Source organism: Asterias rubens, chromosome 17 (assembly GCF_902459465.1).
Source record: "Asterias rubens chromosome 17, eAstRub1.3, whole genome shotgun sequence".
In the NCBI taxonomy this organism is placed as follows: domain Eukaryota; kingdom Metazoa; phylum Echinodermata; class Asteroidea; order Forcipulatida; family Asteriidae; genus Asterias; species Asterias rubens.
The window spans coordinates 1,419,129-1,532,798 of NC_047078.1; the positions used below are offsets into that span (position 1 = coordinate 1,419,129).

Here is a 113,670-nt window from a genome sequence, read left to right on the forward strand (position 1 = left end):
AGTTCTCGCCAGTAGTGCATGTGCTCAGGCATACGTGCCTAATACTAAGCATGTGCTTGCAGAGCTGCATAAAGGCCGGTTTATAGTCGGTCGCGCGACGGTCGCGCGATGGAAATCTTGCGCGCAATCCTAAGACTGAAGCCTAAAAACCGTGTCTTTTTATGATCGCGCGTCAAGGTTTCCATCGCCTGACCATCGCTCGACCGACTATAACTCGGCCTTAAAATAAAAGGACTGTTATGTCTCGCAATGAGACAATGGTAGTAACTAGGAAATACTGGGGGTTGCTGGGCTGTGGGGGGGGGGGGGGGGGCACAGCAACACATTTCTCCCATGAGTACAGAGCCACGTGAAATCCTGTCATATTTGTAGGGAAGCGTGGCAGTATACGAGCATCTTCATTGGGTGATTGAAGTGTTTTGTAGATTGGTGGAGCATACAATTCTTGGACATTCTTTGATAATAGTAAGAGATGTTCTTGTGAGACAGTACTGGGAAAAAAAGAGTACTGACTATGGAAATGTCCCAACTGTAGTTGGGGCCCCAGCCCAATTATGTTTGGGTAGATCACAACTATATTTGGGCTGATCCTAACCATAGTGGGGCTGAATCAACAGTTGGGGCAAAACAGGGGAATTGTAATAATTCACTTAAAAAATGATTAGAGACATCTCTTCAATTTAAAGGTACTGTTTGATGTATCATTTTGTATCACATGTTTAAGACAGTAGTAATAACGGGGGTCATCATGCTGCAACTGGGAATAACCTTTAACCCTTGACCTCACTCCTTAGTATGTGTAGTAAACAGTTTTGGACAAAGTAGTTCATCTATTTAAATAAAAATATTAAGCAGAGTATGTCAACATTGTTGTGTCGCTAAGCAATATATTTTTTATTAAAAACAACAATTAATTGTAACAGACAATTTGCGTCAATGGATTATGTCACCAGTAATTACAATCTAAAAATTTCTTGCATAAACACAAAACCCTTGCATAAGTTTTGGCTACCAATGCCAAACAATATTCACAGACTAAACGGTTGTAGTGTATGGGCTTTCTTGAAGTTGCTTATACTGGCTGAAATCGCTCCTTGAAACCTTGGTCCCCCCACCAGTTTGAATAAAAAAGGAATAAGTCCAAATCGCATATAAAAATAAGTCGTGGTAGGCTTCGGTAGGCAATCGACAACCAAGCTATGTATTTCTGTTTTGTGATATTCGTCCATGAAATGGAGTGCCATCCACAGTCCAACAGAATAAAGAAGAAACATAGTTTGGGAGTTTGACAGGTTTGGGGGTTTTGGGGGTTCGAGGATGGCTGTAGATGGGCTAGTTGGGAAGACATTGTTATGTCACCTTTTTTTTTAAGTTGGACTTGTGAAGTCACTGTAATGTCTGCGTAAAAGCTAAGCTGACGTTGTATATATTATAAAAGGGTTATTTATGTAGGGGGTTATTTTACAGTGCGTAGCACCGAGTTATCTTTATAATTACATGTTGTGGACAAAAAATCAATGAGTGATGGTATTGGGTAAACCTTTGTGATGATAGCTGGCATCCAATTCAATTACTCGTCCCTCTCGTTTTCTTGGTACCTTTCAAGTTTTTTTACCTGTAAAATAGTTGACCTAAACACTTGAAAAACACTAGAAAGCGGAACTCAGTCCTTTAAATAAAAAAACCAGAAGGTTGTTTTAAAGATACTGGCACTGGACACCTTTGGTAATAATTGTCAAAGACCAGTCTTCTCACTTGGTGTATCTCAACATAGTGCATAAATAATAACAAACCTGTGAACATTTTAACTCAATTGGACGTTGAAGTTCCGAGAGAATAATGGAAGAAAAAAAAACACCCTTGTGTGCTTTCAGATGCTTGATTTCGAGACCTCAGCTGAGGTCTCAAATTCAATTTAAATATTAATCGTGAGAAATTACTTCTTTCTCAAAAACTACATTACTTCAGAGGGACTCGTTTCTCACAATGTTTTGTACTATCTACAGCTTTCCATTGCGCGTTACCAAGTAAGTTTTTATGTTAACATTTATTTTGAGTTTAAGCATTAAAGCCATTGGACACTTTCGGAACAGAAAAAAAATAAAAAGTTCACAGATTTACAAATAACTTACAGGGTTTACAGAAGGTAATGGTGAAAGACTTCTCTTGAAATATTATTCCATGAAATGCTTTACTTTTTGAGAAAGAATTTAAACAATATCAGTTCTCGATATCGAGAATTACGGATTTATTTTAAACACATGTCATGACACGGCGAAACGTGCGGAAACAAGGGTGGGTTTTCCCGTTATTTTCTCCTGACTCCGATGACTGATTGAGCCTAAATTTTCACAGGTTTATTATTTTATATATAAGTTGTGATACACGAAGTGTGGGCCTTGGACAATACTTTTCTGGTCGGAGTGTCACCAAAATTTTCTCTTGAAAAAAAACCCTGATGTTTGGATGTCTCCTATCATCACAAAAGTCTCTCATTACCGTGTGTCCTCTATTGATTTCTGCCCAGCAGTATGCGCGCAACTCTTGTTTTTCGTAAGTTTGGTTGAGCAAATGGTATCGGAGGTCACACATTTTGAAAACATCAACTGATTTTTATTTTACCTCTTTTCAAATCAATGTAGGCAAATAATTAATTCGATATCTTTTTTGGTAAGTTGGTATTATCATTTGTAATTACTAACTTTGTTCAGGTAACATATCTTCCTAAATTGTGACAATTTTAGTTTAATTTTTAAAGGCAGGGTATACTTTTGGTAATTGTTAAAGACCAGTATTTTCACCCGGTGTGCCCCAACATTTGCATAAAATAGCAAACCTGTGAATGTTTTGACTCAATTGATCATCAAAGTTTCAAGAAAATAATAAAGGAAAAAACCCACCCTTGTTGCATAGAACAAATGCTTTTTTCAGATTCATTTTTTGGGGTGAAAAATTACCTCTTTCTCCAAAACCTTCATTACTTCAAAAAAGGCAAAGTCTTTCCTGACAATGTTTTATGATACCGACAGCTCTCCAGTGGTCTTCATCAAGAAAGCTTCAAATATAGTTTTTTAAGAGTATTACCAAAGGTACACCCTCCCTTCAAACACCTTCAAATATCATTATTTTCTGTAATAATTTTGTTTTGTTCTCAGATTATTCAGATTATTCAATTAAACATATTTAACATCAGTGGTTCTTTCATAGGAAATTATAAATAGAGTAAACTATTGTAAATGGACTTGTGTTCAATATTAAGAGAAGGGGAGAATGAATAAACAAATTAATGCTCTTTGTAAAACGTCAGGAATCTTTATGCACTTAGTTTAATTTGTTTGGTTAAATATTTGTGTTTGTTTTTTGGGAGAAAAGGGTGCGTGCTTAATATTAATTTGCATGCCCATTCATGGAAAATATTATTCTGGAGGGAGAATTTAATCTGTTTTTTTTATGTGTGTGTGTGTGGGGGGGGGGGGGGGGGGGTGGCGGGGGGTAGGAATTTCACATACAAACTTGGATTGAACAAAGACAATTTGACAGAGTATGACTATAATCTGCTATCTCTGGATTAATTTAACAACTGAACTTACTATAAGCCCTGTGTTGGAAGTCTTCATATTTCCGTCAAGTTGCAATATATTTGTTCATTTTATTGATTTCGGGGGGGGGGGGGGGGCTGCCAGTCAGATGCCAATCAATCTGTAATTGCCCTTAGCAATGAATCACATTCAAGTTTATTATAATACAACCTGGTATGCAACTTTTTATTTTTTTAAGTGGTTTATTACTTGGTTAAAAAAATATTTTTTTTAGCACCGGTTCAAATGTTTAAATATAATTTTCCTTCTCTGGTACGAATATTTAATAACTCCCTTGAGCAAAAAAACACAACCAAAAGTCACTCCCCTGTCCCTCAGGTATCCACCCCAGCCCCGCCCCTCCGCCAAACCTTTGTGACTGTTTTGTGCGGAGGCAAGTAACTCAACCGGGTGCCTTTTATTACATCATACAACAGCCGTCGGTAATATCCGGGTGACGTCGTCTTATTTCTAGCTGGTACACACACGAGGTATTCCCCACGCGTTGCTTACCACGCAATACTGAGCTGAGTTGCGAAATACCAGCGTAAAATAAATACACATCAGAAAATAATCATCTGGCCACGAATTACCAGCAAAATTAGCCAAGATGTTAGATCTTTTTACTATTTTTAGTAAGGGTGGCATCGTTTTGTGGTATTTCCAGGGAACATGCCAGGCCCTTGGATCATCAGTCAACGCCCTGATCAAAAGTGTCATCTTACAGGTAAGGGAAATGTGTTAAAATGCTATTTTTTTGTATTACAAAAATGCTGTGATGAGGTTTTTGTCGTCTGTATTCCATATGGCTGGTTGGTCAGTGCGTATTTAAATGCCACTGTGTATCTGTAGAGTGTAGTGTAAAGACTGGTGTTGCGTGATTCATAAATTCGTGTAATAAGTTCCGCCTAAATTTATTGGCGTGGAAAAAATGCCGAATTTGTCTGCAAATTAGTTGGGGAGTCAGAAACGGGAGAGAGGCCTCATCGAGTCATCATTCAAATTCAAGTGTTTGGACAGTCAATCATTATCAATGGAAAATAAATGTGGGATCCTGATTTTCCCATAATTAAAATAATATGATTAAATTTAAAGTATTAATATAAAATTGTGTTTTTAATTTTAATTTTGAATGAATTGAGGTTGAGTACTCTTATAAAATTATAGAAAAATAAAGAAAATATAATGATAAATAGTTTTTGTTTTTAGTGTGTGATATTGTTACTATGCCGTAAGTTAGTTACGGAAAGGTTTCCATATCTCAACCACTTTTTCATTCATTATGAAATAAAATATGAGTATATAATTTACTGAAATGTATATAATTTACTGAAATGAGATTCATTTTTATTGAAAATAATATTTGAAAAAGAGGCGGGATGGATACCGAATGTTTTCCCGCTTTAAATAATTAAATAGACGAAGGGAAAAAAAGATGGATCCTCATATTATTTAATTTTACAGCGCAACTAATTATTTAGTCTTAATTCCAAAAGACTACGTGTTATTAACCATAATTCTTTTCTTTATTTTAATTATTCTCAGGAGCGTGGAGGGTCGGACACATTCAACCATGAGTCCCTTACCTTGAAGTACAAATTAGACAACGAGTTCGAACTCATTTTTGTTGTAAGTATTACCTCCCCCCCGGCCTTTAGAAGGGATGAATTACATACTTGGATCTTTCTCTCAGATTTTTTGTCCTGAATGCTAGTGTCAGGCCAATACCCACAATTTGGGTGCCGATGGGCGCACAATTTCGTTGAAGAAAATTTTAATTTGTTTGTCTCACAAAAAAACATAAAATGTTTAAGATAAACTCCAAGAAGAAAATATTCCTAAGACCTTGTTTCAATTCAGTGGCTTCGGCTTAACATCCAGACACTAAGGTTAAGAATGTCCCACAGTTAAACAAATTAGTTTTGAAATAAAAATGTTTCTCTTCTTTTTCCTCACAGGTCGCCTACCAAAAAATTCTCTCGCTTTCCTACGTGGATAAATTTATCGACGACATCCACCTCGAATTCAGGGATAAATACAAAGAGGATTTAAAGATCGGGAGCTTGTTTGGAAAATTTGACTTCACGAATGAGTTCCAACGAGTTCTGCAGATGGCGGAGAGGGAGAATAGGGACAAGGCTAAGCTAGGGAAACAGGTGAGTGACCGATTAGGGATTGAATGACTGATTGGGGATTGGTTTACTGATTGGGGATTCGTTGACTGATTAGGGATTGGATGACTGATTAGGGATTGGTTGACTGATTAGGGATTGGTTGACTGATTAGGGATCGGATGACCGATTAGGGATTGGATGACTGATTGGGGATTGGATGACTGATTAGGGATTGGTTGACTGATTAGGGATCGGATGACCGATTAGGGATTGGATGACTGATTAGGGATTGGATGACTGATTGGGAACTGGATGACTGACTGGGACTTGGATGACTGAGTGGGGATTGGATTATTGTTGTGAACGGATGACTGATTGGGAATTGGATGACCGATTGAGGATTGGTTGACTGATTGGGTATTGGATGTCTGATTTGGGATTAGATTACTGATTTGGGATTTCATGGAGTTAAAAATTTAAGAGTGGTAATTCCTCACAAAAATAATTGGCGCTTTGAGATGTCGTTTAGGCAATTTGAGCTATATATAACAACTGAGTATAATTACTCGAAACAAAATAATTCAATCTAATGATGATCTTTTCATCTTATGTGACAGATGCGGACATTTGAGGAGTCTCAGAAGTCCAAGAAAACTATAGCTTCCATGAAGATTGAACCCAAGAAAGAAGAGAAAAATAAAAGTAACAAAGCCAAGAAAGCAGGTGAGACTGAAAAATATTTATTTTGACTTTGCAATCTTGAAAAATAACTTACTTGGAATCTAGTGACTTCCACATGCTTTGTGGTTGCGTAAATTTGCATTGCTACAAACCGACACAAACCTTACTTATTAATTTAGGACAAAAGGACCCATATACTGAAATGCAGTTCAAAGTCCCCACTGTAAGAAAACTAATAAAAAATACCCCAGAATTTTGTAGGAAAGCTTGATTTAAAAATGTGTCAACTTTAAAAGCTGTTTTCTCCGCTTGCTACTTTTACTGGTGTCTGAGTATGTTTCAATTGTGGCGTTGGTGACAATATGTGCCACATGCTTCAGGGCAAGCCTTGTGTAGTATTATAAGAGACGACTGAATACTGATACATGATTCAAAATGCCAACCTTATTATCTACACTGGCCCTGAAGGGACATTGCAAATCACAACCACTTTACATTTAGCCTTCTTTCTGTATGTTTCAGCTGTGAAGCCAGAACCAGCCCCTGTACCCAAGGTCATTACCAATGGGACCAAAGCTAACCTAGATGAAAAGCGACTTGATGAGGAGACTATCATGAGGAACCGTGAACGTCTCTTCAATAAGACCAAGCCCAAGAAGCTTGAGAAACCGTAAGTTACCCCCTCCCCAACTCAACTCGAACTCCACCCCTCCTCCCCCTCCATCCCTCCCTCCGTCTCCCAAGAAGCTATAAAGGTGGCCCATCACACCTGCAATCAGTTTTATAAAGCTGTAAACTATGCTTAGAAAATTGTTCTGCAAAGCAGAATCTGGCAAACCAGTCACAAACAATATAAATCACTGTTCCAAATGTTTTTGGGAATTGGGCCCAAGTCATTTTATCATGCAATTTTTAGGCAACCAAGTTCACACTATCTACAAATTGTACATTTATTCTGGTATCACTGTACTAGCCAAGAGCCCTTAAAGAGAAGACAAGGAAGGAAGTTTCACTTAAGATGTTGGAGTAAAACTAGGAGAACTATTTGAGGGAAAACCCATGCAATCAAGTAGGGACTGTGAAAACCCAAACCGCATAGAGCCCTCGTTGTGATTCAAACTGAGGTCCTAGAGGTGGAAGGTGAAGACAGACATTAAAGCCTTACTTGGTAACTAGTAATTGGGAGCTGTTGATAGTATGAAACATTGTGAGAAACGGCTCACTCCGAAGTAACATAGTTTTCGAGAAAGAAGTAATTTTCCACGAAGTTGATTTCGAGACCTCAGAATTAGATTTTGAGGTTTCAAAATCAAGCATCTGAAAGCACACAACTTCGTGTGACAAGGTTGTTTCTTTCTTTTATTATTATCTCGCAACTTGGAAGACCAATTGAGCTCAAATTTTCAAAGGTTTGTTATTTTATGCATATGTTGAGATACACCAAGTGAGAAGACTGGTCTTTGACAATTACCAATAGTGTCCAGTGTCTTTATATTTTGAATATCTCCTAGGACTTGTCCTAACCTATATCTTTGTGAATCTGACCCCAGACCAACCCACTCTTTTGTCATTTGTGCTGTTTCAGAAAAGTCAATAAGATCGAAGACAAGAAGAAGAAAGGGAAAGAGAGGAGACAGTGGACCAACGGAGGGACAACTAAAGATATGGCCGGACTGGACTACAGTGCAGAGAAGGGCGGTGACGGAGAAAACGGAGGGATGAATGGAGGAAGGAAGTTCCCATTGGAGGAACAGGTAAGGTGCTGGTCAGGGGACCACTATCATTGAGCTACCTCGTTGGGAATCACTCTCAAAAAACTAATGACAACAACAACTTTGGGTTAGAAGCCTACTGCAGCTTTCGATAGAATAAAGCATTTTGAGAAACATTTCACTTTTTAGTAATGTGGTTTTGGAAAAAATGTGGTGTTTATGCCCCAAAATTTGAATCTGCCAGTAATGTTCTCAGATTGTGTATTCCTATTAAGGATTTTTCTTCCTGCGTTGACATAATTTGCTCCAGATTTGTGACGATATCTCAAAAATGCTACCACCAAATTGAAATTGAAATTTGCACATGTTAGTTTTATAGTATATATACAGTGATATAGGATTAAAACAATCAAACGGTTCCAAAAAACCAAAGGAGTACTTTGCCTTCAAGTCTCTAAAGGGTCTAATATCGCAAATCTTGTTCTTGGGGTGTCAGATGGCCATGGTCGGCTCGATGGCGGGTGATCTTCAGAATATCGATGAGTCTAGCGGTGAAGAGGAGGAGGAGGATGAGGAGGAGGAGGAAGAAGAAGAAGAGCAGGAGGTCACTGAGTCCAAGGGGAATGTCAAGACGCAGCAGCCGAGCAAGAGCAAGTAAGCAAGTATCTCTTTTTAATACTCATTACTCAAGAAAAAAAAAATCCTTTTGTTCATAAGAAGTCTACTTTTCCAGATCTTGTTCCATGTAGCGTGCATGTACATCGTACGGGGCTACAAATTTACCCTGGGCCACAAGCCACAGGCAAGGAGTTTTAAGTGTCAATCAATCAATCAATCAACCGCAGTGACAGCAAGGGTCTGTCGCACCGTTCTCCTGTGTCTACGCCCTACAGCCTCACGCCACATGTGGTCGACTCTTCCTCTGTACTGTACACAGATACAGTGTCCTACATATAAGGGCTCATTTCTGTGGCGAAAATTTGTCAAAGCTTCATATCTTAAATCTTGCCTGCTAGAAGCCACTTATTTCAACAGATTCACATTCCTTGGCAGCATTTATTTTTCTGCGGTAAGTTTTGGTTGTGAAATAATACAGCTCTTGACGTTGAAAAACTCCTGTTTTGATCGTGTTCTCACAGTGTTGTCTGCTGCCGTGGGTGTTGATTGTGGTCTTGTTTGACTCTGGTCTTGTCAAAAACAACATTTTGACAAAAAAGGAAGATCGCCAACAAAGGGCAAGATAGCTCTGTTGGTAGAAGCAGGCATGCAACTCTTCCGCGTTTCCGCGGAATTCTGCGTTTTTAAAAAACTGATTAGCGCTAAGAAAAACATTCCGCGGTTAGCGCGATCTTAAGACAATTTACAACAATGCATCGTAACGCATGGTCTGGCCTCTGCCGCGGCACGCAATCCATTCTACTGCATGGTCAATCTAAAGCCCACAGCAAGCAATGCATACGTTTACACACTGCGTGCGGTCAAAGAATCTCAAACAGTGGAACGCACCCCGTGGCGCAGGCGAGTTGTGTGCTAAACCAAGTTATTATACAGCCTTGAAATGAGTCTAAGGTCATGTCTTCGTTTGGTCCCGCTATTTTGCAATAGTATACACGTTGTGTACATGTACTGTGTGTGTGTGAGTTAGTTACCAAACGTACATGTATACTGCTGCTGTGTGCGAGTCTCACATTGCGCTACGAAACAGTCGCATCTTCAAACGCCCGTCAAAATGACATCCAAAAGAAATGATATTTTAGAGCGGGCCGAGTGGTACCTGGCCAAATTAAAGCCATAGATAAAGGAGTAAAAAATACCTGGAAGTGGTTCTGGTTGGAAAAATAAGACGTAGACGGTAAACTGCTCTCCGAAACCGTCCGGAAAGTGGACAAGCCAGGAATGGCATATTGTGATGTGCAAGACGGCAAGCGGGGACAAGTGGCTCTCACCGACCATTGTAAGGCAGCAAAGCATCAGGAGTTGATTAAGTTGAGGAAAACTAACTATTGTTTCCCAGGTAGTTATGAAATTTGCATAAAATTATTATTCCACCCCCCCCCCCCCCCCAAAAAAAAAAGAAAAAAGAAATAATCTTTTTTTTTTTTTTTTTTTTTTGGGGGGGGGAATAATAATTTTATGCAAATTTCATAATTACCTGGGAAACAGTAGTTAGTTTTGCTCAACTTAATCAACTCCCAATGCTTTGCCACCTTAGAATTACGGTGCATACATAGGCAAGGTGTTTTTCCATGTTATTTTAGTTGTATGAAACACTTTACTTTGTCTTTGCCATACATGCTAAGATTGATCCTAAGAGTACACTTTTTAGGGTACCATTGTGGGTCCCGAAAAGTTTCCTCTTTTTTTTTCATCGGGCAGTTGCATGCCTGTAGTTATTCAGTAGGTCATTAGTTCCAATCCCTCTCTTGTCAATTTTCCTATGTTCAACCCCAAATCATTTTATTTTTCAACAGGTCATCTAAGTCCAGTGGCTTTGGCGTCTTCAACATGTTCAGGGGCCTTGTTGGGTCCAAGACACTCACTAAGGAAGACATGGCCCCGGCAATGAATAAAATGAGAGATCATCTTACTGGTGAGTTTATCATCTTTAAAGATCTCGGACACTATTGGTAATTGTAAAAGACCAGCCTTCTCACTTAATATATCTCACCATATGCATAAAATAACAAACCTTTGAAAATTTGAGTTCAATTGGTAGTCGAAGTTGGTTGTTCTTTCTCGAAAACTATGTTACTTCAGAGTTAGCCATTTCACACAATGTTTTATACTATCAACCTCTCCCCATTACTCGTAACCAAGTAAGGTTTCATGCTAATAACTATTTTGAGTAATTACCAATAGTGTCCACTGCCTTTAAAAGTATTCATGTTTAGGGGCCTTGTGCCATTGCTATGGGAAAGGTAATGGCCCTGAAATGGATAATATTAGAAACCGCTATGTAGTGAAGATGTTCAAGGGGCTTTCAGAACAGTTCATACAATGACTAAAATGAGAGGCCACGTTTTAACATCACAAACATTTTTCCTTTTTCCCAGCCAAGAACGTGGCTTGTGACATCGCAGAGAAACTGTGCGAGTCTGTGTCTACCAAACTTGAAGGCAAAGTCTTGGGCACTTTAAACCGTAAGTAGTCTTCCTTTTATGTTGAAGGGTATACACGGTGAGATGCCGCATATTGCTGGCAGACCATGCAAGAAACACCAGGCAAACCCCTTCCTTTTTTAGCAATACATTGTGTAAGTGTAACTGGGTTCTTTTTCGCTCATTACACAACACACACGACCTACGGCTTTATGTCCCAAAGGAAGGATGGAGCAGTAATGGCATTGAATGCAAAGTTGTGTCTCGGTGTCTTTTGGATACTTCGACACTCTGTTTAATCTTTAATTTTTATTTAAATATATTTGGACTCCCATTTTTAATATTTTTTAGCAAATTTTGACACCCCTAAACCAAATCCGGGCTGAAACCTTGCTTGAATGTTTAAGTGCTTTTTAAATTATTTATTGTCGTTCAACAACTCATTCAAAACAAACAATATAAAACAAGTATTTATATACCCCCATATGCTAGGCCTCAAAGTGCTTACCATGAAAAAGAATACAGTAAGGTAAAAAGCAACTCAACATTTGCATTCATTGGTTAATACTGTTTTGAATCAACCAATCAGGTGTGACATCCGTGGTGCGAGAGGGCATCCAGGAATCTCTGGTCCAGATCTTATCTCCCCGTCGTCGCATCGACATCTTGCGAGACGCCATGGAAACACGCTCTCGTGGCCGACCTTACTCTATGGTGTTCTGCGGCGTGAATGGCGTAGGGAAGTCCACAAACTTGGCCAAGGTAAAGAATACTTCTGGGATTTGCTGCATAAAGCCTGGTCCGTACTTTATGCAAATGCGAATGCAAAGCGAATTCTACTTAAATAGTCATTTTGATTTGCTGTCAATTGCTAGATTTGTTTCTGGTTGGTGGAGAACGGTTTCAACGTCTTGATCGCAGCATGCGACACTTTCCGTGCTGGGGCCGTGGAGCAGCTACGCACCCACACCCGTCATCTCAACGCTCTACATCCCGCCGAAAAACATGATGGGCGTGCTCCGGTCCAGCTGTACGAGAAGGGTTACGGGAAAGACGCTGCCGGTATCGCCATGGAGGCTATTAAATATGGTATGTTGTTGGACACAATAATAATAATATAGTAATTTTTATACAGCGCTGTACACACCCGGAGGCCGTCTCAAAGTGCTTCCAACATAATTACCCCTGATCACTGGGGCATCTAATTCTTAATTTAACCATCTCAGCTCACTTGGGAGTATTTTATTTATTTATTTTTTTTTTGAAGGGGGGGATCCACAAGTTAGCAGGACTTGCAGCTGAACAAATTAATGGTCAAGAATTTGGCTAACAAGACCCGAATCAAAAGGAAAAAAACAAAAATTATCGACACAATTTAAGGTTTAAACAAAGCACAAAGGGAAGATTGATCTTATAGACCTTATGCACAGGACGTCATTTCAGTACGGCGCCCTCGCCTTGGAGGTTGTTCATTGGCCAATCTATGTGCGTTTCGATTGTTTCGTTACCGTTTGACCTCAAAGATGGCGCCTGGATGACGTCAATGCATAAGGTCTATTTGTCTGATGGGTGAGTAAAGTTCCATACTCAAATGAATTTAATTCATGTGGAATTAAAGGTTAAAATTGATTGAGGACTGTGTCTGTTAATTCTTTTTGCAGCTCGTGATTACCACTTTGACGTCGTCCTGATTGATACAGCAGGACGTATGCAAGACAACGAGCCCCTGATGAGAGCCTTGTCAAAGGTGAGACTCAACTAGAGTTGGGAGAGTTAACTGGTTAAACGTGTAACTGATTAACAGTTACCGGTCAAACAAAGCAGGTAGTGAAAAGGGAAAAAAAGAAGGAAAACACACCCAGACATTGCTAGTCTTGTCATTTGTTTTCACTGATATTTTTTGGAAAACTCACTTAAAATTTTTAAGAGACAAAATGTGTTCTAATTTTTAAAGGCAGTGGACACTATTGGTAATTACACAATAATTAGCACAAAATCTCACTTGGTAACGAGTATTGGGGAGAGGTTGGTAGTATAAAACATTGTGAGAAATGGCTCCCTCTGAAGTGGAGTACTTTTTGAGAAAGAAGTAATTTTCCACAAATTTGATTTCGAGACCTCAGATTTAGAACTTGAGGTCTCGAAATCAACCGTGACAAGGGTGTTTTGTTCTCGCAAGTTCGATGACCGATTGAGCTCAAATTTTCACAGGTTTGTTATTTTATGCATATGTTGAGATACACAAAGTGAGAAGACTGGTCTTTGACAATTACCAATATTTTCAATTGTCTTTAACATGGAAAACATTGGAAAATGTCAAATTGGTCCCAAACCTTTTCTTATCTGTCATATATTGCGACCGTTTACCTCTGCAGTATTTGACAAGCTGCATGAAGCTGCTATGGTCTCTTAAGGATAAACCTTAGCATGCCCATAGCACAACAAAGTGACATTTGAAAGTATTTTCTTATCCATGAGGATATAATGGTTTTACACTCTCTAACAGCTCATCAAAATCAACCAGCCTGATCTTGTCCTCTTCGTTGGTGAAGCTCTAGTTGGGAACGAGGCTGTGGATCAGCTGACCAAGTTCAATCACGCCCTGGCCGATCACTCGGACATGCAGCAACCCCGTCTCATCGATGGAATAGTCCTGACTAAATTTGATACAATCGATGACAAGGTAATTTGAGCAGTGCTGTCTAGGTTTAAGAACGGAATGCAGCTGGTACCTGCTATTACCTCGCTAAAGTGGGTGGATTTGCCAATACTTGATGAAAATATTGTGACGAAGCAAAACAGTTCTTTTCAGAACTGAGAAGTCTCCCGAACATCCGATAATTCTTCTCCGCGGTAGTAGAATAATAAAAGACAGCTCTCTAAGAACAAACTCTACCTGGCAAGTAGATACACGCATGGTGTTACTGCAAACCAAATATATATTGATACCTCACCATGCAATGCCTCAAATCATATATTGTGACAATTCTTTGCTGTTTTTCTGAACAAGCAAAGTTCTTGATGAAAATATTGTGACAATTGTTTTCTGTTCTTCGGTTGGACACTGTATTCAGTTGAAACTTTCACAAAACAAATGTATCAATTCCTTACCTTAATCGTTCATTTGTTTTCTTCTTTTGTTAACAGGTTGGGGCAGCTATCTCTATGACATACACCACAGGCCAGCCCATCGTGTTTGTCGGCACCGGACAGACTTACCGTGACCTCCGCAAGCTTAACGTAAAAGCTGTCGTCAACGCCCTCCTCAAAGCCTAAAAGAGCACCCTCCCTCCATGAGAAGGCAAAAGCCCCAAACTCACCTTGCAAACGTATACAAAAACCTCTTCCTAATCAAGAAACATTTTATATCATACCACTCCATCAGCTTATTTAAGCATTAGCTGTAAAGTGGGGAATATTTCTTTCATAATAAGTAGTAGGATTGGAAATTTTGCATGATGGCAGATTAACTAAGGGAGGTTTGCGGAAACACCATGTGAATGTTTCTTTATCCTGAAGACGATAAGAGCATCTGATTGAAGCATTGAGTCGTTAACCACATTTTTTTCCAGAACCAACACTACTCAATCACACGGTGTTCTTTCATAGTGTTAGTAATTGATGCGAAAAGTTACTGCATTTATAAAAGGGCGATTTTAAACTCTTAACAAATTTGACACCACCAGTCCATTCGTTTGATTTGTATTTCTTAGCATCATGTGTATTCTATGGAACTCTTAGGTCAATGAAATTGCACTGAGATTTACTCAAGTTTGTAGACCATGTTGCCTTACAAGTTTATAAAACATATGAGCCACAAGAGAAACTGACTCAGTAAGTTTTAAATGATTTCAACCCAAAATCAAGTCAATGAAAAGAGTGAAATTGTGCAGTCTACTCTAGGCCATTTCCTGACGGACAATATACTACACATGATCAGGCCTTGAATTTAATCTTTGAACACATTGAAAGTGCAAGGCCATTTTCAGTTTGAAAAGTGCATTTCCATAGGAAAATCTTGTAGTCAATGGGACACTTTTAAAGGGCACCAATGCCAAAATCAGGGGCAACAGGGGCCATGACTTTCGTTGCCTGCGTGTAAGTCCAGGCCTGCATGTTTTTTTTAACATACCACACTTAAGGCCGAGTAAAAAAAAAAAACATGTTTCACGTCCGGGTTTTTCAAAAAAAGGAGGAAGAGGGGCTTTTTATTTTTTATTTCAAGATGGCCGCCATTCTTTGTTAAAATATCAAATATCCATTGTTTTTTTTACTGCTGAAATACACAAAACATAAATGAAACAATTTAGTCGAGGCATTCAGACAAGACATTCAGATTGTTTTTGCTGAGATCATTTAAAATAACCCTATTTAAAAAAAAATAAAAAAATAATGTGCATAAAAAAATAAAATAAAAAATAAAATAAAAAAGGAGATGTAAAAAGGAAGCGGGCGGGGACGCGAAACATGTTTTTTTTTTTACTTGGCCTAATTAAGAATTTTCAAAGTAACATCTGCACAAGTTTATATTAGTGAGCCTATATGAGCAAGTTCGAGTGTGCACCATGGTTAACTAAAGGTTTACTATTTTAACTCAAACCCAGGCTGGTTGACCATTTGTTGACAACTTTCTCCAGAAGACGATCAGAGCATACTGATCAAAACATTACGTTGAAATCAATGGTTGTTTTCAGAACCACCCTAACTCATTTAGAGATAGTCATAACATGGTGTACCTTCAAATTTTCCATATTGATTACTTTGGTCGACCAATTGGAACCAGCCTCATGACCTTGGTTTCTATTGTGGTCCCGATAGCCTGTTCCATGCTAACATGTGTAATGGGCATAAGGGAACCAGCGACACTACAGCGAAAAGGCGGAAGGCAATGGAAGTGTTGAATACGCGTACCGATGGTTAACGTACAGGCTTCCGAGTGTGAGTGCGTCACTGCGCATTTACGTTGTTGGTCAGTTATCGACTAGATGTAGGCACTCAAACTTACTCTTGGTACTCAAAAGTTGAGCTAACAGTTGTTTTGTGCAAATCGTGCCTGTGAAATACAGTTGGCATGCAGCACGAAACGTTTTGTGGGAAAAGTGCAACTGTTTTTTGCAGGCTGTGTTATTTACCAACAAAAGTATTCCTCAGGCTAATAGGAGACTTTCCATCGCTAGGTGGCAGCAGACATACCGGGTAAATTTCCATTGTTTACGTAGTTCTGAACATGCGCATAATTCTGAGAACAATGGATTTACCCGGTAAGTCTGCTGCCCTCTATTGTCCCAGAAAGTCTCCCATTGGTACTGGTTTATTAAAAGTAAACAATATGATAATGTTATTGTTAAAATTTGTTTTTCAGATTATCATCAATCTTGTGTATACCCGTTAATCGTGTCAGTGGAAAATGTTGTATCTTCTAAAATAACACTCACATTACGAGCAACTTTGAAATGGTCAAAATCCTACTTAAAATAGCAAGGGTATACACAAAATCAATTACACGCTGAGATATGTTGTTCCACAGAGAATTGATGTGCGAGACACATGTAATTCTTTTGGCAAAACAATATTCAACCACTTCTTTTCATTCTTGAATATATTTCCGGTATCTAAAATATAATTCTGACAGAATTTGGACTGCAGTATGGTCCTTAGGCCTATAGTTGAAACAGAATCATTCTGATGTTATTATATTATTATTATTATTATTATTATTATTATTATTTATTCGGCACAAAAACACTAAAATAATACTTAATGGCCTGATGTTAGAAACATTATGTTTTGCATTGACACCATAGGCCCTTTTGGTTGGTAAAAAGTTTGAAACAGCTAATTCTAGTTTTTAAGTAATACTTTTACTAAGTACCAAAACCTGAATACTATTGTCGGCTGTATGGAAGTAAGGCTTTTATCAATGGACACTACTGACTTTTTTCTTGCACTTAATCTGAGCCTAAACTTTAAAAAGATCATTATATCATTCACACTTCATGTTTCATCCTATACCATACGTCCTTTTAGTTGGTAAGCACTTTGCTAATAGCTAATTATATTTTCTTAATCATTAAAATGAACAATGGGTACAAAGTCATTTTAAATTATTACTTCTTAAAAATGAAATAGCTATTAATGTTTTATCAGATTCGACCAACTAAAGCCCTTTTCGAAACAGCTTCGGCTTCGGCTTTGACTTTATTAGGCATCAGCCAGTATGAAGCCTTGGACCGAAAAAACACACCTTTTCAAAACAACTCTAAGCCTAAGCCGGAACTCAAGCTTGGTTTTGAGAAGGGCAATATATCTATTTATGTTCTATGTTGTACCATAGAGGTTATACGATTTTATTGCATTGTATTTGTCAAAACAAGACAGGAATTTAAAAGTGAGTTTTGGAGGAGTTACTAAAATTGTGAAAAATTTAAACATCATCATGTTGACTTTATTTAATGTTGTCAATCTCTGTTTACTTCTATTAACCATTTCATAGAAATGGTTCATAGAAATTAACCATTTCTACTTCTTTTTGCCAATGACCTAATGCTGTAATGCAAAATGTTAGCTGGGCCTCAATATTTCTACCAATTTCAGGCTAATTCTTTCTCAGAGTCACATTATTAGAAAATCGTACATTTGAAAAAGAAAGAAGATCAATTCCCAGTGTCAGTATGGTGTAACATTCCACCCCCACCCCCACCCCACCCCCACATACAGAAGAGGGGGATGCCCCTAAGCCCCGCCCCCGTCGGCACGTTATAATGTAATGTTATTTTTTGCAAACCGCAAGATACACACTATTTTCATTGCATTCGATGAGGCCTCAACACCGATGGTTAGTCATGCCGCATAGAGCACTGTGAATATAAGCGAACTAGATCGCCCAAAAGTTACAGCGCCCTCTATTGAAATACAAATTTATAATGTTGCAATTTTCGAAACGAGGCTGTTGAACTTGAGACTGGTCCCAAACCGAAGACTGTGTACAAAAGCAATGTGGCAAAGAGGCTGGTATCAGACATTTTAAGAGCAAGTCAAAATGGCGACAAGTCATTCGCTATTAATTTTCTTTGACATAAACAATTAACATTTTGAACAAAATAACGTGTATGGGAGTGTAAAATTTCACTCCATTCCATCATTATGGATACAGAAGATCTTCGAGGCCATCCAATTGACGAAAATGAGGTTAACCGAAGAACGGAATTGATAACAAATGCCGCTGAAAAGTACTTGAATGGTGAAGTGTCGGAAACAGACAACGCTACGACGGTCGAAACAGGTACGTTTTTGCATTGTAAATCGTGCACAAATTGAATAGGATAAAACGGCACATTTTATGTTCTTTCCTTGTTTATAAATGTGATGCCGAAGTCTTCTGGAATAGAACTAATGGAATAAATATGAAATATAGCACTTGTGCCTTTGTATACCAACATGTTACATGAGGTTTTTTTGGCGTGTTTGAAGAGAATGGAGATTCTGGTCCTGGAAATGGCGGGGACGGCTGACGGCGGCGGGCAAGGCATAATTTAATTTTTTTAAATATTAAATAAAATACTTTTTTTGAGATATAATGTCAACAGAACAGCAAACAAAACTGATGATTCACAAAATCCAACTCGGACTCGGAGTGGAAAGAGTGGTTTATTATCCGCCCAAAAGTGTCATGTTTATCCAGAACAAAATTGAAAATACCAACTGCAACTCTGTAAGTGTAGTGTAACTCACAGCAGATTCGGACAAACGTTGAGAATGACCCCAAAACAAAATGCAAAAATGGTGAATATGTTAAATATCCTGCCACCACGTTTTCACTCACTTTGGCAGAAATAAATATTTCATCTTGAGTAAATTAGATAGCCTACTGTTTTATTTTTAAAAATAGAAAAAGTGATTGCACCATACAGAAACTTTTCAAGAAATGATAACCCATGATAATAATATTTATTCGGGCAATCACATTTACAAGCACATGTACATACATTAAAAATATTTAAGAAAAAAAAGTAAAACAACAGTGGGGTGCCCAGGAGAGCATAAAAGTTAAAAAAATAACTGTCGCCAAAAGGCGTTTGTCTCTTAAAACCCTAAAAATACATTAAGGCAAGAGGCCAGATGGGGCATATAAAAAAGCACAGAAGATAATACAAAACACTAAACAATTTAGAAAGGCAAACAAGCATAGACATACACAGATAAACACACATAAAATGATATACGTAAAAAAAGGAAGTCTATACATCAAAATGGTTAAAGAGCAATACAACAAAATTCCGATAAGAATAAGGGGACACATATGAAATGACATTGTAAACAGGCAAGTAACTCTATCTAAGAGCAAAACTGCAGGGGGTGGAAAAAGTTTGAACAATTATAAAAATAATTAAAAAGCATAGAACATGATACAAATCAAGGAACAAAAAAGGCAAACGAGCAAAACATGAACTTTAAAAAGCCAGTCTATACATCAAAATGGTTTTTTAACCTTAGATAAAAAATCCTGTAAGGGGGCACATATGAAATCGTTAACAAGGTCAGTAGGCAAGTTGCTCCAGCCACGAGCAAAACGGCAGGGTATGGGAAATTTAAACAAATCGGTACGGGCTGATAAATGATGAAAAACAAGTTTATCTTTGTGTCTAGCATTAACCAAGATTTTGCATAAAAAGGATGACAAGGCACCTGTATGATTGTGAGCAACTAATTGTTTACATACAAAAAAGCAAAGAACAGATATTCTCTTCTATTACTTAGGGTGGAAAGCCCTGTTTCTATAAGCCTGCTATTGTAGGGTTGTTCCTGTCTCCTTTGATGAAGCATTAGCCTTGTGGCATACCTCTGAACCTTTTCTAGTTGAGTCTCGTGTTTAACACGATAAATATGCCAAACAGGAGAACAATAATCTAAAAGAGGTAAAACAATAGACTTGTACAAAGTGAGCAATGTTTTAGAGTTGCAGTCTCCCACAACATGACGAATAAAACCCAAAGTTCTATAGGATCTACCTGTGACAAAATTAACATGCGCATATCAGGAGAGATTGTTTTGAACAAGTACACCTAGTAGTTTAAGCTCAGTGACCTCTTGAATAAGCATATTATTTATGGAATATGAAGCCTGGTATGACCAGCGACGCATTCTAGAGATGGAAAGAAACTTGCATTTACCTGGATTCTAAAGGAGTAAATTTCTATTGGACCAGGCACTTATTTTGTCAAGATCTCTCTGGAGGGACAAAGTATCATTTTCTCCCTGAATTTGTCTATACAAAAAAGTGTCATCAGCATAGTGGCGAGGGGAGTTAGACAGCTGCATATGTAAGTCATTAATATAAATGTTTAAAAGCAAAGGCCCCAAGACAGACCCCTGTGGTACTCCAGTTGTGACATTAGACCAGCCTGATTCAGATCCGTGAAAAACTACCCTTTGTTTTCTCCCTGTGAGGAATGAATTAATCCAGCAAAGTAAGGAATCGTGGATCCCATAGGAATATCTGACTTTGTTTACAAGAATATTATGAGAAATACAATCAAACGCTTTACTATAATCAAGAGAGATATAACATGCACACATGACTTGACTTGATCCAGTGTTTCAGACCACTCCGTTATTGTATCAGCAAGGAGTGTTGCACAAGAACGGCCTGGCCTGAAACCATGCTGAAAATCATACATCAGACCATTCAATTCCAGATGGGAACGGAGATTATCAGAAACAATACTCTCAAGTAGCTTAGAAAAAACAGAGATGAGGGCAATGGGACGATAGTTGCCAATGTCGCTCCTGTCAGCCTGTTTGTGAATAGGGACAACATTGGCAACTTTCCAAGCACTCGGCACAATGCCCTGATCAAGAGAAAAATTTAAAAACTTTGTCAGATAGGGAGCGATCTCCATCACACACAATTTCAACATTTTAACAGTGACCCCATCCGGGCCGGCAGCTTTGCCAGCAGGCATTTTCTTTATTTTTTTAACCACATCATGAGTTGAGATTAACACAGAACCCATGTTAGGAATGTCCAATGTAGGTGAAGTAATATCGTTACCTGTGCTGGGTTTGGTAAAGTGGGATGTGAACCTTTCATTGAAAGCATTGGCTATTACAATAGGGTCAGTTGACATGAGACCATTGATTTTAAATGCCCTTACCTCAGCAACAGAACGTTTGTTTCGGATGTAAGACCAGAAACGCTTACCATTGTCCTTAAGATTCAATAAGTCATTAATATGCTTAGCTTTAGCAGATTTAACCTTATTTTTCAATCTGTTCCGAACAGAGCAATATTGACCCCACAAGTTCTCACCAAGTTCATCATTTGTACATGTTCTTACTCTGTGAAAGCACTTCCGTTTCAGTGAGACAAGTTTAAGAATGTCACTTGTGACCCAAAATTTCCTGCGTTTACGTTGACTTTTGCATGGTATGCTTGCATTGACACAAGAAAAGAAAAGGTTCCATGTGGCATCAACACCTCCAGAGTAAGCTGTGTCCCAGGGGCAACGTCTTACCAGCTCACGTAGATACGCAGTGTTGCACTTGGCATAAAGATAATGCCGATTCATTGTTCTAGACATGACCCGTGGAGACCCGCGAATGCAGAAACTGATCATGGAATGATCAGATGTGGAAAAAGGATCATGAACAGAAATGTTAGTCACTTTTGATGGATTCGTTGTAAAAACCAAGTCCAATAAGGTACATGTACATGTAGCACGATTGTTAGGCATGGTGTGAGTAGGATCATTGATGAGTTGATGGAGTCCATGGGCAGAGGTGAAATTTTTCAACTGAAACAAAAGAGCGTGGTCTTCCATCCAGTTTATATTAAAATCGCCCATTATGGCGATATTAGCATACTGACTTAAGTTCATGGCGAGCAAGGCATTTTCGAGACGATCCAGTGATGTTGCATCATGAGGGGGTCGATAATAAGAACCACATAACCATCTTTCGCCTTTGACGATACATGTAGCAAAAACACACTCCACCATACAATATCGAGGCTGGGATGAGTGATGGTACTAGGTTGAAGGTCGGGTGATATGCCAAGAAGAACCCCACCACCTCTTGACTGACGATCTTTACGGAAGATGGTGTGATTCCCACTGATGGTTCCATCAGGGACTGATGAGTCAAGCCATGTCTCAGAAATAGCAATGATATGGATATGGTTTGTCTCAAGCAGGACTTCCAACTCGGAAAGTTTGTTCTTGATACTCCTAGCATTCATGGATACACAATTAATACTTGTCTTAGACGTGAAGGTTGAAGACATTGGTGAAGGTGGCAACGTCTCAATTGATGTATCCCCCGTATAATCAACAGATGAGAGGTTTAGAGTGTTCTCAAGTTCAAAAAAGAGTTGGAGAAATGAGGCAACTCAATCGAGATACATGAGCGGCACATCCAGGTTTGCAGGTTAGACACATTCAGGATGGATTCACAACTGGCGTGGCACCAAAGATTACAAGTGTTACACTGGAGCTCTGCTGATTTCTCTTAACTGGATTTGAACATGCCGTGCAGGGGTGCTTTGCAGGGCCTGGGTTTAAGTGAATATCACCACTCAGTAACACGCAACTGGATAAGTGAAAGGTGCCAGATGAATTCACATAATAGGGAATCGGCCTACCATGGAACTGTCTTTTAAGTTTAGATGCACATTCCACAGTCTTCATAGTGTTTGAAACACAGGATTGTTTGATGGCAAGATGCATAGGGAACATGGAGATCAGTATGCAGACAAATAAATACATACCAATACGAGTGTGTGGAACAGCCATCTTACCGTAGAAAAAGGTATATTACTCAGTTCCAGAAATTGTCCATAAAATGTCTCCTTGAGTAATTTCAGAAAAACACCAACAATAGAATCCAGTGCTAGCCCCGGGCATAGCACTATCCAGAGTGATAGATGTAAATGGCAATACGGTTGATATTTCGGTCGAGTTGGTTACTGTGGATCACAAGTCACAATTAGTTCCATATATCCAGCACATGAACAAAATGGCTGCCAGTAGACTGCATGAAGTTAACAACAAATCGTCTTGATGCCATCGTTATCATAGGTTCAGGTTGCCCAACCGCTCTACACATACATGTAAGAGTGGTTGGTTCCCCTCTTTGAACTTTCGAGGTTGGATGATGTTTCTTTGACTCATTTGAATGTTGGCATAATAATGCACTAGTGATTAGTACCAAAAATCAATCATTTTATAAATGGTTGAGCATAACCAACGGCAGGAAACTTTATTCTCAGCTGATCATGATGAAGTTCAAAGAGAACCCTGACATTTAAAGAAGACGGACCGTAGACAACAGGAGGGTTTACAAGAACCAAAGGCTAACGAAATGTGCACATCATTTATTTCAATATTTTTGTTCCAAACATTTACAAATGTTAAGTTCGTTGGGCCCAGTACCTTTAAAACAAATGCTCATAAATTTGGGTCGCACTAAATACCGACAACTCACGACCCCTCACAACAACTCACGACAACAATTTTTAAATGCACTTTAACAGAACACTTGAACATAAGTCAACCGTAAAATGTATGCACAAGAGTCATATGCACCCAAATCATTTTCAAACTGTTGAAAAATTTGTATTTTTAATTGTAAAAAAGGTGTTTTTTTACCCGAATTTAGTAACGAACGGTAACATCCGCCATGTTGTCTTTCGACGCACTTGGACGATTCTATTATACTGCAGGGGTGATAAGTACATGTATGCAAGATGATTATTCAAAATGTATTTCATTGAGTTTAAAACTATATTATATCTAAGTTTCCCTTTTAAACTTCGAATTCCAGAGTGGCGGCTTAGTTACTAACAAGAAAGAAAAAATCAGCAGCTAAAACCAAAACGAAAAAATAAAACTCAGCCCTCAGAAATTACCTTGCCCCCTGCAGTGTAATAGAATCGTCCAAGTACGTCGAAAGACAACATGCTTATAAAGAGTACATTCTGAAGTCCTAAATCACATTTCTTCTTTGTGTTTCTTTGTTTTGCTGTCCTCTTAGACCGCGTTCCCACTGGATCCACAAAGATGTGAGATTTGGATCCCGCAACAAGATTAGTTGCAGGCGTGAAATCGCAGTCGCGTTCCCACTTGAGTATGATCGCGCATTGATCCCCCTTTTTGAGAACGGAAGTGGGTTCAAAAGAACACTGTTTTGTTAGCAAATTGCGGGGTCTGATCGCCCTTTGCGTTCCCACTAGACTTTTGATCGCCCATTAATCCAAAAGGGCGATCAGATCCCGCTTTAATCCTACTCCCTAGGAGGATCAAAATTGCACGGTCATCATCCTGATCGCCCTCGCGTTCCCACTGGAGCCTGTTTCTCGTTGATCGCCCTTTGATCGCCCTTTTCGGGGTCTTGATCGCCCTCTTCTCGAATTGGGAGATCAATGCGGGGTCCAGTGGGAACGGGGTTGTTACATGTATAACAATGTTCCAGCGTTCTGTTATGTACAAACGGTTTTGCTGTCCTAAATCACTTTTCTTCTTTGTGTTTCTTTGTTTTGATGTCCTCTTATAACAATGTTTCTGTTCTAAAGAGGTGATTTGCCCAGTCTCAGCAATCTTGATACAAGAGTTAATTGATAAAAGTATCTACAATCCACTTAAAAACAAAATGAGGCAGAAGAGGCAATCTACATTGTACATGTACTCTACGCACCTGTTCATTATTTTAGTGGCCTTCAAAATGTTCCCACATTTTGGTCAAAATTTATTTAAACCAGTCATTTATTATGCATTATGCTTTTGCCCCACATGTATACATTGTACAAAATACTTTGACCAACTACATTAGATATGCGCATAATTATGTTCTTCATGTAGTGCAAATGATACGTCTGGCATGTCTGGCTGCAGAGTTGGCATGTAGCCATATTTTCCCTTGAATCACTACAGTATAGTCAACATAATCAAAATAGGCATCTCTGTTGTACAATATTACTACAATGAAGAGGACCTTTTGCGAAATACATGTATGTAAACTTTAGGCAATTCCCACAAAGTATGTTTTCTTTTTCTACTGTTTATTTACTATACTTTTCATAAAATTTATACGTAAACATACACATTTTTAATACATGTAGATGTACATGTACAGTGTGTATCGTTAACTTTGTACACACACATACATGTAATGACAAGAATAAATGTTTGGGGGTCATGAGCGTCATTGCATGATGGATTTGAACATTAATCCTTACAAGAAGTTGCTACATGTATTATTGTTACTATCAATATTATTATTATTAACCATTTTGCATGTTTTGGGTTAGTATTCCCCAAAATATTTGGATAAAAGCCTGAATTGACAAAAGGAAAGAGTTAAGGTTTGCAAAATAAGCACTGGGATTTTTTTCTGAGCTCTGCATAATGTAATATGTATTTGCTGTACTAGACTTGGAAAAGCTGAGTTTGCATCATGTTCGTGAAGATTATTATTAATTAAGCGTGCCACTCGTGCTCAAAGAAGGATTGGAGATTGAGCTTGTGCAATTGTACCTAAAACAAGCATTAAAACTTGTTGTTCTTTTCTTTTCTAATTATTTACAGGGATGGCTCAACAAGTATTTAATACTTATTTCTGTTTTCTTACTATTTACAGTGATGGCTCAACAGTTGTTGACAACCACTCCATTGGAGATGGGACTGCAGATGCACAACATTACCACAGACGTCTCGTAAGTAAACCAGTCTCTTAACAGACCCTATGCGCGAGAAAATAAGGTGCCCTCGCCTGGAGGTCAAGAGACAAAATCATTGGCCATCCTTCCCAAGTTAACGCAGTGCACTGTTTATTTGTGTGTATACATGTACATTTGTACATGTATGGACCCTTCCAAAATTGTTGAATGTGTGACTTGCACAATCTAGGCCTTTAGTGATGGTACACGTACTGATGTACTTGCTTGGTTTCTGGTTTCATTAATTAATTTTTTTATTTTTTTAAATTGAGGCTAAGGTTTTATTGTCCACATACAGAAATTTAGCTTCCATTGGCACATAAGAATAATACAATTGTTGGTTTAATGCCAAGTTACACACATTTAAAAGGACATTGATCGCCCTCTTCTCGAATTGGGAGATCAATGCGGGGTCCAGTGGGAACGGGGTCTTACATGTATAACAATGTTCCAGCGTTCTGTTATGTACAAACGGTTTTGCTGTCCTAAATCACTTTTCTTCTTTGAAATTTAGCTTCCATTGGCACATAAGAATAATACAATTGTTGGTTTAATGCCAAGTTACACAGATTTAAAAGGACATTGTGGTTTTAAAATTACATGTGGTTTGTTCCTTATTATTCGTATAATGTAAGTGTTATTACACTGTACATCATACTGGCTTCCGTTAAAGTTCACTCATTTTTATTTTTTGTTATCTTTTCTTTCTCTCAATCTTCTGAATCTGTCGCTTCTTCTAATTAGACAAGACAGAAAGAAGAGAGACTCGCATAATGAGATCGAACGGCGTCGGAAATGCAAGATCAACATCGGCATCATTAAACTTGGTGATATCATCCCGATATGTCAGACAACCAAAATGGTAAGCACATGTAACTCTCTCAGTCTCATTTTCGTTCCAACTTTAAGGATTGCTGCAATCCCAGCCTTGTGAAAATAAAGATACACTTAAAGGGAAGGTACACGTTTGGTAATTGCAGACCTGCCAACCTGTACGCATTTTGCGTACCATGCACGCATTTTCACCCCTGAGTACGGTGGTAGGAGATATTCTGCAGAACGTACGCAAAAAGCTAAATCTATATCGCGGTGTTTTAAAACTGCAGCTCGAACGGACAATTTTGTTCTTAATTTAATCAACTGTTATTCGTTCGACCCCAAGTGCAAAAACAACAGATCAAGAACACCCCACATCTGAGTGATCAATATGTGCTTCGATAAAAAAGAGGTTGTGCTTAGAATTATTTTTTTAATTCTTACTCCCGCTGGAAAACTAATAAACCAATGCGTAACAGAGGGGTAGGGAATGGCGCATACATGTACATGTACCAGTTCGGTCAACCTGGTATATTATGCATGGATGTACATGTACATGTACGTTCACACAACGCACGTGTTCGGCTCGAATTCGTTCGGCGTCGCCGTGTGTTTATACTATGCAACATGGACGCCGATCGAAGGCGAAGTGTCAGTGATGGGGGAAAAAGTACTCCTCCACCCGGAAAAAAGAGAATGCATGCTCCGAAGAAGTTTCTTCCTCAACGTGGAAAATAAAGCATTTTGCACAGTGCACGTGTGCAGTCGGCAGTGCATACACTTCATTTGATTTAGACATCTCACTCAAAGAGCGGCAACAGTTTAGGTCAGGAGGTAGTCATGTTATTATTTACGACACGATTTTTCCCAACTCCCAAGAATTTGGGGAGAACAATGGGAATTTAATGGCCTGTAATCTTTGTATAAGCCTGATAAGGGAAACAAATGATGAATTGAAGCATGCCTGAATTGAAGTGGAACTGGAAAACTCTACAGTGGGCTTTCGTTTGTCCGCCAAAGATGGCAACCAAAGATGGATACCAAGTTATAATATTTGCATGCCGAGTTTAAGTTACTAATAATTTAGGAACATTGTTCAACAGAGCTTGTCAATGAAATTAATATATGTTATGGATCAGAAATGTGTCAAAATGGGCTCACCGCCCGTAGGGAAACCCCTGCTTATTCCGATCTGTGCTGATTTTATGCTGTTGTAGATTTACTAATGCGCACAATAAAGGTGGTTTTATTATTATACTTAATATTAATTCACTTGAATTTAATTAATTGCCCGTTTTTTATTGTGAGTGTACGTACCTTTTTTGTGTCATTTCTCATTCTATGTTTTTGTAATTTCAAATTTACAGTATCTTTTTACTGGCAAAACAAGCAATGCAATTTGACCTTTGTGATAATTGCCATTTTTAATAAACTGCAAATTGACTGAGTTGGTAAATTTTAAATAATTTGGGTTTAAACAATGAAAACATTGACTAGAGCAGGATTTGAGCCAGCGACCTGCGATTTTATAAAGGGGCACTCCAGGCTTAGCTGTATCAAGTTTTCTTATTTCAACCCCAAAAATTCAAAATTAATGTACAATTGTTAGCTTGACTTGTGCAGCTGCTTGCTTGTATAACTGTAGACTTGTGGCAAATAGTGTTCATATTTTTACAAAAATTGTGAAGCACCGAGTATTTAGTATACAGACTACAGTGCCTCAAAATTGTATGGATAATATTCTTTATCCCTTAAATGCAACGTAAACATCTATTAATCAAATTGTTATTATTATTCTTACTTGTAGAGCAAGAATCAGATACTGGAGCAGGCGTGTCTTTACATTGATGAACTCCGAGAACAGAAAGAGAAACTCCTCCTGGCAAACACCTCCGACCCAGAAGGTAAGAGCTCGTAGATCAGGTGGTCAAAATTTACACCGGACTGTGAGGCCAGTGATTTTAGCGTCAGGCCAGTAGCACCCATTTCAGACAGGCAAACACCAGAGTTACGCCGATCCAAATATATTAGGAGCAACTCTAGTCAGTTTGAACGCCTGAAACAGTCTATCTTTCGACTTCTAGTGTGTCAATTCACTCCTTACTGTTTCAGACGTCAAACTGTCCATGTATGTGCTTTATGAAGAAATTGGTTCGGCGCAACTCTGAAGCGCCTGTCCGAAACGGGTGTGAGCTCTTGTTCAGACAAGTCTGGCAGTCTTGTTTTGAATTTTTTAAATGTACCCTTAAAATGCGTACAATTTGTTGAGATGTTCTCTGACTCAAACCACAATTAAAATCGAAAGTCATTTTCTGTTTTATTCTGCCGGACTGAGAATTACACTTGGTGAAGTTCTCAAGCTTTTCATGAGGGGGGTCATACCACTGCAACAGGAAACTTGTTGTGATAATTTTACCTGCGCTGAAAACTTTAGCACTGACCAACGTTTCTTGTGCTTTGATGTGTTGTTTTATTACAAAACATGTGAACATTTTTATGGTTTTGTAGTTAATGCTCAAATTGATATTGTATCATGTTTTTCTGAATTCTTTGTTGCTTTTTAACTGGCCAAACCATGTTGTTTGTCCTATATTACAAATAATGTGCAGTCGTTTGATTTTGTTATGTTCATGTTTGGAGCTACAGGTGTACAATGCAGATTTTGTTTTTTTCAACGATGGATGGTTCTGCGACAGTATAGTAGTTTTCAGCCAAACATTGTCTTTTTCCGCAAAACGCAGACTTATCCCAAGAACTGTTGTAAAAATTAAAGGACGACCGTCCTTAAAAGCTAACGCATGCGCAGATGATCCAAATGTCATCATTACCATCGCAGAACCATCCACCGTCGAAAACAAAAACTCCCATATATTTTAGTGCCAGTGTGCACATACACACATTCACATTTTGTTTTCGTCCAGTGACGTGAACAAGCAAACAACATGTACTTTGTTGAATAATTCTTTGTTTATTTTATACTGTGTTCAGTAGAAAAATCAGTAGGCCTAAACATGTATTTGCAGATATTGGTTTAAACCGACTAACCCATTTTGATATTAATCTGTCCGTTAGACATGTAAGAATATTGAAATTGTTAACTCTAGCAATTTTTGTCTTATTGTGTTGTTCTTTACTAATGAATACTTAATAGTTTCTTTTTAAGCCTAGACTATTTTCCTCTTCTTGTCTGACTTTGGCCTATTCCCAAATAGCATTTGTGGCTATGGCTAGACTATCCAGTTAACATTTGTTGAAGCATAGGCTGTCCTAGCAATAGTCAAAGACGTAGCCAGAGCTGCCAATTGTTAACAGCCTTTGCCCTAGTCCTATTTTAAAGAAAAAGTTTGTGTTTACTAAGTGTAGAAATGTGTAGTTAGAGTTAAAATTGTTTAGTACACTGTGCAGTCCCTAAAGATACATGTTCATGTAAAATTTATATGTCAATGTGTAACTTTATAACTTGCCATGAAATGATGAAGAGTTTCACAGTAACATTTCAATGACATTCTGTTTTTTTTTTTATCCTTTTCAGCCGCTGAAGAAATCAAGAAACTTCGGAAGGAAAACGAGAAATTGAGAGCGGAGAACAAACGCAACCAGGAGATCATCCAAGACATGGAGTCTCATCCCAATGGGATGGTAGAGCAACCAAAAGTTACTTCAAGACACTCCAGGAAGTCTGACAGAGGGAGCAGTGCGTCTGCCACGAGCAAAGCAGCTGCGACGGCGCAGACGAAGCCACACATAACCTACTTGCCAGGAGGACCTAATCAAGTCACAGTCGCCGTCCAAGGAATGAACCAGATGCAACAACCTCACGTCATCAGTGGCGGACAGACAACACTTGTTGGGAACCTTCAGGGCACCCCAGGTGGAATGGCCATCCTCCAGCCTAATCCCAATGGTTCGGGGTATATTCTTGTGCCGGCTGTGAATAAATACACAAGCACATCGATTCCTTCCCAGCAAATTTCCAATCAAACTTCAGTCGTTGTGAGCATGTCTGGTAACCAGGCAACCAATCAAGTTGTCATCGGCAACCAAGCCTCGCAGCCAGTGTCGCTAAGTCAGGCCAGCATCGAAGGAAGTGTTGTTACGACCCAGGCGCAGATGACGAGCGGGCAGCAGGTGGCGCCACAACAGCAGCAGTCGACACAACTCAATACAAGCATCTCTGATACAACCACAGCTCAGAGCACAATGGTGACCCAGGCCGTAAACACACCGATAACAACACCAGGGAATCAGAATACCGTCCTGGTGCAGAGTGGTAACGTCCAGGCACCTGGTCAGGTCCAGTCAGTGCGATACATCGTACCACTCGTACAAGGTGCTGGACAGAGCGGAACCACCCAGTCAGGTAATCAAGCGATCATGCTGACCCTTCCTGTTCGCCAAGGACAGAATGTACCTATTCGCATTGCCCCATCATCAGCTGCGCCCTCAACTCGTTCCTCGCAGCCTATGATCTTGCCCCAGCCTGCCTCTGGTGGTACCAGTGTTAACGCTCAGATAATGCAAGGATCTGAAAGCACAACGAAATCCAAGAAAAAGTCACTGACAAAGGTCAAAAGTATTTCAGAGACCGAAACCGAGCCTTCACGTACAGGCTCGCCCTCCATGAGCCAGACAGCCGGTCAGCAGCATGTAAATATGGCTACTCCACCACCAGGCGGTGTAGTTCGTCTACCTGTCGCTGGAACAGGTGCTGAGACCAGTAACATTATCGTCAACTCACAAGGCCAGCAAATTGTTATGCAGAAGCCACAAAATCAAGGAATGTCGCAGAATGTCATGCCGATGCAGATAGTGCAGCAGAGTAGACCAATGACGACGCAGAATCTGGTCTACATTCAACAGAACGGGCAGTTGATTCCTGTGATTCTGCAGCAGCAGAGCAATCAGGCAGCAGCGGGTTCTGGAACACAGCCCATCATGCAGCCGATCCAACAGCAGCAGCAACAACCACAACAAACGGGTGTCAATCAGAACTATGTGACTCTACCCATCAATCAGTCCGGGAATAGAGTCTTACAGACCAGCAACGGGGGACAGTACATCATGTCCGGCCAAGGATTTCAAAACACTATGCCTGTGAATACTCAACAGGGTGCTCCTGCAAACACAGGTGTGAGCTTCACACACCAAGCAAGTCCAAGCACCATTGTGACAGGCCAAGGTGGAGGCTCTTCGCAGCAAAACATTCTTCATGTCCTGAAACAGGAGCCTCAGTCTGTTGACGACCAGAAGGGTTTTGTAACTCCTGGGGAATCCAACATTCTAGCTCCGCTCAACGTACTTACGTCAGGGCAGGAGTCCTCAGACCGTAACGAAGATGACATAGCAGATTATTCAAACGACAGAGACAACGATATCCTTGCCAAAGCAGCAGAGTCTATCTTCTCACCGAATTCGATGGAGGAGAGCTCTCCATTGCTGAATTTCAGCGACATCTCAGGGTCTGGAGTTGACATCAAGCCTAACATAACCCAGCAAAGCATAAACAGCGCTGGTATGGTGACCTTACAGTCAGGTTTATCAATTCATCAGCAAAACCTGGGCCGTGAGTTGCCGACCAACTTCTCTACCCCTCTGCACAATGTGGTGTCCACCTCTGACGACACGATAGATACGTCAACGCACCATCATGAAAAGCACAAGCCCAAGAAGAAAAAGAAAAAGAAAAACAAGGAGAAGGACAAAGAGAAGAAGAAACACCACCATCATCATCACAGCCACTCCTCCAAAACTGGAACACCAACCGACGAAGCCGTACCAATGAGTAAGTCAGGTGATGTGTCTCTTGAGGGATCACCTTGTGAGAGAGCTAACATGATCGCAGAGTCCTTGCTACAAAGCTGGATGGAAAAACCAAATGCTACAGACAAGGAAGTAGACGGACCTGGATCAACAACTCTAACATCAAACTACTCAACCGAAGCTCTAATAGCTGGCAACTCAACAAACCTGCCGATTGTCTCATCTGCCAACAGCATCGCTGTTTGTGGCTCAACAGACTCAACCCCAACCAATTCAAGTAATGCTTTTACGTCGTTTCCATCCTTCAATTTCGGAAGTGATATACTGAGCAGCTCAATGAGTGTCAGCGGTCTACCTACATACATCGAAGAAGAGTCAGACTTTCAAAAGAACGACAGTGGAGTGAATTCCTTAAAAGAATTGACAAATCTTCGAGACTCCATCACCTCTCTGAGTGGTGGACAGTCTGTTGTCCCTCAACAGCAAGGTGTGGATTCCGTATCAAATCTTAACTCTGAGCAACCTGTAGCGCCTGCTAACAGCATCCATCCAGGTGCAGTTATTGCACAGAGTGAGGCCCCACCGGTTTCATCCACGCAAAGCTTTATGTTAGACTCGCCGACAGTCAGTCAAGCTTCAGTGGCGACATCGGACAGTAGCGCGGCCGGTTTTGTCTCACCAATCCCGAGTATTTTCTCCATCAACTCATCAATCCCGGAGAGCGGTGTCCAAAAGTCTGACTCGCGCACAGCTACCCCTGTTGCCAATGAGAGTGATCAGGATTTAATATCAACTCAGGTTGTACAGCAATCAGCGTGGATATCCCACCACTCTAAAGCATCAGAGCTTGCCCGTGGATTGCAGCCAGCCAGAACTCAGACACAACCTCCACCGTCCAGTGTTACTACCCCTATTCAGATGCCCGTGCCATCGACATCTTCAGACGTGAGCCAGCAAGGAGGGTCTGGGCTGTTTTCTCCACTTTGGCTGAGTCCTTCGTCCTCTCTCGGCAGCAAGCAAGCTCCCACATCACAAACACCGAGTCAAGAATCACCACCTCTCAGCTTCAGCCGTGAAATGTCTGAAGGTTCGTTCCCATCGTCAGATCCGATGCAAAACATGGGAGACACGTCTTCAAATATTCAACAAGAGCAGCCCCAACTAATGGACTTGAACAAAACTGCAATGCCAAGTCTGCAACATCTGCCAACAAGCGGGAGTCACGTTTCCCAACTGGAACGTCCCTCCATCTTAGACGTTACACCAACGGTGACTGCCATGGGTAATCTTGATTCACCCCATTCTTCAGCAGATTCATGTATTTCCTGGAACCCTAGTAACATGAACAGAAGTCACAGAGTAGATGACCACGGAGGAATTGGTAGAGGTACACCCGAATTTCCAAACCCCCTGCCAGCTCAAACACGGCCTGGAGGAATGGGTCGAAGTACACCTGAATTCCCAAACCCCTCACCAGCTCAAGCTAGGACAGGAGCAATGGGTAGAGCCACCCCTGATTTCCCAAATCCCTCGCCAGTTCAAGCTAGGACAGGAGCAATGGGTAGAGCTACTCCTGAATTCCAGAACCCCTCGCCAGTTCAAACTAGGACAGGAGGAATGGGTCGAAGTACACCTGATTTTCCAAATTCCTTGCCAGCTCAAACACGGCCAGGAGGAATGGGTCGAATCACACCTGATTTCCCAAGCCCTTCACCTGGTCAACCTAGGACGGGAGCAATGGGTCGAAGTACACCTGATTTTCCAAATCCCTCGCCAGTTCAAGCTAGGTCGGGAGCAATGGGTAGAGCCACACCTGAATTCCAGAACCCATCGTCAGTTCAAACTAGGTCAGGAGTAATGGGTCGAAGTACACCGGATTATCCAAACCCCTCGCCAGTTCAAACACGGACAGGAGTAATGGGTCGAGGCACACATGAATTCCCGAACCCCTTGTCAGTTCAAATAAGGACAAATTCAGAGCTCCAAGGCCCAACAGAGACTCTACTGCAAGAGGCGCTCGAGCAACCCAACACAGCAACCCAGAATAATGGTGGTAGTGTTGACAATATTGGTCTCCAAAACCTCATGTCTTTAGCGGAAAGTACGGCAAGACCGAGAACTGAAACCATCAGTTTGACAACACCAACACCTTTGATGTCTCCTCCGGGACGATCTCCAGATAGCGCATCAAATGCAGGAAAAAAATCCCAGCCTGGAAAGACATTCTCCATTAAAAATCTCCACCGAACCCTGACCTCGGAGATTACAGAGTCTCCGAAGAGACCTAAAAGTCCCTCTCCTGTCGAGGAACCACCCCAGAAGCCCAAATCAGTAGAGAAAACCATTCCCCCGCTGAAAATAAAAATCCCCAAGAGCAAGCGGAAGTCCAGTTGCCAGAAGGAACAGCCTGAGAGGCCTGTAAACAACAGTGAGGTCAAAATGGTTAAAGGGGCGCCCCCAAGCGATATGGATCAGATTGGAAAACGAGAGCTGAACCCAAATCTGATTGATAAGTATCCGTGGTTGGCGGAAGGAGAAGAGGATGGAGATGGCAGTCAGGCTACAGCTGGGGAGTACAACCAGTCCAGGGATAAACACTCCTTCAGTGTACAGAATATCTCTCAGAGCTCACAGCGTAGCGGCCGTAAGGATTCCAGTCTCGTGATGACAATCCAGAGGAGGGAAAACAGACAAGTTGTGAAGGAGAAGCCGAAAGCTAGCAATCCTTCATCAGCGGCGGTGACGTCTTCGCAATCACCTGCCCAGGTGCATTCCCTCTGGAACCCGTCCAATAATGAGGGATATGGTCGTCCCAATGTTTCCCGAACAGAAAGCTCAACGTTGTATTCCTCTCATCTTAACGATGCGCCAGCCGGGATGAGAACCAACACTAATGTGACGAGTTCATCTCCAGTAGTTCAGCACAATCAACAGCTTCAATCTCAACCTGTTGATGTATCGCAGCAATTCTCTATGCCCATGAATCGAGAGCCAAACCCAGTCGTTCCTCCTGTCGTCGAGAAGGCAAAAACCAAGAAGCCGACCCGCAGGGGATCAAATAGCTCTAGTCATTCAATAAGGAGTAGTTCGGAGCCGGACTGCTCCCCCATGCAGCCTTGTATCAGTGAACACTCCTCGCCTTCGGGATTCCCAGATCTCCAGGTGCACAATCTAACGTCGGATTCTCAGCCTGGGCAGACAACTCAGACAAACAGCATCCGCAGTCAGAGGCAGTCTCCGGTGATCAACGTCCCCCACCAACAACCGCAGAGCAGCAGCAACGTGCCTGATCCCAAGCGTTACCCATTCCAGCAGAACCAGAACCCCATGTTTCTTCATCACGAAGAGTCACGTCCAGGTTCTAACCATGTTTCAAATTCCTACCAAAACTCTTTCCAGAACTTCATGCAGACTGCAAGAGGAACAGATTTTCTTGGGCAGTCAACAGACCCAACAGACCCTATTGACTTTAATCTGAATATGTTTGATAACCAGAAGCAAAACCTAACAGATCAAAATGTGATCAATGCCTCTAGGGACTCCAGACAAGAGGAAAGCAGAGGAATAAATAGACAGGTGCACTCACAGCCGTCCTACATCAGCCAAAGTGAAATGGCGCAGGTATCAGATCCGTCCCAGGAAACGCAAAATAAGAGCGTCATCTACACCCAATCAGACATGAGTCATTCTGCCCGCTTCGGAACAACACAGACGCAGTCGATGAATGTCCAGCAGCATGGTCAAGCAGTCAAGAGAGTATCAAACACGCCGGCTCAGAGCAACCCCGCAAAGCGTGCCAGCATACACCACAATCATCATAGTTTACCGCACATGCCACCGCAGGACCAGCAGCGACAGTCCAACATTTCTATGGAATTGCATCACGCGACGAGTGTCGCCGATACCAGGACGACGACACATTCCATGCATCAAGCCATGGTGTCCTCGCATGCTACGACCATGCGCAGAACCAACCCAAATGAAAGAACGTTAACGAGCGCCCAATCTCAGAGGCAGACCTTTGAGAGTGTGCAGAGTGCTCCCAGATTCCAGGAGGGCTCCACGAAGGGGCGGAAACGCGGTGGCCAGAGCTCAGAACAGTTTTTCCATGGTTTAAGCCAAGGGCAGAGTATTGACAGCTCTTTACGGCATATAGATGTCAGCGGTCAAGAGCAGTCAAACTGGCCTGGATTCTCGACGCAACGAACCCCTGAATCCTCCGAACCTTTCCTTCCGTTGTTCTCCTCCTCGGGGATGACTCCTAGTCAAAATGCGCCTTCATCGTCCACGAATGCCTCAATTGTGTCAAGTTTATCCCCATCCACATCCCGTAGGTTACGTGGGAATGAACTCCCAACCTACTTACCTCATTTGCCGGGGCCTATCCTCCCAAGTCCGACGCAGTCAAATAAGTCCCATCAGAACCGCAATGAGTCAGACATTGGACCTCCTTTCAATGCTATGTTCGGACCTGGAAGACCTGGAACCATCCCAATGAATGTCGCACCTAACTTTCCTGTCTTCACCGAGCACCAAACTCCGCACACCTTCAACGTTGGCAAGACAGCGCAGATCAGCGGCGGGGTCAACGTTCCCCCACCTTTCAACTTCAGCCTGTTCAACGACCAGCACTCGCAACCCGGTCACTGCAGCGATCCGCCGTTAATCCCAGCTATGCACCTCCACAGTAACCCAACACTCCAGATGGAAGATGGAATGGCACTCCGAGGTAATGTAGGAGCGAGACATCCGCAGTCCTTTGGTAATAATGTAAGAATTGACAGTCTTTTATCACAAGGGGCACCGCCCGATGGTCGCCCATTCAAAGTTGGCATGCCAATGGGTCCTCACTACCATTCAACGTTCCCATTCTAAGAAGAATTTTTTATCGTAAGGTCTCAACCCAAGAGTGGTTATTATGCAAACTTTATGAAAATATCCAAAACTACCTATTAGCAAAGCAGAAATCCTCAGAATAACAGAAAGTTAAAGTCTCCTAAAAGAAAAGTAATTGTGTTTATTTTTCATGGCCTGCTTTTCAGACTATACAGGCTGAAGCTCTTTAGCTGAAAAAAGATCTTTGAAACTGAGGTAGCCTTTTCAAACATTGACAAAAGCAGTCAGCTTACCAGTGTGAGCATTGCACACTCCAATGGAGAAAAAAAACAGTGAGCATTGCACACAAAATTCAGGTCTTTTTTTCCAGAGTTAGCATTGTGCACACAAGTGGACCAAAATAGTTTGGTTTAGCCTATACCAGAGTGAGCATTGCACACACACAAAACACTAAGATCGCAGGCTACATGTAGTAAACTTAAAGGAACACGTTGCCTTGGATCGGACGAGTTGGTCTTTGAAAAGCGTTTGTAACCATTTTTTATAAAATGCATATGTGTTAAAAGATGTTGTCAAAGTAGAATACAATGATCCACACAAACATGCCTCGAAATTGCACTGTTTTCCTTTTACATTGTCGACTAACACGGTCGGCCATTTATGGGAGTCAAACTTTTGACTCCCATAAATGGCCGACCGTGTTAGTTCGCACAGTAAAAGGAAAACCACGCAATTTCGAGGCAAACTTGTGTGGATCATTGTATTCTACTTTAAAAAAGTCTTTCCAACCATATGCATTTTATAAAAATAGGTTATAAATGCTTTTTATAGACCAAATCGTCCGATCCAAGGCAACGTGTTCCTTTAAGGCTATGGTGGGATCCATCTATTAATTGGTGTAAGAAATTGGTAAATAAAAAGATAGTTTGGGTCATTTAGGGGAGGGGTTTATCAAATGCTCACATTCAAAAATGTAATAAATCAAAAGAAAGTTTAGAATGCTTTCATGAAGTTTGCATACCCTAAGACCATGTTACCCATGGCAACCATTCAAAAACACCTTTCCCATTCGCGATATGAATTATTTATTAATAGCTATATATTTAAGTATATTTTTCTGTCGAAAGTTTTACTGTATTCATTTATCTGGAATAGGTACATCGGGATGGGTTTTTTCTCATAGCCATGCACAAATCATTACTCAAAGAAAGCTCGTCCAAATAATCATCAAATTAGCTGAGTGTTGCACTTTTCAGAGTCAGAATCTGCAAAGGATCAGAGTATTTTTTTACAGTGATGGTACTTTATTTCTGTCTTGAAATTTTAAAGTCCATTTGCTTTGTCGGGATCTCGTTTGATTTCTTGGCCCAACTTCATGGATCTGCTTACCATCTATTTCTGCACATTCTCTGCTTTCTGCACTAGCGCCAAATTTCTGTGCTTGCTGTGTAAGCGGAGAATACTGGAGTACGCAAGTGCACAAGCAAAATATCTCCAGCTAATTTATGAAATACGCTTGACATAAGAGCAGACTTCCTTAAGCACGATATTTTGTCTTGTCTGGTCTTTACTGTACAAACCGCCACCATTGGGCTATAAACATGCAAACCCTCATGCATGCATGCTCCTACTTAAATTTTATATATTCAAGGAGGGACATTTCAATTATTGGCACAGGGGCTACGCCAATAAGCATTTTGCTTACGGTCAGCATGTGTAAGCATTTTTGCTTACGGTCAGCTGGGCCATGAAAATTAAGCCCAGGTTTTTTTTCATTTGTTTTATTTTTTAATCGCCCTTTGCTTTTAAGATTTCAGTCAAGGGGAATGGTGCAAAGTTTGTTAAAAACCTCTAGCTTTCATCATGATGATTTAGCTATTCTGTAAATTTTTTAACCAATTGTGGCGCTCTGAAAGTTACTGGAGGTTTAGACTTTTATCATGGATACAGAACAGACTTATAGTGTCCACATCTCCCATTATTCCAAGAAAAAAGTTTTATCGAGAATGGCTTAACGAGTTCAAATAAATAAACCTGAAATTTTAAAATCAATATCGACGACAATTCCGAATAAATACGCTTATTGAAACTAAAGATCATCATAGAATTACAAATCATGAAATTTGATCGCTAATTTAACAGCCAAATCCTATCAATGAAGTCAATTGATATAAGGTTTAATAAAATGATGTTGATTTTGTTGTGCGAGGTGAAGTAAGACCCAACGATTGGAGGTAGGCGACTATGACACTACTTGCGACAAACAAAATAAAAATTGTTCTCAAGATGCATTTTGGCAACGTTTGCCGCAGGCACAATATAGTAACACTCAAGCTGAAAGGATTAAAGGATTGTGTCATTGATGTCTGAATGTGTTTTGTAAGTAAAATTTTGTTTGTCGAGATTTGTGAATAGTTTCGAGCGACACAGTTGGTTCACCAAACAGGTAGTCGCGACTGTTTTTGAAGTGGTTGAGGCGGCACGATAAATCGCGGAAGTAAAAAATGATAGTCGTGACTTGACTAAGCAATCAATAGGCTCGACTGTGAAACTAGTCGCCCATGTTTCTGGAGGAGGTTTTTCTTTTTAAAGGAAATGTTTTATTGACAGTATTATTTTTACTGTACAAGAGTAAGGGACGACGCTGTTCATGTATACAGTTCATCATAGAGAAAATTGTAAATATTTTGAAATTATTTATACTTGTCGGAAGTGAATGAATGGCATGTTTTAAGTATTACGTTTTTTAAATTCATTTGTGTTGTCGTTTTACCCTCGTGAGAGAGTTTCTTGCTATTTTTGTCTTCTTTTGATGTCTAGACTAATTTACAGGCTTTGCCTGTGTTTGACGAGCGGAGAACACGAGACGCGTATGTCCCTCGCTTGGTCGTGTTGAAGCGTTCAACGAAAACAAGACTTTGGCTAATATCGGCTTTCAAAGTCAGAGTTGTAGTTTTGAAAAGATGAACTGGCAACTTGTCCAAATTGAAAAATTCAGTGCCATGTTTTAAAGTCAAGACCCCATGGCTGAACTCAAGTCAAGTTCAAGAAATCTTTGTTACCATTATAAGAAGACAACCTTTTTTTTTTATACTAGCCCACCAATTTTTTACAAACCAAACTTGCCATTTTTTTAATTTCCCTTGGTGACTTTGCTTTGTTTGAGTCAGATGCCATTTTAATTATCCCGTTAGTTTTGCAATCATTCGATGGTTTCACCCAGAAACAGGGCACCAGGCATAATGTTATAATGACATGGCATTTTGGCTGGTAACATATTTCTGTTAGATGCTGAATGGGAGACTTTCCAACGCTAGGCGGCAGCAGACATACCGGGTAAATTTCCATTGTTTACGTAGTTCTGAACATGCGCACAATTCTGAGAACAATGGATTTACCCGGTAAGTCTGCTGCCCTCTATCGTCCCAGAAAGTCTCCCATTGGCATCGGGGATAAAGAATATTAACTTTTGTTTTACCCATAAATACACAGATATGTGTTCGCACTGTATATTTGGCACTTTCCCGAGCTCTATTAATACAAATATTACTCGGGTGTGATTCGAACCCATGACCTTTGTAATTCTTTTATCTACGTGTATTAAATTATCTATTAAATAAAGAATTCAAAATGCCTTTAGCCATGTTAGCTACCGGCCAAACTCCAAACTCGGTGGTGTAGTTGGTATGACAGTCCTTTAGAATTGCAAAGGTTGAGGGTTGAACCCCAGCTGAGTAAAATGCCTGTGATTGTGTGTTCACAGAACTCGGGAAAGTACTGAGTATACAGTGCTAACAAACATTGGTGTAAATGGGTAAAACAAAAATGAAAAACATATTTCTGCTTACTATCTTTATTTGTTGTACTATCAAGCTTTTCATTACACCCAAGCTGTTGGTAAAAGCATTGTTGAAACGTATCAACAACTCAAAGAGTGTCAAGTGTGGTATTTGTCTGAAAATTCTGTTTAAAATAGTAGTTTAAAATTACCTTTTTTTTCTTTGTGTCACGCCATAGTCACACTAAGGGCAAAGGGAAATCTCTGATATTTGGAACTGGAAAAACGCTTCTTAGATTAAAATTAGTGGGCATCAAAACTGTCATCTTTTTACATAACCATGTTACTTCAAAGTGAAATCATTCTCAAAATACTTTATATCAAACGCTGCTGTAGGATTCAAACCAGAGGCTTTTATTGGCATTTTTTTTAAGAGTGATTACCCAATGTATACCTTCCCTTTGAGGTAGGAGCATATTCCTGAGTAAGTGAAAACATTTTTGAAACTTTGCATGGTGGAAGGAAATACGATATAGAAAGGTTTGCAATAACACCATGTAATGACTATCTCTAATGAGTTGGGGTGGTTCTGAAAAAAGTTGAAACCATTGGTTCTTTTCAGAACCACCCCAACTCATTAGAGATAGTCATTACTATGGTGTTTCCGCAAACCTTTCTATATTTTTCACAATGTTTCCGCTTTCAACATTGGCATAAACCATTTTTTTTAGGATTCATAAGAGCTGTGGTGAAGCTGAAGGTTGTTCCTTTGAATTAAATATCCCCAAACCTGCAATTTCTTTGAAGGTTTCAGAACATTTCATTTTCTTGGGAAAGATCCCCCCCTCGGTCACAACCACACCCCTCTTTATTATGATGGAATTTCCTAACCATGGCTTAATTTCATAGAGGTGCTTAAGCAGACAAAACTGCTAAAGAACTTCCTGCTTAGCAGAAATAATCGGTATACCAGTCACAAATTGTACATGTGACATAGCAGTTTGGCTGGTTACCGTATTCTGGTAAGCAAAATTGTGTCGCTTTGCTACTTGTGCTTCAGCAGATCTATAATAAGGCCCAGAGAGGACGAAGTTTATAACGGTTTGCTGAGTTTCAAAATGACTGAATTATTTATGTGTTTGTCCACTGGTAGTGTACATGTAGAAGCAATTTGAATAGTTTGTGCCTGGATTTTAACTGTTATATATTAAGGTATTTTATCAAACTCTGTGTTTAATATTGTACGTTGTATAGTGTAAATATTGTACAGAGCTAAGATGATATCAAGGCTATGTAATATTTTGTATTGAAATAAAGTGTGTACAGTGAATGCATACATGACATATTAAATGTGTGGCGTCAGCCTTAATTAATAAATTTACAAGTAGGATTTTAAACTTTGCTTGGTGGAAACTTGTTGATGTTTTGATGAACAAGTTTGAAAATCTCCCCGATTATGGAAACCCTTTCCCCCGTTATATGTTGAATCTAATTATAAATATCTCGCTGATTTAAGAGATGTTAAATTTGCATTGGGGACAAAGAATATTAATCCTGGTTTTTACCCATATACACAGATGTTATTTTGTCCCGATGCAAATTTTTAAAACATCTTATCGTTTGCAGTACCCGCTGCTAAACATAGGATTCGAACTGCCTCTAGCCACCAGGCAATCTCGGTGGTCTATATAGTTGGTACGACACTGCTCTAGAATTGCAAAGGTCGTGGGTTCGAATCCCACCCGGGTAATATGCCTGTGATATTTTTCACAGGACTCGGGTAAGTACTGAATATACAGTGCTAACACACATCAGTGTATATGGGTAAAAACCAAAATTAATATCTCCCTGATTGTTGTAAAAATATCCCTGATTACCAGATGTAAAAGTTGGCAGCTACCCCCCCCCCCCATCTTCTACCCCTAGCATGGGCGTCAATCAGGGGGGGGGGACAGGGGGACATGGCCCCCCCCCCCACCTTTTGGAAGGTGGGGGACACAATATCAAATGTCCCCCACCTTTTTAAGTACCTTTATCATGAAGCCCAAGTTGCACTGTGTAAGACGAAACCCTGTGTCCCTATGTGGGCATTAATCCTGTGGGCAAAGGATGACACAATATCCCCCCTCAAAATTGGCCCTAGATTGCATCACAGAGCATCTAAAATGCAAAATTTTCCCGGGCCCTTAATCGGGCCCGCACCCCGAGCGGTAAAGGCTTCTCAAACACATGCTTCATCGTTGACAGATTTGCACCTCCCCCTTGAAGGAGTGGAAGGGACGTGTACCACAGAGCATCTAGAACTCCAAATTTTCCCGGGCCCTTAAGCGGGCCCGGACCCATGCCGTAAAGGTTTCGCATTCGTGAGGTCACTCTTCGACAGATTTTCCCCCTAAAACTTGGTTCATAGATCCGCACTTGAAAATGCTGTCAACCCAAAAGGTTCTACTGCTGCTCACATTGTACAGATGTTCTGTTCCATTCTGACAGATTTGCCCCCATAAAACTTGTGTCTTAGGTCTGGTGATGATAGGGATGAAACGCCGTCTGAGCATTAGAATGCAGAAACAATATGGATATAATGAAGCTACAATTGAGCTGCTTTTTAATAACCATGATAAAAATAGGTGCATCATAACTTGAAACAGGCATTAAATTCCAACATCTGTGGGGGGGGGGGGACATCACCCCTCAGATTCACTAGATTGCACCAGAGAGCATCTACGTACGGGCTAAACAAAATCCTGGGGCCCTAAAGCGGGCCCCAGACCCCACGCCGTAAATGTTATGTGTCCCCCCCCCCCCACCTTTCAAGACGGATTGACGCCTCTGACCCATAGGAAAACAAATGTCTTCATCCACCTCTGGTTTGGTGGCAAGCTTGTGGGGGATAGTATGTGGTTTAAATTGCTCCATGGAATATTTTGTGGTTTACTCTTTTGTTACACATTTCTGTGCAATTAAAAAGAAACATTACAGTTTATCTTTAGTCGGATAACCATTTTTTATTATATTTTAAAAACTAAAACATTGCTTAAGCTCTCGCCATCATAGCAATGTTTTTAAAATGATACAAAATCAGTCATTTCTTTAAAAAGTATTAAGTTTGTGTCAATCAGAGACAAATAATTCCATATTCAATTTTTTTTTTTTTTTTTTTTTAATAAGGCCTTAACCAATGCTTTTGCCAACAAAAAAATTCAGGAAAAACAAAAGGTTTGTTTGAGAGAATGTTTCTCTCATCTGAAAAGAGCAAGAAAATCACGAAAAAAATTGCCAAAATCACCAATAATTATCTTGAACTAAAAACAGCACACACGACCATGCTTTCTTCCTGTTTAATTGACTTAATGTTGTCACCATGACGTCACTCGAGTAGCGCCCCCCCGCCCCCACAAACATGTCATATATACTCACTTGCTTGGCACTGACTGTATTTTTAGAAGAATTTCCCGCCTTCTTTTACGAGGGTTGATATAAATACACGATAGAACCAAATTGTACCTAAAAAGTATATAGTAATAAGTATCGGCAATAGTAATGCGTAGGCTCACGCCATCATAACAAAAATATCGCCAATTCAAGAGGCTGTGTCGTCATGAACGAAACATGCCCGGCGGCTGTACATAGAAATGTGAACTTTAACCCCGGCACACGAGCGATCATGATACGGGGCTAGAGTGCGTGCACAGACAGTAAACTGGATGATAATTCATACTCCTAGGTACAGCCACAGGTCTGTTTGATCATGGCGACGAGACCTTTGAATACAACCCTTAATTCACATTTGATGCCTCTCATATGATCTCCCCGCCCTAAATTCATCTTGATGACCCATTCATCTTGAAACCCTAGACATCTAATTGAAACCCCATTTACGTTGACTGCGATTTACACTAAACTAATTTCTCAGACTGAGCTCATGAATTTACCATTGAACGTGTTCGAAGTGATTGGCTACGTCTGGTCTAGCCTTTGTGTTTGCAGCTGCGACAATGTTGCCATTAATTCGGGCTTGGTCTAAAGTAGCTGAAAGTAAAGCTATTCCCCACTTATCCTATCCAATTGTTTTTTTCTGTCTAACTGACAATAATAGCGATGTTCTCATATGCGGTAAATAAAATGATGATACGAGAGGCGAATAAACTATATAAGAACCACCAACCTTACAAAAATTTAAGCTAAAACAGAGTAAAGTAGGATAAAGTTACTCTATGCTACTGTGACACCAATCCACAAGCTGTAAAAAACAGCAATCCCACCTCTGCTACCATTTTTTTAAACGGCGCGCGTTGAATTTTGGCAACTCAGCCCTCTAGCGCCACACTCCCATCACGCACAGCCCCAAAGCCACTACAAGCAGCCCCAAGAACGGCTGTACGGAGGCTACACTGTTGCATTCGTCAGTGTCGCAGAAGCACACGCTGCCTTTGAATGAGAAAGAGCCGTTAAGGAGCGGCCTGACGGAAGGGTCCACTGTTTTCAAGATCCAGTTCTCGGCATCTTGGTCTGTGTAGCATTTGTTTCCTGGAAGTTCATTGGTAGCGAAGTTTGCACACGTGCGCTCAAAGTCGTCCATATCAACTGCAAAACGGAATAAAGACAGAATGGTGTAAAATAACTCTCTAGGCCCGGTCACACAGGCCCCGATAACGAGAACGATAACGAGAATGATGAAAATGCACACCCTCGATTGGTTGAAATGCTCCACGCAGAATACGCCCACGCTCATTCAACCAATCGAGGGCGTGCATTTTTATCGTTCTCGTTATCGTTCTCGTTATCGTTCTCGTTATCGGGGCCTGTGTGACCGGGCCTTCTGCCTCACTGCCTCACGAAACACATCGACTGTAGACCCGTGGAGATAAATCATACCTGTATCTTGCCTTTCTTCTATAATGTAACCAAACCGAGGTTGGAAGGAATATAGTCTGGTCCATTTCACCATGATGTGTGAATTAGAACTGCAACTGTCACTGCAGGGTACAGGACACAAGTCACAGCAAAATGTTTAACCAAAACAAAGTCCCAGGGAATTCCGTCCGTCCGCTGGAAGGAAATTCTGTCCCATAAATTATGGGGAATTAACATGGGCTGGAGGGGGATTCAAAAGAGGGCGCTATCAGAAGTAGCTTGTACATAGACCTTTTCGCAAATACTGGGGCGCGCGCGTAAAGCTTGGAATGAGGTGCATTGTGATCTAGCTGGTATCCAAATTTGATCCATATCTATCCCACAATGCAGATCATTCAACAGTCTGCGCTTGCGCAATGGTATCTGCGAAAAGGTTGGGCGGGGGGGGGGGGGTCACACACGGAATCTCCGGCCTGCCACAGCGGAATCCGATCAAATACCATTCTAAAATTAATATGCACATTTCTTCAACAACCAACCAATCAACTCACGGATAGTAGTAATTACGCCATCCAGTTTTGTGCAATGGGCTACCTGATTGGCTGGAGGGGCTGGACAGGTCGCCACATACTTCGAGTCTGGCGGGCTTTTCTCACAGTCCGGGTTCGGTGAAAATACGCTGTTGCAAAGGAAACACTTCAGTGCGCCCGCTACGGTCGAAAGAAAACAAAAAGCGGACATTGGTATGTAGAGTGGCCACCTGTCTTTATTATTTTTAAATCAATACTTGTGTTCAGCGTAGGACATTGTTCAGCCAAAATTTACAAACATATTTTTTTTTAAGGAAATACCCCCCCCCCAATAATAATAATAATGATAATAATAATAATAATAATAATATTTATAACAAAATTATTAATCAATAAACAAAAACAAAATGAAATAAAGGAAGATATGTGCATAATTAAAAATAAGCAAACTAAACAAACAACCCCTCAAAAAAAGTAAACAAATAACAAAATAAATAATCAATAAACAGAAACAAAATGAAATAAAGGAAGATATAATTATGCATAATAAGCAAACTAAACAATCAACCCCCTCCCAAAAAAGTACGAACATAAAACGTGAGCATTACAAAATTGTTGTTAAAATATATATACAAAATACAATATATAATTAATAAGTCATGAATAACATAATATAATTTAAATGAGTGCCAATGATATTGGTGTCTCTGCTACATAAACAGCTCAAAGAAAACTAAAATAGCCGTCAGGTACACCTTTACAATCCCAAAAACCAAAAGACCGAAAGTTTTTGGCTGTTGTTGTCGACGGTTGTTTTGGGGGGCGTGTGTGGCGTCTACGTTCGTTAAAAAAAAACAGATGCGTGAATAATAAAAAGTTTGTTTGTTATTTTAAAGTCTGTGGCCCTTTTCGAAACCACGGTTTCGGCTTTGGATTTGGCTTCAGGCTCCGTCCTCTAGTCTGAAGCCCTGAGCACGTAGGGCTACGCAAAGCAAGCGCAATATGTAAAAACAACCGCGGGGCCAAAGCGAGCCTGAGCCAAATCTGGAATCTGGAGCCGAAGCAGTGGTTTCGAAAAGGGTTTAAAGGAACACGTTGCCTTGGATCGGTCGAGTTGGTCTTTGAAAAGCGTTTGTAACCGGTTGTTAAAAAATGCATATGGTTAGAAAGATGTTTTAAAAGTAGAATACAATGATCCACGCACATTTGCCTCGAAATTGCGTGGTTTTCCTTTTACTTTGCGAACTAACACGGTCGGCCATTTATGCGAGTCAAAAATAAATGGCCGACCGTGTTAGTCGACGAGGTAAAAGGAAAACCACGCAATTTCGAGTGATACTTGTGTGGATCAGTATATTCTACTTTTAAAATATATTTCTAATCATATTCATTTTATAACAAACGGTTTCAAACGCTTTTCAAAGACCAACTCGACTGATCCAAGGCAACGTGTTCATTTAAATGACATTACTTTTGTTGATAACAACCCGGGCGTGTTTGCATGGACGGCCGAATGTTAGTAAAACACTTCATCGCGTTAACAGATGTTTTAACCAAATAATACACATTTTCTGCGAACTTTTAGTTTAAAAAAAAAACTACCGTGAATGTTTGTTTTGTCTCCTAAAATGTCAACACTATGTTTGCAGTTTTTTATTAAAAAAATTGTATTTTGTTTATATAACGTCTATAGACGATAATAATTTATTGCTCTTATATTGCGCTCTCTCTCTCATCTCCAGGACCAGCCTGTTCGAGGGCGCATGACAGTAAAAATTGCAGAATAAAGTGACAACATTAAGTGAACAGCTTAAAGGAAAGTACACCTGTAAAAATATAAGCAAAGTAGATATACAACTTTACAAGCAAAAAAGTGCATTAACACCCTAAAACAATAAAGGCTGTAAAACAATGCAACTTTGATACAAGAAAGCAACAGTATAGGCCATAAAATTCAAAACTAAAAGATACAAAACTGAAGGCTTTCTTAAAAAGAAAAGGTTTTGAGTTGCGATTTAAAAAGACTTTTGGAATGCAGTTTACGGATGTTTGCTGGCAAGTTGTTCCATAGATTTGGTGCTGATGAATAAAAAGCTCGATTTCCTAAAGTGATAAGCATTTTGCCCTTTGGATACTCTAAGAAGACTTCACCTGTTGACCTGAGGTTGTGACACCTTTGACTTCTGACAGTAATTATTTCATTAACATGCTGTGAATTCGTATGTTCAACTTAATGAGTGTGGTTTCTGTGCTAGTTTTTCCTGTAAGCCGACTGAAGGGGCGGGTACACTAAAGTCATATGATTGTTGTGAACCTGATAAAAGACTGCCCTTTCAACCAATTTGGAAATGAAAGATAGTTTTCTAACCGTTTTAAATGATGTGACCTATGTTTACTTTCAAACTGCCCTCTGTTGACAAAACACTGTATACGTCATCTTTCGCCGGGCAAAAAGACGCGTAGTCGTGGTAAGATTGCATACACTTTCTAGCTGGGTGCCAAAACACAAAGGTTTTGCCCGGCGGTATGCGCGCGAGTCATGTTATGGTTTTCGAGTGACGTCAGAGGTCCCATCGTCTAGTAACATAATAGTGTTTTTTTTCTTTTTTTTCTTTTCATTATTTTTATGGCCTTCCATAGTTTTTCAACCTCGGTTGGCAAAAACTCGGGCTGTGACGTTGCGATAGAAGGGGCGGGTACACTAAAGTCATATGATTGTTGTGAACCTGATAAAAGACTGCCCTTTCAACCAATTTGGAAATGAAAGATAGTTTTCTAACCGTTTTAAATGATGTGACCTATGTTTACTTTCAAACTGCCCTCTGTTGACAAAACACTGTATACGTCATCTTTCGCCGGGCAAAAAGACGCGTAGTCGTGGTAAGATTGCATACACTTTCTAGCTGGGTGCCAAAACACAAAGGTTTTGCCCGGCGGTATGCGCGCGAGTCATGTTATGGTTTTCGAGTGACGTCAGAGGTCCCATCGTCTATAAACATAATAGTGTTTTTTTTCTTTTTTTTCTTTTCATTATTTTTATGGCCTTCCATAGTTTTTCAACCTCGGTTGGCAAAAACTCGGGCTGTGACGTTGCGATAGAAATATTTATTTATAGGTCCCTTTTCGAAACCACGGCTTCTACTTCAGATTCGGCTCAGGCTCGCTTGGCCCCGCGGTTGTTTTGACAATGATCGTGCTTTGTGTACGTGCTCATCAGAGAGGACGGCGCCTGAAGCCGAAGCCGTGGATTCGAAAGGGCCATTGTATTTGTTCCCTGTCAAATTGACTTTCACAGTAATTATGATGTGCAGTATATTTCTCTGTTGATCGGTATAGAGGTAGAGTTCGGGTATAGGGAATGAAGAAACTTTGTGATTGAAAAAAATATGCTATTGAAATTTGTTTTCTGCAGAAGCATTTGTATTCATCATTGAGATAACTGTTGGTTATGAAGAAGTGGCTGTTGCGCTTTTACAATAAATGAAGAAAGACAAAAATTATATAAAAAGTAGTAAATTAAAGGAACGTTACAGAATTGGTAAGAAACAAAAATCGTGAAGATCACAGATTTACATAAAATTTACACGGTCTAATGATGATGATGGTTGAAAACATCCCTTGAAATATTTCATATTTGATGAGAAATAAATAATAAAACTTCGCGTTTGGAGTTTATCGCTCAGTGAGCGTTTTATTCATTTCGTTTTGGCATCGATGCAATGCAAAATTTGTAATCGGTGTTTCACTATTCTCTCGTGACCCAGATGGCCGATCGATCTCAAACTTCTACAGGTTTGGCAGTGTATGTGTATGGTGGATTACATAAAGTGCGTACACTGATAGCAACTGTTTTATTAGCAAAAAACAATTCTTTAATGTTCCTTTAAGTGAAGGCTGGAGGTCTCCTTAAAGAAAACTTGTAGGATGGAGACCCCAAGAATTATTTGTGTACAACATTACGTATCTATATGAGAAATAATCGTCCAATGTAAAGAATAGACTGCAATAATTGAAGGCACACAAACTATAGTAACACATGAAAAGACACAGAGAAAAACACAAAAAGGACAACAGTGTTGATTGGTCGTTTACCATTACCTTCACTGCAGGCCAAAGCAAGCGCAACCAGCAATACAAACTTCGTCATCTCTGTAGTTGTATAAAGAGGGTAAGGGGAAAATCCAAATTCCTGAAAACAGAAGCAGAAATTATGTTTTTGTCTGCTAGTTTCAAAATTAAGAAGATTTTAATTAAGAACCCGTTCCCACCCTTTCTCTCTCCTCCATTTCAAACCCCGGCTGCTACCAAACCGAGGTAAGAAGGGAAAGTTGGTCTCAACACTGTAGAGGAACAGTGTTGGTAGCTTGCCCTCTACTGTTGTCCCCAAATTAAATAGAGAAGCCGAGTCAAAGCATTTTGTAGAATTCACACAGAGTTAGATTAGCGTACCATCACTCACCATGATCCGTTTTATTCTTATTAATAACTTATTTGCCAGAAGCCAGTTATTTATCTTAACTAGTTCAGTATTTAAAGTATTTACAGCAGTGTCTACATGAGGGTGGTTATATAATTATGTTTGTATCATCTGCGAAAAGGCAGTATGATAATTTGTCAGATGAGTTACATATATCTTTAACATAAATAAATAAACCATGGTTTCAAAATGTCAAACCTGTTTTTGTCTTGATAAAGCAAATCTTCGAAGAAAAAACAAGGATTGCGAGAAATGTTACGGTTAAATTCAGCACATAACTCCATAAAAGGCCCCCTCCGCCCAGAAAGAAAATGATGTCCAAATTGTGCTCAATTTTGCCGCCCACAGTATTCACCGTTTAACGGCACCCCGTTTAACGGCACCCCATTTAGCCAATGAGTCTTTCGACCGTAAGCGCAGATATCTGCGGTAAAAATGTCATGGAATTTTGCTTTGATCTTACCTTCTAAAGTTCTCTGAGAAACGAAAAAAGTCCAGTAAACTTATTTTCAGTCTCTGTCCTGGTCGGTGTATAGGCTTCCGGAGTCTGCTCTTAGGGTGTGGCGCGAAAATGCCGCACAGATCGGTTTTTATACCCTCAGCCCGAGTTCCAAAAGCTTGTAAGCACGTCATATACTATTTACTTAGTACATTATTCCCTAGTTGAGGGCACAAACCAACCAAAATACCGTGTATAAATTAACATGATTGTAACTGGTGCCCGGCCGTTTTGCTTGTCAGCCAGCTAGTCTGCTTAACTTCTCAATGAATTGAATGAGCCCTAGTGCGCAAGACATTTGAACCTTATGGAAATTTCTGGGTTTTTTCTGTGTAAATGCAATATCCGGTATTAGGTCCAATATTATATTAAAGACACTGAACACCATTGATAATGGTCAATACCAGCCTTCTCACTTGGTGTATCTCAACATGCATCACATCACAAACCTGTGAAAATTTTAGCTCAATCGGTCGTCGAAGTTGCAAGATAATAATGAAAGAAAAAACACCCTTGTCTCACGAAGTTGTGTGCTTTCAGATGCTTGAATATACTATTCAAAATTAAGAAGATTTTAATAAAGAACCCGTTCCCACCCTTTCTCTCTCCTCCGTTTCAAACCCCGGCTGCTACCAAACCGAGGTTAGTAGGGAAAGTTGGTCTCAACACTGTAGAGGAACAGTGTTGGTAACTTGCCCTCTACTGTTGTCCCCAAATTAAATAGAGAAGCCGAGTCAAAGCATTGATGAGTATAGGACAGATGCCAGATATCAATAACTCAATGTACATTTATTTCCATGTCAACAATAACAATTAAGCATACAATAGAAAACAAATATCGATGAGAATAATAGACAGATGCCAGATACCTGTTTCTCACAATGTGTTATACTAACAACCTCTCCCCGTTACTCGTTACCAAGAAAGGTTTTATGTTAATAATTATGTTGAGTAATAACCAATAGTGTCCATCTTCGAATCTCAAAGGCACTGGACACTATGTTACTCAAAATAATTGATAGCATAAAAACTTACTTGGTAACGAGCAATGGAGAGCTGTTGATAGTATAAAACATTGTGAAAAACGGCTCCCTCTGAAGTAACGTAGTTTTCGAGAAAGAAGTAATTTTTCACTAAAATTATCGAATAATATGATTTTGAGACCTCATAATTAGATTTTGAGGTCCCGAAATCAAGCATCTTAAAGCACACAACTTCGCGTGACAAGGGTTTTTCTTCGATCTTCTATCAATATCTCGCAACTTCGATGACCAAATTGAGTTCAAAATTTTCACAGGTTTGACTGGTCTTTGACAATTACCAAACGTGTCCAGTGCCTTTAATTCGAGCGAGCACAACAAAAAATCAAGCAAACAAACAACAACAAAAGGTGTTTAGCTTCCGGAGTAGTTCTATCAATAAAGTTGAACATGGTGAGACCCACCTTTGAGTGTTTTACTGTGATGTGATAAAACTATTTTTCTTTTTTTAGGGTAAACAATGTGAATTATGTGGAATCTAATTATCGAGTCTATCATTACTTATTTTAAAGTGCACCTTAAATATACAACTATCTCAGTACACTGTAGTCATTTGAGAGTTTATTTTTACTAGTCCAGAGTGTATCTATAAGGTCAATGTTGGTTCAGCGTGCATTCATAATATACTTTTCGATATCACGGCTTCGGCTTGATTCGGCTCATGTTAGCTTGGCCCCGCAGTTGTTTCGACAATTATTGCGCGTGCGTTGCGTAAGTGCTCAGGGCTTCAGACTAGAGGACGGAGCCTGAAGCCGAACTCAAAGCCTAAACCGATGTTTCGAAAAGGGCCACCGAACCCACTTTCGGTCACGAAGATTTCTCACCGGGCGAAGGAACGGGAAATCCCGAAATGAGAAATAGCGTCGAAAACACAAAAGACACCTAGAAACCCAAGACACACAAAGAACAGTTGCAGAGTTTATTTGTTTGCTTTTCTTTGAAATGTTTTATTTAACATTAATAAAAAAGCCCACTTAAAACATCATTCAATACATGGTAGGCCATACGTGCGTGACAGTACCAATGCACCCCAACCGACCTTGGTTTAAAAGCACTTGACACGTTTGTTAATGTAAAAGCACTTGACACGTTTGTTAATGTAAAAGACAAGTATTTTTACTTGGTGTACCCACAAATTATGCACCAAATAAACATTTGAAAATATTTAGTGTCGTAAAAGGGATGGTAAATCATAAGTCATTGTTTTGGTTAGTGATGTTAGTGGTTTCATTCGATGCTTTTTATGGCGGATGTGCATGGATCATATATGAACACAAAACTAAAGTATGAAGTTATTTCTCCTGTGGGGTGTAGCGCTGAAACTGATTGTCCTCTTATTGATTGCGTGGACATAAAATTTCTCCTTAAAAACTTGTTGCTGTGTTTATCTCAACACTCGAATAGGAACTGTTAAAGGCAGTGGACACTATTGGTAATTACTCAAAATAATTATTAGCATAAAACCTTTCTTGGTGACGAGTAATGGGGAGAGGTTGATGGTATAAAACACTGTAAGAAACGGCTCCCTCTGAAGTGCAATAGTTTTCGAGAAAGAAGTAATTTTCAACTTATTTGATTTTGAGACCTCAGATTTAGAACTTGAGGTCTCGAAATCAACCATCTAAACGCACACAACTTCGTGTGACAAGGGTGTTTTTTCTTTCATTATTATCTCGCAAGTTCGACGACTGACTGAGCTCAAATTTTCACAGGTTTGTTATTTTATGCATATGTTGAGATACACCAACTGTGAAGGCTAGTCTTTGACAATTACCAATAGTGTCCAGTGACTTTAATACTCCAGTTGAAGGCTTTTACATGTGACTTGTGTTGTATATTTCTGTATAAAACATTGCCTATACATTAGCATGACGCTGTCTATCATATAAAGACAAGACTGTTTCTTTGGTTTGAGGATTATTAAAGGGATTGTACAATTTTTGTTATGCTTTAGGCTACCTTTCTAATCACATAGTTTGATCAAATGACTGCGTGTTTTTTCTTCTATTATGACATCGGACTGCTCTAAATGCCAAAGGTATACTTTTGCTATTAACTGTATGTGTGCCATGTATAGGCCTACACATTGGGCTGATAGTGTTGTGATGTTACTGCACATGCTGTGAAAGTAAACATCAATATTGAGAAAAGAAAAAAACCCTGATCGATCCTTAATTACCGATAATATTCCTTTAATCAAAGTATAAACTACAATATTCATTTCTGGTTTTTACTCTTTACACCGATGTGTGTTAGTACACTGTAGCTTTACTTGCCCGAGTTCCGTGAAAAGGGTCGCAGGCATAACTATTAGTACAAAACACACCTTGTTGTTAGTTTGCAAATTTTACATCGACTAAATACATCAAATGTGTCCAATGATTGTGTGATCACGTGACGAGGTTCTTTCCAGCCCTTTGCCTGCCCTCCTCCTTGCTTCGCTGTCTTCATTGGTACCCGGTTTCTTCTCAGTCCAGCTCCTATCCCTGCGCCCTCTGTTGTTCCCATTCGAAGCTACCCGTCGACATTTCAGCTTCGGTCTGTCCCTGTTAACATGAACGGGAGTTGACTCGTCATCAACGCGGTCGATTGAGGTGTTCCCCAGGGGCGAGTGATTGGTCTTCTGCATTGACCTCACATCAGTCTCACTGACGTCGCTCCTTCTGAACCCAAAGGCGGATCTTTTACCGGGGCTGGCGGTCGAGTCATCACTCCTCCGTAGTCCCTCATGTACCTCGCGTATTGTCTTCATGTACTCATCAACGCTCAGACCCTCTTTGATGATTGTTAGCAGGTTACCATGGTGATCGCACCATTTACCAGTTGTCTTATCGTATGAGCCGTTGAGGGAGTGCTCCACAATATCAGCACCCAGTAATTCTTCGTGTAGTGGCACGCGTAAGCCTACTGTAACATCGAGAGCATAGAGGATTATGAATGAGGTTACTGCACTCCACGCAATGATGGCTACGCAGGCCAAAGCCTGGACACCTAGTAACGCAAACCCACCTCCAGCCATCAAACCTAAAACGGGAAAGTAAAACAAAAATATTTCAACCAGAAACACTGGAAAAATCACTTAAAATTTTGAGGTCTTGGTTGACCTGTTATTACTCTTAACAAGAGCCCAGGCCACAGTTTCTTCTTCTACGCAGTCGACCAAGTCATAGTGTGATTCTTGTTCATGATGTCTTTATCTGATGTAGGTTAGTTCCCTTAAAGCGTGAAGTATACTGTTCATCAGTGTAACATTTTTTTACAAGTTTTTGTCGAGATGAAACTGACGTTTGCCCTTTTACTGTCGTAGTATGGTCTGGTTGAATTGAACCCTTGCACTTTTGAATGATGACTTGTTTTGATGACTGTTGTGGTGAACTCAAGTGCGCCTTCACTTGAAGGGTGTGCCTTCCCGCGTTTTTTATAAATTTTTTTATTCTAGATTTCGTGCAGGTGTCCCAGAATTTCGTCCGTCAGAGATTCTGTCCCATAAAAGGGAAATTAACATAATAATAATGAATAATAAAGAATATTTATAGGGCGCCAAAATCCACCAAAATGAGGTGCTCAAGGCGCACAGTAGGGGGAACCACACACAGCAAGGAAAATAAGACAAATAGACCAATTACACATAGGCGAGATTAAACAAAGTGGTTTTCAACTTAACCTTGAAAGTATTGATGTTAGAAATATTGCGGATTTGTAGAGGCAAGTCATTCCAGAGTGTGGGTCCAGCATGGGAAAAAGACCTATCGCCCCATGACTTGCTACTCTTAGTCTTGAAGCATGCATGTATTGGAAGATCGGAGAGATCGCACTGGAGTATAAGCTTTTACCAAAGAAATGTTATATATAGGAGCAGAACCATTAATGCAATGAAAGATAAGCAACAGAAGTTTGAAAGTAATACGAGATTCGACTGGTAGCCAGTGTAGCGACTTCAGAACCGGTGCAATGTGAGTGTGTTTCCTGGCTTGAAGAGGAGGATTCAAAAGAGGGCGCTGTCAGAAGTAGTTTGTTTGGCAGCAGAAGTTGTCCCCCGGAGACTCGGTCCCCCCTTAGGCCTATGGCAAACTGTGTACAAACTTCCTAAGATAGCGCCCTCTTTTGAATTATTCTTCTCAAGCCAGTGTTAATTTCCCATACGGGGGACTGAATCTACGGCGGACAGAATTCCCTGGGACCGGCAAGGACTTCGTGAACTTTCAATTCTTAACCTAAAGGTTTATAAGTGTATGGAAGAAGCTACTATACTAAAAAAGTGAAGCCAGACATAAAGTTACCTTTCATTCCATTAAGTTCATCCAGTGTATCTTCCTCACCGAAGACACCAACGGCTAGTAGACCCCAGACGGCAGACAGAGCGTGCACAGGGACCACACCTACCGGGTCATCAATGCCGAGTTTCTCGGTCACCATGCAGCCAACGCACGCTATCACTGCTCCAACCATACCAATTACGAGGCCTTGCCATGGTTTCGCCAATGCACACAAAGCTGGGAGGGGGATACCATACATAATATTATCACGTTGAGTAATAGGTATCAATGAACTTCTATGTAATATTTGATCGGACAAATTTGTGTTGCTCATGAATGGTCTAGGAGGTACTGGTCAAGAGAGGGAAGGGGTGGGAGAGAAAAACACTTCTGTCTGAGGAGGTTAGGATAGTCGAAAGGAAGGACTGGGTTTCAAAGATCAATTAATTAAACATTCCACTTTTGTGTGCACACATTTAAAATCATATTCTTTTTGTCCATGTTATGGGTTCCAGATGAAAGTGAAATGTGAATGGATTTTCTTATTGGATATTGCCTGGAACTGATGATGGCCTGTAAATTGCCTTGTGTGTCATGGTACCTAATTAACTACCATAAACCCCCATACCAATGTCACCGTGGTCAAGTGGTGTTAGACTACAGGGCCCAATTTCATAGAGCTGCTTAAGCACAAAATTGTGCTTAAGCAAACAAATCATTGCTTTATAAAATCAGATTACCGGCCAAGACTCCACTTAACTGTTATGCTAAGTAAACAACAGCTAAATACTAGTCATAAGCAATGTATATGGCATGAAATTTTGGCCAGTAAAATGTGTAAAATAAGCGAGCTATTTTCGTGCTTAAGCAAATATTTTGCTTAAGCAGCTCTATGAAATTGGCCCAGGACTTCCAATCACCACAAGGGTTGTGGGTCCAAATTCGAACAAACTAACCGTTGATTTAACGATGACTAGAATGAGTGCTATCGTTTATTACTGAATCACAGCTTGTGTAATTCATAATAGACGTTAAAGATGCTCTGTCAGAATTTTGGCCCCAAACATTAAAACAAATTCTTTTTTAGAGTGAATGGTATTTCGAAGAGTATCACCCGCTCTAAAGAAAAAAAGTTTTACTTTTACTTTTAATGGTCAGTAACCATGACAAAAATTTAAAACGTTTATAAAACACATAATAATTGGTCACGTGATATATTGTCGGGATCCCGACAAAAACTAATTTTGAGCACTTTATTTCACTGCTTCTAATAATTGGCGGACTTTTTCGAGTAATTGCTCAAATGAAAGCTTGTAATTCTCGACCCCAATCAAAATACTTATTGAATTTTAAATCAAAATTGTTGGGTAAAATCGGGCAAAAATCTGACATAGCATCTTTAAACCAATGTTCGTTATAGGAGATTGGCTGTTGTCAGTTGTCGTTTATATTCTTTGAGCTTTGCTGAATTCCCTCGTTGAGAGGATCATTAAATCCAAACCTTGTTAATATTTGACGCCTGCTAGTTCAAACCCGCGTTATACACCTTACATTGTGCACCCACATTATTATTGGCAAGAAACAAAAATCGTGAAGATCACAGATTTACATAAAAGTTACACGGTCTAATGATGATGATAGTTGAACACATCCCTTGAAATGTTTCTGTCTGAAATTTCATATTTTGTAAGAAATAAATAATTTAATTTCGCGTTTGGAGTGAGCGTTTTGTTCATTTTTGTTTTGGCATCGATGCAATGCAAAATTTGTAATTGATTTTTCGCTATTCTCTCGTGACCCAGATGGCCGATCGATCGAACTTCTACAAGTTTTTCAGTTTAAGATATTGTAAAGGGCTTACACTGCCAGCAACCTTTTTGCTAATAAAACCAATTCTATAATGTTCCTTTAATATTACTCCAGAAATGGGTCAAACTGACGTAAAATTCCAGTTAAAATCTCATTTAAAAACCAGTTTCCGGGTCACCCAGAAAACCTCGGCATGTATGTGTAAAAGGCCAAGTCACACTGCAGCGATAACGAAAACGATAACGACGCAAAGAGAACGCATTCTATTGGTTGAAATGCTCCACCAGAATACGCCCACGCTTACACCTTTCACACGATAGCAAATTAACAAGGATCCCTTTGTTAAATTGTAGGCCATAGACTTACCTGATATAGCTACTAGTGCACCTAGAACACCGTTGATAATGTAGTTCACCTCAAATTTCTTCCTCTTCGTCACGTAACTGAAACAAAAATGAGAAGGGATTTTCTTTTCTACAATTAACAGTTTGTCAATTAGGGTTAATGGGTATGGGTGGTTTACGGGTTAGGCTTAGGTTTAGGGTTTGGGCATTGGGGCTATGTTTAGGGCTAGATTAAGGGTTGGGTGCTAGATAACCAATAGAGAATCCCATTTAACCCACGGGGTGTTAAAGTAACACCAAATTTAATTGTGTTTGCACAATTGAGTGTTGTATCAAATTTGATTATTTTTGAGTTATCTATGCGACAACGCCCATGGTGTCAATTTTAACAACTCCGTTTTGCAGTGTATGACCGTTGGTTGTAATATAAACATTGACGAGTAGAACTCTTAATTAGGCCTATACAAATTACATTGTGTACATTCTGGGTGATATATTTACACCCAAGACTAATTATCTACCAAAACAGTTGCATTGGTGTTATTTTAACACCCTATATGTTGTTAGTTTTGATTCTCTATTGGGTATCTATATGTGATAACAACCATATGGTGTTAATTTTAACACCGCGGTATTTGCAGTGTAGGCCTACCAGCCACACTGTCACAACCATTAATTAAATACTTTTACAAACTGACTCCCGCTGTGAAAAGTAAAACATATCAGAACAAACATGTTCTTTGACCTAAAGGCTGTGTATATCAAACGGTATTAAAAGTAGCAAGCTTTCCCGACAAGGGATGATATATAGTCTATTATGATTTTATCATAAATCACAAATTACACTGGCAGATAAAGGCCTGTGCTTCAATATTTACCAGACAAATCAATACGAAATGCCGCTCCATTAAACAAAAAACAAAAAAAAAAAAAAATAGGTCGAGCAGCTTGAATCCAAATCGAATACAAAATAGTGACTTTCGATGTCAACATTTTTATGGCCTGATTTTGTTTTCTACAGTCGCAGCGATTTAGCGCTGAAGATTGAGTCAAGGTTTTCTAGCGACCTAAAAATGTCATCGAATATTGGAGGCGTTGCTATTTCATCGAGGTTTCGGGCAATGAAGGGTAGATGGCTTATGGTACTCGACTAATTGAAGGTTGTGAGTGTTTTACAGAAGAGTGAATGGCAAGAAGAGTCCTTCATTTATAAAGGGTCGACATTGAGCTGTGGACACTTTGTTGTTATTGTGTATTTTTTTCTCACCGGATAATACGATAAATCTTGACCTATTTACATATAGAGCTGCTTTAAAGGCAGTGGACACTATTGGTAATTACTCAAAATGATTGTTAGCATAAATACTTACTTGGTAACGAGTAATGGAGAGCTGTTGATATTATTATTATAAAGCATTGTGAGAAACGGCTCCCTCTGAAGTTATAACGTAGTTTTCGAAAAAGAATTTTCCACGAATTTGATTTCGAGACCTCAGTATTAAATTTTGAGGTCTTGAAATCAAGCATCTGAAAGCACACAACTCCGTATGGCAAGGGTTTGTTTTCTTTCATAGTTATCTCGCAACTTTGATGACCAATATTGAGCTCAAATTGGGTATTTTATTCATATTATGTTGAAATACACCAAGTGAGAAAGAAGATTGGGCTTTAAAGAAGAGAGTCCTTCATTTAAAAATGGCCGACAGTGAGCTTGGACACTATGTTGTTTGTGTGTATTTTTCTCACCGGATAACAAAACCTCTTGACCTAATTTAATTCATAAAGAACACTATTAAAAGCAGTGGAAACTATAACATATTACTCAAAATAATTATGAGCTAAATTAATTAAGACACAAGTAACTGTACGCGCATGAACATTTTGTTTACCAGAATCAGGTAACCAGCTTAAATATAATTATTGTCACCATGTACCAGCTGTTTTTATGTGACTGCTGTTCTGCTTTTATACATATTTTGGGCAGTTTGTTTCAAGACAGTGGACACTGTTGGTAACACTAGGCTCTACAGTTGGTGTATCTCAACAAATATACATTAAATAACAAACTGGAGAAAATTTGAGCTCAATCGGTTGTCGAAGTTGCGAGATAATAATGAAAGAAAAAACACCCTTGTCACACGAAGTTGTGTGCTTTCAGAATTACCAATAGTAATTACCAATAGTGTCCACTGCCTTTATAAGGACTTCTAACAAAAGGCAATGTGCATCAATGATGTTTTTTCCGTGTCGCTTGAGTACCTTATGCGTGCACTTTAATAAGATTATCATATTGCTTTTGAGTGTGTGGTATTGTCTTCTAATTCAACCAAGGACGTCATAACGAAAGGCATTGTGCATCATGAGTGATGTCACTGACAAGAACAATTGAGTCATTGTGCCAGGTCAAACAAAGAGAACAAAACAGGGTCCTCCATTTGTTATATTCCAGTTGGTTGATTGGGTATACCTTATGTTCGATACGTGCAGTAGAGTGTGTGTTTATTGTCTTCCTATTCAACCGAGGACATCAACAACAAAAAGGCAAATTGTGCATCATGAGTGATGTCACTGACAAGAACAATTGGGTCATTGTGCCAGGTCAAACAAAGAGAACAAAACAGGGTCCTCCATTTGTTATATTCCAGTTGGTTGATTTGGAACCTCATGGTCGTTACGTGCCCTAGAGTGTGTATTGTCTTCTAATTCTTTCAAGGACGTCATAACAAAAGGCATTGTGCATCATGAGTGCTGTTACTATAATAAGAAGAATTGGGTATAATGATATGTCAGGTCAAACAAAAGAGACAACAAAATTATAAGATCTTAAATATATGAGATGTTCTTGTGTTCAGATTGAGTTACCTTATTTAACCATTTACGTGCACTATCTTAGTATTCAAACAAGGACACAATACAAAAAGCACTATGCATCAATAAAGGGGAAAATAGCTATAAGTTAATAAGCATCAGAGAGTAGGTCAACTTGATTTCAAATTGGAAGGGAGGACTTGTCGGTAAGAAAAGAGACAATACTTGTTTTTGTTATTACTATCACAATAGACGATGGTTAAAGGGCCCAATTTCATAGAGCTGCTAAGCACAAAAATTTGCTTAGCATGAAATTTCTTCCTTGATAAAAACAGGATTACCAACACAATTTCCATTTGATGCATGTTGCTTGTTACTGGTATTCAGCTGATGTTTGCTCATCCTGAAAATCATGTGGAAATTTGGTTGGTATAATCCTGTTTTTATCGATGCAGAAATTTCATGCAGAGCAAATTTGTGTGCTTAGCAGCTCTATGAAATTGGGCCCTGATTCACTGGATACTACTGTTCAAACGTAAGCTTATAGGCACTTCTTGTTGGGTTAAATAATAAAAGTAGATCTAACTGCCTTTTAGGATGGATTGAACTTTTTGAATGACATGTCCGTGACGTCATGTTTGTTTAAGTTTCTGTCCCCAATTGTTAACAAAAACTAATAGATACTGTAGGCTACACGTTTGGTAGATGTCAAAGACCAGTATTCCCACTTGGTGTATCCCAACATATGCAGACAATAACAAGCCTGTGAAAGTTTAGACTCAATTGGTCAGTTGCAAGAAAATGATGGAAGAAAAAAAACATCCTTGTACAAAATAGTGTGCTTTCAGATACATCTTTATTTCAAATTACCTCTTTATCAAAAACTACGTTTCTTCAGACGGGAGTCATTTCTCACAAAGTTTTATACTGTCAACAGCTCTCCATTACTCGACCATTAAGGTTTTATGCTAATAATTATGTTGAGTAATTATACCAGTAGTGTCCAGTGCCTTTGAGCTAATTTATTGTTATTGCTGGCTAACCTGAGGTGGCTGACTGTTTACTTATATTATTTATTGTATAGGTTGCATAGTCTGAAAAATTACCACGATCTGAACGATGCAAACCTCTCGCTTATTCGAACATTGAAACCGATAAAGCGCGACGTTTTTTTGTGCACCTTCCCGCATTAAAAAAAGAAAGAAAATTGTCATATTTAAATTCATATTTATATTAAATATTTATACATAGTTTTTAACGATTCCTGTAAGTGGCGGATTTCCAATAAATAAATATTAAAAATATTGTCAATAAATAAATATTAAAAATATTAAAAAAAGAAAAGTGCCGGGACCAAAGTGTTTTAAAATGGGGTAACAGTAGCCTACTCTCTTACATGTAAAAGAATACAAAGTTCACCCTTTTGTCCGAGTGGTGACATTTTCGTTCTTTTGAGAGTGAAAGTCAATGTGAATCACTCTATTTGAGTGAAACTGGAGCAAACCTCACTCTAAATCGAGTTGAAAGTACCCGTCTTTCACTAAAAGGAGTAGTCCGCCTTATGGCTCTTTGCAAGAGGAGTATGGCGGCCAAACCAGTGCGGTTCTTCCTCTTTTGCATTAATAGAGAAGGATTGGGGTGTTTTAAAGACGACTCACCTCAGAAATATAGCAGCGATACCACCGCCCATTGATGCAGTGATGGTCGCAACAGCTGATCTGAAGAAAAAAAAATCACAAATAAAACAAGTTATTTTAAAGACAACTCTGCCAAGCAAACTGGCTCAGTTTATGGTCTAGTCACAAGAGTTAATTAATATGCAACTGGTTGCATGCAAATTCCGAGACGAAATGCATTAACATTTGCATGTTCTTGGGGATCGTAAGACATTATTTTGAAAACTGTTTTGAAATGTGCTTCAAAAAATGGTCTTGGAGCACGCAGTGCAGTTTGTTGCCTCAAATGTGCTTGTTAAAATTGCCTAGTGTGACAAGTTCTGATAAACTGGTACCCAATCGTTCACTGGTACTCACCTCGCAGCTAAGATCCATTTGAAGTTTGTGACGCCGTAGGTGCTTCCGCAATTAAAACCCAGCCAGCCCCACCTAAAAACAAATGCAAACATAAATTGGTGGACCATTATTATTTCTTGCAATGATGTTAAAGTCGGTTTTGTATACAGAGGTAATAAGGGGTGGGGGTTGAGGGTTGGGGTTGGAGGATCCTGGCTACCGGTTAAAAACTTTAAAGGCAGTGGACACTATTGGTAACTACTCACAAATATTATTAGCATAAAACCTTACTTGGTAATGAGTAATGGGGAGCTGTTGAGAGTATAAAACATTGTGAGAAGCGGCTCCCTCTGAAGTAACGTCTATAGTTTTCGAGAAAGAAGTAATTTTCCACGAATTTGATTTAGATTTAGGTCTCGAAATCAATCATCTGAAAGCACACAACTTCGTTTGACAATGGTGTGTTTTCTTTCATTATTATCTCGCAACTTAACGACCAATTGAGTTCAAATTTCCACAGGTTTGTTACGTTATGCATGTTGAGATACACCAAGTGAGAAGACTGGTCTTTGACAATAGTGTCCTCTGTCTTTAAGTGCACAAGGAAGTGTGCACATACTTCACAGAATAAAGGAGTGTCCACAGAGTTCATGTAAAACAGAGGTGGAATGTGCGTGGGTTGGAGGGGGGGGGGGGGCGGGGGGTTACACAAGCACCCACAGAAAAGTCCTCCGTAGCATATCGTGCAAAAATGAAAATAACACCAGGGCATGACTATTCTTAATCCATAATTCAACACTTCATTTTTATAATTTACTGGCTTGGATTTCCTAGCAGATTAATCCAATATATCTGACCTGTAATCCAATTTGATGCCGACCACTGTGTGACTCAATTAGATTATTCTTTATCTCGAATTCGGCCTTTCGCCGAAACACCTTTCTCCTTCTTATAACAGATCTTGCCCAGATGTATGTTTCTTATAACTGTTTCTATGTCATCTTACGTTTCAATCAAAATGTATTTTTTAGTTGTGTGTGCATTTGGATGGACTCAAGAACAACCTACACAGTAAAGTAGATATCATGGTTTTGCCGTATATTGAATGTACACAAATTTAAGTTTTTAGACAAAATTAACAGCAAAAAAAAAAGTGTTTATAATTATTATATGTTCACTGTACTTAATTTCTGTGGATTTTAATTGTACTTTTAGTCTTGTCTCCGTATTTTGCTTCAAATCATGTATTTTACAATCCAGCTTTTGGCTGAAACATACCCTAATAAATATGAATGGATGGAAATCGTGAATAGACTAATAAAATAGAGCATTGAAAACATGAACAGCCAACATGGCTCCTATCAGCTGATGCTCGATCGATTTCTAGAAAATCCATTCTTCACCAACAACAGAAAATGTATTCCTTTCATATCATAATTCTGTTCTGACTCAATTTATGTTTTGTTGCCCTTCTTTTGCCTGCTGGTTATTATCAAGAAATGCGAGTCATTCCATAACCGAGGCCATAGGGAGTATTTGTGGCTTAAATGCACCGCGCACGTTCGGTAACTACTAAAAAAGAAGAAGTATCCTAGCATGAAAACCTACTCGGAATATAACGAGCAACGTAGAGCTATTGATAACTATAGTAATCTAATTATTGTGAGAAACGGCTCGCTCTAAAGTTACGTATTTTTTTAGAAATAGGCAATTTATATCTTAAAAAAAAAAAATCTGAGAAAAACTTCAGGCCTAAAGCATTTCCAGGCTTCTAATATTTGGAAATATGGTGTTTTGTCTTTCATATTTTCTTGCAACTTCGATGACCATTCATTGTGTCTCAATTTTCACCAGTTTGTTATTTTATTTGCATGTTGTGATACCCAGGTGAGAACACTAGTTTGTCTTACCAAACGTGTGCATTTCGCTTACCTGAATAATGGTTACCAGCCAAACTGTCATTTCACAAGTATAAATTGTGACTGGTACCCTGCTCATTTCGGCTTAGCAGAAAATTTTGAATCAATATCTTATGCTTAAGCAGCTCAATGAAATTGGGCCAAACTCTTTGACAATTTATTACCAAGAGTGTCCAGTGCCTTTAACCATAAACCATGTGTCTTTTGCGAAAAGCAGGTGGTGCATGGTGCTACGGGTGGCAATGCTGAAGCCGCCACAAAGTCGAGATTTGTAAATTATAGACAAATTACACAATTTCTATTTATGTTTCGTGGACATCGTTTTATAGCTCACTGGGTATTGTAATGGCGCAAGGACAAAGACAGCCACTGGTCTCAGAGATCCAATGATTTCATTGGATAACCGTGATGTGACGTAGGCTTTCCCCGTATCTTTCGACACGTTGGTTCAAACCCCATCTCTTGTAATAATTTTTATTAAACCCCAAATTATTAAACATACAACCCGTCTTGGTTCCCATGTGGTTTATAACTAAATAAAAAACAAAAGAAAACACATAAATTGCTAGTCTGGTTCCCTGACCAAAGATTCCTTGACGTCTCTTGTTAAAAATCTTAGGTCAGGTATCACCCACGGTTAAAAAAAGAGCATGACGCAACTTGTCAGGGTCGGGGGTCATCTCCAGGGAAACCATGTCTGCACGTACTGCTAGTTGCGATGACCGGAGGGTTACGAGATTATTTTGATCGTCAATTAATTACAAACTGGTTCAACACGTATACTTGCGACAGCTAGTCACCAGATTGTGCCCCATTTTTACCACTTTTGAAAATCATGAAACTTAATCCTCAATCAATGTCTAACTCTAATGAACACTCACAAGTCAAAACACCTTTGAAAAAATATTTTTGAAGAAACAGGACAAAAACTTACCAGATCCCGGAGCGATTTCCCCGGTTTTTATATTTTGAACTTGTCGCATCGCTTTGCAAACGCTTTATTTAGGCACAACGCCTGCATTGGCAATAACTGGCATAAAAACTCCTGGATCTACGGCCGACAGGACTGACATTACGAGTCCGTACCGAACACCAACGATACTGTCCGAATGTTAACGACAACACGTGCGGAACATTTCGGATAACTTCGAAAGACGAGGAATTCCTCCTTTTTGGTCACGTGATTTTGGGTGATACCGGACCCTAAATTCGACAGAGCCTAGTCGGAGATTTTTGGGTCTGGGAACCAGACCAATAAATTGCCCTAGACTTGGAGGCTTTTGCGCACAAATTTGGCTATGCTTACGCGCCAAATCGCTACAAATCCCACACAGTTATTAACTATAGGCTAATTTGATAGTCAGGGTTCTCTGCGTCCTCATTCTAGGGTCTGTATCACCTCAATGAGGTCAGGAACCATACAACTTCCATCTAATTACTACCGTGGTGTGATGTGGCTTATTTTTAGCCTCTATCTTCACCTCGTTCTCGGTGGTCACATCGATCCAATCTCCGCTTTGTTTGGCTTAATACGAGAAACTTCAAGGTTCGTCTAATAATTCCCTTAGATGTTAATGTATTAATACTCTGAATAGACGGACAGAAACAAAGTCTCTCAATAGACGATGTCACCTTGATTACAAAATTGAGAGGCCTGGGTGTCACCGTGGTCAAGTGGTTAGACTGCAGGACTTGCAATGTCAAGGTGGTTGGTTCGAATCCCCCAGCCAACCGCTGATTTCACAATGACTAGAATAAGCATTGTCGCCTAGGTACTGAATCACAATTTCTTGATTTGTGCACTTCATAATCATAGACGTTAAACCAATGTTTGTATGAGAGAGATTGGCTTTTGCCAGCTTGGTGTTTATATCCCCTTGTGGGAGTTTGCCTAGTTCCCTTGATGGGAAGATCATAAAAAAAATAAAAAAAAACAAACAACGACATCGTCTGGCAGGAAAGATGATATACTGTTGTTAATACAAGTGTTATATTTTGTATAGCTAAAAGGACATCAACATCGTCTTTCGATTTACCATGGAACCCCCATGGATAGACCACGTATAGACAACGTACGAAAAGGGGAACCCTAGGCGTTCCATAGCATCTCTGGCAGGCAATATGCTACACTGTTGACACTGCCAGGTATACCTTTAGGTACATGTGGCTGAAGTTCACATTGATGTGTACATAGGCCCTTTATAGAAAGCACGGCTTGGGCTTTGGATTCGGCTTCTGGCTCTGTTCTCTCGTCTGAAGCCCTGAGCGCGTACGCAAAGCACGCGCAATATCAACACAACCGCGGGGCCAGGTTAGCCTGAGCCGAATCTGGCCCCGAAAAAAGAGCCTTAGCAGCAAACAAAGCATTCGAGATAGTCTTAATTCCGGTCTCGGGAAAAAACAGTTGAAGGAGGAGGAGGGGGGGGGGGGGTCAAAGACATGTTCAAGGGAAGATTATGCAGTCGGTGATACGACGGCATCAACTTGAGTGGTTACACGTATAGATACGGTCGTTGTTCAAATTAAGTGTCAATTTGTCATTATCGAACTAGCCACTTAGCGAGTATTAATTAGTTTCAAAGTGCGGCTAAACACGTACATTTTTTGTTATGCTCACCATCACAAACATTCGACAGAGTCGTCAAAAATAAACCTTCCCTTTAAAGGCACTGGTCACGTGTTGTATTTATATTGTCAAACACCAGTCTTCTCACTTGATTATCCCAACGTGTATAAAACCCTGTGCACATTTTTGCTCAATAAGTTATGGAATTTGCAAGAGAGTAATGGAAGAAAAACATGTGTGCCTTCAGATGTACAATAATATGCTTCAGCTGAATTTTTTTTGTTATTTGAGTGAGAAATTACCTAACGTAACTTCATAGGGAGCCGTTTCTCACAATGTGTTGTACTATCAACAGCTCTCCATTGCTCGTTACCAAGTAAGTTTGTATAAGCTAACAAATATGTTGAGTAATTATCAAGAGTGTATTGTGCCTTTAACGGAGCACAGACTTCGAAACAACCATTGCGATTATTGGTTTTATTTTATTTAGACACTGCCTCTCATGGTTGCACGCGAACAAAATAATACTCGTGAAACTAAAGCGTCGATAAGTTATGCATTACTTGCCATTAATTTTCAAGTTGTTTGTTGTCGTTACCATGGTTTCGGTGGATGTATTTTTAAGTAGACGGAAAGCTCGTGCCCAATGGGCATAGAAATTCTCTTTATGGCCGTTTGGTTGTCATGGTTCGCGAATAGTATTTCTCAAGTTCGAAGGGTGTTCTTTTTCTTTTGTTTTCCCCGAGGAAAACAACGTTGAATTATGATTTTCCATAAACATATTTATGAACGATTGCTTAGTGGTTGGTTCCATTCAATGCAGTCCAATCAATATTTATTTTTATATTGGTGGGAAAAAAAGAGAATAATAAAAAAGTAAAGTACAATTATTTAAAGGGACATTGCAGAATTGGTTTTGCTAACAAAACAGTTGCTGGCAGGGGAGCACTTTATCTAATCCACCATAATATAAACTGACAAACTTGTTAAAGTTTGAGATCGATCGGCCATCACGTGAAAATAGTGAAAACCCGATTACACATTTTGCATGACATTGATGCAAAAAAAAAAAAAAATGGGTAAAACGCTCACTGAGCGATAATATCCAAACGCAAAGTTAAATTATTTATTTCTCATCAAAATATGAAATTTCAGTCAGAAAAATGTTAAGGAATGTTTTCTACTGTCTTCAGCTTTAGACTGTGTAAGTTTTATGTAAATCTGTGATCTTTACCATTTTGTTTTCTTACCAATTCAGTAACGTTCCTTTAAAGTCAAAGACAGTCAAAAACATGTCAACAAATTAACTAATGAAAATGAAATGAAACGAATATAATGTAACGGAGGATACTTATATGGGGGCATTTATAAAAGCCGGATGGCTTGTTTTGAATTGCCTGATAAAAGAACATTAAACAAAATTGTTCTTATTTTAAAATAAATTTATAATCATAACAAAGAAAAGAGATTATACTTCTGTTACAATTCGCGATGTCGTAACTTTGTCGCGTATTTTGTACAAAGATATTTGCGATGTCGCAATTATTATTATCGCAAACTAATGCTTACGATGATATGTGCAAAGATATCTATTGCGCGATGTTATACTATTCTTTCAGGACCACTATAGTACCAGTATTTCTATAGTACCAGTATTTCTATAGTACAGGTATTTCTATAATACCAGTATTTCTATAGTACCAGTATTTCTATAGTACAAGTTTGAGACAAAACATAACGCTGGTAATCTTATTTTGATTCATAGCAAGTAACATACATGAATATACCATTATGCTGCATAAAATAATTGTGATATTATTCACAGCCAGATAATATAGTTTTGCTGCCGAAATACTCATTCAATACTTTTGCTATTCCAATGTCCATTTTTTGTTACTATAAAATGACTCATCCAGTATTAAACCAATAAATCAAAGTGCATATAGTCGCTGTCAGATATTAGTTTTGCTACCGAAATACACATGCCAATACTACTCCAACGTCTTATTATATTATGTGACTATAAATGGCTCCTTCAATATTAAAGCAAATAATATGTGGTTTTCGTTTTCGTGGTGCATAAAACGCAGTCAGATATTATACATTTTGCTATCGATGGTATCGATGGTATATTATATCCTTATCTTCCAGTACGCGCTAATCCACAAATCGGAAGCTCGAACTACTAGGGGGATAAAACATATATGCTACGACCTCTGATTTATATCCTACTTCCTCTGTTTTTATTACCATCGTGGTGAATAATACAACTACACCCGAATGTTCTATAAATCGGTTACGATATAAATGGCTCCTCCAATATTAAACCAAATTTTGAATGTATTCAAAATTCATGACGAATTTTCAAAAGCGGTCACATAATAGCCTTGGCGTCTCGGTTTTGTATTTCCTTCGACCATGGCTTCGCGGTTGAACTCATATCGGTCGCCATAGAAACTGACAAAAAGGACGAGAAACTGTAAAGAATATTCAGCGATGTTGGAAATTGAGCGGGAGAGGCAAAGAGTCGCATGAGTGAGTGGCTTTATGTAGCACTGTTATTTATCTGTATCTTGGTCCTCTATCTGGCTGAAGCAATTGTGTCCATCGATTATGTACTAAAAGCATCAGGGTATAGCGTGGGTCATTTTATAGATATCTAGGGTAGTGGACGAGGGGTTCTGGGAGATAGGGCGGGGAAGGGATGGGATAGGAAGGGGCAGGAACTTTACATTTTACAGTCAGATGTTTGCTATCGAAACAACTCCAATGTCCTATATGCATACTGGTTACTACAAATGGCTCCTCAAATATTAAACCAAACAAAAATTGAAGTGCCTCACGTGTTACAAAAATTATACTTACAGTCAAATATTTATTTTGCTACAGAAATGCCTGTGCAATACTACTACACCCAATGTCCTATAATATTGGTCACTGTAAATTGCTCCTCCAATTATTACACTAAATAATCATCGCGCATGATGCATCAAGTATTATAGCGTGGGTCATTATGAGTCTCGAGTGGTGAATGAGGGGAGAGGTTCACAGGGGGAGGGATGGGTAGGAATGGGAGAGATGAGTGTGTGGGGAGGGGTGGGGTCAGGGGAGGGTTGTGTTGGGAGGAGACGGGCGTTGAGAATAAGGATGGGTGTAAAAGAAGGATGGGTGGGGAAGGAATGGTATGAATAGGGAAGGGTCAGGGGTGTCGTGGCCGAGCGGATACGACCACCGAATTCAAGCTCTGATGCTTCTGTTCAGCAGAGTGTGGGTTCGAATCCCGGTCATGACACTTGTGTCCCTGAGCAAGACACTTAACTATAATTGCTTCTCTCCACCCAGGGGTATATGGGTACCTGTGAGGGCAGAGATGGTTCTTGTGATTGATTTAGCCGAGTAGCGCATATTAATGTTGCACAGGCTGCATACTCCCCACCAGGGAGTTGAGATGGTTTAAGGAGTGAATTAAGGCCCATTGACCAGGGGTAATAATGTGAAGCGCTTTGGGACGCCCTCCGGGTGTGAAAAGCGCTATATAAAAACGGGTTATTATTATTATTATTAGGAAATGGGGGAGATGAGTGTGTGGGGGAGGGGTGTGGTATATATGGGAGGGGTATATAGGGAGGGTTGGGAGGAGAGGGGAGGTGAGGAGGTTTGAGAATATGGGTGGAAAAGAAGAATTGGTGAGGAAGGATGGATAGGAATAAAGGTGTAGGGGAAGGGATGTCGAAAGGAAAGTGGATGAGCAGAAAGAAAAGGTGGAGGCATGCAGGAGTAGAAGACAGAGGGGAAGGGGTTAGGAGGGGAGCGAAGGTGTAGAAAAAGATGAAGAGGCTGTAAGGGATATGAGATAGGGGTAAGCAGTGGAAACATATGGATTTGGGAGGGGACAAGTGGAGGAAAAAGATTGCTCAAGGGAAAAGGGTTGGGAAAAGGGCCGATTGTGTAGAAGGGAAGGACTGAATCAGTGGGGTGTATTTTTCTTTAGGTGCATATAAGTCAACATTACCGACTGGTGTGGACAATACTTCTGATTTATCTATGGTCGTTTAACACTGAAAACGCCTGGAATATAAAAGCGACTTGTGCACGTAGCGCACGACCGAAAATACGTTCTGCCTAATGATAAATGCCTGCCATTGTATATTGTTTAATGTAAGACTGACCCAAAACAAGCAAAATGTTTAATGGTGTGACTTCCCTTACTTGCATTATGGTACAATTTCCAATTATTATGTAAACTCTTCAATTCTGTAGCAAAGATTACTCGCTATTCATGCATTGAAAAGAATGACCCAGTTTTGTAGTTAAACAGTAATCAATGTTTAAAGGCACTGGACACGTTTGGTAGATGTCAAAGACATGCAGTATTCTCACTTGGTGTAATAAAAAAAACTGTGGAAATTTAGACTCAACAAGTCATCAAAGTTGCAAAAGAATATTGAAAGAAAATTGTTGCACAAATTTGTGTGCTTTTACGATGCCTTATTAAAAGGCTTTATGCCTGACGTCTTTTATTATTTGAGTGATAAATAATTACTTCTTTCTCGAAAACTACGTTACTTCAGAGAGAGCCGTTTCTCACATTGTTTTATACTTTCAACAGCTCTCCATTGCTTGTTACCATGAAAAAAGTACGATTTTTGATAGCACTTATTTTGAGCAACTACAAATGTCTTGGCCTTAAAACAGCTTAAAATGATAAAGCAAGATGCGTCTTTTAAAACATAACTGACTATCAAAACTAAACTTTATAGCTAGATGTGCCATACAAATTCATTATGTGTATGGAATAAGACAAAATGGCTGACCTATACTGGTCAAAGAGAGTGGTGTTTTTATTATATTACTCAGGCTCCCGATCGGACAATTTTATAAACGGATTTATTTTCTGTTCTGCTCCCCCCCCCCCCGCCCTCCTTCCTCCCTGGAATCACCTCATAATGGGATACGATACAAGTTTGCAATACAAAGCGAATAAGACAAAATGGCTGACCTGGTGAAAGAGAGTGGTGTTTTTATTCTATTACTTTGGCTCTGGAGGCCAATTTACTAAGCGGATACATGTTCCGTTCTGGCTCCACCTCCCCTTCTCCCTCCCTAGAGACAATCACCTCATAATTAATGAGGGTCAGGGGATACGACAAACATGCAGGGAAAGGAAGACAGCAATTTACGGGGAGTAAATTAAGAGATAATTGTGTCCAAGGGAATGGAAGCGTACTGAGGAATAATTGATGATACACATCGATGCACTCCAAGGATGGAAGCACAAGCATTATTTGTTTGTTTAAAGGCGCTGGAACCGTTTTGTAATATTGTTAAAGGCCAGTATTCTCACTTGCTGTATCCCAACATAATATGCTTTCAACCACAGACCTGTGAAGTTTTTTGCTCAATTAGTCTTCGAATTTGCAAGAGAATAATGAAAGAAAACACCATTGTTGCGTTATTTTGTGTGCTTTCAGAAACCCATTAAAAAAAGTATTTTCTTATTTGAGTGAGAAAATACACCTCTTTCTGAAAAACTACGTTACTTCAAAAGGAGCCGTTTCTCACAATGCTTTCACACAACAGCTATATCCATTGCTCTTTACCAAGTAAGTTTTTATGCTAACAATTATTTTGAGTGTCTGTCTTTAATAAAGGGCACAACGCAATTACACAGAGAGGAGACTGGGTGTTACAGCTTTACTGCAGTAAGCCTAGACTTGTGGTCAAGTCGTTCGATGTCTTTCGCTATGATAGGATACGACTCTCTCGCAAATCTGTGACCTTCGGTAAAATGTAAGGTGAATTTATAACAGTGGGAATATATATACTTACCATAACATGAACAATCCAAATATGGCGTTGGTAGCCGACCCCATGGGTGGGGCTTCTGCTCCATCTATAAAACGACCCGTTCTCGGCTTCAAAAGTAACGTAGCAACAAGTCCAGTGACCCCGCCCACCATATGCACCGACCCCGCCCCAGCAATGTCGACCACGCCCATGATCTTCAGCCACCCATTGTCCCCCCACATCCAGTGGGCGGGGATGCAATAAACCACGGTGTTCAGAAATGAGAAGATGATGTATATCTCGAGTTTGGTTCGTTCTGCCATCGCTCCACTCACGATTGTTGTAGCGGTGGTCGCGAAGGAAGCGTGGAAAAAGAAATGCGCGAAGAGGTTACCGACTTCATCGGAGGTTGTGTTACTGGCGTCGACGAAGAAATCACCCACGCCCACGAAGTAATTCGAACCTCCCGCTACGTCCATACCGAAGCTAAGACCGTAGCCGAACATCCAGTAGGAGACCCCCCCGAATAACACGTCTATTGCATTCTTCACCATTATGTTAACCTGTTTTGAGAAGAAAACAAAGTGAGAAGTCTAGACCCATGACATCACAATCTCGGGCAGCGCCTTCAGAAATCCCACCCCTTAAAAAAAACGAGTCTGTTTGCCAGACGTTAATACACTTTATCAAATGCCATCACTATCATGGTCAAGTTCCGTTTATCCATTAAAAGTAACGGTCAGATGCTACTATTCTTTGAACAAAAAGGAACCAGACTATTTTTCCATCCAGCCTCGGTTTAATAACACTGATCTGATGGGAGACAAAACCAAGATGGCCGCACCATGATAAAAGTCTATGGCACCGCCTGTGGTACCAGTAAAAAGGTGACTTGAATGGTTCCACTTAGGGTTGGATGTGATCATGTGTGTGGACTGTGTTGACACTCACATAAAGCCATGTGGCAGATTGTGTACGCTGGATACGGTAAAAAGTTCTCTCATCCCGTTAAAAACCAACAACCCTGAAACTGACCCCTCTTTACATGTGGAACGGTCCAGTCTAGGATATCAAGGACGCATATTAACCCTACCTCGTTCTTCTGCGAGACGCTACCAGATTCAAGGAGTCCGAAACCAGACTGCATTGTGAAGATGATAAAAGCACTAGTTAGAATCCATGTCGCGTCATCCCATTTGGTAGGTGGATGGTGCTCCTCCAGCACAGTCCAGTTCGAAGAATTCTGAAGATAAGGTGGGAGGGGTTGAAGGAGGGTTGTGTCGATCGTTGGTATTGGTTCCATCTTCGGCTGCGGTAAAGAGCATGATGTGATGATATAACTATTACAAATATTTCAAGGAAATGTTTTTTGTCAAAGGTCCTTAGTGAAACCTTATCAAACATTGCTAGATTGTGTCGGAGGTCAGGACCTTAAATCGAAGTCTTATGCAGCGCACGTATCTACCAACAAGGTACGTAAGGCGCTTAGTACAGAAAGATGGGTTTTGAAGTTCTGAGACCCAATATATGTAACACTTTAAGTGTTTATAAGGTGCTATATGGCGCATTCAGCAGCCGCAGCCAGGAACACCGGGGCGAACCCCTTCTCTCTTCAATAAGTGCACTTGGTTCGTTTACATGCGTTACACAACACATGGGACCGACAGCTTTACGTCCCATCAGAAGAATGAAGCAATGGTATTGTCTTGCTTAAGACACAATCTACAAGTTAACATTTTGATGAAAGGTCGTTCTTTAAATCATCAAGGGACCAATTAATGGATATAGAAATATTTTTGAGATAAAAATACACATTTTGTTTGCAAATTTAAGATATTGACTCTGTGCACTACATCGCATTTGTGGCAGGCCTTTGTGTCATATAACTTCCACAACAACATATTTAAAATTGAAGGCAATACAATACAATACAATAATCTTTATTAGACCCCAAAAAGGGTAATATTCAGATGCTCGCATACAGTAAAAACATTGACACATTAAAAGCATTAAAAAAAACAGACACTAGCCAAATACAATTCCAAGAAAAAACCCCTTTCTTTATATCAAAAGATACAGAAATCGGTCTGCGCAATCTCCATAAAAATGTAAGGTCTGTCATGATGCAATCTTACATTGATGAGCTTTGGGCAGATCATGACATCTCAGAAAGCCAATCATGCTATCTTAGAAAGCCAATCAGAAACAAATCTTTTTATCAATATCAAAATGAGTGTGACTAAAAGGAATTTAATATAAACCTTGAATTAAGAGCCGATCCAGCGTCTGGAAGACTGAGGTGAAAGTCGAAAATGTACTTAAGTAGCTTCTCGAGCCGTGTGCCAGCCAACAGCTTGATACATGTCAGGCCTACACGTCACAGACCTTCTTCAGTCCTTTCTTGCAACAGAAAACCACCTGGTGCATGTAAGAAATGTTTTTTTTTTTTTTTACTTCACTTGTTCGCCTTCGGGTGAATATCTCTCTGTAGAAGAGAAAAACAAGTCATTGACATTTTGTTCCACGTGTTGCTTGAATTCCCTGTCGGCTCGAATAGGTTTTCAATCCTTTGCTGTTTACGATAGAAGCTGAAGTGAGAAAAACCTCGCGGCGCTAACTAAATAGAGAGAACAAGAAGTTGTTTGTGATTATTTTATTTAAGGCACTGGACACGTTTGGTTATAATTGTCAAAGACGAGTCTCCTCACTTGGTGTATCCCAACATATGCATAAAATAAAAATCTGTGAAAATGTGGGCTCATTGGTATTTTTGCAAGAGAATAATGAAACAAATGTCACCCTTGTTGCATTACTTTGTGTGCTTTAGATCAGATGCACAATAAAAGGCTTCAGCTGAAGTCCTGAGTGAGAGAAATAACCTCTTTTTCAAAATCTAAATTACTTCAGAGGAAGCAGTTTTTCTTAATGCCTGATCCTAATCAACAGTTCTCCATTGCTAGTATACCGAAGTAGGGTTTTATGCAAACAGTTATTAATTACCAATAGTGTCTCCAATCAATCAATCAAAGGTCATTTGTAGAGTGCCAAAATCAATAAGTTTGTTCTAAGGCGCTGAGGCACAGTTGAATGGTTAGTAAGCCTGCTGGAACAGGTGAGCTTTAAGGAGTGTCTTGAATGAGGTGAGTGAGCTGGCATTTCTGATCTGTGTAGGAAGCTTATTCCACATTTTGGGGCCATATACAGAGAATCTCCAGTGCCTTTAACGGATTGAATGTGAGGGGAATGAAGACAAAAAGGCTTTCAACTTCCATTCAGTTACCTTCTGCTCCGTAACACTTTTAGGAAAATATCATTTTAAAAAAGGTTCATTTTGTTTCCAAACTAAAATGTTCCTGATCTTACCTGTTTGTAGCTGTCACAGATAAACCTTCGCTCTGACTAATGTACACAAAAACCATGGATGTTGAATATAATATTCAACAATTTTTAGACGCAAGTCCTCAATCATTCCACTTGATCAGTAAAGTTATCCATAAAGGTTTATATCAAGTCAAACATAAATATATTCTTGTTACATCATCTCTTTGCCGAAACGGGTACCCGCATCAGGTCATAGGTCATCATGACGTCACTGTGGGGTCACGTAAGAGCTGAGTTGGTACGGGTGTAAATTGACCAGCAAGATTAGAAACGTGGGTCTAATTAATTCCCAGGGCCGTTTAATTGGGTCATAAGGCTTTACCGTCATATCTTGCTTCTTCTCACTCATACACTCTTGCTTTCTTGAGATGTGGAACAGATTATGGTTCTATAATGTGATTTGAGGCATTGTATGGAAAGGTACCAATTTTGTGGTATACCAATTTTATTAACAAAAATCCACTAAGGGGAAAAGTGAAATCATACATGTAGCCCTGTGTAAACAGACCCGGAGATGACAAAAAAAACACCAACAAAATATGTGCTTCATGAATGTTTTTTTAAGACGAGCATACAAAACAGTGAAATAACATCCTGGCCAGTAGATACACACACATTTAAAAAAAGAAAATTGACCGCAAACCTTAATATATAATTTATTTCCTAAACACTGAACATTATTTGAACTGGCACAAAAAGTGAGCTATGACAACCTCGCCTGCCAGTGAGCAGAAATTCTGTTCATTCAAACACAAGTTACATAATTTTTTTTATAGTGGCTAATTTGACATTTTTGGCGGGGGACTGAGCCAACCCCCCCCCCCCCCCCCCCCGGAGGCAATTTGTTTGTCTGTCGTTGTGCTTTTCAATGACAATTTTTTCTTCTTCAGGATGGCACTTTTGATGTACAGAAAAAACAAAATTGCGGGGGTGGGGGTAGATCTTTTACTTGAGGAAGATTTGACATTTGGCTGGCAATACGAATTGCACACCCCCGGAGGCGGTACCTGACAGGACAGCGGATATTCAGTGACTGATAAGTGGTACGAGAAAGGCAGCCTAAAATATTGTATTTCCACATCATGTCATAATTGCCAACGAAACACCGAAGGCCTGGTGGCCTAGCTCTCCCCTGCCTTTTGACTTACAAGCCCGGGGCGATTCTGCTTCATTCACGCCTTGCGTTGAATTCGCCTCGGAGGTCTTTGTCAAAACGCAATAATATAGAGAGTCAGATTCTTAATTGTGCCAAATAGCATTTTGTATAAATAATTATCAATTTTCATCACTGGATAAGAGCACGCAGAAGTGTTGGTTTGTTATAGCTTTGTTACGGGGTGAAACAGAGTAAAATCTTTAATTTATGAGGCATTGCATGGTGAGGTATCAATAAATATGTTGTTCGGGGAACACCATGTGTGTATATATACTTAGGTAGACTATGCATTTTGAGAACTTGTCCTGCTATTCTAATGCGGAGCCATTTTCGGAATTCAGGAGACTTCTCAGTCTTGAAAAGAACTGTCATTTATAGCTACTACTAGCTTTAATTTAATTTTGCCCCGACTGTTTGCTGTCATGTAGTAAAATTCAGATATTTTTTTTTGCTGAGATCATTTTGATGGCATGCATGGTACTAGCTATTAACGGTCACCTTTAGCAGCGTGTGAGGACATTTTAATTTTCTGCCAAAAGCCTTTTGGCGTCACATTACTGTACGCCCAAAGCTTTCGCTACCAGCTCCAAAGCTGAAATACCCTTGTGTGTAATTTTACAAGAAATTACCCACTTTGTCAGTAACTTTATGACAATCATGGAGGAAAGAAAAAGACGTAGTAAAGGTATAATAACGATCGCAACTTAAATGGTAAAATGATGTTATTCACCACTCACAAACAAATAGACGCATTTTAAAAATGTTTTTAACATCTGTAAACGAAGATGTGTGAGCACTCATTGGAGTAAGTTGGCCACTTTACATAACTAACATGGCCAGCTGAATCGTTGTGTTTACAGCTAGTTTACAGCTAGTTTTACAAGACAATGTGAGCCATGCCAAAAATGCTACGAAACACGAAATCAGAATACACGCGTCAACATGTACTTTTACCCTAACGACGAGTTTCTTTGACGAAGTTGGAATCCGTAATATGGGCACTGAAATTACTTAACGTCATGCTTGAAGTACCTGACAAATAGCAACGATAACTTGGGCCTTCCCTATCCCGAAGTATATAATATAACCATAGACTCATGGGTGGGTAAAGCCGTATCCGAATTGGCAGCTACGGCCTGATCGGCTACGGATGTTGCTAAGGGTGTTGCTATACGACGTCCTATACTTCAACGCATGATGACGTGGAAGTCTATAGCCGTAGCCGTAGGTAGCCGCTAGCTCATACACGACCTGACCTTTCGCCATTGTACTTTCCGACATTAGTCATAATTTAAGTGTACTTGCAGTATTCAGATGATGTGTTTATAGCTCGGCGGCGGCCCTTCCATAGACGTGACTCAAGTCCCAAATCCTGTGCAATCCCGCTAGGAAACTACTGTTTTGTGATGCTCTGCATTCCAAAACCTGTCCGCATTCTCGGGGCCACACTTTGACGGCGCATTGTACTGTATGCTACGGGTTGTTTCAGAGTAAGTTGGCGTGATGCTTAGGGACCCACCTCTCACGAGAATGGGACTTGAATCAAGTCTAGCCCTTCCATGGCAAAACAGCCCAACTCGAGATATTTCATTTCGAGAAAAGCAAAAGTACAGAGATAACCCGAGATGAAAGTGCAAACAGAGGCCGAGTCTGATATTCACATGCCGGTGAATTGACTATGGCCATGACGTCATCATTCCATCGTGCATGATTTAACAAGTAGTTGAAGAAGAAAACAAAGCCTCAATTAACCCAGAATTTATCTGATAAGAAACCAAATTGTGTTGTTTTGTCCTTGTGGAAGGGCTGAGATGCACTCTTTCCCAAAACATATACCTTTCAGTTTAGTACTACAAATCAAATTGTCTCATTTTAGAGACGGGATTAAAAGCACAGAAATACGAGAGAAAAACTTGAGTAGAAGGCATCATAAGGACAATAAAACAAGCTAAATGGAGATGGGCTGGACAATGAAGAATTGACAACAGATGGACAACAAGAATAATGGATTGACAACCAAGGACAGGGAAAAGGAAAAGAGGTAGAAAGAGATTGAAGAAGATGGAGAGACGACATCAGGGTATATGCAGGAACAGCATGGACCAAACCTGCAAGAAATAGTAACGAATGACGTTTAATTGAGGAGGGCTACATCTTACACTCGAAAATGAAAAGAGGTAGACAGAGAAGAAGACGGAGAGATAACATCAGGGTATTATGGAGGAACAACATGGACCAAAGCTGCAAGAAATAGAAATGAACGGCGTTTACATGAGGAGGGCTACATCTTGCACTGGATGAACACGGCCAAAACGATGGTGAAAGATGATGATAAATAAAATAGTCGTTCTTGAACGCATGCGCATAAATGGACTACACATAGCAACCGCATTTATCAATTTTCCCGCCATTCATCCGTAACCTAGCAATATAATTACCACTTGCTCTTCATGGCACTATTTACCCGCATCAATGACAGTACAATTCAGATAGCATATCCCGCTTAGCATCCCTGTCGCTATAAATCGAAGGACGTTTTCCTTTTAGCACAACTTTTTTTGTCAATCTGACCTGTAAATTAAGATCTTAATTTCATTTGAAAACTAGATGTTAACATTGTGTAATTCAGTTCTTTACAACTGCCATAAACCAATCGTTGAGTTTGCATGACTCATCAGCAGTTAGCATTAATACATTAACTTAAAAAAAAAAATAAGACATTAATTTTAAACTGGCTGTTTTATAGACTCAAATGATTGTATAGGCTTCCAATGATATTGTGTATTACGTGTTAAAAACTGACATTCATGTTTGATGTTTTTAATAAACCATTGTTGATTTGAATTTAATTTAATTGAGTTGACTATTGGTAATACGTCATTTACATCACGCATGACTTAAAGTAGTTAGCATTTTGTAATTGGCTTACGATTCAGCCACCCCCTTCCCCATATCCCTGTTTTGATGAGAGAAAAGCAGTCCATCTCAGCAGACTAATAATTGGCAATTAACATTAAGACCTGTTTATTTTTTATTCAATATGTTTGTTGCTTATTGTACAAATTAATTAGTGAAGTAATCACATTATTATGCAGTGCCGATAATCCCTGCCGGCTGCTAGGTGTTTTTTAAATGGAATATTAGTTTACTGTTTGTTATGTTGCCACGGGCAACGAGCATCCTATGTTACCCTCTCTTCGAAAAAAAGCCTAGTTATTCCATTTACGCAGCATGGCTCATTTCTCTCTACAGCCCGACACGCCATTAATCACTTCTCACTTACGTTGTCTGCCCTATACGTATTTACAACGCTGGAAAATGATTCCATCTTCCAATTGGACTCTCCGGCAGTTAAAGGTGCTGGGCACGTTTGGTAATTGCCAAAGAACAGTATTTTTACTTGGTTTATTCCAATATATGCATATATAATAACAAACCTAATATTTTGAACCAAAATTGGTCATCGAAGTTACAAGGGGAAAAATTAAAGAAAAACCGCCTTTTTTACAAAGATGTTCGTGCATAATAACATGCTTAAAAGACATATGTTAGTTTGGTAATTGTCAAAGACCAGTCTTCTCACTTAGCTTATATCAAATTGTGAGAATTTGGACTCAATTGGTCATCAAAGTTGCAAGAGAAAAATGTTGAACAAAAAACACCCCTTGTTCCAAAAATTTGGGTGCTTTCAAATGCATTTAAAGGCTTCAGGCCTGAATTCGTCTTTTAATAATTTTAAGTGAGAAATTACCTCTTCCTTAAAAAACACGTTACTTCAGAGGGAGCAGTTTCCATTTCTTGATACCATTTTGAGTAATTACCAATATAGTGTCCAGTGCCTTTATTATTCACTCCCGGTTCTCGACACAACAAAATGGCGAGCGTCAATTACGTGGGGGAAATTAAGCGTCCACGTGGACCCCGTTAGTACAATGGCAAGGGGAAACAATCAACGTGAAAGATCAGCATTGATAGATGTGGCTGCGTATCGTCTGCTGTGAATTCCCATCCATTCAGAATTCCAGATTGCATTCAATTCGAGCAATAAGGGAGCGTCTTCTTTAGAAAGGAATTGTTGATGTGGACTTGGGGGGGGGGGGTGGGGGGCAGAGAATGCTCGGTGGATTGCGGTAAAACCATGGAGGTAGACATAGTGGAACGAGTATAGTAACGTGGGGGGGGGGGGTAGGTCTACTAAATTATCTTTCTGGAAAAAGGGAAGACGTGTGTTAAACGATAACTCGTGTTTGTAAAGGGGTGTACTTAGAGTTATAGGGACATTTATTATTTTTCTCTGAAACCAGAAAGATCTGTGCTCAATATTGACTCTGTAAAAAGAGGGTTATCCTTATTTTATAGAACGTGCAATTTTGTTTCTGTAAGTAGGAAGATCTGTGTTAACACTGAATCGTGACATATTGTTTACGTAAACTGCTCATAGTATACGTCATACACTGCCGGGAGTAGATGTAGCCTATAATTATGCGGGTTGTGCAGATGTTCAAGTTAATTTTTGATATGAAATGTTAAACGAAAGGAAATAATGTTATCTCCATGTTTGTTGGAAAGTAGTGTGCTGATTTGTGTAGAAGTTGTGATTTAAAGTTTCTGCATGGTTTTCTATATGAAAGTATCGCTCCGTTTTGTGACACCCGTTGGGTGAACGACATCAAGATTTCAAAACTGGAAACATTATTTTACTAAATTAAAGGGGCCCTGGTATTTGTTGTTTTGGTGGTTGAGCCAGCGTGTGAGTTAATTTATTATTGTATAGCTAAAGTGCGGCCTGTATGTGTCGTGACTCAGAGTTGGTCCAGTCTGCTCGAAGATCTGAAGTGTGTGTCTCATTTTTGATGAATGCATAATAGTTTGTAAGTAAATGAGTTACGAAAACCACAATGGGAAAGAGCGACAGCGAACTTTGTTACAGCATAATTTTGTCATACAGCATAATTTGTGAGAAAACAGAATTAGCTGTTGCAAACAACTTACCAACCAAAAGGACCGACAAAATGCAAAGATGGCCTGACGCTTCGACCCTAGCAGAGTCTTTCTCGAATGATAACACAATTAAAAACAAACATAAACAGGTAACTATGTTTGTCGTATACAGCAAACATTGTCATACATTCGCAATTTCAGTCAATCTGAAATAAAACAACATGATATGGGCAAAGTTCCATGACCAACAACAAAAACATCACATAAGAACCATTCCAATTAGCATAGGAACCACCCTAATCCCTAACCGTCAACAACAAACACAAGAACGACAACAAAAATTATCATCATCAACAACAATACCACAGAAACTGACGCAGCAATTAGCAACAACGATTAACAACAAAAATACTACCACGGCAACAAGAACAGAACTTTGACGCAACAGCATCAACACGAATAAGCGAGATATATAATGTTCAAGTACATTCGCCCTTGTAATGGCAATTTACCTAATGGAGGCCGGCATTTTCACTGGCAGTAATTGAGTTGATTAAGGTTAGAACCATCATGGATCGATGCCTTTGAAAATTATCTTTGGATTTTTTTAGATTTAAATATTAATAGAAATGATGAATGACCACTGCGAGTAATTCTCGAGGGAAAACATTATTTAATACTGACTAACATTAATTATTTATAGCAGTACAAATTCACCAACAAAAGTATCTTACTCTAAAAATAATACTCTCAGAGTAAAGGGGAAACGTTACCTGACATGACTTGAAATCATTGCGTATTTTAATTGCCGCAATCAAAATAAGAACATGGGGCAAATGGTTCTCAAATCTACGGTAAACCGTTTTTGCTGTGCACGGAAACGGTATCCCAAAGTTTCATGACTGGCACTTGCTGCATTAGGCGAGGATCAAACATGAGTTAAAGGCAGTGGACACTATTGGTAATTACTCAAAATAACTGTATGCATAAAACCTTACTTGGTAACTATGTAAGGGGCAGCTGCTGATTGATAGTATAAACCATTGTGAGAAACGGATCCCTCTGAAGCTACGTACTTTTCAAGGAAGTTCACGTATTTGATTTCGAGACCTTAGAATTTGAGGTCTCGAAAGCATTTGAAAGCACACAGCTTCGTGTGACCAGGGTGTTTTTTCTTTCATTATAATCTCGCAACTTCGACGACCAATATTGAGCTCAAATTTTCACAGGTTTGTTATTTTTATGCATATGTTGAGATACACCAATTGAGAAGACTGGTCTTTGACAATTACCAATAGTGCCCAGTGATTTAAAATGTTTAGACAATAATTAGAACACACTTGTACTTACTCAATGTTTACGCTGAATCCTTTCATGTACTCCAACAATCGGTTAAAAAATCACTTTGTACAGAACAAACTTGTAGGCCTAAGACTAGTGTCCACTACATCGACGAGTCTCTTGAATTGTAAACTTAGCGTCACATGTTTACTTCCCAACCCGTACGGACCATACGTAAAGTCAAGACGTCAAGGCAGTATTCTGAACGTCATTGAGAAAAAGTACAGTTTATATCAACTACAACGTCCCAACGGTATTCCAAATCTCATATTCCACACTGAGTCTACAACTATAGCAAGAGAATGACACTGAGGAAAGGATGGCAATAACATCCAACTGTAGAGAGTTTACTATAAATGAAACATCATCAGCGGCGTGTCAAACCATAGAAGAAACCAACATCCACACTAACTCGATATACAGCAGTTTTGGGGCGTTCGTCGCCGCACGAACAAAAAAGTCAATGGTCGATTTGTTTCCCTTTCTCTTCGAATCCTTGTTTAAAGAGTGACAATTCATTTTGTCTATTCCCTCAGAGGATGAGGCATCCAGCTTTCACCATCCCATGGTTATTATTAGATTCCGTGAGCAAATACACTGGAGAGGCTCCCACTCTCCTCAAGCCAAACTCCAATTTATTTTGTGTTTTTCCTTCCCGCGCAGATTGGCTTTGCCGCGCTAGACACGTACGCGCAACACGGACTTGTAAACACCACGCACGGTTTATTGGATTTCACTCGTACGTGCCCGGGCGGACCCTGCCGTCTGATTGCTTCTGAGCGCGGCTGAGTCTACATGCAGTGACCGCTCAACTCTCGGCCTCTTCTTCGCACTACGGCTTTTTAAATGAATACGGGTGTTTTGCAGACAGTCACGAACTTCTAAATAATGACGTGAACTGACAAGAAATTTATAACAAACTGCTGAATTGAATAATATCCCTTGACAAATTGATATAAAGGCACTCCAGACACTATTGGTAATTACTCAAAATAATTGTTAGCATAAAAAATGACTTGGTATTAACGAGCTATGGAGAACTGTTGGTAATAAAAAAAAAAACATTGTGAGAAACGGCTCCCTCTGAAGTAACGTAGTTTTTAAGAAAGAGGTAATTTCTTACTCAAATAATGAAAGACTTCAACTGAAGCCTTTTATTATTCATCTGCTGAAAGCACACAAAGTAATGCAACAAGGGTGTTTGTGCTTTCATTATTATCTCGCAACTTCGATAACCAATTTTGAGTTCAAATTTTTACAGGCTTGTTATGTAATGCATACGTTGGGATACACCAAGTGAAAATATTGGTCTTTGACGATTACCAAAGGTATCTAGTGCCTTTTAATGAATACGGGTGTTTTTTCAGAATGTCACGAATCGACAAACAATAAATGACGTAAACTGACAAGGAATTTATAACAAACTGCTGTATGGAATAATATCCCAAGACAAATTGATTTAATACAGGCCAAAAAAGTACAACACAGTCAAGTAAACAAAACATTAAGCTAAATACAATCTTAAAATGGTTCAGATTTTTGACTTCCTCATTAAATCTTAAACGTGTATTATGACTTCCTCATTAAATCTTAAACGTGTATTGTTTCGGATTAAGTTAAATAAAAAATACCCCATGCAGCTAAAACCATGAAGGAAACCTCCACGCTGAAACAGTAAAACCCAAGTTATGCATAATTATTAATATCCAATGTGGGGTATGTTTCGTTTATTCTCGGCACATTAAAAGTGACAATATAGGTCACTAGGGTAGATCCATTTGAAGGATTTGTAACACAAAACACAATGTCCACAGATTTACATTAAACTTACACCGTTTGAAGATAATGATAGTAGAAAGCGTACATTAAAATAGTACATGCTGAGGTGCTGTAGTTTTTGAGAAACGGGTAAGACAATGTCATGAAAAAAAAACTATTAAAATAATTATCGTCTCATGATCAGTGAGACGCAAATTATTTTCATGACATTGTTTTACTCATTTCTCAAAAACTACAGCACCTCAGCAAGTAATATTTTCAGGGAAGCTTTCTACTATCATTATCTTCAAACTGTGTAAGTTTAGTGGACATCTGTGGACAATGTTTTTTTTTTTTGCCCTACACAAAGTACATAATACCCTTTTTAAAGGAATCTGTGAGATGGCCACACAACCTCGGAAAGCACACATCCTTTTCAATTAGTGAATGTTTTTACATTGAATGGCTTTAAAGGCAGTGGAAACTATTGGAAATTACTCAAACAAATGATTAGCATAAAACCTTACTTGGTGACGAGTTCTGGGGAGAGGTTGATGGTTTAAAACATTGTGAAAAACGGCTCCCTCTGAAGTGCCATAGTTTTCGAGAAAGAAGTAATTTTCCACGAATTTGATTCCGCATCCAAACGCACACAACTTCGTGTGACAAGGGTGTTTTTACTTTCATTATTATCTCGTAAGTTCGATGACCGATTGAGCTCAAATTTTCACAGGTTTGTTATTTTAAGCATATGTTCAGATACACCAAGTGAGAAGACTGGTCTTTGACAATTACCAATAGTGTCTAGTAACTTTAAGTTTTTAATGAGAGGAACAGTTAATCTGCCTGGGGCAGTCAGCAGAACTACTGGTTAGTTCTTGATCCAAAGTCCACTGTTTGGAAAAGGAAATACATGGAGGTAACAGGTGTAAGTTGCTAGACGGAAAGGATGTTTTTAAAGTGACTTTCTTTAATGGAGCACCCGTAATGTGTTGGCACATCTCGAGGATAGTTTAAGACTGTTTAAATCTGGTCAACCAAAAAGGCAAATAATATGACAACTGACAAAACATTTATCACAACCAAACAAAATTAGGAATTAATCAAGTTAAATGTGTATGGGAATACAAATGATTGTGTTTCTGATAATATCCGTCTCACACAAAGCTGTACTGTAGTAAGATTGTTTAAAGAAAATCGTTTACAAACATTTTATAGGAAAAAAACAAATCTAACCAAAAATCAACCACTGTGGGAATAAATACCGCCCTCTATTGACCCATACAGCGAGAGCCCAACCTTAATAGTTATCTAATATTTTTGAAGGGAAACAGAGAAGACACAGACAATTTCTAGAAGGTTTTAAGTTGCTTAAAAATGTGCTGTAAATTTTACGCTTTAATCAATGGACGAACTCCACTCTAGAGTATTATGTGTTGTGGTTTTAACATTTTTGTAGCACACCTTAAAGGTAAATAGTGGCCGACATAAACACCAGAATATCTTTAAACATTTGAAATAAATGACACAATGAACAACTTGAATTCTTTTTAAACAACAAAACAAATTTCCTCGGTGTATGAATGTTCTTATATGGTATACATGTACAACTTTTTGTGCAATCCCCTCTAACAAATATGACCTGAGCCAAATTTCACAAAGCTGTTCAGCTCAAACTTCTGCTTAGCACAGAAAAGTAATGCTTAGCAGCAATGGGTTACCAGCGAAAGTACAGTGTAAATTAGATTACGCATGGCCGGTTCCCTGATAATTTTTGCTTAGCACAAAAATTTGTCCAGCAAAAGTTACACACAACACAAATTAAAAACATTTCTGAAGCATAAGGTGCTATAATCTAAAAGCAGACAAGTAAAAAAAGTGTAAGTCTTTTAGCAAGTGTATATCTTGGTCAAAGGTAAGAATAATATTCCTGTAGTCAAACTTGTTTTATGTGACCAGTAACATTGGATTTTTATTTACAGGGCATCACTAGGAACTAGGGGGTTAAGATTTAAAAAAAACAGTGCTGGAGTTTTCTGCAACAACACTCATCTTTTCATCTTCTTTTCTTCGTCATAATGCCTTTCTTCTCGAGGTGATAAACAGGCCTGGAATTTCATGTTTGAGAAGGCAAAGCCATTTTTATTTTGCAAGAGCACTTTCTTACGGAAATCTTACACAGAGCACTTTTATTGGGAAATCTTAAATTGCTGTTGGAAACATCTGAAGGGGCACCAAGGCCACGACAGAGGCCGGGGCCATCTTGTAATTCCAGAACTGGATTAACCGCTATATGTATACCAGTTGAAATGTTTTTTGTACAAACTTCTGTTATTTTCTGATGGGCTGATGAACAGCAGTGATGAAGTTCTCTATCCTTAAAACCGACCGGAGCGCTCCCGTTCCCCAGACCTGCCTCGTCGACGGGAGCGGTCTCGGCTCCGGGAGCGCGACCTCTTCCTCTCTCTGCTTGGAGAGCGCGAGCGGGATCGTCTCTTCTTCCGGAGCCCGTACAGCTTTCGCCGAAGCTGACGAGAGATCGGCTTCAGATGCATGAAGTTACAGAAACCACCTCGGGTGCATTCCCTACAACAACAAAAAACAGTATCAGACATCTATTTCATCATTCAATAATGACGTTGATATGTGATGGATTAAGAAAAGCAAAGCCAGCGTAAGGAGAGATGAAGTTAACTTTAAGCATATTAGCAAGCATTATTAGGCCAAGTCTTGGCAAAAGCTGGAACAGGACTGTAAAAAAATTACCTAAAAAGGATTGATTTATAACACGACTCTCTGGAAAGCCAATGCAGCAAGGCACTCCTCCACTGCTTACCAGTACTCCGCTTCCCTCTTACTCATAATCTGGCATAGAATAATCCTGCTGTCTACGCACATACTGTGGGACCAAACGTCTTCCACAAACTACAAGTAGTTTGTCAAGATTTATATGATTAAGAAATGCGCCTAAATGAGATTTGTAAATACAATTTTGGAAAGAGCAATAATTGTAAATTTAACCTTGAGTGTGTCCGCGTGCATCAATTATTGTTGTGACATTTATTTAGTCTTGCGGTCATGGCCACCTTATAAGAGTTAGGCGGACACCTTTTCAGCCAGCATTGGATGGACAATTGGTTTCTTCCGTTTGTACAGCTGGTACTCTAACAAAAAACCCTGGTTTGTGCACTGTGCATTTGCTTTTCAAAGTCTCCCGTGGAATTTTGTGGAAAGAGCCAGTTGAATGGGAGAGTGCACCGGGAGCAAAAAAGGTTTTTACAGTTTGTAGATCGATATCTGCTTTTTATTGTCCATACAATATGCTCTTGTTCACCTCCCCACCCTGAAGGGCCTTTTGGGCAACCCTCACAAAAGAGCAAAATGCCTATAAAAGGAATTGACTCCATGACAACCTATAGAGCCAGGTCAAAGGTTAAATACACTGGACACTACCGGTACTCAAAATAATTGTTAGCATAAAAAAATTTACTTGGCAACAAGAAATGGAAAGCTGTTATTGTATAAAACATTGTAAGAACAGCTCCCCCTGAAGTAACATAGTTTTCGAGAAAGAAGTAATTTTCTACTAAAATCTGTGAATTTGATTTTGAGACCTCAGAATTAGATTTTTAGGTCCCCAAATCAGGCATCTGAAATTACACAACTTTGTGTGACAAGGGTGTTTTTTCTTCCATTATTTCTCAACTTCGACGACCAATGAGTTCAATTTTTCACAGGTTTGTTATTTTGTGCATGTTGAGATATACCAAGTGAGAAGACTGGTCTTTGACAATTACCAAAGGTGTCCAGTGTCTTTAAGAACATTTCATTTTTCCACTCACCCCATTTCATACTGGCGACAGCAGGCCTCTCTGAAGTCTGTCACCGGAGACAGCTCGGCTCTGATTGGCTGACCGTTGAACCATCGATTGTTCAAATTGGTGACTGCTGACTCCGCGTCCTCCTCACGGCGATACTACGAAAAAGTTGTTAAAGAAGCATTTCATGTAAATAGGTATTAATTTTACCTCGGGAGTAAAGATGAAAAAGGTCAAGGGTTCGAATCCCACTCAAGTAATATGCAGGTTGGTCCTTGGAAAAAAGTAGGAATGCTTTGGCGAGCACAGTGGCTGACACTTCAGGAAGGCAACGAAGGGGGTTCCTTCTTGTTATTTGCCTTGGTGCCCTGGTGATTCCTGGTGGTATAGAGTGCTGTTGTTGCTTTAGTGGGGTTTCTTCTATATTCAGTGTATTTGTTTCTCTCTTGTTCATATTAATAGTTCATACAAACTATACATTTCAGCATTATTATACAAAATGGTGAATGCGTACATAAACGACATAGCTCTGAGCAGTTTGCCACCATAAACCATTCACAGTAATTCAATCAAATACAATGTTTTAAGTTAAAAGAGGACTTTATTTCATAACCAAACATCTTAAAATACCTTTACGTAGACATTGCCCACAAGATGGTCTCCCAAATTGTCGCAGACGTTCATTTCCTCAATTTCTCCATATTTCTCCTCCAGTTCAGTGAAAACCTCCTCAAAGAAATCGTCGAAATGTTGCTGCATTTCTACATCCGATACGTTGGATACTGTCAAGAAAACAAAACAAATGTTATTGTTTACAAAATTGTATTCGAAATTATGTTTCTTACTAAAACAACTGAATCTGAGAAGCCTTTCTAAAATGTGGTCAAAATGTGCACTGCATTTCTACATCCGATACATTGGAAACTGTCAAGAAAACAAAACAAAATGTCTGGTTAGCAAAATTTTGTTTGAATGTTTCTCGCTAACAAAATGGAATCAAAGATCCTTTCTAAGGCATCTGAAATCAGACAAATTTATGCAAAAAGGATTTTTTTCTCTTTCACTATTTTCTTACTTTTTTGATGACCAACTGAGCCCAAATTTGCAAAGAATTGTTCTTTTATGCTTATTTTGGGGTACACCATTACCATGCAGGCCTAATACTTCATGGAGGCGATTGCCTCCGTTGCCCCTTGTCATTGCCTTGGTGCCCTTGAAATGCTCCAGTAGAAATTTACAATTTCCTCATGTGGTGCCCTTTGCCAAAGAGAAACAGCCTTGGTGCCCTTGCCCTTTCACAAACAAGACATACAGCCCTGCCAAGTGAGAATACTGGTCTTGGAAATTTTACCAAATGTATCCAGTGCCTTGACGAAGTAAGCGGGATAACAAATAACTTTAACAAAATAATAATAATTGAAGTTTCTTTCTTACTGTTTCCTCCATCTGCACTCTGCGCAGTATTCTGTGGATTCTGGTAAATGTTGGACAGAACAATCGTCTGACTGAACGTTGGCTTGTTGTGAAGTCGAGAGCAACGGTCCCCATGGCGACATGCACCAATCTTGAAGTAGAAGGAACAGTTGACTCTGAAAAAACACACAAATAAAAAACCAATTGTTCAACCTGGTTGAAGATGCGTCAAAGTCTGCGACGTGGCGATTGAACGTTTGCACACCTTAGAGTTAGGCAAAAAAAACTAAAACAAAAACAGTTGATCGTCCCCGCCCGCATCCTTTTTGGGGGCCGCATCCTTTGTTATTTTTCAATTTTTTGTGAAGAAAAAAAACACCTCCATCTTTTCAAAAGGACTGGCGTAGGAGCTTTTTCCGAATCTAAAGTGATGCTCTCGAAAACGTGTAACCGTCTGTTTCATAAAACAATAATAGTGAATGCCTACCAGCAAATCTTTTTAAAAATCCGACCCTGTTAATACTAACACAGTAATAGTGTTAACACAGGTCCTCATGTAGCCCTGGTAGGACGTCAGTTTTTGTTTTAGTTTTTTTTGCCTAACTCTAAGGTGTGCAAACGTTCGATCGCCACGTCGCAGACTTTGACGCATCTTCAACCAGGGTTTACAGAAGGTAGTGGTGAAATACTTCTCTTGACATATTATTCCATGAAATGCTTTAATGTTTGAGAAAACAGTAAAACCAATTGGCGTTTCGCCGTGTCATGACATGTGTTTAAAATAAATCCGTAATTCTCGTTAACGAGAATTGATATTGTTTTACTGTTTTCTCAAAAAGTAAAGCATTTCATTGATTAATATTTCAAGACAAGTATTTCACCACTACCTTCTGTAAACCCTGTAAGTTATTTGTAAATCTGTGAACTTTTTTTTTTGCTGTACCGAAAGGGTCCAATGGCTTTAAAGCCATTGGACCCTTTCGGTAAACAGTATTGTCCAAGGCCCACACTTCGTGTATCACAACTTCTATATCAAATAACAAACCTGTGAAAAAGGCTCCAATGGCTTTAAATCAAAATTTGAAAAATAATATATATTTAAAAAATAAAAAAAATTAAAAAACAATCACTATCATATTCATAGTATCAGCAAAAAGGGAAAAAAAATGGAAAAGTTTCCGTATGGCGCCACCACTTTTTCATTCGATATAAAATAATATAGGAACTTATTTACCTGATTCATATATCCCTTTTTGTAAAAATGAGTGAAAAAGTGGTGGCGCCATACGGAAAGTTATCCCGGGTGAAGAACTGGGCATGCTGACGACTCAGCGACTGGTCCCGCGACGACGCAGGCCAGCGCATGAGCGTGGACGCCGTGGTATTTTTTGTCAAAATTACATCAACCAATTGAAATAAGAAACAAAAACGAAAGGAGAAATTACCAAGCAAATTCTCCAATCGTATATCTGTGTAGGACACTCGTTAAAATACAAATAAGAACATCAACTGAGGAAAACACTCAAACTTACTTGTCTTTCTCTGTTCCAAAAATCGACGCTAAATACTCCGCCATGTTGCTTTTTTGTTAGTGAACTCACGACGAACTCTCTCGCGTTGGATTATCGTTTTTGTGAGAAAACGTTTCTCGCCCCAAAACCTTTTCGCCCCACTTCGATTAACGCGTCGGTAAAATTTCTAAATAAATTACAGCATATATTTTTCAACATCAATTAAAATTTAAGACAAAACTAAGTAATAGCTTTTAATTATGAGCTGAAAACAGCATTCTTTTAAAACAGTATGATTGTGTAACTTTTGAAGGATTTGATAAATAAAAAAGTTGTATGAAACTTGCGATGGGGGCGTAAAGCTCTAACGCCGTGTGGGGCGAATTGACAGTGTTATCCTCGTTCATTATGCTGTCAAATTAGTTTTATATTGTGACGTAAATTAAATCAAACTTTAACTTATTATTAAAGAAAATAAGTATTGTAGGTCTAACTTGGTTTTTAGAAAAAAATTTATTTTAAACTACTAAATTTGTAGTTAAATTATTTTAGTAGATCACAAAGTTGTGTTGTCAAAATTTATTTCCAGTTCCGGTTTCTGAGGCAGTGTCGGCTTTATTTGTTTCTAGTTCTTTCCTTATTATTGTGATGACAATGAGACTGTTTTTAAGTGTAGTTTTGTGAATAAGCTCTACGAATTATACTCTGGGATAGCTAGAAAACCGCAAATAAACACAACAAGTTTCCTCAGTCTTTGTTTTGGTGAGTTTTTACAACTATTCACTTCAATTTCAACATGTACAATCTTTACTCAAATCAATGAACACTGATTATTTATTGATGATTCAGTAGGGCCTACAGTGTGTGTGTAAAAAACTTACCCCCCCCCCCCCCCCCCCCGCAAAAAAAAAGAAAAAAAAAGAAGAGAATCCGGACAAAAATAAGAAATAAAATCCACGACCACCACCTTTTCACCTATTTCCACAAAAAGAAAAAGGAATAATAAATATCATTTTTGTTTGGTAAATAATTAGGTACTTTTATGTTTTATTGTTCGGATAACTTTCCGTATGGCGCCACCACCTTTCCACTTATTTTTACAAAAAGGGATATCTCATTGAGGTAAATTAGATACTATACTATTTCATATCGAATGAAAAAGTGGTGGCGCCATACGGAAACCTTTCCTATTGTTCAAAGTTTAAGTTTTTATAACTGTAGCAGGGCATAATATTAATAATGGGTGAAAAAGTGGTGGCAGGATATGGAAACCTTCGACATTAAATGGAGTCCAGTGACTAGACTGGATACTGTGTCTGTGATAGCCCAGGTTGGACTCCTCCGTTGCATGATAGTTGATAAATGTACTGAGACTGACATGGTCTGTTATACATAAAAGACAATTGACGAGACATTTATTTAAGTGAAGAAGCAACTACAAAAAGGGGGTTAGTATTAGTAAATCAGTACGCTTAAATATAGCGAGAATTATTAATATTAGTTGTACTAAAAAAAAATTGTGTTGTACTAGGAAAAATTATGATTTGTAATACATAACCAATTTCTCAACTCATTATATTAAACGGATTCATTATAATGACTTATTAAATGAAATCACACGATGAATGATGTAATTTGGTAATTTTGATTTTGTTTCCCCATATCCCATCAGGTCCTCGAGACTGTGTTTCGTGGTTTCATCTTCATCTACAACAAGTCAGCAATGAATCTGGAGAAGCTTTCAGATGTCGACAAGTTGGGGTTGTGTCGCAAATATTACATCGGTAAATCCTGATTCCTGAAATTGTGTTAGTTGAAAATCGACAAGGGAAGGGCCCAGTCATAATGACAAAAAAAAATAAATCAAATTTAGATTAACAAGGCACTTTGTGTTTGGTTTCCGTTATAATGAATGAAGAATTGTACTATAGAAGCCAGGGCCCCCCAGAAAAAAAATTGTGTACCCTTCCTCTGCCCCCCTCCCCCTGACAATTTTAGTTTTTACGTTGCCGTCTCAGTTAAAGGAATGGTACAGAATTGGTAAGAAACAAAAATCGTGATGATCACAGATTTACATAAAACTTACACGGTCTAATGATGATGATAGTTCAAAACATCCCTTGAAATAGTTCTGTCTGAAATGTCATATTTGATGAAAAATAAATAATCTAACTTCGCGTTTGGAGTTTATTGCTCAGTGAGCGTTTTATTCATTTTCATTTTTTTGGCATCGATGCAATGCAAAATTTGTAATCGGTTTTTCACTATTCTCTCGTGACCAAGACGGCCATACAATCTCAAACTTCTACAGGTTTGTCAATTTATGTATATGGTGGATTACATCAAGTGCTTACACTGTCAGCAACTGTTTTGTTAGCAAAAAACAATTCTGTAATGTTCCTTTAAATAAACATCAGCTTGACTGTGACATCCTTTCTTTATTGATTGTTTTCTTCAGGTGGTTTCTTCTTGCTGCCTTTCTTGTGGTTCATCAACTTTGTTTGGTTCTTCAAGGAAGCGTTTATAAGACCAGCATTCGATGAGCAGAAACAAATGAAAAAATGTAAACCAATTCATTGATAATTTTAAGTGAAGACTTTTCTTTTTTAATTTTTCTTTTATGTCATTGTGCTTGTATGTACATTTTGAAGTACATGTAGGTTGTAATTTTTCAGTACTTTTTATCTAAAAAAATTTTAACAAAAGTTTTGAATACGTGTTGTAATGCGCTGATTGATTTTTGGGTGAAAATTGCGCTATACAAATCTCTATTTATTAATGTTTTAATTAATGAATCTTTTTCCTATCATGATGTTTGAGCATTGGGCTTTGAACATAATTACTTCTTGTCACTGAGACATAAATTGCATTCCTAATACTGCATACAATCTGTGCTGCCAACCATCTCGCTATCGCAGGTACCCATGTACCCCTGGGTGAAGAGAAGCAATTGTAGCAAGGTGTCTTGCTCAAGGACAAACAGTGTCAGGACAGGGATTCTACCCCATACTCTGACAACTTACCCACCAAAACTTGAGTCTGTACACCAAGGGCTCTTCCTCGGTGACATGCGTTTACATTCAGGCCTGATACTACATTCTTGTGAGGGCTAGGAAAATTTTGTCCTTAATATGAAGGGTGCTTTCCAAATTCAAATTTGCACATTGACATTTTGTGAAGAGCACCTTGGATACTTTCAGAGGGCATGCACCAAATGACCTTTTCAAAGGGCACCAAAGCAATGATTAAAGGCAGTGGACACTATTGGTAAATTGTCAAAGACTAGCCGTCACAGTTGGTGTATCTCAACATATGCATAAAAAACTAACCTGTGAAAATTTGAGCTCAATCGGTCATCAATGTTGCGAGATAATAATGAAAGAAGAAAACACTTTAGTCACACGAAGTTGTGTGCGTTTAGATGGTTGATTTCGAGACCTCAAGTTCTAAATCTGAGGTCTCGAAATCAAATTCGTTGAAAATGACTTCTTTCTCGAAAACTAAGGCACTTCAGAGGGAGCCATTTCTCACAATGTTTTATACCATCAACCTCTCCCCATTACTCGTCACCAAGAAAAGTTTTATGCTAACAATTATGTTTAGTAATTACCAATAGTGTCCACTGCCTTTAATGTCCTCTGTTGAAGTATCAGTCCTTTACAATTACATGAATTACATAAATTAACCTTTTTACTGCTTTTCATTGCCTTCTATTCTGCATATTACATGTAGATAAATATTTGATTTTTAATTGCACATTTGTTTTTAATATTACTATTTTACTTGTCTTTGCATTTATTTGTCATTGTTACACACTGCATTATTTCTTGATGTATTATTATTTCATTTGTTTATTTCCACCCATTTTGATTGATGTTTACTCTTTTCTGGTTTTTGAATTGTTATTGACTTTGTTTATTGCAATGGTTTGCCATTACTTTTATCTGACTAATATGTGCCTTTTCCGCTTGTGCTCCTAAACTTTGAAATGGTTTACCTAATTACATCGCTGTGGTTCTCTTCCATTGTTTAAAAACTTGCTGAAAACTCATTTATTTACATCCTCATACACTTAGCTCGTTACATGTCTTGACTTAGATTATTCATTGTATAATTTTTTATTGTACACTATATTTCCTTTTTGTTGTATATGTTTTGTTTTTTTGTTCTGCGCCTCAGAAGAGGGTCTTGTACACTAGATAAATGGCACATTATAAATGCATTATTATTATTATTATTATTTATGTTTATTATGTAAAGTTTTAATAGTGTTTTAAAAAGCACAATTTTTAATACAGGACAGTGACATATGAATAGGCTTCAGTCACTGTTTAGGATTAAGAGTATATTTACCTCTTAGATAGTTGCAGTCTGCCGTAGGCTTCTTACAAATACCTGCAAGTTTACTATTTATTGATAGTTCCTATTTCTCCACACCATGCATTGCAATGCTTCAAACAATACTTTCTTACAAGTGTCTATGAAATGTTTACCTTCTCTTAAATGAATCTCATTCGTTCCTTTATCTTCTCTAGATTTAATCAGATCGTGCATTGGGTCCGTGATATGGACGGCCGCTCTGATCACTTGGATAACGTTGTTCCAGCTCAATCGATCCAGGTGGGGTGCTACAGCGGATAGCATTTCCTTCATCGTCCCACAAGGAATTCCCTAGGGTCTGGGTTTGGGTGGGTTGTCTAAGGAGTTGGGTGGGTTGGGGTGTCACAGCGGATAGCATATATTCTTCATCGTCCCTCAAGGAATTCCTTAGGATCTTGGTTCGGGTGGGTTGTCTAAGGAGTTGGGTGGGTTTGGGGTGTCACAATGGATAGCATATATTCTTCATCGTCCCTCAAGGAATTCCTTAGGATCTGGGTTTGGGTGGGTTGTGTAAGGAGTTGGGTGGGTTGTGCTGTGTAAAGAAGTGGGTGGGATGGGTTAAGGAATTCCCTAGGATCTGGGCTTAGGTGGGTTGTGTAAGGAGTTGGGTGGGATGGGTTGGGGTGCCCCATCGGATAGCGTATCCTTCATCGTCCCACAAGGAGTTCCCTAGGATCTGGGCTAGGGTGAGTTGTGTAAGGAGTTGGGTGGGGTGGGGTGCACTAGCAGGTAGCTTATCGTCCCTCAAGGAATTCCCTAGGATCTGGGCTTAGGTGGCTTGAGAGGAGTCCAGGTGAGTTGGGGTGTAAGGAAGTGGGTCGGATGGGTGTGTGTAAGGAGTTGGGAGGGATGGGTTTGGGTGCCACAGCGGACAGCATATCCTTCATTATCTCTCAAGGAATTCCATAGGATCTGGGCTGGGGTGGGTTGGAGATGAGTCAAGGTGGGTTGGGGGTGTACTGTAAGAAAGTGGTTTGGATGGGTTGTGTGTAAGGAGTTAGGAGGGATGGGTTGGGGGTGCCACAGCGAACAGCATATCCTTTATTATCTCTCGAGGAATTCCATAGGAGCTGGGGTGGGTTGGAGAGGAGTCAAGGTGGGTTGGGGGTGTACTGTAAGAAAGTGGTTTGGATGGGTTGTGTGTAAGGAGTTAGGAGGGATGGGTTGGGGGTGCCACAGCGGACAGCATATCCTTTATTATCTCTCGAGGAATTCCATAGGAGCTGGGGTGGGTTGGAGAGGAGTCAAGGTGGGTTGGGGGTGTACTGTAAGGAAGTGGTTTGGATGGGTTGTGTGTAAGGAGTTGGGAGGGATGGGTTGGGGTGCCACAGCGGACAGCATATCCTTCATTATCTCTCGAGGAATTCCATATTATCTGGGCTGGGGTTGTGTAAGGAGTCCAGGTGGATTGCTGCTCTCCAGTAAATTGTTGAAGGGGGGGGGGGGGGGGGGGGGGTAACGGTTGTCTCATGTTAAGGGGTTTGGATACGTGCCATTGTTATGTACCATAATATACTGAAGTTCCCATTTCAATTAAAAACTGTTTATTAGAGCTAGTTTTTGTTGTTGAGATCCGATCCCACTTAAGTCGCTTTTCCTGAAACAACATTGTTGAAATAATTAAATGAAACCAAATTACAAAGGGACACAGTTATACAATAAATGTAAATATTATATTTTAATGTTAATTTTTTTAATCTGTAGAAGAGAATTGTTAAAAGATGTGCAATGTCATCAGCTTATAACTCAAGTAACTGCATGTATGTCATTAAAAAGTAAACAGATAAACACAACATAATTGTTAAAGTTAAACTGGTTCAAAATGTATCATTGCGTCGTACTTGGCTATCTAGGAACACTTGCCTTTTGGCGACGTTGTTTGTATATATAAGTCAACAGCAGAGGGCGCTACATTGACTGATTTTTAGGCTGACCCGGATGCAATTTCTTTTTTCTGTACATGATTGCCACCCTCAAAAATTTCCAGATTTTTCTGGTAAGGATTTCCTTTTTATAAACGATTTAGAGAAAACAAAATACCTTTAAAAAGGCAATGGGCGAAAACAAATATCGACGCGATGATTGCTTATTTGAAGGGCGAGTCGCGGCCGAAAATCGCGCAACACTTGCAATGCATTTAAACACAAACCTGATCAATGATTTTTTTTTAACAACAAATCATTAAAGATTCATGCACTGCTTTTCGGGTTAGATGGACAGTAACTATGGCTATCATCAAGGATTTGTAGAACTTTATAATAATAACAGTCACGGTGAGTATCCATGTTTCATTGCGGGAAATCTCCATTAAAGAATTTCCAAGTAGGGCCACCAAATCTTGGAAAGTATATACATCCTTTTTTTCAGTGAGTGAAAGTATTCACATTATCATCACATGGGTCAGTTAATCTGCCGGGGGTAGTCGGCAGAACTGGCTTGCTCATGGTCAAGTTACAAGAGGGTTACCATTTGTACGAGGAGTTACATTAAGATAACAGGTGTGAGTTGTATGAAGACGAAAAGGATGTGTTGTTGGCATGTTTGTTTTTGAGTATTCCAGTCATGTTTTGATTGATCAACAATAATGCATGAATTAACAAACAAGTGAACATTTTAGCTTAATCCGTTGTTTGTAATAACAATCGTGTAAAAAAATACTTCAAAGCCCCTTAAAGCTGTGGACACTATTGGTAATTGTCAAAGCCAGTCTTCTCACTTAGTGAATCTCTATGCATAAAATAACAAACCTGTGAAAATTTTAGCTCAATATTGGTCGTCGAAGTTGCGAGATAGTAATGAAGAAAAAAAAATTGTCTGTCACACGAAGTTATGTGCTTCTAGATGGATGATTTCGAGACCTCAAATTCTAAATCTGAGGTATCGAAATCAAATTCGTGGAAATATCTTCTTTCTTGAAAACTATGTCACTTCAGAGGGAGCCGTTTCTCACAATGTTTAATACTATCAACCTCTTTTCTTTACTCGTAAGGTTTTATGCTAAAAATTACTTTGAGTAATAAGTTACCAATAGTGTCCACTGCCTTTAAAACAAAAACTACAAAACCTAGGCAATAACTATAAAGTACTTATAAAAAGCATTTTACAAACTGAAACAAAAAAGTGAACATTTTAGCTTAATCCGTTGTGTTAGTATAGTTACAATAAATGTAAACATACTTCAAAGTCCCTTAAAACAAAACTACAAAACCTTGGCAACAAAATACTTAAAGTAACATTTTACCAACTGAAAGTGTACGAAATAAACATGGAAGCAAACTAAACTATCGGGCGCAAGTAGTAGTTTTTGACAAATGAGTAAAACAATGTCACGAAAATACGTTTTACATGCTAAAATCTTTGTAAAGTTACCCCATTCTGCAGCTTGTTCTGCAGCTTGTTATTTTCCGTTATTGTGTTTATTTCTCATGTTTATTTCTGCTTTTGTTATGCTTATTTTGTTTTATGTGTTTATTGTCCTTTGTTTTTGGTGCTGTTGCCCTGGTTTACTATAGTCTTCACTAGGACACCAGTACCATGCGCTTAGAAACGTAGTATTAAGCGCGGTATAAATTTGTATTATTATTATTATTATAAAATAATTTTCGTCTCCTCAGGAAACGAAAATTAGTCTCGTGACTTGGTTTACTCATTTCTCAAAAACTACAGCACATTAGCAAGTAATACTTCTAAGGGAAGCTTTTTACCATCATTATCCTCAACTGTGTGAGGGTAATGTGAACCTGGTGAATCATACAAGAAGAAGGAAAAAACATTACCCCAAACATCTTTTCCAAAACAATAAGCGTTTCGGCTAGTGGGTCGAAGCCCCTAAAAACTATATACATGTACAAATATCGTTCTCATAATCTTCACCGTCACTCTGGAAACAATTTGCCGCACAACATCAGAACTGCTCCAAACGAGAACAATTTTTTAAACATCTGCTGAATACTCACCTGGGCCCAATTTCATAGAGCTGCTTAAGCACAAAATTCTGCTTAAGCAAAAAAATCCTTGCTCAGTAAAATCAGATTACCGTCCAAGACTCGATTGTTATGCTAAGCAAACAACGGCTAAATACCAGTCACAAGCAAAGTATATGGCATGAAACTTTGTCCAGTAACATGTTTAAAATAAGCAAGTTATTTTCGTGCTTAAGCAAAATTTTAGCAGCTCTATGAAATTGGCCCCTGTTTAATCATTGACTTTTATTTCTTTGTAAAGCGCTTCGGGACCTTTGTGTGAAGCGCTATATCAGTGCCGTTTTTTATTATTATTATTATAAATGTTGTGAAAGGTTAGCTGAATTGGTAAAAAGTAATGAGAATATTTTGTGAAGTTTATTTCAATTCAAACGATTTGCATTTAGTTTTTTAACTTGCACGCTAATTACTAAGTTCATGGTGAGTTTAAAGTCTAAAACTATTTGCGTTGATGATTTTAATTTCAAACAATGAAAATATTGACGAAACAATGTAGGCCTACGTTATGGCTAAGGCCGAAACCCCCCTAAGTAAAAGGGTGATCTGGATAACAAAAAAATGGGTAGTTTAATGGCTGTGTTGCTGAAACCATTTATTTTTTATTTTATTTTTTTTAATCGGGTCGAAAAGGGTGCACTGTGTTTCTGCTATAATTATTGCCGAAACCGCTTAAAACAAAAACAACGACTTCCGACTGGTTAGGTAACGAAGTGGACAGAATTATACCTTTTGGTAAATGTTCACACCGTTATCGTCTACTACTGCCAAGTGTTGTCCATCTTCCGTGAATGTGATTCCCATTGGCGGACGCAGACCCTGAATAATACAGGAGATGAACTTCCCATCACCACCATAACGATGGATATGACCAGGACCATGGTAACGGTTGGTATAAACTGCCACGTAGATATCGGAGCCGTCGCAGCATACGCCACTGCAGAAGCTGACAGGCTGACCATTCATGGTTGGTTTGATGGTGAAAAGGGTAGCACCTTGGTCATCGATAACAATAATAACTTCATCACGGCCACTGACAACTATTGTGTCATTGCAGTCAGTGGCCAAGAACCGCGGTGACTTCGGCAGTGATATACGTGTAGTGTATATTGGCTTACCAGCAGGACGGTGTATTAAGGTTATCGCGTTCTCCGTGGAGAGTCCTACCAGAATAGTACCATCTTTCTTCACACAAATGCACGTGTAGGAATCGAAAAAATCAAGATATCCTCTAAAGAGACAATTGCAAAAGAAATTATACGATGGTTAAAAAATAATTACTTATTTCATTCCATCGAAATTATGTTTCCTTAGCTTCGATATCAACGTCTCCCTGCTCCCTTGAAACAATTCAATAAAGGTTTAATTTAATTAAAAAGCAACAATGTGGACCCTGACCCCCCCCCCCCACCGAAAATCAACAATACAAAGCAAACAAAAAGACACATTAGCAGGCTGTTTTAGTTCTACGGCGATCTCGTAATATTAATTGAAAATTAAAAAGGCATCGGTAGTCGCTAAAATAATTCGTTCCTTCGAATTGTTATTTTGAGGAACGAATTATTTTATGTAATTTCAATTCAATTAAATTCAATGCACGACATAAGATAAACAGACTTAATTTGATGTGCTTTCCGTCCTGGTATTGACGCTTGCCAAAGGTTGTCTAGTTTACCGGAACCAGTCTGATCGATCCGCTGATAGTGGAAACTTGCGTCAATCTGAGGTGGGACATAATTACTTTTTAAAATAGTCAAATCTTGGTCGATGATTGGAAATAAAGACAGAAAGTCACAATCTGAGCCTTTGTTTGTTTGGGCGTGGCTGAAATCAAATGAGCAAAGTTTATTTCGAGGAAAACAATTTGCATTTTGGGGGAAGGACTTTTTTCTAAGGGAACGAAATGATTTCGAAGAAAAAAACAGTATTTAAGGGGGATGAAAATATTATATTGAGAGAACGCAATTAATTGAATATAAAAAATGTTTTACTTTCTCCTACTCGTTTCGTCTATCTTTACATCAAGGAATGGATGAAGCTGAGAGGTTGTGAAATCCTTATTGTAGATCCGGACACATCCATCCTGATAATCAGCCACCATTAAGCCATTGCGAAAAGATGCTATGCCATTTTGACCCCCTACTGACATAAGAAAACAAATAGAATAAAAACCCTGTAATGATTACATGAAAATCTAGCAGACTAGTTTTTTAATTCGTGAGTCCAATTGGTAATTCGTTCAGCAATCAAACCCACACCACCCTCGCAGTCGGGAGCAGACGACATGTCGACCATGAAAATAATGTCAGAGCCCATTTTCGAAGAGTCATTTTTTCTTTTTTGCTGGTTTGTCTTCCCCCCCCCCCGTCACGTCTTTGGCACAAAGATTGTAATTACAAACGTCATTGCATCTTTGTTTCACACAAGCTATCGAAGCCCTCCTGTTGAGATATTGAAATAACATGTTTTCATCGGAACACTTACTTAGCTTCATTGGAATAGTTTTCTCATGTTTACCATCAGTTCTGCAGATAACCAATTTTCCATCACGTGAAAGTGGGGTGATGGCGGTAGTTACTGCAAGTCTGTCACCTGGCAGAGCTGCTATATCACAAAAAGACTCCATCATCATCCAATGCTGACTGACTTCAAGACGCAGCTTCCACTTAGTTCCGGTTTCCAGGTTGCCTAGTTTAATGGAACCAGTCTGATCGAGGCGCTGATAGTGAAAACTTGCGTCAATCTGAGGTGGGACTTTATTACTTTTTAAGAAAGTCAAATCTTGGTCGATGATTGGAAATAAAGACAGAAAGTCACTATCTGAGCCTTTGTTTGTGACATCTCTTGCGATGGTCAGCGTATCTTGCTTCCTCTGAAGCAAAGATTGCATTGTTTTTATTTGTTCGTCAAATGCTGTGCTGCGATCCTCCTTTAGGACCCGGATCTCTCGCAGAATTCGGTCTTCTTCGGCTTTCACTTTGTCCCTCGCCCAATCTGCTTCCTTCTTCACCTCTTGCACTGTTTGTGAAACTTTCCTTTCAAATTGTTGCTGAGCTTTGCATGCAAGATCTAAACATTCTTCAACATGTTTGATTTCATTGTTAATGGTGGGAAATAGTTCTTTAAAACCCTTCTTATATTTGGAAGAAGCTGTGGCGCAATCAATGTACTGATGCTCGGGTTTGCAATGGTTAACAACAGTGCAGACGTGACAAATCAAGACATGACATGTCTCACAGTAGAATCGATTGATCTCACCCTTGTGCGTGTTACATGTATACTCCTTTTGTACCTCTGGTAGGGTAACCTTTCCCTCGCGAATATCTTCCAAGGTTCCGACTGTGTGACCAGCTGAAACTTTGATTCGCCTGTGAATGTTCATGCAGCCCTGGCAGATATTCTGAGAGCAGTTTAAACAATGATGTGTAACCTCGTTCTCAGTACATAATTCACATGTTCGTCGTGCTTTGTCTGATAGTTTGGCAACCTTCTCCTGGAGCTCGACTTTTTCCCTCAATGTTATTATGAACCCATTGGTCTTGAGGCCACTGATGCCCCCTGGCACTGGTAGTCGTGTCTCTTGTCGACACACTGGACAAGTTTTTACAACATCGTTGCCATAGTATTGAACCAAACATTTTTCACAGAAGCTGTGAACGCAACTGAGGATTTTGGGATGTGTGTACCGTTCAAAACAGATACCACATTCCAAAAAGTCTTTACCAATTTCCGTGAGTACTGCAGATGCACTCGCCATTTTACCTAGCAGAAAAAATAAAAATAGAAACTAGATTATTTTAGCAACCAAAGAAAATTAATGAACATTTGACCCGGATCTTGATCTCGTGGTGGCCGACTTATCCCGGGTCAGTTTTCACATTTTTGGTAGGGCAACCGTTGACAAGTGACGTTTGTGGTGACGTTGTTTTTTACATCGGGCAAACGTCGAGGACGTTGGGCTAACGTAAGCCCAACCCCGTTCCGACGTCGGCAACTTTTTTGCCGACGTCTGCACGCCCAACGTTCGTTAGACGTTTTAGTTAAACGTTGGGACAACATAATATTTTTTAATTGGCCCAACTTCGGCAGCTGACGTCGTAACGACGTTTGTTTACAGCGTTGGGCCAACGTTGGGACAACTTACGAATAATCTAAAACAATAATATAGAGATTAATTATCTTTTAATACAGTTAACGCCCTGTGTAAATATTTCAAGTAATCAGTGTATGTTAATTAACACTTATCAGTTATGTTATTAACAAGTAATTGATGATACTAATAACTACATACATTCTAACTACAACCTATACTAGCCCATACACCCTTATGCACGGCATGTCTTGTATTTATATAGTCAAGAATCCACAGACTTTCCAGTCATGGTTTAACACCTTTATTAATTAAAATTGTTTACTTCTAAATTCAAATGGTTTTTTAAAAGTACTTTTAGTGTACATATTTTCTTACAGACAAATTATCCACAAAGGTACACAAACTTGCTTTGGAAATTCTTAAACTCAACAAATTTGTTTTTAGTATTGTTTATACACACTTCTAAATCACGCCCACAAATTTGCATTTATTTCAACGTTCAGCCAACGTTGGCCCAAAGTATGAATATTATCTTGGTGGGGAAGTGGCCCTTTAGACTGTACAACATTTCCTGACGTTGGCACAACCGTAGGACGCCGATGTTAGGTTGCCCATATTATAACTACGTTATGGTAACGTTGGAAATTGACATGTTAAACGGCACAACAATTCCCGACGTTGGCATAACCAAAGGATGCAGACGTTAGGTTGCCCGTATTATAACTACGTTGAGCCAACGTTGGAAATACCTGTTATACTGCACAACATTTCCCGACGTTGGCACAACCGTAGGACGCCGATGTTAATAGGTTGCCCACATTATAACTACGTTATGCCAACGTTGGAAATCGACATTTTATACGACTCAAGAATTCCCGACGTTGGCATTTTAAGGATTCAGACGTTAGGTTTCCCGTATTATAACTACGTTGAGCGAACGTTGGAAACTCACCTGTTATACTGCACAACATTTCCCGACGTTGGCACAACCTAAGGATGCAGACATTAGGTTGCCCGTATTATATCTAAGTGAGCCAACGTTGAAAAACGACATGTTTCACTGCATAACATTTCCCGACGTTGGCACAACCTATATTAGACGACGTTAAGTTGCCCCTATCATAACTAAGTTGTGCCAAAGTTGTAATTCTGACTGTTGTATTTCATACTGTTTACAAACGTCAGTACAACGTTTAAAAACTGACTCCTACCTTTCCAACGTCTGTTCAACGTTCGTTTTTTGATGCCGACTTTGCCGACGTTCACCGACGTTGGCCCAACGTATGCATGATAGCTGGGATGTTTCAACATGATTATGGATGTGTCCAAATGACAGAATCACAGTTAAACTTAAAACGACTTAGACTGACCTGGAAGGAGTCGAACCCCCTGTGATCAAGAAATAGGGTCAGTAAGTCTACTGACCCAGGAGTGTCCCTTTTCGCACTATGTATGTAACTATAGTTACACCCAAAAGCTAAAAAAAAACACGACTACAAGTTTTTAAAGTTTAACTGCCTCAATATTTTCATGTTCAACCTCTACCCGTTGACCCAATAATAATAATAATGGAGTCAAAATAAAATTTTCAATAAAGAAATGCGTCTCTCTATAATAAATTTAAAAGCAGCAAAAGCAAATATTATATTCTACAGATTGCGCCTTAGTACAGCTAAGCCACCGTCCATCGCTAGAAATGGGCCCAATGGGATTTGTTTAGAGGTTAGTTAGTCGACAGCTGTAGCCATTGCCTACCCGGAGCCAAGATTGTCAGTCGGCTACGATGAACGTCGACGCAGCAGTTGGTTTTAGTTTTTCGTAATAATTGCAGACTTGACGCGAATAATCATCTTGTATGTATTACGCCCCCAGCTGTTATTACCATGCACGGTATCAATATATGAATTTCAAGCGAAAGACTTACCAGAAAAGAGCAAAATAGTCTTGAGGAAGAAAAATTGCTGCAACTATTGGGTAGAATGGCAGTAGTCTGGTATGAGTTCCCAGTGGGCGTATCTGTTGTGTACAGGTGTGAGAGGTGAGAACACTATCTGCACCTAGCTCTTTTTTAAAATGTAGACTTGTGGACAAGTCGTAATGTTTGTCGGGCTGATAGCATACCTTACTCTCCCTGCGACTCTTGACGTGATCGTTGTATCGAGATACCTTGTTCGCAAGACTACTGCTGTTGTGACTACGCCCCCAGCAGTCTCGCGCGAAATCAGTTTTCCAGCGAGAAAGTATAGTCTTCCCTGCAGACAACAGCAGTGTCGCGAGAGTCGCATGAAAAGTTTATCACTTAGTCTTGGTGCAAGACGTTTCTCGTGTTCCTTTCACGCACACCGCGGCCAATTCACTTACAGCTCCCCACACCGACTCACCGAAAAACGTCTTGCACCAAGACTACGTATCACTACAAACATTGGAACTCTTAGTTAGTTTAATATTAACTGTAACTGATAAGACAGTCTACTTCAGAATGTTTCAGACCCAGATTCACAAGAATTGTTCTGGCACAATCTCAGCCACCATTGTTTACCCAACATGCGCTTGTGGATTTATAATGTAAACGTTGATGCATTTTATGGAGTTGGTATCGCCGTTGAATTTACTCCCAGGTTCAAAGTGTTCTCATAATATTGCAAGCGCAAAAATCGCAATATTAAAAGCGTGCCTGTTCAAAGTTCTCTTGGTGATTCTGCTGATGTAACTCAAAAGAATTGCCCTTGATAGTGCTACGGAAATAGAAATGGAGGCCAGTTTAACCTGAATGCAAACATTAAACGTAACTGAAAATTTATGCTGCTTTTGAAAACTGGCTTCACTCCGTACGCATTCGATGTTTGTGCTTTCTATTCAGTAAAAAGTAGTGCATCCATGTAGATCAAAGGTGCCCCAACCCCAATTCCAAAAAAGAACACACATCATCACAACTGGTCCCACCCCAATTATTATTATTATTATTATTATTATTATTATTATTATTATTATTATTATTATTATTATTATTATTATTATTATTTATTCGACCAATACAAGGTACAACAAACAAGTTACAGTAGCACAAGCAGTAGACAGAACATTAACGGGGAAAAAAAACAATAATGAAAAAGCAAGAAATAAGGAAAATAAATACAGAATTAAATAAAAGAATAAATAAGGTTAAATTAAATTAACTTAAATAAATTATTTGAAAAAGAAAACAAAAGCAAAAAATAAACACAATAAGAGGGCGGCTGAGGGCGGAGCATGCAGGAGGAAAACAGAACCAAATGGGAACGACAACCAGAAGGGATAAAAAACAAAGACAAATCATGCGGGTCAGGGGTAACAAAAGTAAACCAAATTACTGTTGCTCGGAAGCATGCTGCCCCACGCATGACCAACAAACACAATGAACAATTAGTGGAAATGGCTTCAATTTGTTTAGTAAGTTGATACACATGGTCATATTTCTGGGGTAATAGTTGTTACAGGTCCAATGTAATGCGCGGTATCAAACAGTTAGTGTAGGACTGCATTGACCCGGTTCACGTCACGTGATCACCACAACACCTAGTCTTGGTTCAAGACTCTCCTGGATTTGTCACAACAGGGCGCGCTATCACCCCCAACGCGCTATCAACCACGAACCGCTATCGCCCGAGAACCGCTATCACAGGAGAGTCTTGGCACATTCGATAAATCTCCACCCCAAAAAGGGGCGGGCTCTGCGGGAACCCTACGCACGCACATTATGTTTCCCCCCGATTTTGGGGGGAGATTTAACGAATGTTCCAAGACTCTCCTGTGATAGCGGTTCGTGGTTGATAGCGCGTTGGGGGTGATAGCGCGCTTTCTTGTTACAAATCCAGGAGAGTCCTGAACCAAGACTACACAACACCTCTTGGTTGTGATGGAAATCAATGCTTTACAATGTATGCAACTTAGGCATGCATGTTAAGATCTCTGGTTTCGGCTTTTGACTCCCAGAATGGCGAGCTTGGAAGAGACCGACCGCTTGTAATGTTGGCGCTATTGGGAACATTGGCGTAGCCAGGGGTTAAAGGGTGGCAAACCTGCCCCCTCCCCCACCTCCCAGATGCCTCGCTCCAATCTTTCACCCTCATTTGATAGAAAACTCTCAACTTTAGGTTCGATAATTAAGTAGTCCCCTTAAGTTATGTCTTAGCTTGCGCTTAACCCCAAATGCTCTTATAACTAATGCCACTTGGTGAATATATGTTGAGATCTCACTCAACTTTTGTTTGATACCAGGCACAGTCAAGTTTTTAAAATAAAAAGGGCGTTAACAATATATAGAGATACCTTTAAGTAAGGAAAACGTTGATTGACAGAATACATAGACAACGCATTTTATTACTTTGCTAAACGTTATACACATTTTGATACTCGTTTACAGATACTCTAATCACCCGGATTAGGATTTACCCGGATTCTGTTTGTACGAAGGCCGGACACATTTACATGTCAGGTTAATCCGGAACATGTTTACAACTCGGATTCTGCGTTAGTTTCACCCATTCAAGGGTCACTTGACACGTGTTCCGGGTCATACTGACCCAGAAATGGGTCAGTCCCCATCACGGGATCCGAAGATCCAGGGCAATTCTGACCCAGAGTCATTGAGATCGTATTGACAACACACTGCAAAAACGTTGGTCAAATCATTTGTTAGGCAAAGTAACTTCAACATTTATTGGTCGATAATTGCCCAACAAAACCAATTGGTTTTGGACAAACATTTTGTTTGCCAATTTTTCGTTTAAAAAGCGGAACAAAATTTGGGCAAGTGTTGGGCAAATAATTCGTAATCTGAATTTATCATAACTGTTGGTTACACTTTTATTTATTTATTGGAGCAACTTTTTGGGTAATTTTAGTTAATTTCGATTGATGCACATAAGTTGGTCAAAATCATCCGATCATGCGCACTACGATCAAAGAGTTGCCCAAAAGTTGGGCAAGGTATGAAAAAACATAACGATATTTTCCAACATGGCGAGTGGAGAAGTGGCTGTGACGAGCGGGGTTTTCCAGTAGATATAGATCAAATTTGAAGGTTAATTTTTAACTAAATATGAGTTGTGTTTTGTATTCAGTCGTACATAGTCGTGACAGTTGCAGAGGGAGCCACAAAGTGACACTACTGTTGAATTAGTTTCAGTTTTTAGTTTCAGTTTTATCATGCCATTATGTGCAACGCCGGTTGTGGCATGTATGCGTGTGCTTGCGCTGCAACTGTCACGACTGTGTACAACAACTGAACAGGAAACAAACTGTATTTTAGTTAAAAACTAACCTTCCAAAGCATCTACGAACCACTGAGCACCGTCTCGATTTTGAGAGAGATGCCAAGGCCTTGGAAGGTACAGCTCACCACCGTTTGCCATCGTGGAAAATATATTTTCTACGCCTGCTTGTATGACGTATCACAGAAGAAACTGTAAATCAAAGGGTTAAATACATTCACCATTTTGTTGGATAACACCGAAAAGGGTTAAATCATAATAAAATCATCGCCCAATAAGTGGGTTATTGATAATGTATTAAATACCCAGAAAATGGGTAAACAAAAAATTACCCAACTGTTGGTTACCAAAATATACCCAACTATTGATGAAGAAATATTACCCAATTATTTGGCAATCAGAGTGCCTAACTTTGATGGGTAATATTTTGCCCAAAAGTTGGAGGAGTTCACTATTCGCCCTTAATATTGGGTAAATAGTTGGGCATTTTTTACCCAATTTGTTTACAGTGCATAATCTACAGCCAACTGTTCAATGGACCCTTCCCATGAAATATGCTAATAACATTCACGCATGCGTACAGACCCAGCATGTTGGTTGGCAAACGCCAAAGAGTTGTGCACCAAGCAGACGCGCAGTCGCGTCTGCGTCACGCAGATGAAAATAATTTTCGTCTCACAGTGATCATGAGACGAAAATTATTTTAGCATGGAAAAACGTATTTTCATACACAGACAACGCATTTTATTACTTTGCTAAACGTTTTACACATTTTGATACTCGTCTACAGATACTCTAATCACCCGGATTAGGATTTACCCGGATTCTGTGTGTACGGAGGCCGGACACATTTACATGTCAGGTTAATCCGGAACATGTTTACAACTCGGATTCTGCGTTAGTTTTACCCATTCAAGGGTCACTTGACACGTGTTCCGGGTCATACTGACCCAGAAATGGGTCAGTCCCCATCACGGGATCCGAAGATCCAGGTCAATTCTGACCCAAAGTCATTGAGATTGTATTGACATAATCTACAGCCAACTGTTCAATGGACCCTTCCCATGAAATATGCTAATAACATTCACGCATGCGTACAGACCCTGTTGGTTGGCAAAGAAATGTGCACCAAGCAGACGCGCAGTCGCGTCTGCGTCACGCAGATGAAAATAATTTTCGTCTCAGTGATCATGAGACGAAAATTATTTTAGCATGTAAAAACGTATTTTCATGACATTGTTTTACTCATTTCTCAAAAAACACAGCACCTCAGCAACTAATTTTTTAAGGTAATCTTTCTACTATCATTATCTTCAAAAGATGCAAGTTTAATGTAAATTTGTGGACATGGTGTTTTGTGTTACAAAAAGTACCCAAAATCCTTCAGGAGGTGTATCAATTTTTATTATCAACTGTTAGTTTTGTTCAAACATACTGATATTAGATCATTTTCAAGTCATGATCTTTCTTTTACAAAAACACAAACCATCATCGGTATAGGGTCACAAATGAACGACTAAAGTTATACCATCATATCTTTCCCTCGGCTCTCTTGATTTTTGATCATCCCGTTAAACCCCTTTCACAAAGAGTGTCTTTATTAAGCAAATTGTTTGAGGCAAAGTTGCATTGGAAAAAAATACCATTAAAGATACTGGACACTATTGGTAATTGTCAAAGACCAGTCTTCTCACTTGGTGTATCTCATTATATACATAAACTAAGGGTCACTTGGCACGTGTTCCGGGTCATACTAACCCAGAAATGGGTCAGTCCCCATCACGGGTTCCGAAGATCCAGGTCAATTCTGACCCAGAATCATTGAGATCGTATTGACAACATAATTTACAGCCAACTGTTCAATGAACCCTTCTCATGAAATATGCTAATTACATTCACGCATGCGTACAGGCCCTGTTGGTTGGCAAACGCCATAGAGTTGTGCACTAAGCAGACGCGCAATCGCGTCTGCGTCACGCAGCCATTAGCCATGTACAACACAGCGCGATGTTCCCTCATTTTGCCATCCAAATCGTTAGTGCGCACGCGCTATGTGCAATTTACATATTTTTGAGCTTGAAACCAGGGGTCGATTTCACTAACGCGTTTTGGTCATCGCAAACGCCGAAATCGATCGCTAAATCTAAGATCCATCGCACCTTAGCGATGGATTTTTAGCCGACGATTTCACTAAAACTTAACGATGAATGTACTTGTCGCAAAGTTTTATTTAGCGATGACAATCTTGCGATGACATGTTAGTGGTCGCAAAGTAAAAGTTCATCACAAACTTATGATACATCACGCCATTATGTGCTTATAGTTATAGCGGTGTACTTTTTGACGTATAAATTACCCGTGATTTAGAGTAAAATGAGGGCGCTACATTATTTTAGTCTTGCGGTTTTTTACCTGGTAGACTCAGATTGCTGATGACAACTATCAGCGACGCAACTGCAGCAAAGAGCCCCTTAATATCGGTAAAAAGGAGATACTATATGGGTTCGATTATTTTAACCATCATTTTTAGAAAAAATGTGTAATGTATTGGCAAATTGACAGTGTGAAGCTATATTATTAGACAGATATGTCAGAATTTTCATCAACCCCCACCGTAACAATTTACGAAAACTGTTTATTAAAATCTAAAATTATAATAGAG

General features: G+C 39.4%; 8 protein-coding genes across 12 annotated transcripts in view; 4 read left to right on the top strand and 4 right to left on the bottom strand.

Moving 5' to 3' along the window:
• The window catches only part of LOC117301838 (beta-secretase 1-like), a 14,191-nt gene extending 12,568 nt beyond the window's left edge, over positions 1-1,623 (top strand). Inside the window, exon 12 of the mRNA XM_033785832.1 lies at positions 1-1,623. This exon is cut by the window's left edge and continues 331 nt beyond it. The gene's annotated coding sequence lies outside the window, so the exon portion shown is untranslated.
• Positions 1,624-4,142: 2,519 nt separating this feature from the next.
• LOC117301839 (signal recognition particle receptor subunit alpha homolog) lies at positions 4,143-14,777 on the top strand. The gene is made up of 14 exons (XM_033785833.1): positions 4,143-4,305; positions 5,124-5,207; positions 5,537-5,734; positions 6,310-6,415; positions 6,896-7,043; positions 7,959-8,127; positions 8,582-8,739; positions 10,557-10,675; positions 11,139-11,225; positions 11,773-11,945; positions 12,059-12,272; positions 12,845-12,930; positions 13,690-13,866; positions 14,331-14,777. Exons 1-14 carry the CDS (start codon positions 4,189-4,191, stop codon positions 14,457-14,459), a joined length of 1,965 nt encoding a protein of 654 aa, XP_033641724.1. The 5' UTR covers positions 4,143-4,188; the 3' UTR covers positions 14,460-14,777.
• Positions 14,778-18,232: 3,455 nt separating this feature from the next.
• Positions 18,233-37,850, top strand: LOC117301409 (mucin-3A-like). Of its 2 annotated transcripts, none has more exons than XM_033785376.1 (5): positions 18,233-18,465; positions 25,815-25,890; positions 26,638-26,755; positions 28,517-28,613; positions 30,242-37,850. In XM_033785376.1, the coding sequence occupies exons 1-5, from the start codon at positions 18,327-18,329 to the stop codon at positions 37,342-37,344; spliced, it is 7,533 nt and encodes a 2,510-aa protein (XP_033641267.1). In that variant the 5' UTR covers positions 18,233-18,326; the 3' UTR covers positions 37,345-37,850. The 2 variants fall into 2 exon arrangements, with proteins under 2 accessions (XP_033641267.1, XP_033641268.1); XM_033785377.1 differs by having other exon boundaries at positions 26,647-26,755.
• A 6,026-nt stretch (positions 37,851-43,876) lies between these two features.
• Positions 43,877-51,563, bottom strand: LOC117301497. The gene is made up of 4 exons (XM_033785518.1): positions 51,408-51,563; positions 50,566-50,656; positions 46,489-46,647; positions 43,877-45,667 (listed from the first exon to the last, which is right to left on the bottom strand). The coding sequence occupies exons 2-4, from the start codon at positions 50,612-50,614 to the stop codon at positions 45,399-45,401; spliced, it is 477 nt and encodes a 158-aa protein (XP_033641409.1). The 5' UTR covers positions 50,615-50,656; positions 51,408-51,563; the 3' UTR covers positions 43,877-45,398.
• Positions 51,564-54,204: 2,641 nt separating this feature from the next.
• Positions 54,205-85,481, bottom strand: LOC117301251 (putative ammonium transporter 2). 4 transcript variants are annotated; one of them, XM_033785121.1, is made up of 9 exons: positions 84,813-85,481; positions 76,246-76,402; positions 75,078-75,293; positions 74,027-74,547; positions 63,734-63,805; positions 63,359-63,418; positions 58,915-58,991; positions 56,764-56,976; positions 54,205-55,507 (listed from the first exon to the last, which is right to left on the bottom strand). In XM_033785121.1, the coding sequence occupies exons 3-9, from the start codon at positions 75,285-75,287 to the stop codon at positions 54,849-54,851; spliced, it is 1,812 nt and encodes a 603-aa protein (XP_033641012.1). In that variant the 5' UTR covers positions 75,288-75,293; positions 76,246-76,402; positions 84,813-85,481; the 3' UTR covers positions 54,205-54,848. The 4 variants fall into 4 exon arrangements, with proteins under 4 accessions (XP_033641012.1, XP_033641011.1, XP_033641013.1 ...); XM_033785120.1 differs by having other exon boundaries at positions 76,246-76,469; XM_033785122.1 differs by lacking the exon at positions 84,813-85,481 and adding an exon at positions 83,514-83,591.
• Positions 85,482-88,442: 2,961 nt separating this feature from the next.
• Positions 88,443-93,659, bottom strand: LOC117301608 (splicing factor U2AF 35 kDa subunit-like). Its single transcript, XM_033785632.1, has 5 exons — positions 93,325-93,659; positions 91,814-91,968; positions 91,010-91,161; positions 90,404-90,537; positions 88,443-89,147 (listed from the first exon to the last, which is right to left on the bottom strand). Exons 1-5 carry the CDS (start codon positions 93,366-93,368, stop codon positions 88,940-88,942), a joined length of 693 nt encoding a protein of 230 aa, XP_033641523.1. The 5' UTR covers positions 93,369-93,659; the 3' UTR covers positions 88,443-88,939.
• A 224-nt stretch (positions 93,660-93,883) lies between these two features.
• Positions 93,884-99,130, top strand: LOC117301652 (gamma-secretase subunit PEN-2-like). Its single transcript, XM_033785674.1, has 4 exons — positions 93,884-94,065; positions 94,976-95,087; positions 95,762-95,866; positions 97,839-99,130. The coding sequence occupies exons 2-4, from the start codon at positions 95,027-95,029 to the stop codon at positions 97,976-97,978; spliced, it is 306 nt and encodes a 101-aa protein (XP_033641565.1). The 5' UTR covers positions 93,884-94,065; positions 94,976-95,026; the 3' UTR covers positions 97,979-99,130.
• Positions 99,131-102,386: 3,256 nt separating this feature from the next.
• Positions 102,387-105,420, bottom strand: LOC117301690 (E3 ubiquitin-protein ligase TRIM56-like). Its single transcript, XM_033785718.1, has 3 exons — positions 104,148-105,420; positions 103,655-103,802; positions 102,387-102,894 (listed from the first exon to the last, which is right to left on the bottom strand). Exons 1-3 carry the CDS (start codon positions 105,418-105,420, stop codon positions 102,387-102,389), a joined length of 1,929 nt encoding a protein of 642 aa, XP_033641609.1.
• Positions 105,421-113,670: the final 8,250 nt, after the last annotated feature.

What these genes read in the sequence shown, in the direction of transcription:
- LOC117301839 (XM_033785833.1), top strand. Translation starts at nt 4,189, where the DNA reads ATGTTAGATCTTTTTACTATTTTTAGTAAGGGTGGCATCGTTTTGTGG. An exon ending in AGGCTAAGCTAGGGAAACAG is followed by an intron (nt 5,735 to 6,309) that starts GTGAGTGACCGA and finishes CTTATGTGACAG; the next exon opens with ATGCGGACATTTGAGGAGTC. An exon ending in CAGCAGCCGAGCAAGAGCAA is followed by an intron (nt 8,740 to 10,556) that starts GTAAGCAAGTAT and finishes ATTTTTCAACAG; the next exon opens with GTCATCTAAGTCCAGTGGCT.
- LOC117301409 (XM_033785376.1), top strand. Translation starts at nt 18,327, where the DNA reads ATGGATACAGAAGATCTTCGAGGCCATCCAATTGACGAAAATGAGGTT. An exon ending in AACATTACCACAGACGTCTC is followed by an intron (nt 25,891 to 26,637) that starts GTAAGTAAACCA and finishes TCTTCTAATTAG; the next exon opens with ACAAGACAGAAAGAAGAGAG. An exon ending in TATGTCAGACAACCAAAATG is followed by an intron (nt 26,756 to 28,516) that starts GTAAGCACATGT and finishes TCTTACTTGTAG; the next exon opens with AGCAAGAATCAGATACTGGA.
- LOC117301497 (XM_033785518.1), bottom strand. Translation starts at nt 50,614, where the DNA reads ATGACGAAGTTTGTATTGCTGGTTGCGCTTGCTTTGGCCTGCAGTGAA. An exon ending in TGCTTTGGCCTGCAGTGAAG is followed by an intron (nt 46,648 to 50,565) that starts GTAATGGTAAAC and finishes TTTCGACCGTAG; the next exon opens with CGGGCGCACTGAAGTGTTTC. An exon ending in TGGCGTAATTACTACTATCC is followed by an intron (nt 45,668 to 46,488) that starts GTGAGTTGATTG and finishes TCCGTTTTGCAG; the next exon opens with TTGATATGGACGACTTTGAG.
- LOC117301251 (XM_033785123.1), bottom strand. Translation starts at nt 75,287, where the DNA reads ATGGAACCAATACCAACGATCGACACAACCCTCCTTCAACCCCTCCCA. An exon ending in AAATGGATCTTAGCTGCGAG is followed by an intron (nt 63,419 to 63,733) that starts GTGAGTACCAGT and finishes TTTTTTCTTCAG; the next exon opens with ATCAGCTGTTGCGACCATCA. An exon ending in ATCGCTGCTATATTTCTGAG is followed by an intron (nt 58,992 to 63,358) that starts GTGAGTCGTCTT and finishes TTTTTGTTTCAG; the next exon opens with TTACGTGACGAAGAGGAAGA.
- LOC117301608 (XM_033785632.1), bottom strand. Translation starts at nt 93,368, where the DNA reads ATGGCGGAGTATTTAGCGTCGATTTTTGGAACAGAGAAAGACAA. An exon ending in TTTGGAACAGAGAAAGACAA is followed by an intron (nt 91,969 to 93,324) that starts GTAAGTTTGAGT and finishes GTGTTTTTTCAG; the next exon opens with AGTCAACTGTTCCTTCTACT. An exon ending in GAGTGCAGATGGAGGAAACA is followed by an intron (nt 91,162 to 91,813) that starts GTAAGAAAGAAA and finishes TTTTCTTGACAG; the next exon opens with TATCCAACGTATCGGATGTA.
- LOC117301652 (XM_033785674.1), top strand. Translation starts at nt 95,027, where the DNA reads ATGAATCTGGAGAAGCTTTCAGATGTCGACAAGTTGGGGTTGTGTCGC. An exon ending in GTGTCGCAAATATTACATCG is followed by an intron (nt 95,088 to 95,761) that starts GTAAATCCTGAT and finishes TGTTTTCTTCAG; the next exon opens with GTGGTTTCTTCTTGCTGCCT. An exon ending in GCAGAAACAAATGAAAAAAT is followed by an intron (nt 95,867 to 97,838) that starts GTAAACCAATTC and finishes TATCTTCTCTAG; the next exon opens with ATTTAATCAGATCGTGCATT.
- LOC117301690 (XM_033785718.1), bottom strand. Translation starts at nt 105,420, where the DNA reads ATGGCGAGTGCATCTGCAGTACTCACGGAAATTGGTAAAGACTTTTTG. An exon ending in AACTATTCCAATGAAGCTAA is followed by an intron (nt 103,803 to 104,147) that starts GTAAGTGTTCCG and finishes TTATGTCAGTAG; the next exon opens with GGGGTCAAAATGGCATAGCA. An exon ending in GACGAAACGAGTAGGAGAAA is followed by an intron (nt 102,895 to 103,654) that starts GTAAAACATTTT and finishes TTGTCTCTTTAG; the next exon opens with AGGATATCTTGATTTTTTCG.